Genomic DNA, 130,651 nt, shown 5'->3' with positions numbered 1-130,651 from the left:
TCCATTAGACATCATGTTCCATCTAGATAAAGCATGGGGGAGTTGGTATTTGAAGTGGATTTGGCTAAAAGCCCCATAACTGAGACAAACTGGGGCCTTTTGCACTGGTTTTCATACTTCCTGAAGTGAAGTTGGATTCCTTACAGAACTGAAGCTAGACTCCATATTAAACTTTATGTGATGTCTCATTGGCAGCTCATCTTTCAGTAATTATTTTACATGTACATTCATACATATGGTATGTTGCCACATGCAAATTAGTTTAATAAACAGAGAAAGCTATACCAGGGTATCGCTGTATCACCCATCAAGAGTAATGTAACACAAACATGATTTAATAAAGTTACATTAGTTATCCTAAAACAAGCCATAAAGCTAGTTGACTGCATGGTTAAGACATTGTATCAGCAGCATTATTGTGGATCAATAGCAGAAGAATTAGCTGAATTGGAAAAGTTTTTGGTGGCAATGCCCCTTTTTCATGCATTTTCATCACATACCATTTGCAACTCATACCAACTTGCAACACTTTAACCAGCAGTTTTATCCAAACTCTTAGGATGCTTTATAAAGAACCAGCCCTCCCAAGTGGCAGAGCAGGTTGTTCTTATAGAAGAGACAGTGAATGATAGCAGGATTGACTCAGTGGCATCAGGTACACTATTGGAAACAGCTGAGTATCATATTCTGTTAGAAGATGCAATTTCCCCAAAATCCAATAATATAGGAGGAGAGGGTAGTAAAAATAATATTCTATTACTGTGTTTGCCCACAGTCCTTGAACTTACAGTTCCTGGAGAGAAGATAGCACCATGTGTAGGTCTTCTATGTTGACCAATGTAGGGGAGAGGGGAGGCAGAAATGTTCCACTAATCTTCTGTTTTTAGAAGACACCCTGAATTTAGGCAGTTGAACTTTTGGATCACTTTTGAGAAATTGGGGTGCACAATGATTTCAAAGCTGATGCAGATTCCATCTGAAGTTGTGTCAGATGTCAGCAAAAACCTGCAATTCGTTAAGAGGTATTGAGCAATTTGTATTTCAAAAATATATATTTCGGATAACCAAAGAAGTGACTGTATACATAAACATCACCTAGTGGCCAAGATAGAAATCAAATACAGTACAACCTGTTGGGAATATGTTCCAAGACAGACCCCCACCCAACCCCCACCCACGAGTATCTGAAACTGTGGATAACAGAAAACCCTATATTTTGACTGTACTTGGGTTGGAAAAATGTAGAATAACATTTTACACTGGATGATCTAGAGTTCTACTTGACAGCAATTAACAAGCTAGTGGCTCACATGGAGCTCTCCGAGGTACTGTTTCACAGCTACTGCTTTATCTTTATGTCTTCCTGGCTCCAAGTCAGTTGCTTACTTCAATGAAGCCCAGGCATGAACTAAGGCTTTCTGGGAGCTTCTTATAAGAATGCTTACACATATCCTGCCATAAATGTCTGGATTCGTAAGGGCTAAAACCCTTATCTGACTCCAAGCTTGAAAATGGGGATCTGTTTTTCTGGGGGGCCCTACTCCAAAATGTTAGATTAATGAAATATGAAGCACTTGATTCCTCTGGAAAGTGGGTTTTTAGGGAAGAATCCTGACTACTTTCTTCAAGTTCAGTTTTAGAAACCTAGTCCAGTTCCTCTGCCATCAATACAGCAGTCCTGAGTTTTGAAATAATCATGCCTAGATTATTATCTCAATGATCAGGTCCTGGCATTAGGCCTATGATCAGGGGAGATGAAATTGTGTGAAACATGTGCAGTACTTCAAAGAGAGGAAAAGGATCTATGCAACGGCCCATGAAAATGGTGGGCAAAGGGTAATTCCTCCTCTCAGCTTTCCCCTGAAATTATCAACAACAGTTTATTAAATGAGTTGTTTGATTCACAGAACTTGAAGTACAGACAAATGTTTGACTCATTTTAAGGAAACACTCAAAAACAGGAGCAATATTATTCTTATCTATTCACATTTTGTTTATATGGAGTACTTCAGGGGTTCCTGTCATGCCGCAATTTGTTTGAATGTTGAATAAAGCAAGAATAATTTTGGAGACAGTGGTGTATCACATAAGCAGAGTAATTAATATTCACAAGAAAAAGGTGATCATGCACCAAATAAGCACTAGTTCTATACAATGTCTAATAGAAAAATAAAGCAGCATTATGCTTCATTACAAAAACTACAGGTTTTCTTAGAAATACTAAAGATTTCATAACATCTTATAATGAAAGGCTCTATATCAGATGCTCTTTATGTCAGAGTAATTTATGCAACGCAGCAGCAGTTGGATGGAGTCAGAGGAACGTAGCACGAAGAGACTTCAGAGACAATGGTAAAACTATATACAAGTTTTACTGAAAGCAGTAATAAAGACAAACAGACTTGAAGACAATGGACACAGGACTTGACTTCTCAACAGACAGCAGAACAGAACAGATCTGAACTGATGCAATCAGTAAAGCATACACACTTGTGTCTGGACACTCCCCAGTTCCAGCCACACATCAAGGTCATCACAGCTTCTCAGTAATTAACTCTTTACAGACTATAAGTACATTCTGGATGATGCAATCAGTATGCAATACAAACCAAGACACAAATTGCATTTAAACACTATCAATACACAAATCCCACATTAACACTTTACCCATGGGCCAGAGAAAGAGAAAATGCAGACTACAAAACAGAGAATGAACAAATCCAGAATAACTGTAGACTAACCGATCAGGAAGAGAATGATATAGCTGAGACCAAAAAACCAGAAATTATATGAACCCAGGCTGTACCTAAACTTGCAACTACTATGTGTGTATATACACACTAAGTTTGCTACCTGTAACAAATACATGTCACAGTGAGTTTTGTATTTGTCTACTGTCTTATATTTTCTCCTCTCCCTCCCTTTCTCCTCCTCCTCCTAATTTTGCTTTAACAAGATCAGCATATTTGTGAGGTGTTCTGATGCAACATAGAAAAGATGGCTTTCCCCCCTTGTTGCCAGGTGACAGCATTATGTTATTAAGAAAAACAACACAATTTTATGAGGCTTTTATAAATTTACCCAGGCTTTATTGATTAATCTATTTAATCCATCGTTACTCCACTGGAGAATACTTTGGGGATTTAGAGTGAGAGATTGCACTTTTATGTGTTCTCATTCAGTTTCACAACCTGGTTAAGTCAAAGTACTTGAGTTTCAGCCAATTTTATTTAGTTCTTCAACCTAACAGGATTGTGGATTGGACTGTCAGCCCCCAACATACTTTTCCTGCTGACATGGCTCTTTAAAAACCACTTATTCTTCTGACCTAGCATTTGTAGAGGATACAGTGTCACTGAGGTGAACTTGCCTTTAGTAAGGCATCCTACTACAGATCTAACAAATAAAAACTTTGAAAGATTGAATCAAATACACCAAGACTTCACTGAACATTGACTTTAAACAAAGGAAAGACCTAGAAGAGGTTAAAGGAATTGAAAACTTTATTCATATAGAATAAATATATTCCACGTAAAATTACCCAGCAAGAAGGAGGTTTTAATAAAACCTAAGAAAGTATAAATTGAATTCTAAGTCATTCTAATGGAATTGAACCAATTTTTATGAATTATCTATTCTCCTTCATTAATTTCATGGATATGATTCCATGGAAACTCCAAAGGATCTGGAGGAACTGAAATGACAAGGCTCTTCATATTTGTACTCATTTGGAGAGGGACTGGAAATTATACAGCATCTTCTTCCCCAAGACTTTATCTATTGATGAGTATAGAAGCTACTATCATTTTTGTTGGCCTAAAACTTTATTCAATAACTTATTTTACTCATTTGTGTAAAATTGGTTATCCACACACAATATGCTATATGATTCCCTTTTTAAATGTAAGTATGTTAGTTTCAGAATTATTTCTAATGGATGGTGCACCAAAGACAAATTGACTTGACTTGACTACACCCATTAAAAATTGTGATGAAGATCCTTCACTGGAGGATATAGCCACAGAAACATAGCTAAGATGTCTCTCAATGCTGCCCTTGAAAAACATACCATTGAAGGCTTACAAGCCACCCACCATCAAACACAGCCATTTCTAAGGTAGTGGAGAGCAAGATGTGTCACAGGGTACAAGTGAGATAGCTGCATAAACCCTTGTTGGGATTCTGTTGCAGATGTCTTTCTCATTGCATTCAACAACTAAGGGAGGGCTAGACACGACATCACTCACCAGCACCTTGAAAATGGCTGTGTTGCTGAGTGGAGAAGTATGAGATTTTAAAGGTAGGATTTTCAGGGTACTTTTGGGCATTGAGATTATAAAACTGTTAAACAGGATACTTGTTGGATATTGTAGTTTAAGAATTTGATCTGATCTTCACTGCATGCAAAATTCCATAACAAATATTGACTGGCATCCTTTTGGTTAGTCTCAACTAGACTAGACACATTTCAATCAGTTGTTGAATGATGAGTCAATATGTATGTAAATCTCATTGATTCAAGTGACATCCTGTAGTCAGAACTAAAAATAGGTTTTAAGTGCTTATGTGTTGATTTTGAAGATCAGAAGCCACTATTGTATAGGGTTGTTGTATGTCTTTCGGGCTGTGTGGCCATGTTCCAGAAGCATTCTCTCCTGACGTTTCGCCCACATCTATGGCAGGCATCCTCAGAGGTTGTGAGGTATGAGGTTGTGAGGCAACCTCTGAGGATGCCTGCCATAGATGTGGGCGAAACGTCAGGAGAGAATGCTTCTGGAACATGGCCACACAGCCCGAAAGACATACAACAACCCTGTGATTCTGGCCATGAAAGCCTTCGACAACACACTATTGTATACATTTGTAAAGGAAAGCTGAATTATATACAGTTGATGGCCTGAAATTGAGGCGAAAGAGGGGCAAGCAGCATTAAAAATAGTCACATAGAAATTGATTTCAGGAAATTCAAATGATAAAAGCATATGAAAGAATACATTTTTTTGGTGTGTTTGTTGCCTTTTTAGAAGAAGGAAATTGGTTATCACAAAGAAGGGAGAGGGATGTTGGTTTTCATGTAGTGTACAAGGTGCTTTGACAATGAGGCAAATAATCTCTAGGACCAAAGAGTTTCAATATTTGGGAGAGTTTGCATATTTTAAATCCCCAGGTTAGATTTTGCTATACTCATTAATGCACACAAATGAGTCTATGTGTTTATGTTTGAACATTCCAGTGGAAGAACACACCAGTGATTTATAGTCTACCAGTGATCAGCCTGCCCATTTGTATTTCCCCCTTATGCATAGTAACATTAGCCCATATGCTGTTTTCATGGTATATATGCAGCCCAACTTGATAGGGTTGCACTTTAAACATGGGACTCTTGCCCAAATAGGTTTCATTATGTACCATTTTTGTGGAAGAAGATCCCCTTCCATCTCAAGATGCCCACAGCCCTCTTCAGAAATTATTATTCCATGTGTTCTGAGAAGGGAAACATGCTCATATGTGTTTGCTCTTCCACTCAACAATCTTGACCACATCACTTTCAGGTGTTGAGCAGAAGGGGCCCACACATAATGTGAAATTGCTAGTGCTCCATTTAGCAGTCCAGAGTCCTGATAGTTCTTTGAATTTTGGGGAAAATAGCACCTGAATGCTGCTCATCTGAAATGTGTGAAGCATTTATCGTAGGTCTAATATTCTGCATTTTAGCAACTGGATATATATCACAATTATGGAATTTTCAAGGAGCGATTAGATAAGGGTTGTATTTGAACCTTAATGTATCAAGTCTGCTTCCCACAGAAAACATTTAGCAGAGCTTCACTATAGTTATAACAATAGCAGTTTATTTTACTTTTTTTTTTACCGTGAAAGAGACTTCATTCTGCCTTGCCACATATCTATCAGTGGAGAAGATGGTTTCTGCAGGAAGGAATAATCCATACTATTCAAAAGGGCTTTCTTCTTTCTCTTTTATCTACTGTACTGTGCTCTTTCTAATCCTTCAGGATGTCCTCGTTTATCTTCCATACTTTTTTATGTTGTTTACAGACTCTTAAATCCACAAAGCAAACTAGGAATAAAGTTATGAGTGAAAAAGAGTTTTGAATGTCATGAAAGAACATGGAGTAAACTTGTCAATGACAATTAGAAGGGGAGATAGTAATAGCAAATGCGACCATAAGTATTGCCCCCCTTACTGTCAAAGTTTCAGCAAAGTAAATAACTTGATAGAGATGGTGATGGTAGTGGCCTTATCTAAGAATAACAATCCTGGGCAGTTTCTATGCAATGAATAGGTCTAGTGTGCAATCAGGAGAGTAGCCACATCATACACCTATATCAGGTTGAAACCATTCTAAAACTGGGATTTGTACTTTGGTGAAATATTTAAAGAGCTACAGAAATAGGAACTAGGGTCCTAAGTGCAGAATTCTTGGTACATCAACATGCTCCATATTCCATGATTCTATGGCAAAGTAGGATCAAAACTGCTGTAAATGTATACTATGAATACACTGCAGGCCTGCAGTTAAAAGGTCTTTAGCAACAAAATTAAATGTGCACATTAATTCTTAGTAACTGCCATTACAAACCTATGCCCACATTTGTGGGAGTAAAACACAATGAATTCAATAGAACTTTTTTCATAGACATGTTCCTTGTGCTGCTGCTGCTCAATCACATAGTCGTTTCCGACTCTTTGTGTCCACGCCAGAGCTCCCTGTCGACCATCACTGCCCCCAGTTCCTTCAAGGTCAAGCTAGTCACTTCAAGGATACCGTCTATCCAACTTTTTTTTTAAAAAAAATATTTCTTTTTGATACATCGTAACAATTAACTATTTTTGCCATACATAACTTATTTCAGTATACATTGTTCCAAAGGTAACTATTTCTTAAATGACATTTTAAACAGTCCTTAGAAATGTATCACCCTCCACCCCCACCCTCCCCCCATACCCCCACCCCCCTGGAACAGCCATTCAAAATTGTCAATACATCAGTTTAATCGTGTGGAATGCCTGGTTCAAGGTGCGGTATCTTTTGTCTCCGTCTATTTTGTCGATTAGAACAGTCCATTTCCTTAACCAGTCTTGATCTTTTAGGCTATTTGTATATATATATTTTTCTTTTGAATGATGAAATCGTTAATTATATATTCTGATATATAAGCCCACCAGGTTTCTACATCCCATTTTGTATCATCCCTCCATCCTTGGGCTATCGTGGCTTGTATTGTGGCTGTCATATATTTTAGAATCTCTGTCCAATTATTGTTATCTTCCCTTACCTTTACTGTGAGAGACATGTATCTAGCTTTGTCCCATATTTCTTTCCCTATTATTTCTTCCATTATTTTTCTTATTTTTCTATAGAAGTTCTGAATTTTTCTACAGTCCCACCACAAGTGGGAAAATGTACCTATTTCCCCACAGTTATGCCAACACTTATTTGAAGTATTTCCCGTTATATGTGCTACTTGGAGTGGGGTTCTATACAATTTAGATATTATTTTCCTTTGTGTTTCTTTAATCCTTATATGCTTAATTTTATGAATATTGTCAATCCAAGTCCCAATTAATTTCTCAGTGAAGTTTTTTTTCCTGTTTCCAATTATCTATAATGGTTATTTTTGTATTGTAAGTTAATGTGATTAGTACATCATACAATAGCCCAGTTATTCCTTTATCTATTTCTATTTTCCTTTTAATTATTCTATCCAGTGGGGTTTCAACTACTTCTCTTCTTTTCATGGCCTGGGCTTTACTGGACAGACCTAACCATGCTATCCAGTTCCCTTGACCACATTTATCTTTTATTTTATCCCACTTTAATATTTCTCCTTTGGGATTCATGATGTCCCCAATCCTTTTGAAACCGTTTTCCTTCAGTGCCCTAATTAGATTTGTGAATGTCTTGTCCTTATTTTCCAATGTTTCTAGTGGGAAAGGGTCAATTTTATTTATTTGTAATTTATTTTGCCATTTTTTCCAGATTAACAACATTGAAAAACAAGAGCCCGCTTTTAAATTCTTTAAGTCTTTTCTATCAATTCTCTCTCCCAATAATGTTCCCCTTTGCCAATTATTTGCTTCCTTTTCTATTTGCACCCTTTTTTTTGACCCTTCCAATTCGAATTCTAATAGCCTCGCTAACTGGCTTGCCTCGTAGTATATTCCCAACGAGGGAGCTCCCCAACCACCCATTTCTTGTTTACTATAGTATAAAAAGTTGGCAATTCTATTTTTGTTTCCTCCCACTACCCATTGTTTGATAGAGTTATCCCACTTCTTCAACAAATTGGTAGGAATATTCACCGGGAGGGTTTGGAACAAGAATAAAAATTTGGGCAAGATCATCTTATAGATTTTTAGCCTTGTAGATATGTCTCAGAATTTCTTTCCCCATGTAATAATTTGTTTGCTTATATTTTTCCATAGGTGATTATAGTGCATTTGTATGATATTGTTGATGTTTTTTAGTATATCCACTCCTAGGTATTTCATCTTCTTTTTCCCCAATTTTACTCCCATAATGTTTTGAACCTTCTTGAGCTCTTCCCATGTTAAATTTTTATGTAATATCTCTGATTTTCCTAAATTTATTGTGAGGCCCGAAGTTTTTCCAAAGTCTTTAACTGTTTTGACTAATGATTGTAGTGATTCCTCCACCTCCCCTAAAATTATCATAACATCATCAGCATATAAATTAATCTTAATGTCTTCCTTGCCCACCTTATAACCTTTAATGACCGGGTTATTCCTTACTAAGTTTGCTAAAGGTTCAATGGCTAATGAAAATAGGGCCGGGGAAAGGGGGCATCCATCTTGCCCTTGGTCGGCCTCTCTTCCTTTTTCCTTCCATTTTCCCCATGTTCCTTGTAAGATATACTAAATTAATGGCACTTAGATCCAGAATCTGTAGTTTTATTGTAAATCAAAACAAATTAATTAGAGAAAATAGTATGATTAGCAAGCACATATATCTGTTTATGAATATATTCCCAAATCTTGAAGCCTTTTATTCAATAAAACAGCAATACAGGAAATACAAAAGTTTAGATTGGTACAACTTTACAGTGGTTTTTTGCATTCGAAACTTTCCAAAAATTGGGCTCTGTGCTTTGTAGTGATCATTAAACTTTAGGTCGAAAACTACCGACGGGTAAGGAAAGAGAAATCACTTTCTGTATTGGCACAGCCTTGATGCCACTGACTACCTAGTCAGAAGGGCTCTGTACAGAGATGGAGGAAGGAGTTACAAAGCACACTCAGTCCAAACTAATAATCAGTAGCAGAGTGTGTGGCCAACTTCTCTATTCCTCCAATTCTTCCATTCTGGGAAAAGTGGGAGAGAGAGACACCTATTTCTACATTTGACTCGCTTCTGCATGCACCGGATGAGTCTACACCAGCATTTGTCTGCCATTTCCCTCTCTTTTTCATGTTATCGGAATGTTTTGTGATGGACATTGTGCCACAGACAAATAAAACTATATGGATGTGTACAGTGTGCTATGAATGCAGGGTAAATTATTCATGGCTGCACAGTGGATGTATTTTGCTAAAAGCAACAGGAGCAGAGTTGCACATACAAACTACAAATGTAGGTTTACCCAATCATTGTCATGTTTTCTGCAATGTTCTTCTCCATGGGAGCTTTCTTAAATCTCTACAAGTAAGTTTATGCTATCGTTATGTGGAAATGGGGTTGTGGCCATTGAATATCAATGAAGATAGAAGAGTACACTGGAAAACAGATATTTCCAACACTGTTGCATGTGCAGTATGACTTAATAGTCATGTCGGATGTGAACACAGTAAAATCAAGTTAATATTTGCTAAGTAGCAATCAAACATGATGAACACAATAATCAGAGACATGATGCAGTCAAGGTTGGTTTGGCTCCCTTATTTCAGAAATGAATTACTTGTGTATTTATTTATTTATTTATTTCATTTATATACCACTCTTTTCACCCTGGGGGACCCAGAGCGGTCTTACACAATGGCAAAATTAAATGCCACATATAATACAACATGTAATAAAAACCAAACATAAAACACAAATCAAAGCCGGTATCCAAATCAAATTAAAACAATTAAAACCATGTGACTATTACAACATGGGAAGTTTTGAGCCAAAGTCAGAGCCAATCCGTGTTTGACTTAATAATAATTCACAGAATTCATCAGGTCATATCAACTCGTATCTTAGGATAAGCCAAAAGCTTGGTCCCATATTCAGGTCTTCAGCTGCTTCCTGAAAGACATGAGTGAAGGGGCTTTACTAATCTCCTTTGTCAAGGAGTTCCACAGCCATGGAGCCACCAGCAAAAAGCCCTGTCTCTCGTCCCCGCTAACCGCACCTGTGATGGTGGCGGGACTGACAGCAGGGCCTCACTTGAAGATCTTAATCTGCAGGACGGCCCGTAGGGGGAGATATGTTCTGAGAGGTAAGTTGGACCAGAGCCGTTTAAGGTTTTGTAGGTCAAAGACAGCACTTTGTACTATGTACCACTGAACTGTATACAACAGGTATTGTCCTATCTCTTCCCAACTATGAGTCGGAAATCCAATAGTTCTTGCTTCATCAAAAGTTCAGATGCTGACACCAGAAAAGGCATAAAAACAGTAAGAATCAAATTTCTGTGTAATATCCAATTCTAATAAGCTCCCCTAAAGAGTCAGCCTAAATTCTCTAAGAAATAATGGGTGTATAGACTAAAAGATTTTTTTTGGACTTGGTTTTACCACTATTCTTATAGAGGCACCAGAATGTATTATCAATGTAATTCAAGTTCATAGTTCTCTGTAATACTGGTCAGTCTGTATTATTTTGGCTGCCTGGAAAAGACTTCTTTGGTTCAAAATGCCACCTGAGATTCTTTGTATTTCTAGGGCATATTGAATGGCATTCTGTTAGTGACATATCCTTGTGTAAGTATGATTTACTCATACTATGGATGAGGTACAGCAGAGCACTATTTCCTGGCACTTTATGCCCTGTTCCAAACCTCAAACAGAACTGTCAAGCAGAACAGATGGGCAAGGTAATCCAGATTATGCAGGCATGGTTGATCTACGTTCTAAGGGATCTATGACTCCTCTGCATGGCATACTATTGTGAATCCACACAACAATTTCCCAGAGATCTAGAAAGTACCAAGGTATCACAGAAAACGACATGTCCTAGATGCTCTGGTGTCTGATGTGGTTCTATGTCACTTTTCTGGATGTCTGAAAGGAATAGGGCACTTTAGGAAATGCATACAGGACACCAGTTCTGCCACCAAATGTGTTTGAAATGAGTAGAATGAAGTGGAGAATCAGGGGCCTGTGACTGGGAAATTATGGGCAGAAGGTGTCAGTCCTCATTACATTCCTCCCTTCTGATCTGAAACAGAATTGGAATATTCTAGGTTTTCTCAATATTAAAACAGGCCAGATTACACATCCACTTAAGCAAGAGAATAACTCCTGGGGGACCTATATGCCACATTACATTTACCCTTTTCTGAGCATATAGGCATGTATGAGTAACCTGCCTGGCTACATCTGCACACAAAGAAAAAAATATAAATGTCATGATCATAGATTAGTTTAGACTCCAGGCACTTATATTTTTGACATGACAGTGTGGTAAAATACCTTAAATTTCCCCTATTGGTAATTAATGCCCTATAGACATCTGTTTCCCTGAAAAAAAAAATACATAAACCATGAAAAGATTAAATCTAATTATAATTATTTCCATTTCTCTGGCATGGCCTTTTCATAAATAATTATGTCTCCATGTACAACTGGCAGGCTTTAAACCATCACCACATCATTCATAATAATGAGTAAGATAATAAGCCACAAGCCAAACTTTCACATGCTCATTAGTTACAGAAGGCTAATTAGGACTTTAACCAGAAATGCCACTAAGCATCAGGCTCACAGAGGTAATTATAGAGCTGAAGTCATTAAGACAGCAAAACACCCATTGGCTGACCAAAAGAACTCCATAACTTGAAAAAGATGACAAGTGAATCCAAAGACATTTTCTCTAAGACTTGTGATACCAAGTTGTGTGATGATCAGTTAGTTGTGGGAATATTACATGGCACAATCCTTCTTTGTATAGAGGACACAGTACCCACATTAAGAGGAAGTCATAATCCTATTAACTGGGCATAAACCCATCATTACTCTACTCACCAGGCTTATACTTTACTTCATGCCTGAATGGAATGCATGGATATTTGAGGAGTGGACTCAACCACCACAGTTTGATATCATGGAAGAAACTGGCCTTAATAGAAGAGAAAGTTTGATCCTCCAGTTACTGCTGGAATCCAACTCCTACCAGCCCTAGTCAGTCTCATCCATTAGATTGGTGTAGATTCCCTATGCAAACAAACTGATACAAATTGAGTAATGCTACCGAGCCCAATTCAAAGTGCTGGTTTTGACCTATAAAGCCCTAAATGGTTCTGGCCCAAATTACTTGTTCGAACGTATCTCCTCCTATGAGCCAGCAAGATCCCTAAGATCATCTGGTGAGGCCCTGCTCTCAATCCCACCTGCCTTGCAGGCCCGGCTGGTGGGAACGAGGGACAGGGCCTTCTCAGTAGTGGCTCCCCGGCTGTGGAATGCCCTCCCCAGTAGTGTTCGACAAGCCCCAACTCCCCTAGATTTTAGGAAAGCAGTGAAGACATGGTTATGTGCTCAAGCATTCGAGGAGTAAATATCTGAGGTGATATGGCTTGAATCAAGGCATACGCGAAAGGTGTCAGTGGACAAATCTAACTATATATGCATTTTAATTTTTTATAATTCATGTTTTAATAGAGTTTAATAGACTTTTTAATTGATGTGGTATTGTTGTAATGTTTATTGATTTTGTTATTGTTTTATTGAATGTGTTCTGGGCAATGTAAATTGCCGACTGTTTTAAGCCGCCCTGAGTCCCTATGGGTGAGAAGGGTGGGGTAAAAGTGATGTAAATAAATAAATAAATAAATAATGGCACATGATGAGATGTCTGTGGATGTTTATCCTTTTCTACTTCATATTCAGTATCTAGCTTGTAAAATTTCAGAGGGAATGTTTTCTTGTTTTTTATTTATTAGTCACATTTATACCTTGTTTTTCCTCCAATGAACTTCAAGAAGCATACATGACTCCTCAACTTCAATTGACCTGTGAAGTGAATCAGGGTGAAACAGGATGACTAGCCATAGGTCACAATGTGTGGTTTTAGACAGTGCCCAGTTGATCATTTAGAACATTAACATATACAACCTTGTCACATGGCTTGTTGGCATCACTCCACTTCACTGGGGGGGGGGGGGGTATGGGGAATCTGGTGCCCCACATTGTTCAGATCCAGGTGAGGACAATCAGATGGGGGGAAGGGTGAGCTTCCTTCCATGGATTCTACGGCAACAAGGGAGCCCTCCTGTGTTGCCCTGGCAGCTGCATGCAGCGGCTCCACCCTCCTTCGTCCACAGAGCCATGCCGGCATCATCTGATGGGAGCCAGCAAGCTTTGTGGGTGACCTTGGCTAAAATAACACATGCCACTGATTTTAGCCCTTTGTGATGAAAGTCAAACTATCCCCTCTCTACTATATTGTTCAATGGATGAAGAGTTCTAAAGACCTCTAAAGCTTACTTTGTGCCATTTTGATTAAACAGAAATTGTGGTGTTTTTCATTTGAACAAAAATGGTTGTCTTTGTTTTCTAATCTTATCACTCAAGAAGCAAACCACAGGATGCAGAAGAAAATGACCCTGCCTTCCAGGCCAGGAATCCAACCTCCTGTTGCAAGTGAAGATGGATAATAAAATGACTCCATAAATGCTTCAAGATTGGTTTCAAAAGCACCAATCAACTGAGGAAACAACTTCCAACATGTCAAGGATGCTTAGGATTCACAGTACATCACATTGTCCCCTGTGCGCAACTGTGTGGATCTAATTTTGGTTCCTTAATGTTTTCCTGACAATTACTGTCACTATCTTGAAGTTAAGTAAAAGAAGCCCATCCAATATGGGGTCTGTTAAGGGAGGGTTAAATGTTTCATTCCCTTCTCTCTTGGGAGGAAATAGGGGACAGAAAGACATCATATTGTGAAAATTAAAAAGAAAGTTTAAAAGAAAATTTAAAACCCAGACCATACATTAGGCTTTGCCCTCCCTGTGCATCCTTGGGCATTTCTTTTCATTTCATGTTTATTTCTCTGCTGCTTGAAGCAGGCCCTCCACCACCAGACATTGAATATCTGTTTAGAAAATCACCTGGGACGGAAAATAGACATGAGTCAGGAACAGTGTGGGAGATATTGAGAGAAAAAAGATGAAAGAGAGAGATTTGTTGTTGTGAATGAGTCTTCCGAGGCTGTTAGTGACAATGGTAGGATCAGGAGGGGAACAAAGACGCCTCGCGGGGAGGGCTCGTTGGAAGACTTACACAGGAAAAGGGTCAGGGAGATACTTCTTGCAATGTTGGGAAGAGCGAACGAAGGGGCTCGGGCAGTGAAGTGCCACTGTGCAGTGGACTTAGAAAGGTACGTTGTCCTGGGAGGGCTTTTCAGCAGATGCCGGAGGAGAGTGGAGCTCATCACCACCATTGTCTCTGCCCACCACTTTCGACTTTATGGTTCCAACTCGGTCTTCAAAAGACTTGAAGGTTGCAGAGTTTCTCATGTCTCCCAGCTTCCGGCTGATCACGGAGCCCACATTGGAAAGGACAGCTGAAGTTTTCTGTCCCACATGAGACAGCGTTTCTTGTGTCTTCTTGTAAGCTTCTGATTGGGTTAATTTGTCATTCCAGTCTTCCAATGTGCTGCTGGCCGAAACATATGCATTGGAAATCTGGACATCACGCCAGCTTTTTGAGAGGTTTTGCTTCAGGCCATCCAAGGGGGTTAATCCCAGTTTTCTCTTCAGTTCTCCACAATGTCTCTCTTTGGCAGCCAACACCTGGCGCAAAGTGCCAATTTCCTCTTCCACCTTGGCCAGCTCAGATCTTAATTCTTCTTCCTCTGCCTCAGTGAACCCGTTGTAGGCAGAGGCCCTCAATGGAGGGGGAGGAGCAGCAGCAGCGCTTGTGTTGTCGACATGCATGTCCGTCATTGTATCAGCTAGCAGACCTTTGTTGGGAGAGTTAAGGTTGATATCTTGGCTGGTGCTCTCCATCTCACCCAGGTCCCATGCGCGAGAGAGACGGGAGGAAAAAACACGGCCACAGGATCCAGAGCCTGCTTAGACGGCACCAGGGAGATACTTGAGGATTCATTTGGGGATTTGGAAGGGGATCCTGAGGTGGAAATGACTGTTGAGGACCCGGTGGTGGCAGAAGGAGTTGGCATACACTGGGCACGGGCTCCGGAGGATCTTGGGGAGGAAACTGGGCCCATGGATGCTGAGGACGCAGGAGAAGCTTGGGGTTCTTCAGAAGCAGACCCCACATGGTCTGCCTGGAGGAATGAGGGTAATTCCGCAGGTGTGGACAGGGTTGGGCATGGGCAAGGCGATTCTGGCTCTGATGAGAAACTTGGGACACCTGATCCTAAGGCGTTGGCTGTTTGGAGCTTGGACTCTGATGAGGAGCTTGGGACACCTGATCCTAAGGTTGTTTGGACGCCCAAGGAAACCTAAATAAATTGGGGATTTTTGGCCATTATTCCTTGCATGTGGCAAGGTGTTGTTGGGCGCCATTGGGTTTCTTGTACATGACTCCAAAGACTGGCTTGGGACTTTGCAACCGATGTAAGTTTGATCCGGGTTATTCTACGACGGAGGGCTGGAACTGTGTGGGTTTTCTCTTTGGACTGCATTGTTATTACTATTTTGCATTAGCCGCCGCTCATCTCCGTCGTTTTGGCTCTTTGTGTTACCCCGTGACGTGGACCTTACTGTGATGACTTCATTCCTTGGATCCTGGACTGGACTACGACCTGGTGTATCTCTTCGCTCCCGAATTTGGCTTGGCTTCATTCCCGTCCCCGTGGCTGTTTCCTGTGCTGACCATTGGCTTTGTCTCTGACCCTGACGTTCCTCTCCTGCTCTGACTCCGGATTGGCTTGCGACTACTGTGACTACGTTCTGTTCCTTTGACTACTGGCCCAGCTTCTGACTCTTCGCTTTTGTCTCAGCGTTTTTCGGCTTTGTTTGTTTACACTGCTTTCAGCGGTTGACTCTAGCCCGGTTTGGGCTTCCTTTCAGTTTTGGGACCTTTTCCGTATAATTTGGGTTTCAGAACATTTTGGAACTTCGGGGCTCTTTGTCCTGTGTTTGTTTTGCTATTTTGACCCTGTGCTGAAATTTTGAGCTGAATTTAAGCAACCTAGTTTTAATCCGGATTATACTCCAGTTTGCGTTTTTGGGGTTTCTTTGTTTCAGACTGTTTAATCACACTGAAGTTAAAGTGTTGCAAGCTCCCAGGACCTCTTGTTGAGCTTTTTTGAGTTATTATTAAATAAACTGAATTTACCTAGCTGGCTGGCGTCTGACTCCTGACATTTGTGGTTTAATGTTAAAAGTGGAACCCATTTTAGGTTGTTATTTGATCTTTAAAAAGTCAACATTGACCCCAATATACTACAAAGCAGAAGGTGCAGACTTTACCTGAACTGAAAACTTAAATGTTATGAGAAATATGCTCCAACCAATGTTTTCTAATGTCTATTCATCTTACGCTGTTCACTTTGCTATGCTTTTTAATTCATTAAATTAGCAACAAGGTCTGATCCTTGAGACCATTACATGTGATGTTAGTTACAATTATGCACATTCTATGCTTCATTTAAACAATTTGTCATACCTATTAAAAGTAATTTATTTCACCTTTTGTTATTAATTGCATTTTTTTTCTATTCTGAGAGAATGAAATTAATCCAACTGACACCATTGTAAAAATTCATCAGTTAAACATTATTATGATGCAGTCTTATGAGTCAATCTGAAATGTCTCTTTCTGTCTTTAAAGCTATTATGGGAATAGAGAAACTTATCTAACAACAGGTGGTGACTTTTGTGTCAGCAGGGTATTGGATCCATTTTACGTTTTTGTGTTAACTTTAAAGGAGCTGTCCAAAGTGCTAAATTATATCATCATCATTATCATCATCACCATAATCATCATCATCATTGGTGATCCCTCATGGCCAAGTATGATTGTTTACCAAAATTAGAGTGTTGGCAGTGGGTCCGTAAGGGACTGTGAAGACCTATTCAGGATTCACATTATCTTTGACATTGAGGTGTATTTCCAGATGGAAGACGGTCACAACAAGGATTTTGTTGACATGCCTTCTTCTTGACACATCTCTTCATTTGACCCTGTATTCATGCCTCTTCAAAATCCATAGCATGATTGGTAACAGCTGACCTCCAGTTGCAACGGAGTGCCAGGGCTTCCCAGTTCCTGGTGTTTATACCATATTTTTAAAGATTATATTTAAGCCCATCCTTAAATCTCTTTTGTTGATCACTGACATTTTGTTTTAAATTCTTAAGCTGAGAATAAAGTAACTGCTTTCAGAGATTATGGTTAGACATTCAGATAACATAGCTGGTCCAGCAAAGTTAATAGTGGAGAATCGTTGCTTCAATACTGCTGGTTTTTGCTTCTTCCAGAATGCAGATGTTTTTCCACCTGTCTTCCCAAGAGATTTTCAGGATTTTTCAGAACCAATGCTGATAGAATCTTTCCAGAAGATGTTCCAGTCTGTGAAACATGGGTTATCTACAAGTGCCATTCTTGACTTCCATATATTCTACACCTTTAACAGCTCATATAAAGTTCAGATTACCACCTGGAGTGGATTCCCCACTCCACTGACTTGGAAAACCCACCAGTCTCTGTTTAGGTTCTGAACATGGAGGTGATATTATGGAGAAAGGGGCATGCCTCTTGCCTGGAGGACACAAAATCCCACATTACTGCAAGATCATTTCTGAAATAAACTGTCAGATTTAGGTACTGTCAGGGCATAGGGTGAGTAATTCAACATACAGGATAAGGGCCGCCAGACATACTTGTGGAAAAGTATTCCCACATTCCTCTCACCAAATGAATATTGAAATGGTCACAATGGAAACATACCCTACAGGATACTCTCTAAATCCCCAACCATCTCAAAAAAAAAAAAAAAAAAAGACAACACATGCAGAATGGCACCCATCACTTGTGATGAGTCATGGGCCATGTAGTCCCATTCCTGGCACTGTAGTGCCAGATGAAGAGGAAAACTTGGGTTTTTCACCGTCTCAGTCAGATTTGGAACTTTCCCAGCCAGATTTGGGAACCTTGCACCTGCAAGAGATTTGTCTTCCAGAAGTCTGTCAAACAAGCCCTGAGCCTAAATCTCCTGTGTTTTCTCGCCACGAGTTTTGTAAACAACAGAGGGGAGTTCAAGCAGCGTCTCGCAGGAGTGCTAGGATAGCTGCTAAGTATTCAGCTGATTAAGCCTGCTTTCCATGGGAAACTTTAAGGAGTCATGCATCTGGACTCAGAGATTAGCTTTCGTTTCTGGTTCCCCAGAGAACTGCTCTTTGGTGGGAAAACTAGACCCTATTTAGGTGTTTTACCCACAAAGGGTTCTTGCGGAGTCAATTCGTCAGCAACCGGAGTAGCGTGTGTGGACAGCTACTCCGCTTCCAAGCCTCCGTTCCTGTCGCCAAGCCTTCGTTCCCAGCTTTGTTTACTCCACGAATCCTGCCTTGCTTTCTAAGACTCAGCCTTGTCTTGTTTCCCGGATTTTGCCAAGAAATTACCACGGATCTTGTTCTTGTTCCTTGTTTCCTTGTTGCCTTGAATCAAGCCTCGTTTTTCCAAGAATCAAGTTACTTCCTAGCCTCGCTCAAGTTTCATGGACTAAAAGACCTTGTCATCTCCCCTCACTTTGCCTGGCAAAGTGAGTGTTTCGGTTATTGGATTATAACTTTGGACCTTAATATTTCATATTGGACATTGTTTCTTTGGACTAATTTTGACCTTTCCTGAAAGGTCTAATTCTGGACTATTTTCTACACTTGTTTTTATTAACTTTATATACTCCTTCAATAAAGATATTAGATAGATTCTGGCCTCTGTGTATGGTTATTGGTGCTCTGCAGCCTGGGTCTTGACATCACTGCATGGAAATCACTCTCTCCAAAGGGATACCAAAAGAGAACATAGCCATGTAGGATATGTGACATTGCAGTACCCCTCTCTGTTAGAGGGAGAAGAACTTTCCTCTCAAACTCATATCTCTTCCATTTGCTTCCATAGAGTATGTGCATAATGCACTCTGTCAACACCATGATGTCTTCATATAAAATACTAGCTGTGCTCGGCCACGGGTTGCTGTGGCAAAGTGGTGGTGGTATTGGTTAAAAATTGTTGTGTAATTTTTATTTGACGTTATTTGTATTTTTTAATTAATTTTATTGTAAGTTATCTTTTTATTTATTATATTTTATTATTTTCTTGTATTATTTTTAGTTATTTTGTGTTATTATAGTATTTTATTGTATTAATCTTTTAGTGTTTTTAATTATTTTTTAGTGTTTTTTATTATTTTTTATTGGGTTGCTAGGAGACCAAGTTGGAGGATCTTAGCCTTCTAACTGGCAGCAATTGGATAAAAGCAATTATTCCTCTCCCTTTAATTAGGACTTTATTTTTCTTTTCTTTTTGTTGTATCAACCTAGAGGCGTGGATGATGGGTTGTGTTGTCAAATTTTGAGGTTGGGGGGCCTGTAGTTTTGTTGTTTTGTGGGTCGCCGTGATGCCATCACTCTTTTATATATATAGAAGACAGAACATCTTTAAGAATGGTGTAGAAGAAAGCATTCAAGTAGATATTGCTTGCATGACAGACATAAATACACAAAATGCTCTGCCCAACTTACCGGACAAAGACATTGTGGGACTGGTGCCTTCTCACCCACCATTGCTCTGGTGGGTGGGGGGGGGGCTTCTTCTTCCTAGAAGCCCTCTCAGCAGCGGGAAAAGGGTATAACAGGAATCCCTTAGTGGCACTTTCTGAGTTTGCCCCCCGCCCCACAAGAAGGACTAAAAAATTGCTGATGTGGTCCAGCAGAGCCAACAAAGTATACTCCTCCTGTATAAGTAATCCACCAAGTTAGCTAAAATGGTCTCAGTCCCATAACCAGGTCTGAAGCCAGATTGAAATGATCTAGCCTATCCATTTCATCCAGGAACTCTTGGAGCTGGGAAGCCACCATGCATTCTAGAACTTTGTCCTCCAAAGGGATGATGGAGATTGGCTAGGAATTAACTTGTGCAGTCAAGTTCAGGGACTTTTTTTCAGCAAAGATCTCACCACACCTCCTTTGGATAGGTTAGTACTCTGTCTTACTGCAGTGAGGCATTCAACATTCCATTTATCCACTTGGCCAATCCACCTGCTTTCAGAATCCCAGAAAGGCAAGCGTATAGTAAACAATGGTGGGTCTTACTTCCCCAAGAGTCTGTCTACATCCTCAGGCTGCACAAACTGAAATGTACCCAATAACATGGAATTAACAGGAGTCAAAATAAAATCCAAGTGATTTTCTTGTCAAGTGTCATGCAAAATCTTCACAGCAGGTTGCTGATCTTGGGGGCAGAGTGTAGAAGACCCCTGATCACATTTACTCCCAGTTGATATAGATATGCAAATATATATTATTACAATTCCCACAATCTCTGATTAGTGACCATATTGACCAGAGCTAATAGAAGCTGGAATCCAATATCCTGGAGAACACAGGTATCCCACTCATGCCTTACACAAATGTCTGTGATATTCCTCTACCAGAAAAAGAGGAAAGAAGAGGAAGGGAGGAATGACTTGACAACTATTTGTAATCACATGCTGTCTTTCTTTTCTTTTTTACAAGTACTGTAAAATGTAAAATGTCTCCAGGGCTCCTGCTTCGCTTGGGGCTGGCTTATTTATTTGCATTTCTAGATAAAGTCAAAATGTCACTGCAAAAATGAGAACAAAGAACACAAAAGTAACTAGAGGAAAAGAGATGAAAGTATGTACCATTTTTATTCAAGAAGCTTTTTCCATCTATCCTATCACAATACATATGGACACAATAACTCTGCATTCATTTGGTGCTGTGGCATTGCACTGAGATAAGGCACACAGGATTCTGAATCAAAGCACATACTGTTCACATTCAAATAATGCTGCAATTACTGCTATGAATTTAAATGATGCAACAAAAGCCATCCCTGTTCAGTTACTGGTGAAATATCTCACTGTTCACCTTACTTCAATTGTTTCAAGTGAGGATAAAAATGGGAAGACAACTAATGCTAACTTGTGTTCTGTGGAATAAGAGTGTGATAAAATGGGTTTCAATGAACAAAAAGAAAACAATTTGATCTTTCCTAAAAAGAAAACTTTGCTGGTGAAGCCACAGAAGATCTAAATGAAAGACAAAAGAAAGATACTGCTCCCTCTTCCACCTTGAATCCTGTGCCAGGGGAAAGGCAGGATATTAAATAAGTAAATGAATGAATAAATGAATAAAGTCAGAGCCTAATTTACTCTAAGGTTCCAGTGAAAGTAATTTGTCTCTCTGAGAAACCCAAATAGTTTTAATAAAAATGATACAGTTCTGTACTGCACATGTCTACAAAACCCTACTTACATTGAGATGGACTATAAAATACATAACTTCCTACTTTTGCCTGGTTCGTTTTCTTTTTAAAATATTTTTAATTCAAGTAACTGCATAGTTTCACAATAGTTTCTGGCACAATTCACTAGGAATTACCTATGAAACTGGCAATTTCCCTGTATGGTTTCCCTTGCTGAGTAAGCATTTATTTTCTGTTTGCAAGACTTCTGATGTTTAGATTGCAATGGTTTCAACTTCTATTGACTAAATAGGAAAAGGTAGAAAATTGCAAAAAGCATCTGTATTAAGAAACTTGGCATCCCAATAAAAAAGCATAGGTACAGTTTCCAAGGGAATGCAAATCTATATATATAAAAGGAGAATGGCATCACTCCACCGGGCAAAACAACAAAACTAAAGGCCCCCCAACCTAGAAAATTGACAACACAACCCCTCATCCACGTCTCTACGTTCTTACAAGCTACACATCCCTAACCTCCATGGGGCCAAAAAACCCCCAAAAACCAGAATGCTCCATCTCCGCCTGCGCCAAAGGCCAGTCCAAGCACAGACAGCACAACCCCCACCCCTCCCTTCAACGGCCCCTCTCCTGTGCAATCCTTTTCATGCCACAAACATCGCTGCCATTTCCCATACTGTCCACACCATCCCAGAGACAAGAACACACCAGCCGCCCAGCCCCCTTTCTCTTAAAAAAACCCCCAACACTTTCCCCCCCAGCCACCGGAGCCACCATCACTCACCTTCCCTACAACATTTTTCACCTCCAAACCGCCCCCCTCCCAGCCGCAGGAGCCACCATCACTCACCTTCCCTTCTCCACTTCTGCCATCCATAGCTCTCACCTCCCCCCACCGGAGACAAAAGCAGGCAAGAAAAAAACAGTCTCTCCACAGCCAACAACACACGACAACAACAAGGTACGTTCCAAAATGCAGCCATCAGGGACATCACCTAGGGGAAAGAGACACCATGGGACAGCAAGATCCCCACAAAAACTACAGAACTTAAAAAACTTAAGGGGAAGGAAGGGAAAAGGAGAGGGAGACAATGCCATACCACACAAACAAACAAAAACACTGCCATCAGACAGAGGGGGAAAAGGAGAAGACCCATACGAAAAATACAACACTACAACCATTACACTTACAAAATATCTCAAATACACATCCGGACATACCAGACTGGAAACAATCACAGCCAGCTAACACCTCTCAGTAAAAGATTCTTCCATATACTAAGCAGGCAGACCTTGAGGCTGCATGCCTATTCAATGCTAATCAAGGACATCCATGGCAACATCCACACCTCCCTCAACTAGACAACAGTTCTTTCTACCACACTGGATGTTATTCCACACATAGATCAACCCCTTTGTGACCTACCTTGATTAACACTAAACAGCCTTGCAGCTTTAAAGCCAGGCTGCCTCCTAGGCCACAGCAAAAAACAAAACAAAACAAAAACAAAACAAAATACCACTTCAGTGTGGATTTTAAACCATTGTGTAGAAGGGGCCTCATATAATCCTGTTCCAGGCAAATCATATAACATTATCAATATAATGTGTAATAATTACTGTGCTCTAATAACAATACACAACAATATAATCTCTAAAATCAGGACACTAAATAAGCAACAACACTCTGAACACAGGGGAATTCCACACAGCAAACAACCAGGCCCACCTAACACCTCCCAACAAAGGATTCCCTCAGGCAGGAAGCAGCCAGGCTTGGAAGCTACAAGACCATTCAATCCTAAACAACTTAAATAATCACACCCAGCTAACACATCCCAATAAAGGATTCTTCCAGGTACTAACCAGGCAGACCTTGAAGCTTCATGCCTATTCAATGCTAATCAAGGAGATCCATGGCAACACCTGCCTCAACCAGACAACAGTTCTTTCTACCACACTGCACGTTATTCCACACATATATCAACCCCTTTGTGGCCCACCTTGATTAACACTGAACAGCCTTGCAACTTCAAAGCCAGACTTTGGAAACCACAAGGCTACTCCATCTCATTCAATCTGGCCTAGCAAGGATACCCTATGTAGAAAATGGCCAGGCTTTGAAGCAGCGAGGCTATTCACTGCAATTCCAATTGGCCACAGCAACGAGTGGCAGGGCACAGCTAGTATAACAAATATAAGAATTCTACTTGTGAATAATTTTCAACACTTTCGAAACTCTTTTCTTGCATGTGAGAACAAAATAAGCAAACCAAAGATCCTTATTCCTCATTGGATGCCATCACTGCAGTGGTAAGAGATAAATATTTAGTCTGTTCATAGCTGAACATGTTTGAATGTTGAGGAATGTTGAGGCAGCTGAATTCAGTCCTTTACACATTCAGTTAAAAACATCAGTGATGAGAGAAAATTATGCCCAGTGGCTGCGAACAGGGTAAGCAATGGTTTAGGTTGACAAATATGCTTCAAAGTTGATACATCTTTGATATTTAGTTATATACCAGTATTACTAATCCTCCTTCTCTTTTTTGAAGGGAGGGTCATGCTTTTCTTATTTGGTCTTCTAAGGCCCCATCTACACTGCCATATATTTCAGTTTCATAATGCAGTTTAACTTGATTGAACTGCACTATATGGCAGTGTGGGCTCACATAATGTAGTTCAATGCAGTTAATCTGCATTACATGGTAGTGTAGGTGGACCTTACAATTATTTTGAAGACCCTTCTGAGATAATTGTACAAGCATAAATCAAAGAGGTGAGGTGCACAGTAGTGAGGGTCAGTGTGGTATGGTGGTTTAAGTGGACTAGGACTATGGGAGACCATGGTTCAAATCCCCATTTGGCCATGGAAACTCTATGGGTGATCTTGGGCACACTCTCAGATGAAGGGTAATGGCAAAGTCTCTCTGAATTTTTTTTGCCAAGAAATCCCAACAATAGGTCTGCCTTAGGGTCTCCATATGTTAGAAATTACTTGAAGACACACAACAACAACAACAATGTACACTGGTAATGTCAGATATGCGAAAGGTATGCAAGATACAAATGTGGAAGGACCATTTATAGAAATAAAGTGTATCAGATTTAATAGCCAAAGCCTGACCAGAACCAAAGCCCATCAGAATGGTTTGGGTGCTATCAGGTTTCCCTCTGAAGTTAACATAATTGAACCCTAACACCACTCAAAGTTTTTTTTTAAAGTGTGTAAACATTGTTGGGTTTCAAACATCCTCATTCATCATAATTACAACATATTCTTGCATTTATTTTCCTCTCATTTATTCTATGTATTTTTAAGCCACTGGGCTTACTTCATTTTCTGTAGGTTTCTCCGAGTTAATTAATTCCCAAATAGAAGCTTCTATTTAAAGAAGAGGTTCTATTTCCTTTCAAGCAATCCTAAAGGTATGTAGCACAAAATGCCCTTCACTGATTTTTGTTGAAATTCACCACATATAATCCTCTAGTAATGAATTAATAAGCCTGGTATGTGTATCCAATTATGATAAAAAGGAAAAGAATTATAACTTTTCTGGATTTCCCCAAAAAAGTCAACAGGAGGATGTAAACCAGTCCTGCACAATTTGTCAGTAGTAAGGGGCTGTAATTACAAAAAGTGAAGCCTTTTCAGGCTGCATGTAGGTTTTTAGCATTTCACTTTTCAGGTAAAGCTATAATTAATGAATAACATATTGTGCAAAATAAACCATATTATAAAAAGGGAAGTTTCAATTAATATAAATTAATTTCACTGATTATGCAAGATTTTTTTATTTATTATAAAACCACATTAATGTGAATATTACTTTGCTAATTACGTAACTAAATATAAACAGTTAAAAAGCATTGAAAATGCATTGAAGCCTAAATTACTTAGCAATCATGCAATTCTAATGCTAACAATGAAAATTTCTAATAATTAACCTTAGAAAATGCATAACCAGACAACTGGTTATACTCTCTCAGCCTTGAGTCACACTCTCTGCCTCAGAGAAAGGTGCAGACAAACATTCTTTTTATGTCAGCAGTACTGGCTGACACTGACCAATTTATTTCTCATGTCAGAAGCGAACCGAGGTTACAAGTTGTAACGGATTTGCAAACATAACGATTTTTTTAAAGAAAAAAATTGGTGTTAATACTAAATGTCTTTTTCCCAGTAGCTGGCTACTTGGAGTGCCTCTGGTGTTGCTGTTAGAAGGTCCTCCATTGTGCATGTAGCAGGGCTCAGAATGCATTGCATCTACAGCTTGTGGTGCCAGAGCGCAGTCTGTTCAGCGCCTTCCAGAGAGGAGTCTCTCATCCGGAGTCAGCCACTGATTAAGATTCCGGGTTTTAGCCTGCCACTTTTGGACTCTCGCTTGCTGAGGTGTTCCTGTGAGTATCTCTGTAGATCTTAGAAAGCTATTTCTTGATTTAAGGTGTTTTCGTGCTGGCTGATATTAGAACAGGGGATGGGCCAGAGATGTCATTGCCTAGATCCCTTCACTGTTGGTTACTACTTCCCAGCAGATGTCAGGTGGTGCAATGCTGGATAAGCAGTATAATTTCTCCAGTAGTGTAGGACGTAAACATCCTGTGATAATGCGGCATGTCTCACTGAGACCCACATCCACTGTTTTAATGTGTTGAGATGTATTCCACACTGGGCATGTGTATTCAGCCCAGAATGTTTTTAGAAACATTTCAGAATGTTTTTAGAAACATTATTCACTCAATCAGTTTTTTAAAAAAATAATGGTCTCCTTCTCATGCTTCCAAAACATATGAAGAGTTTGCTTCATTCCTGTTTCTGAGAACTCTTTACAGGGACTGTTCCTCTTCTCTCTCTGTTTATGGTTCATTCATAATCTTTTCCACATATGAGTCTGCCAGAGTCAATGAAGCCTGGCACTCGGAAATGAGGTTGTGGCTTTTGCCAGTCATTAGCATGATGTAACCTTGCAAAGCTAATCAGAGGCATCTCATCTGGAGGTCTGTGCTATAATCTCAACACACCAAAATATTTTTCATAACAGAACAACTCACATTTTGTTTTATCACATCTATTTAATCACTTCCTTATAGCGACACCAGAGGCACTCCAAGTGGCCAGCTTCTGGTCAAAGGACATTTAGTATAATGCCAAGTTTTAAACTTTGTTTGTGGGGTTTTTTTATACATTATAACTGTAATCTCAATTTGTTTCTGGCACAAATAAATCACTTACTGAAAGATGATTATTTGCTTTTAGCTGGTTGGTGCAATAGGGTTTCCCAATTGTAATTGTAAGACATATTATGAAACAGTATTGTTGTATTCCCTAATAGCATAGCTTGTTCCAAATCACCACATATCATTCGGTAGTTATAGTACCGAATTACACAGAGATTTCTTTACCTGTCTTCTGGAATTCCTGAAGGGGGTGGGATCGGTTTCTTTGTCCTGTTTCCAAAACCTCCTTTGTACAGCTCTCATTTTTCATGATATCAAAGCATCCAGATTTGCTTGTACAGTTAAATATCAATTTCTGAAATGTATTGTTTGGCAGTTAGTACTCTGTGTTGTCGAAGGCTTTCATGGCCGGGATCACAGGGTCGTTGTATGTTTTTCGGGCTGTGTGACCATGTTCCAGAAGTATTCTCTCCTGACGTTTCGCCCACATCTATGGCAGGCATCCTCAGAAGTTGTGAGGTATGGATAAACATACCTCAGAACCATACCTCACAACCATATCTCACAACCTCTGAGGATGCCTGCCATAGATGTGGGCGAAACGTCAGGAGAGAATACTTCTGGAACATGGTCACACAGCCCGAAAGACATACAACAACCCAGTTAGTACTCTTCTAAACATTGCTTGACATCCTTTTTGAGCCTCACATCCATTTTGAGAATTGCCCTTTAAAAAGAGTTGCAAACCCATGACTTCAAACACAATCTGATAAAGGTTCATTCATCTTCTCATCTTTCTCTCTCTTTTTGTTTCATTTGCACTTGAATTTGGAACAGAACTGAATGTTGTTGTTTTTTTAGATATTCATATTGATATGTGCTCATTTAATTATGGAGAAGCAGAAATTTCTTTTACAGCCAGGCAAATTATGTAAAATTGTTTCTCCATTCACCCCCCCCCCCAATGTCTTGGGGGCGCCATTTATTTTATCCTTGATTCTAGCACTTTTCTTTCCAGACCCTACCTATGCACATTGGAATCAATTTCATAGCTGCCAAAATTTCACCTGTCCCTAAACAGCATCAAACATGACAAAGTGGCTGCATCTGTTTGCTTTCCTCCAGGCCTATTGGAGATGGAAACATCGTCCCCTTTCTTCCCTATTGGGTTACTTTTGCACTTTGATCTCACTTTGTAGTAACTGAGATAAGTTGAGGTGAAGTTAAAGCATGAGAGACATTTTAAAAGCAGCTGAAAAAGATTGAAAACGACTGTCCCTGCAAAACCAGGAAAGTTGATGTATATGACCCATACCAGTGGGACCAGTACTGTGATTTCACATACCTATATCTGACAAAATATGTCATCTCTAGGAATTTTCTATATACTTCAAGTAATTCTATGGTATGTATTTCCATATTTGAAGTTTCTTTCCCTTAGTCATGATTTAGAACCTTCCAAGTTCCAAACTGCATTCACAGATACAGAGGTGGTTTGCTTTTCATAAAGACACCTTTTTTTATTAAGTCCGTGACAAAAATTGTGGTGGTGAGTGGCAGAATTTTTGTGGATCACCCCATTCTTGCCTCTCATGTACTTTATCCAGTTATACAGATTTGAATAAGGGTATAGACTGACCTAATGCAGTGTGATGTTCGGTTTTGTTCCAATTTCAAGTGCAAATGTTGGGTCAGTTAGACCTATTGGGTTTAGAAATCATTGTGCGTTGAAATGAGGCTGAAATTAAACTACTGTCTCCTAATGCTAGTTGCAAAAGTTTCAAGATTCATAGGATAAACAGTTTAAGCAATTATTTAACATCAACATTTGTTTGTTATCCTCAGTTTCTTTTTCTTACTTCTGCTGAATATGCATTCTATTGATAAAGATGCAGAATACCATGAGATATTTTACCTTTTCTTCCACCCATTATTTCTCTTGGCCTATAGAAATTTTAGAAATAAATAAACAATTTCCTTCTTAACTTATGGCTGGGGGAGGAGATTAGATATTCTAACACCCCACACCCCCATCTGTACACTTCATCAGACCAACCTTAGAAATTGATTGATACTATTTTTCTGTACACATTACATGAGCCTGTAGAGCAAATAAGATTATGGAGAAGTTAAGCAATCAGAAAGAACTCAATTGTGGGGTAGTTTTGGGGACCTGATATCTACATTTTAACTAGGTTAGCCTTTCCCAAAGTGGTTCATTCCCAGGAAAAGGCAATAGTGTAAGGAGGGGAATAAAATGAAGTTTAGTTAAGTAAAAAATAGTAGGGGTTTTAATTGCTTAGCAGGGAACACACATAGGCTATTTTTAAAATGCTGCAGTTTCTCAAGCTGAAAGTATAACTGTTTTTCTACTGCAGATCTGGGACACAACGCAATGCGGTGCAGAGGACTTATTATAATTCTATTTTTTATTAATGGGTCAGCATGACCCTGAGCCACAGCTAAATGTCTTACTGGATAAGCAAAGACATTCCATTGTTGTTATGTATCTGGGTTACAGGATTTAGAGAAATAATATTTTTAGATATTTATTCTAAATATTATATCTGTGTGGTGACTGTTTTTCTTACACAATATTGGTTAATCTGGAAGAGGCAGAAGTGTTGCTAAGAGGATGAGGAGCTGTGTTTCAGAGAGCTTTAAAATTTGTCCCGATTTAGCAAAACAGTCTTGATTAGTGTTCTGTCACTCCATGTTTTCAGCTGCATTTAAAATGTCCCAGATTCTCTTATTCTTCCCACTTTCCCCTATACTTTAATTCCTGCAAACTGACTTCTAATTGCCCAAAGTCGTTTACACTCAATTAATTCAGTGCAGGGCGGGGGGGGGGGGGAGCAAGAAGAGAGGAAGGGAAGAAAAGAATTTTGCCCTTCCTAGTACATGTTGGTAAAATCTATGTTGAATTGCCAAGGCCAAGGAACCCAGACAATTTCTAGCCTTCTCCTCTGAAACTCTGACACAGAAAAAAAAGGAGGGAAAAGCCTTTCAGACAAACTCTGAGGCGAAAAGGCTAAACCAACTGAGCCAGACCTCTACAGGGGTTTTAAGCTCCACCCCTAAAAACTAAGTACAAATGGAAAAGTCCATACTAAAGGGAGAACAAAACAAGGAAATGAAGCAGAGGAGGGAAAAAGCTAGGCCAAGACATCACAATCACACTCTCACAGTGTGACAGTCTGGAAGCTTTGAAGGCAACTAAAATATATGTATGTAATACACAAGTCCATGTATATGCACATGTTCTTAATACAATAATAGGTCACAAGGATAGGTGATGCTTACTTGATTCTGCAGCAATAGTTCTCAACCTGTGGGTCCTCAGATGTTTTGGCCAAAACATCTGAGGACCCACTGGTAAACTGGCTGGGATTTTTGGGAGTTGTAGGCCAAAACATCTGGGGACCCACAGGTAGAGAACCACTGTTCTACAGTAAGCCTGTAAGAATCACTGACTTGCTTGGGATAAAGCATTTCATTAGCAATACTTTCCATCCTATTCTGTGATGACAGTGTTTCATGCATTCTTGAGGCCTGGAAGGTAAAGTACGCCTAGCATTCTCACAAACAGGATATGACATTTAGAGAGGGCCTGTATCTCGCCATGTACTCTTCTCATTCTAAATGTTAAAGATTTCCATGGAAAATAGCAATGATGATGGAATTCTTCCTAGCCATATTCTTTCCTTCCTTTCTTTCATACTTCCACAACAGGAAGGTGTGGCAAATTTGGAGATGTAAGTGTTCTGCAGGTAGCTCCAACATAGCTGCCCACATTTTGGGGCCCTTTTCCCCATCTGATGGAGACAGGGACAGAGCACCAACGTGTCTTGCCACCCTTTCCCCATCTGATGGGGACAGGGTGCCAATGCGCCTTGTCCCGTTCCTTCCTTGTGATGGGAGAAGGAAGGTGCGCGAAGGGCCATGTGATGCCCCGCGTGCCTGCCGGTGAAACAAAGCACCTTTGAGGTAAGTATGAAGAGGCCTTGTCTCCTTAGCTATCTTTGAGGAACAAGAGGTCCTTTCAAGTTCTGTAATGTGAACAGAAGCTCTACTAGCTAGAGTCATTTTCAATGTTTGCCAACGGTTCATGTACTGTATGCATCAAGTACATATAGGTAATAGAAGCATATATACAATGCTGCCTTCATACCTTCCAGTTAGTAGTTTGTTAACATTTCAGCTGAAATCCTTCACTTCAAATACTTGCTTATTTACAAAGTATGGAGACAGTGGAAGGCATCAGTAATTTATAGATGATCTTTCTCTTACTTTGCACACAGGAGACTCAAAAGTAGAATATAATTGTGCATCTTTGTGAGAATCTCTTCTGTGTCCATTTTGAAGTCATTTGAATGCTTAGATTATCTTCATTGCATCCCCCGCCCTCAAGCTTGTTCAGCTTTGTAGTTTCTAAATAACCTTCTAAGTATTTTGTCTCTGGAAGAATTCACTTGGTTTCTCAGCCCGAGGCTCATTGCCCTAAACTGTGCAGAAAATGAGGGCTATAACGACAAAATAAATACTAGTATTAATTCTCAGCCGTCAAGATCTACACTTGAAACTACTCTAATTCTAGAATAATTTTCTCAAGAGATCCCATGGCTAAAGGAGCATTCAATTGACCAGGAAACTGAAAAGCAATTTATCAAATGGTAGAAAAGCATTTTCATGTGATAAATTCAACAAACCAAACTTTTCCATCCAATTTACTCATCCAGGTGTTTGGATCAATATCTGGAGGATAATTCTTTTTTGTGCCCATAGACTGGTGATTTTGTGGACAAAAACTAATAGCCAATTTCTTTTTCTGAATGCATGAAAGACCATACAAAATATTGGTAGTGATAAAGACTAAGAGTATGAAATAAAAAAAGTGTTTTGTGATACTTTCATGCATTCAGACAAAGCTCGGGCATAGAGCTATAAGATGAACATATACAGCCATAGTTTGTTAAAAGTCTTCTTTTGACAAAATGCAACTTTATAATGTGTGTTATTGTCAGGAATGCTGTTAAACATTAAATGTTTAAGGCAAACACTCTGATGCAAGATAGAAGACTGGATTGCACTCTATATATACCTTAAGGGCTATCATGGAGAGGAGGGGGCATTCTTTCTAGGAAGATAGGACCAGATCTAATATTTTGAAATTATAGGAAGGTAGGTTTCAAATTGACATTAGAAGTAACTTCATGACAACAAAAAGTATTTGGCAATGGACTTGATTGCTTAGGAGGGCAGTGGGTTCACAGTCTCTGGGTGTCTTCAAAAAGAGGCTGGACAGCTACCTGCTGAAATGCTTTAGCTGGAGAGCCTGCATTGTGCAAGGGTTTGGACAAGATGAGCAATGTGGCTCCTTCAAACTCTATGCTTCTATGACTATGCATAAATCACTAGTCATAGGATGGGAAAGCTGTTGCAATTAAATGGTGCCTTTTGATATTGATACATAAGCATTTTACAGTCATATGGTGACACTGAATATGATGATGAAAATAATTTTATTTCTTATGTGCCTATCCTCGTGGCTTGAAGTGGGTTATGGCATAATTAAAACACAGAAACATTATGAAAATTCTAGAAATATACATATTTCTATAAAATATCCATATCAATATGTATTTCTATAAAATACATATTAAAATACACAGAATAGAGATTAAACATCTTTATTAATGACTTAGATGAAGGGTTAGAAGGCACAATCATCAAGTTTGCAGACGACACCAAACTGGGAGGGATAGCCAACACTCCAGAAGAAAGGAGCAGAATTCAAAACGATCTTGACAGACTAGAGAGATGGGCTGAAACTAACAAAATGAAGTTCAACAGGGACAAATGCAAGATACTTCACTTCGGCAGAAAAAATGGAATGCAAAGATACAGAATGGGGGACACCTGGCTAGACAGCAGTACATGTGAAAAAGATCTTGGAGTCCTTGTGGACAACAAGTTAAACATGAGCCAACAATGTGATGCAGCTGCTAAGAAAGCCAACAGGATTCTGGCCTGCATAAATAGGGCTATAGCATCTAGATCCAGGGAAGTCATGCTCCCTCTCTATTCTGCCTTGGTCAGACCACAACTGGAATACTGCGTCCAATTCTGGGCACCACAGTTGAAGGGAGATGTTGACAAGCTGGAAAGCGTCCAGAGGAGGGCAACTAAAATGATCAAAGGTCTGGAGAGCAAGCCCTATGAGGAGCGGCTTAAAGAACTGGGCATGTTTAGCCTGCAGAAGAGAAGGCTGAGAGGAGACATGATAGCCATGTACAAATATGTGAGGGGAAGTCATAGGGAGGAGGGAGCAAGCTTGTTTTCTGCTGCCCTGCAGACTAGGACACGGAACAATGGCTTCAAACTACAGGAAAGGAGATTCCGATTGTTTTATTGCTATTGATGTTTTACTGGTATAATTGTTTTATAGTCGTGTTACTGATATTGATTGTTTTATCGGGCTAGGCCCCATGTAAGCCGCCCCAGGTCCCTTCGGGGAGATGGGGCGGGGTATAAAAATAAAGTTATGATTATTATTATTCCACCTGAACATTAGGAAGAACTTCCTCACAGTGAGGGCTGTTCGGCAGTGGAACTCTCTTCCCCGGACTGTGGTGGAGGCTCCTTCTTTAGAGGCTTTTAAGCAGAGGCTGGATGGCAATATGTCGGGGGTGCTTTAAATGCGATTTCCTGCTTCTTGGCAGGGGGTTGGACTGGATGGGCCATGAGGTCTCTTCCAACTCTACTATTCTATGATTCTATGAAACACAAGTAACAAGTTTAAAATTCATGCTTAAAACTGTCTAGGTAAGTCTGCCAATCTCAACCAGCTATGTGTTTCCTGTGTGTCTTCACCAGAAATGTCACTTGTAACTTTCATCACCTCTATAACTGAAGAAATCTCTGGTCTTCGTTTTTTCCTAGGGTTTTAACTTCAAAAGTTTTTCCTATGAAACTTTTGTCTAGTGAAACTTCTGTAGGACAAAATGCCAGCCCTGTCTCTTACAGAAAGTCATGGCTAGAGGATTGGCAAAATTCAGGTAAGTGAAGCAGGGTAAGCCATGCTTCATTTCCCCCCCGATTGCCATGACTTAGGACCTCATCTCATGAGTGACAGGAAAGCGGGTGAAAGAGCAGGGAACTGTCTTATCCCACTCTGTTTCATCTTTTCCTGTCTTCTATGATGGTTAGCCTTCCCATGTTCTTTCCGTACCTTTCCCCACCCTTTCTGATGCTTTTGCTGTTGAGATTTGGGTAGACACCATCTCCTGAAATGAAGTGACTGGCTTGACCTTGAAGGAGCTAGGGGTGGTGATGGTCGACAGGGAACTCTGGCGTGGGCTGGTCCATGAGGTCACTAAGAGTCGGAAGCAACTGAACAAATAAACAATAAAACATCTGAAAATGGAATCTTCCCTCTGTTTCCCTGTGCTGCCACCATGGAGTCCCACCAGAAGTGGCCTTGCATCTTGTGATGGCCTCCATGGAACTCTGTGGGGGTAGCACAGGGAAACAGAGATAAGATGGTATCAACCCAGTGTGAAATGAAAGCCATTATTGTCCATTATTAGTCCATTATTGAGTCTTGGAGGGATGTGAAGTCATTGAAGAATATTTGTAGAGTTATTTGAAATCTTTTTTACACATTTTGACATATAAACCACTTGCATGGTTGTATGTATGTTTCATCCTTCTACAATATTTTGCCTGGGACTGTTTCAGAGACATAAAACAATCCCCTGTAGTAAAGATATTTCTCTCCTCAGATCATTTCCTCATTTCCTAGTGTCAATTGATTTATTCTTGCTACTAAAAACAACTTTTTTACCTCGTTTTAAGATGGTGCTTCTGAAACACCCAGCTAATTGTTCTTCACTGCTCTAAGGGAAGGTCCATGTGAAATTAGCCCAATGCTCCAAGAAGTTTCAAAACCATTAGTAGGATCCAAGCCCACACAGCCACAGCTGCTATATAAAGGAGTCATCTTGCCCTAGAGAGCTGTTAAGATGACTAAACGAATGAATAAGTTCTCATAAACATTATTTCTAAGAAATTATATTTTAAATTAACTTATTTCATGGTAACTATGTGGATGTGGGAGAGGTGGAATATTTGAATGTCCATGGTATCACAAGCCCCAAACTGTTCATATCATGAGCAATTAGTTGTGTCCATTGTAGCGATGTGAAAGAAAATGAGAATCCCATGCTGTGTTCTCCTCAACCCTGTTCTCCTCAAAACAAGGGATGCAGAAGAATATTTTTTGGTCTATAAAAATGTATGAAACATAAGTATTTCCTTGCCTAATATGTGGCTTAGAAGACAACCATCCATCATAATATAGTTTTACTATGTACCAGTGGGGGATACATTAAAAAAAAAAAAACCTCTGTGGATTCCTGAAACCATGGATAACAGCAAAGCCTACATTTGGAGCAGAAGGATATCACAGAATCTGACTTGAAGACCCAGAGAGGCCACAAATATTTGTGGGACAAATATTTGTTGGAGTGTGGGTAGTGAAACCATTGATATTGGAACTGTGAATAGGAGGTCCTACTAAATTCTTTAAATTTTGAAATCCAAAATTAATGTGTTAGGGAAAGTTGAATTCAAACATTATGTAAAATGATGTATATGTCTATATGTATATACTTTTTTGCATGACTGTTTTCATAAAAAGATTATATGTTAACAGCTGGTAAACTGGCTGGGATTTCTTGGAGTTGTAGGCCAAAACACCTGGGGACCCACAGGTTGAGAACCACTGGTATAGATGAATATAAATGGAAGCAATCATACATGACTTACACCTTCTTAAGCACTGATTTATCAAAGCACATAAATATTAATTTAGCGGACAAACATTTTATTTCCCGGCAGGCTAGGCATTCATACCATATTTGTACTCTTTGTCTACAAATTGCTTCTTTTTATCTTAACCTTCACAGGGATGGTAGCAATAGTTTATGTCCTGGAATTGATCAAGCAAATGCCACAATGACAAGTAGTCTTAAATCATAAAATAATTCAGAAACTGAATAGAATGAACTTGACCAAATGTATGTGAAATGTATCCAGAAGAGGGCCACTAAAATTATCAAAGGTCTGGAGACCATGCCCTATGAAAAGCAACTTAAAGAGCTGAGTATGCTTAGCCTGAAGAAGAAAAAGGTGAGGAGACATGATAGATATGTATAAATATTTTAAAAGATGTCATAAGGAAGAGGAAGCAAGCTTGTTTTCTGCTGCCCTGGAGACTAAAACCCAGAGCAATGGACTATGATTCCACTATTCTATATTCTCTGTCTATGATTTTGTTGATTTCTTACCATAATTCTCAGAAGTGCCAGACCAGAGTGGGAAAATCTATATCATAACATGGTACCATGAGATGATTGATCCTGAATTTTATAGCTCATACAGTTAAGATGCTGAGTCGTTAGCAGGGTACTCTTTATTTATTCCAACCATTCTTATAGATATAGTCCCTGTAACCCAAATCCAGGTTTGTTACAACCATGAAAAGGTAGAAATTGAACTTGCTTCCAATATGTATTTAAGAAGTACAAATTGAACAACAGGAGTGGCAGCATGATGCCACTGGGGTTTCCTTTCATCTTAATTTTATTATATTGTTAAACATGCTGTAACCTACCACAAGGACTCATGACAAATAAATGGAAGAGCAGGAAGTCTCCCTTGTAAAGAAGTAACATACTTACTAAGTGCCTGGATATTCTTAGAGGCGAGGTGAATTACATGCCCTAAAGCATGTTGTTAATTATTCAGGCAGCTAAGTGTATGAATACATGCAGCATCAATAATAAATACGCTACTACCTCTTAAAGTCCTGGATTTGGAATCAAGACAAGGACTAAAAATTTGAAAACTACCTTTAAAGTGCAGTTTGTGGACTTGCATGTTAGCAGCCCAGCTGTTATCTATGTGTACAGATTGTTTCTCATTTTATGCTCTGTGACTGATTCGCCAAGCATTTACGTATGAACTGTTCTGTTGAGGTCACCAATGTGCACCCTAAGGTTTTTCAGAAATAAGGGCAGCGAAGCTACTTGCTAGAAATTTCATCACACAATTTTGACACATATGATTTTTGCAGAAATGGCAATTCTATAGACAGTTTTGTTTCCAGATATTTTATTCACTGTTTCAAAAAGTATTTGCAGAAATCTCCTAAAAATCAGCTTGTTCAGGATCTCTTGATGAGGCTTGCTGGAAGATGGATGTCTCTGCTTTACCTAACAATTTATCAAACATGTCTTTCTCAAACTTTTCAACCTTAAGGAAGAAAATCCGAAGCAGATTTCTCCTATGGCTTGCTTTTCTGACACCAAATGTCCAGCAAGATGTCTCTTCTCAATCTTTGAAAGCCTCTAAAATTGGAATGATTGAGTCTCTCAGTCTTAATGCTTCCAGTAGTCTATACTTGTGGGATTAAATATATCAATCCTGTATCTGAGATTACGAATAAGCATGCATTGTGTTTGTATTTCTCAGACATTTGTTCAGCATTCGCAGATTCTGATCATGGCCAAGTGTACAGTTCGTTGCTTGAAGATTAGTTTATGCCTCTGTGACACAATGAAAATGCAAAGCATTACTTAAAACAATAAGAAATACATTCAAAATAAAGTTGATATATTGTATATTATAAAGTAATAGTATAACCCTACACATTTCTGTTGAGAAGTAAAAGTGTATAGGATTAAACTATTAATATATGAGATAGAAGATATATATGAAATAGGAGATCCTGATGAGTTTAGTGGGGCTTATAGCCAGCTAGGTGGGTATAAACCCGCAGTCTTAAAGTGTCAGAGAAACACTAGTATGTCACATTTTATTTTAAATATGATATGCTCTATTTTCCCCAATGGTACTGAGGTTTCATACATAATTCAACCATACAAAATACTTGAGGAGATGTTCAAAACATTTTACAGATGATACATAGCAAATACTTTTTTATACGCTTGTGCTGTGCTGTGAATATTTTTACCCCTTCAGTATCTTAAAATGTACTTTCCTGTTTGGTTCTTGATCCAGTAAATTATTTTGCTGTTGTTCTATTGCCAGCAGAAAAGAGGAAAAATTCAGGAGGCAGAAAAATTCCATGAGAAGATTTATTTGTAGCTATGCACCGATTATAAATATATATGCAGCACATGAGCTGCTTGGATTTATTTCATAACCATAAAATGATTGTGCTGTAAAATGAAATGTCTAGATGTATTAAAGGGTTTTGCAAGGTGGAGGATTTTTGTGCTGCGTAGCCCAACTTAAGTTTTATGAATTGTTCTACTGGAAAATTAATGCTTTGATATAATACTTTTTTGTGTAAATGTCACTATTCCGGCATAGCAATATGACAGGCTTATTCATGTAGAACAGTTAATTTTGCTGCTTGCTTTCTGTAGAGATGCTTTGAGGTTTAAGGGAATTTTTTGGCTCACATTGGGTAGACATCTAGAGGACCGATTTGATGATGCATCATTCAACGGCTGTGAAGCATAGGGTCTGATGTGAGGTACCTGGGCTAGCTCCAGGACTACTGTTTTCAGGCAGCTGCCAAGGCTCCTATTTCTGGAGGTGCTCGCTGTTGGCCATTATTATTATTATTATTATTATTATTATTATTATTATTATTATTATTATTAAACTTTATTTGTACCCCGCTAGCATCTCCCGAAGGACTCGATGCGGCTTACAAAGGCCAAAGCCTCAACACACAATAGACACTTACTGTTGTTTACAGTCCTGAATTGCTATATAGGCTATCACTGTGAGTTATTAAGCTTTTAAGAATTAAATTACTCTCTTGGGTTCTGTTCAGTTGCTTGGTCAGGAGTTACCTGGTCAGAATTATCTTAGAATTTGAGATTTTAGGGCCAAGACCAGAGACCCAGAGATGATCCCTGATGACGCCATAGGGGCATACCACAGGGTGATGTTACCAGGGAGTTCCTAGTTGTTGGAGAATAGTCAGCCTTATGTCATGGCATTAAACATTAACATCTGAAGTTTGGCATATGCCATTAATTTTTAAAAATAACTACTAAATCTAATAGAGAACACATACACATTTTTCAAGGCACGGTTTCCCCTTGCTTCCAGCACCTGAGGAGAAAGCTCAGGCCATGACACATCACTGCTACTGTTCCGCATTCAACATATTTTCTTGGTTTGGTCAGGAGCATCTTGATCTTTATAATCTGGTAAGGTCAAGCATATCTGTGAAAAAGAAATTCCTGAAATCATAAGCGCCACTAATTATCCAAAATAGGATTTATTTATTCATTGGTTAAAGAGCTTATATAAAAATAATAATAAGATTCAATCTATACTCAGGAACAAAAAACCCTATTTATTTATGTATTTATTTAATTTATATTTTGCCCTTCTCCCAACATGGTATCTAAGGTGGCTTACAAAATTTTAGGACAAAATTCCATGTTTAAAACATAAGCACAGGATCTGAGATGAGATTCCTGGCCTGCCATAATCCCCTGCTCCACTAATTCTAACATTGGATTCATTTAAATGGCAGTACAATTAGACAACAGCCCTGATTAGTACTGACAAGGAATGCCAGCAGCTGTAGGCTAAATTTCCAAGGAACGAAATAGCAAACCACTGAGTGTTCCTCCCCTAATAGAAAAACCTATGAAATTCATGGGGTTGCCATAAGTCAACAGGTGATATGAATGCACACACAATTAGATAAGTGAAAGCCAAGCACCTATTCAGTCATTTGGAATCTATTTTGACATTTAACATATGAAGTGGGGAGTAAGCCTTATAACACTATTTGCCACTTCTGTCACTCTCCCTACATAGAAAATAGTTCTCTGCAGGGCTTCCTTTCCACAGACAGAATTTTCACTTAGTCAAAACCATGGTTTCCCATAAACATGTGGAGATCCTCCATGTGCAAAGGAGGCCCTTGCTTTGAGTATTGCTTTCTCTCATGTGGAGAATGATGACTAAGTGTGGTTTCTATATTTCCCTCATCATGTGTTTAAGTAAATCACCAATGCCTGAAAACAAGCTTAGAGTATAGACTTCAGTTCACCACCTTCCTCCCGCCTCAGGCTAGCTGTCATTGTTGACTGATAAAACTGTTTTCTTTGCCTCTCTCTTCCCTGATAATATCCTGGAGGACCAGTACCACTACAATGACAGGCACTTCCCTAGGCCCAGCTGTAAATTGTCAAACTCATTATTTAGGATAAATAAGTGCATAGTGTGGGGATGGAAGAGGCTATCTTGACTATGAGTTCCTGAACTGTTGCAGGGGCAGGGTTGCTAAGTAGCTGCAATTTTCTCAACTGACAAATGATACCATATCATAAAAGAGTAGCTTTAGCATTACTTCAAACATTTATATCACTATTAAAAAGCATACAGACCATGAGTTTAAAAAATATAATAAAAAAGAAATGTATAGCAGAGCAATTCAATGGGGTTGGGAGAAGGAAAGAAATCACAATAAATATAATGCCTGATTGATCTTGTGCTGAGAGGTAAGGTTGAGGAGGAACACTGTAAAAAATATGTAATCTCTCCTATCCTGAATTCATGTTAATGAATCTCAAAATTTCCTGATTCCTCCTCTAGAACATCCTCATTTTGTCATTGCCATCACTGGAGCACCAATGGCAAAGAGGAGCAAGGGTAGCCAAGTTGCTTCACACAAGTTGCTGCTCTCCATCCAGTCAGCCAATCTGGAATGCTCTCCGTATGATCTGGTTGTGGCTTAGGATGGTATAAGCAATGAAACACAAAATGCAATGTTTTTGTTTTTCTTTTTGTCTACGAATTGTTAATTCCTGTCCTCAGGCTTGTTTACATGGGCCAAAAAACCTGCTCTGCTAGCAGTCTTCACGGTGCACAGCAGCTTCCATCGAGAATCCTGTTTTATTAGTTTGTTTGGCTATACTCTGACTTTGCCCTGCTTTAGATGAAGTTGGAGGATACCCCAGTTTTTGTTTGATACTCAACAGAATCCCAGGACTAGTCCAGTTCAGCCTGATTTATTATTTAGATGGACACCACCACCATCACCCTTTCCCTTTACACAAAGGAGATGGCTCATGTGCTTGTCGCCACCACTTGTAGCTGGCCAAGTGCTTGACATCCACAGTCACATCTGCTGAAGTCAGAACAAGACATTCATGTTACCAGCAAAGAGAGGACATTAACCCATTCCTTCTTGCAGGTTACTAAAGTACCCAATTCTGACATCAGCTGAGGTGACCATAATGGCTAAGCATTCAGACGGTACTTTGTGGCTGAATAGAAGTGGTGGCAACAGAGAGAAGTGGCAGATATGGTCCTGGGCTGGCTGGACAACAGCACACACATGCCAGATCTCAGGCTGCTCCAGACCAGATTTACACCGGGTGCACCTTTCCAACCTCAGTGATTTCCTACTATCATCAGTTTCACAGGATCACTTGCCATTTGATTCATTTCCTTTACATCTGAAGCTGGAAAATCTAGCAAGTGGAATTCATCTATGTTGGGTGACTATTGCTGGACTCTCATCCACAAAGCATTAGACAGTAATTACAAACAAAAACTGCGGCAAAACATTTTTAGTTTCGTTTCCTGATGACACCATTACTGTCACAGTATATGCCGCTATAGACATGTAGCAATACTTAGAATGTATCATCTTTTTCTGGAAAATGCACATGATACAGACGTGATAAATACATAGTTGTGTTCAACCTGTTAAAATCTACTTGGTTCACCCAAAATTGTGGAGGAAACAAAACATTTCCAATAATGTGTTTTTACCAGTGATACATAAGAAAATCAAAGAATCCAGCTGCAGCCTTGGAATGATATCATTCATTAGTCTAATGCCAAGACCCAGCTATGTAGACAAAAAGCTTTTGAGGAAAACAAACAAGGGATAAAATGAAAGGTCTTTAATGTATCTGTGAGCACACTAAATTATCAGAGATATTTGAGCAACATTTCATCCTTTGTAATACTGTGCTTACAGTCCTTAGAGAAAACAGGTTATACATCTTTTGTAATGTGCAAGCAGGGTGGCACAGAACAGTTTGCCAAATGGATAATGCCATTAGTTGCAACAGTTCCTCTGGCTGCCAATCCATTTCCAGGCAGAATTCAAAGTGCTGTGATGCCCTACAAAAGCCCCATCTACACTTCCATATAATGCAATATATGGTCAGTGTAGACTCATACAGTGAATCTACACTGACCATATAATGCAGTTTCAAACTGCACTATATGGTAGTGTCGATTGTACCAAAGCCTGATACAGCTCTGATACAAACTATTTGAAGGACTACATCTCCATGTTCAAGCTTTAAGATCTTTGGAAAAGGACCTTCTGTACCAACTGCCTGCTCAAAGACATTTGGTGGAAACAAGGAAGACTCTCAGTGAAATCGCTCCTTAGGGAAGGAAGTGTGATTTCCAATAGGAACTGACTATGGTGGCCTTTTAGAAGTGTGCTGTGCTATCTTTATTTTTTTAATGGTTTTTAAATGGTTTAAATTCTCTTTAATATTTTTGAGCTCCTGTGATGTTCAAAAGCATCTATCTTCAAAAGCATCTATCTTCCTTCACTCAGCCTTCCTTATGGTCCAGCTCTCGCATCCATAGGTTACTATGGGGAAGACCATTGCTTGCACTATGCGGAACTTCATTGCCAGTGTGATGTCTCTGCTCTTTACTATTTTGTCAAGATTGGCCATTGCTCCCCTCCCAAGAAGAAAATGTCTTCTGATTTCCTGGCTACAGTCTACATCTGCAGTGATCTTCGTGCCGAGGAATATAAAGTCTGTCACTGCCTCCACGTTTTCTCCCTCTATTTGCCAGTGTAGTTGCCATGATCTTGGTTTTCTTGACGTTTAACTGCAACCCAGCTTTTGCACTTTCTTCTTTCACCTTGGTGATAAGGCTCCTCAGCTCTTCCTCACTTTCGGCCATCAGAGTGGTATCATCTGCATACCTAAGGTTGTTAATGTTTCTTCCAGCAATTTTAACTCCGGCCTTGGATTCCTCAAGCCCTGCATGTCGCATGATGTGTTCTGCGTACAAGTTGAATAGGGAGGGTGAAAGTATGCAGCCCTGCCGCACTCCTTTCCCAATCTTGAACCAGTCTGTTGTTCCGTGATCTGTTCTTACTGTGGCTACTTGGTCTTTATACAGATTTCTCAGGAGACAGACAAGGTGACTTGGTATCCCCATACCACCAGGAACATGCCATAGTTTATTATGATCTACACAGTCGAAGGCTTTAGAATAGTCAATAAAGCAGAAGTAGATGTTTTCTGAAACTCCCTAGCTTCCTCCATTATCCAGCGGATATTGGCAATTTGGTCTCTGGTTCCTCTGCCTTTTCTAAACCCAGCTTGGACATTTGGCAACTCTCGCTCCATGTATTGCTGGAGTCTTCTTTGCAGGATCTTGAGCGTTACCTTACTGGCATGGGAAATGAGTGCCACTGTACAGAAGTTTGAGCATTCTTTAGCGTTTCCCTTTTTTGGTATGGGGATATATTGCTCAGTGTGTTGTAATGTGTTGCTCTAACCTACACATGGATTGGTTTTAAAATGTCAAAAAGTAAATTGAACAATGAACCTGCTATGCATAAAATAATGTAACTAGAAATGTAGACACCGCCTACTAACACTGTGGTCCATTTACTGCTGTGGAACCCTGCTGACTTGGAAAATAAAGTAGAATAAGGATGTCATGCATGCCAGCAGGGTGCTGCCAACCCTATTGGATTTGGACTAGAAAAACTAGAAAAACTAGATGCAGTCAGAAACTGATGTAAGCTTTTACTGATAAACTTCCACTGACAGTTGGAATGGAACTGCAGCTATGGATGATCAGCCCTCCAAGATTAAGAAAGAAGAAACCTGATTTATACTGAGTCAGACAATTTTTTCTTGTCCAGTGGATTTTCTCCCAATTTATTTTTTAAAGTAAAAAATGTAGATATATTTTTCAGTCTTATTGCATTAGTTTGCCCCCGCACTGCCAATATGAGAGTTATTCATCAAAAACAGGTATCATAGAATCATAGAATCATAGAATAGTAGAGTTGGAAGAGACCTCATGGGCCATCCAGTCCAACCCCCTGCTAAGAAGCAGGAAATCGCATTCAAAGCACCCCCGACAGATGGTCATCCAGCCTCTGCTTAAAAGCCTCCAAAGAAGGAGCCTCCACCACAGCCCGGGGGAGAGAGTTCCACTGTCGAACAGCCCTCACAGTGAGGAAGTTCTTCCTGATGTTCAGGTGGAATCTCCTTTCCTGTAGTTTGAAGCCATTGTTCCATGTCCTAGTCTCCAGGGCAGCAGAAAACAAGCTTGCTGCCTCCTCCCTATGACTTCCCTTCACGTATTTGTACATGGCTATCATGTCTCCTCTCAGCCTTCTCTTCTGCAGGCTAAACATGCCCAGCTCTTTAAGCCTCTCCTCATAGGGCTTGTTCTCCAGACCCTTAATCATTTTAGTCGCCCTCCTCTGGATGCTTTCCAGCTTGTCAACATCTCCCTTCAACTGCGGTGCCCAAAATTGGACACAGTATTCCAGGTGTGGTCTGACCAAGGCAGAATAGAGAGGGAGCATGACTTCCCTGGATCTAGACGCTATACCCCTATTGATGCAGGCCAGAATCCCGTTGGCTTTTTAGCTGCCACATCACATTGTTGGCTCATGTTTAACTTCTTGTCCACGAGGACTCCAAGGTCTTTTTCGCACACACTGCTGTCAAGCCAGGCATCCCCCATTCTGTATCTTTGATTTCCATTTTTTCTGCCGAAGTGAAGTATATTGCATTTGTCCCTGTTGAACTTCATTTTGTTAGTTTCGGCCCATCTCTCTAGTCTGTTAAGATCGTTTTGAATTCTGCTCCTGTCTTCTGGAGTGTTAGCTATCCCTCCCAGTTTTGTGTCATCTGCAAACTTGATTATCGTGCCTTCTAACCCTTCGTCTAAGTCGTTAATAAAGATGTTGAACAGAACCGGGCCCAGGACAGAGCCCTGCGGCACTCCACTCATGACTTCTTTCCAAGATGAAGATGATGCATTGGTGAGCACCCTTTGGGTTCGTTCGCTTAGACAATTACAGATCTACCTAACCGTAGTTTTGTCTAGCCCACATTTTACTAGTTTGTTTGCCAGAAGGTCGTGGGGGACTTTGTCGAAGGCCTTACTGAAATCCAGGTACGCTACATCCACAGCATTCCCTGTATCGACCCAACTCGTAACTCTATCGAAAAAAGAGATCAGATTAGTCTGGCATGACTTGTTTTTGGTAAATCCGTGTTGACTATTAGCAATGACCGCATTTGTTTCTAAGTGTTCGCAGGCCACTTCCTTAATGATCTTTTCCAGAATCTTGCCTGGTATCGACGTGAGGCTGACCGGACGGTAATTGTTTGGGTTGTTCTTTTTTCCCTTCTTGAAGATAGGGACCACATTCGCCCTCCTCCAATCTGCTGGGACTTCTCCCGTTCTCCAAGAACTCTCGAAGATGATTGCCAGTGGTTCTGAAATAACTTCCGCTAGTTCCTTCAATACTCTTGGATGTAGCTGATCTGGCCCTGGGGACTTACATTCGTTTAGAGCGGCCAGGTGTTCCTGGACAACTTGTTTCCCTATTTGGGGTTGGATTTCCCCCAATCCTTCGTCCATTCCATGTTGCTGAGGTTGAAGATGGCTTTCTTTTTGTGAGAAGACCGAGGCAAAGAAGGCATTAAGCAGTTCTGCCTTTTCCCTATCCCCTGTCGCCATCACCCCATCTTCTCCTTGCAGTGGCCCTATCGCCTCCTTTTTCTTCCTTTTTCTACCAACGTAACCAAAAAAGCCTTTTTTGTTGTTTTTTATGTTCCTGGCGAGCCTGAGCTCATTTAGCGCTTTAGCCTTGCGAACCTTTTCCCTACAGGTGTTGGTTATATGTTTGAATTCTTCTTTGGTGATTTCTCCCCTTTTCCACTTCTTGTGCATGTCACTTTTGAGCTTTAGCTCAGTTAGAAGTTCTTTGGACATCCATTCTGGCTTCTTTGCACTTGTCTTATTTTTCTTCTTTGTTGGCACTGTTTGCATTTGCGCCTTGAGTATTTCACTTTTGAAAAACTCCCATCCATCCTTAACTCCCTTGTTTTTTAATATTGGTGTCCATGGAATGCCACTCAGTAATTCCTTCATTTTTTGGAAGCCAGCTCTCTTAAAGTCCAGAATGCGTGTTTGACTTGTCTTTGTTTCAGCATTCCTTTGTATTGCAAACTGCAAGAGCACATGGTCACTTGCCCCTAAGGATCCAACCACTTCAACTGTATCGATCAGGTCTTCCACATTTGTTAAGATTAGATCAAGAGTTGCTGATCCTCTTGTTGCCTCTTCTACCTTCTGGACCATAAAATTGTCTGCAAGGCAAGTGAGGAATTTGTTGGACTTTGTACTCTTGACTGAATTTGTTTTCCAGCAGATATCAGGATAATTGAAATCGCCCATGACTACTATATCTCTTCTTTGTGCCTGTTTGGTCAGCTGTTGACAGAAGGCTTCATCAAGTCCTTCATCCTGACTCGGAGGTCTGTAGCAGACACCCACAACAAGATCTTTTTGAGTCCCAGTTCCCTTGATTCTTATCCAGATGCTTTCAAACTGGTTTCCCGGATTACAGTCTTGCATTTCTTCTGCAACGTAACTGTTTTTGACATATAAAGCTACTCCCCCTCCTCTCCCCTTTGTTCTATTTCTGTGAAAGAGGTTATAGCCCTCAATGGCTAAGTTCCAGTGATGGGAGTCATCCCACCAGGTTTCAGTGATGCCTATGACGTCGTATGTGTGGTGCTGTGCTAAGAGTTGGAGTTCGTCTTGCTTATTTCCCATGCTCTGAGCATTGGTGTAAAGACATGTAAGCCCCTGTGACCTCCCCTCGAGCTGTTTATTTGGGATTATTGTGCTCTCTGTACTTGGTCCTTGTTGTGTTTGTGCTGCCCTCTGTTTAGTCTTTTGGCGGTTCCCTGTGGTCGTGGGTATTGACAGGGTCCCTTTTGTGCAAGACAGTATGTATGTCCCCTGAAGAGTGTTCCTGTTGAAGTGAATCATGTAGGTGTAAAGTGTTGTCCTCCTCCTCAACATCCCCAGTGCATTCATCAATGACAATCCATTGAGATACATCCGAGAGCCCATCACTTTCCCAAGGATGTTCCTGTTGCTCCTGGTCTACGATTGGGATGGAGCATTTGCATGATTACATAAGTGTGAATGTGGTGATGCACTGTCCCCATCAGGGCTATCCCCTGCGCATTGATCAAGGGTGGCCCACTGAGTGGTATCTAAGTAACTGTGGTCCTCCACAAGATGTGTTTCCTGATTGTATGTTAGTGGTGTAAGAATTTGGAATCTGTTGTGTAAATCCAGCTGAGCAGAAGAGTTCTGCGGAGGATGCTTGGTCCTGTGTCTCTTTCTATGGGTGACCTCCTTCCAAGCCTTTGAATTGATCTCCCCATAAAGTTCCTGATCATGGTGGTGTTGGTGTGATGCAGGCTGCAGATCTACAGTGTGTTATGGGCAGATTGCTAGAGATATACACAAGTAGGACCTATGTTGGGACAGTACTGAGAAAGGACAGAAGAGGAATCGATAATAGCCTCTGGTGTGCCATCCCAAACTAACACTTAAGAAGCCTACTTCAAAGCTTTTTATTACTTAATCTGTTTTTAAAACAAATTTTAAAACAAACCCAGATATTCATGTACTCAGGGTCACTCTGGCATGCATCTCAACTTTCAGGATTTTGGTTTCATGGCCTTGGAGCTTATTTGACAACAACAATAAGAGCTCATGAAACAATAAAACAACAGCAAGAAGGAGGAAAAATAAGCTGATATAAACTAACCAACAAGGCAAGGCATATTTTCATTTCATACCCTCAATCCCATAAGGAACAACCTTTTCTGAACCAAAGTGTCTCTGTCTTGATCTTCTTGATCTTCAGAGAAAGGGAGAGAGACAAGACCCCCTTATGATTTACCATGAAAATTGTGGATCAAAATCCTACACTTCAACTTTGGGCTGAGATGAACAGATTGTACACTACATAATTCTGTATCAAAGAAAGACCTTATAGGGGCACACATTTTTCACTATGTGAGTATGTATACAACATAAATATATTTTCCTTGTTTCGTATTTTTAATTTTTCTGAAAATGCAAACATTTTACACAGCAAGATCAATGTGTTGACTCTTCTTTTTTGTGTTCAATTTTCTTTTTATTTGCAGACTTCAAATTATTTAATGGCAAATTTAAGTGCTAGATCAAAGGTTTTTTTTGCCAAGAATAACAAACCAGTTTCTTGACTACAGAGTCAGTTTTCACTTGGTTGCATTGTTTCTTTGTGACCTGTATAAATTACAGCATCTTTATGCACTGCAACTGCTTCTAAGCTGCTGAACTGTATCTGAAAATGAAGCAATAATCATACAATATATTTGTTCATTTAAAACAAAAAGACTGTTGTACATTTCCTGGCTTTGGAAAGCAATGTTCTGTGTAATATGCTGCAATATGAAGCCAATCTTTATAGCTCTGTAAATGAACTGGATATTGTGTTATAATTATTACTGTGGAATGGGGAGTGATAATTCTATAAATGTTTCTCCCAATGCTGAAAACAGTATATAGCTATGAAAGCACAGGAGTTGAGCAAAACCAATTTACGTAAGAAATACCTTTCACATTGTTTCAGAAAATAGTCCCAAAACATGGAAAATCACAGAAAAGATGCAAAATCTCTCACAATTCTATCCAATTTAAGAGCTTTTAAAGGTTGCAGTTCAGTTTATCTTGTTTGATAATTAGGTTACAGTATCATATAAGGAATTTTTGGGACATTTTTAATTGATTTGTTGTCATAAGATGCTCAGATTTTCCACATGGCAGGGTTAAAAGTATCTTGAGGCTATTTTACAGATATTGGGATCAACTCATGCCAGAAGCTGGATATACATTTTGAATATCACCTCTTATCATAATGAGTATTATGATTGCAGGACGACCAAGTAATTCCAGGTGTTGAAACCTACATTTCAGGGGAAGGCAATGACACACTAGCTCTGAGTATCCCCCTCCTGAAAAAAAACCCTTGTTAATCATATGGGGTTTCCATAATTCAATAGGCAACCTAAAGGCACAAATAAATCATAATTGTTATCATTTCAATTTTTCCCCAAAAGATCTGGCAGTTTACAAATTAACACGATTACAATAGTTAAAAACATAAAAAGATCAGCATTAAAGTACAATTAAATTATTGCCAATATTAAAACAATTTATGACAAGGAGGAGTTCAGTTCTATAAGTCTTTTGGAATAGAGATGTATTTTCCTGGTGATGAAAGGACAAGGAGTGAGCCATTCAGGCTTCCCTAGGAAGGAAGTTCAGCAGCCGAGGAGTAAATACAGAGCAATCCTTGGCACCACCAGAACTATCTCTGAAGGTGGTGGGACTGGGAAAATTTAAAATGGCCACTTTGGAGGATCTCAGGAATAGATTTATGGTATGATCCATCCCTTATATATATCTGCTCCTCCCCACAAATAAGTCTATATATGTTTCTGTACCCCATGGCCTGGCAGATTATGAAGTCAGCATGCTTGGCATATTTAGTACAGATACTATTAATCCACTCTGTATCAAACTGGCCACCAGATTGATGAAAAACTTGATATTGTGGAAGTTGTACAACATGACTGAACCATGAATCCACATGTTCACATTTGCATTATTCATATGATTTCCACCAAATGTAAATCTTATCAAGTAAATTCAGACTAATAAACCTTTGGTAGTCATGTTTTCAAATAAAACTTCTATAGAATCACCACTTCCTCATTGAGTAACTGACTGTTCTGCTTCAATGAGCTCTTGTAACATTTTTATCTTGCTTAAGGCTAATCAGGGAAAGTGAATAAATCTTAGAAATTACTTTATAGGACATTTAGTGCCCATTTAACAGTGCTTTAAGGGGCTGGCAATGAAGTTAACAGCATTCTGTGTTGCTTAAATGTTCGCAATTAAGAAATGATGCATTTATGGCAAGTTTTAAATTGACATCCAACAATAGCACAATAAATTCACTGAACACAGTGCCATGCAGAAAAGATAAATAGCCCCCCGCCCAATTGTTGCAAAGAGAGTTTCCTACAGGACTCCCCTCTCCAAAATCAAGAATATTTTATTTCTGAATTATCAACCCTTAAGTGTATTGGTGTCTAAATGGCATTGCATACTCAGCAGATCCACAACCCAGGTAAGCCAAGAAATACATATAATAGTTGAGTATTTTTGTGGGGGGTGGGGTGGCAGATACACATAAGATATTAATGACAAATTTTGTGGCACAATGGGATACACTGTAGTATAGAAAGTACAACGACAATGCTTTATTCAAGAGCCAAAAAGAATCCTACTCATCAGGAAAGAAAACCCTCCTAATTATTCTTCTTGAAGTTTTCTCCAAATTCAATATTGGGAGAGAGCAGTGTGGCAGAGAAAATGTTAAACCCCTCATTCCGTTTCACTATTATACACAGTCCCTCCTGAAATTTATATTTTTCCAGGAGGAAAGGGCCCTTGGTGATGAATTGTACAAGTCTGCATGTAATGGTTATCAAATTCAGTTCGCAGGTTGTCTGGTACTGCTTTGAGGGCCATTTGTTTCATGGTCCATACCACTATACTGCTCTGAACATGTCAGCCCTCATCATATGATTGGATGATAAACGGGGTTATCTGAATAGGAATATGGAAACCAACAGGAAACATCTTGGACAGGGGTCCCCAAGCTAAGATGATGCACTCCAAGGTCATTTACTCAGCCCTCACCCTTTACTTTAGATTTAGGGTCTCCAAAAGTCTGAAATGACTTGAAGGCACACAACAACAACAACAATCTGAATTCACTGGACTCTCTCATCAGTCAATAGCAGGCTCACACTTCCCACTGAAAGACTGGTACGTTTATGTTGGTTAAATTGTTCTTCATTTTTTATATTGTATTGTTCTTTTATATTTTTTGCACTACAGATAAGATATGTGCAGTTTAAAAAAGTTAAGTACCAATAGACAAATCTGAAGTCATTTGGGCATAATTTCTCTTCCACTCTTCAAATATGAACCCATCTTGTGGACCACTAAAACTATTATCAGAATGGAATATTCTAATGCACCAGTAACATCTAGGTAAATTCTAATGCAGTCATTTGTTCAATATTTGCAGTTTTGACTTTTGTGGATTTGCTTATCCAGGGATTCAATTTAAAATGTTATCTCTAGAAAGCTCTAGGTCCTCCAATGCAACTCTATGGTCTACTACTGTCAGTCATGCTCGATGATCTAAAGATTTCTAGAAACAGCACCTCTCTGGAAATCTCTATGATCTCCTATGCAATTCTATGATCAGCCTCCAGCAGAAGTTGGCCATAGAGTTATTCTGGAAGACCCAGAAATCCCAAGAAAATTGTTCTCTTGGAAAGGAAAACAGCAATTTTCTTTATTCATTGTTTTTCATTGTCATTTAACCTTTTCCCTAATCCTGAATATGGAGGCCTGACTCTACCATATCTTCATGGTGGGGACAGCTGCATTTACACAACAGATTTGAAATTCTTACATCATTAACATACAAGACCCCCAAGTCAGGATGAAGGACTTGATGAAGCCTTTTGTCAACAGCTGACCAAACAGGCACAAAGAAGAGATGTAGTAGTCATGGGAGATTTCAACTATCCTGATATCTGCTGGAAAACAAACTCAGCCAAAAGCAGAAAGTCCAACAAATTCCTCACTTGCATTGCAGACAATTTTATGGTCCAGAAGGTAGAAGAGGCAACAAGGGGATCAGCAACTCTTGATCTAATCTTAACAAATGTGGAAGACCTGATCAATACAGTCGAAGTGGTCGGATCCCTAGGGGCAAGTGACCATGTGCTCCTGCAGTTTGCGATACAAAGGAAGACCGAAACGAAAAAAAGTCAAACCTGCATTCTGGACTTTAAGAGAGCTGACTTCCAAAAAATGAAGGAAATACTGAGCAGCATTCCATGGATGCCAATATTAAAAAACAAGGGAGTTAAGGATGGATGGGAGTTTTTCAAAAGTGAAATACTCAAGGCACAAATGCAAACAGTGCCAACAAAGAAAAAAAAATATGACAGGTGCTAAGAAGCCAGAATGGATGTCCAAAGAACTTCTAACCGGGCTAAGATTCAAAAGAGACATGCACAAGAAGTGGAAAAGGGGAGAAATCACCAAAGAAGAATTCAAACGTATAGCCAACTCCTGTAGGAAAAAGATTCACAAGGCTAAAGCGCAAAATGAGCTCAGGTTTGCCAGGGATATTAAAAACAACAAAAAGGGCTTTTTTGCTTACTTTGGTAGAAAAGGGAAGAAAAGGGAGAAACACTTAGAAACAAATGCAGTCATTGCTAATAGTCAACACGGATTTACCAAAAACAAGTCATGCCAGACTAATCTGATCTCTTTTTTTGATAGAGTTACGAGTTAGGTCGATACAGGGAATGCCTAGATTTCAGTAAGGCCTTCAACAAAGTCCCTCACAACCTTCTGGCAAACAAACTAGTAAAATGTGGGCTAGACAAAACTACGGTTAGGTGGATCTGTAATTGGCTAAGCAAATGAACCCAAAGGGTGCTCACCAATGCGTCGTCTTCATCTTGGAAAGAAATCACGAGTGGAGTGCCACAGGGTTCCGTCCTGGGCTCGGTTCTGTTTAACATCTTTATTAACGACTTAGACGAAGGGTTAGAAGGCACAATCATCAAGTTTGCAGATGATACTAAACTGGGAGAGATAGCCAACACTCCAGAAGAAAGGAGCAGAATTCAAAACGATCTTAACAGACTAGAGAGATGGGCCGAAACTAACAAAATGAAGTTCAACAAGGACAAATGCAAAATATTTCACTTTGGCAGAAAAAATGGAAATCAAAGATACAGAATGGGGGACGCCTGGCTAGATAGCAGTACATGTGACAACTTGTGGACAACAAGTTAAACATGAGCCAACAATGTGATGCGGCTGCTAAGAAAGCCAACGGGATTTTGGCCTGCATCAATAGGGGTATAGCATCTAGATCCAGGGAAGTCATGCTCCCCCTCTACTCTGCCTTGGTCAGACCACACCTGGAATACTGTGTCCAATTCTGGGCACCGCAGTTGAAGGGAGATGTTGACAAGCTGGAAATCGTCCAGAGGAGGGCAACTAAAAGGATCAAAGGTCTGGAGAACAAGCCCTATGAGGAGCAGCTTAAAGAACTGGGCATGTTTAGCCTGCAGAAGAGAAGGCTGAGAGGAGACATGATAGCCATGTATAAATATGTGAGGGGAAGCCACAGGGAGGAGGGAGCAAGCTTGTTTTCTGCTGCCCTGCAGACTAGGGCGTGGAACAATGGCTTCAAACTACAGGAAAGGAGATTCCACCTGAACATTAGGAAGAACTTCCTCACTGTGAGGGCTGTTCGGCAGTGGAACTCTCTCCCCCGGGCTGTGGTGGAGGCTCCTTCTTTGGAGGCTTTTAAACAGAGGCTGGATGGCCATCTGTCGGGGGTGCTTTGAATGCGATTTCCTGTTTCTTGGCAGGGGGTTGGACTAGATGGCCCATGAGGTCTCTTCCAACTCTACTATTTTATGATTCTATGATTCTATGATCCCTTTTGAGCCTTGCCTAATCCTTACTCCAAGGATGTATGTGTGCACACATGCACAGAACCAAGTTTCTATTGCTTCATGTTTTGAAAAAGAAGAGGAAAAGGCTGAATGAGTTTTTTGGATGGAAAAGAAAAAAGAAAGAAGTAGTAGAAATTCTTACCAGCTAAGAAAATCCACCAAGCCAATTTGTTTTTAACCGCACACTGATGTGGAAATAGTTGAGACCAACCTCTACATTTAACATGCTAAATCATGACTAATTCAATTTTCTCCCCTAGAATAAACACTTTAATAATCCCCATGTGACACTAAAGTGTTATGTGTCACATCACATTGTATTTATTGAATTAACCTTTACCAGACATTTATATTCAGTACTATGGGGAACTTTTCAAGAAATCATTTAGCAAAATGAAACGAAATGGGCGAATGGCAAAAGATAGCACTGATCCTAAGTACTCTGCAATTGAAACTGAAAGATAAATGCACTTCATGACACAATTGCATCTCCTTTCCTGTATCAATAGGCAATACATAAATGGTTTGGTATTAAGGACTAAAAGCTGCATATTTCTGAGAGACTCGGCACATTTTTCATTGACGTCTCCCTGCAACAATAGCTCTTTCACAGCTAAGTCAGAGCTCCTTTTATCTCTCTCACAATGATTCCCACCTATAGTTTCAGTTTATAAAATAAACTGGAGCGTGTGAGAGAAATCAACATCCCACACCTCAATTTTTTAAAATCAGATTCACCCAAAAATGATCCAGATTGATGATTCAAGCAAATTGAATTACCAACATACTGTCCCAGCTGTTCTGATTTCACAAGGCTTATCTTTAAAATGCTCTATTCACTGCTTATCTTCTTTTTTAAATAGTTTTTATTGAATTTAAAAATTTTCATACAATAATTACTTTTATCACATAGCAGATATATAATGTATCATACAATACTTGCTTTATTCTTTTATATCTACTGTTTATCACTTCTGGGTGAGCCACAATGGCGGCAGGTCGTGTTTGCTGAGTGCTCCCAGCGAACAAATGCCAAAACGATCACATAGAGCAGTTGCTCCCCTCTTCTTGTGGATCGAGGTGAGAAGGGACGCAAGGCCCCAAAGCACCCCCATAGATTCGAACCTCGAGAGGATCCAAGGTGTACGGGTACGGGAGAAGTGCGGGATCGCAGATCGTAGAAGTGGCAGCGGGTCAAAAGACCCATACTAACTGCTTGCCAGCTCACAATTTTAAAAGAAGAAGAGACACTTAAGAAGCCAAGCAGCAAAGTAAGAACAACTCTTTCCCCTTTAATCTACCCCGGGCTCTGGGGAGTTTTGGAAGGAATAAAGCAGGATCCTAAAGCAGAGACTAATATTATCGGAAAGGGGTTCACAACCTTTTTAGGAAGTTTAATTATTTGGAAATATAAGGTATATTCACCTATCTCATCTCCTTTACCAATTAACATAAAGAGAATTATTTGTGGCTGTATTCGGAACATTCTAAACTTGGATAAGAACTTACTTTAATGGTGGATGACCTTGAGCAGAGACCTGTTATATCCTCCATCTCTTTAAATATTTTATACCAAAATTTCCTTACATATTTACAATGCCACCACATATGTATATATGTTCCCACTTCCTGACAGCCTCTCCAGCAATTTTTTTGGATTGTTTTTATTAATATTTGACATTTTAATGGCATTAAATACCATTTCCAAATTATCTTATAATAATTTTCTTTGACTCTTATTGATAAATTTTTCAAATGCCCTTGTTTCCACAATTGCGACCATTCCATTTCATTTATTTTCATCTCTAACTCCTCCTCCCATATTTCCTTAAGAGTGGTATTTTTTCTCTCTCCTTCTTTTATTCCACCCAATATCCTATAGATTCTACCAGTTACACCTTTCAATTTTTTATAGTCATCTGCATCCCTTCCATTTTGTATTATTTGTTCAAATTGGTTAGGTTCCTTCCCCTCTTTATTATTTTTTACCCAATTCTTATACCATTGCTCTAGCTGAATACCATGGAACCATGTCAATTTTATTTTCCCAAATTCCTCCATTATCTTTTCCTTCTTCATACCACTCAGTCCAGTCTCCTATTTTGTCTAGGTTTTTTCCCCCTTAATACTTTATCCATTATATTTTTTAATTTTTTTGGGAACTTCCTTTCCATTATAACTGGAATTATTCTTGAACCCTCCAGTATTAATTTTTTCTTATATTTAATCCATATGTCTAATACATTCTTTAACATTGGGTTTCCAACTTCCCTAATTTCTTTTCTTGTGAAATCCTTAAAAATACATGTTCCGTATTTCGTCCTCTATTTTTTCGGAATCTATTTTTAACCATTCTATATTGTCCTTGTTTATCTTGCTTATTTTCTTCAGTCTTGTTGTTGTTCCTTACAAATGAAGAAGGAAGTTATGAAGGAAGGTGAGAAAAGAACACAGGTCCTTCTACATCCCTGCAGTTTTGTATCTGAACACTGAAGCTGAGTCACAGGAGTGAAAGGGATATTTACTTTGCTCTAAATGCTTTCCACTGAGGTGAGCATAGTTCGACAAACATACAGTGAAAAGCAAAACTGCCAACAGAATTTTGAGACTCTAAAATGGCAGGGGGCAGATGGAGGATCAAACCTGACATGCTTTCACAGTATTGGCTGAATCACAAGCTGTTCTCCCTGAACATTCCCGGGAGAATTATCACACTTTCTCCTTTGTGTGCAGGTCTGTTGGTGTAGCTGTCAACACTCCAATGAGACATCTCTCTTTTACCATTGACAACTGCCTGCTGTTAAATAAGTTTTTAATTAAATGTTCACAGTTGCGTAATATTGTTGTATTTACACTTATGGTATCTGATCAGATTTATCATCTTTGGGGAAATGTAACTCTTTCTTATACCGTGTGTATTTAGGGGAAAGTGGGTTATCTGAAGTGAAAATCTTTTATCACTACTAATGCACACAACAGGACAATGACACATATACATTGACATATTAACAGATCTTCTTCATCAAAGCTACATTAGCCTAGACACATTTTCTCTGGTGTTCACCTGTGGAATATTGCACCGTCAGTCACCATTTTCATAAAACAGGATCTTGGCAACCACAAGATGATCTTCTAAATTTAATTGACTTGAAGTGATTCCATCAGTCCTGACAGCATAACTGAAAAGGCAACTGATATTGCTGTTCAAAAAACAAACAAATCATGCTGAATTTTAACATGTAATTAAATCTGTGTTTGCCATACTTTCCAAGCTTATGGTGTTAGTGGGAGAGAGGCATTGTAGTTCACTGGTGAAACACCATTTGCATGCAGAAGGATTCAAGTTCATCTTTCTCTTCTCTGGGTTAAAGCTGTTAGACCACAAAGACTCTGGAGAGATGTTGCCAATTACTAAACTAGTTAGCCACAGATCTTCATAGGAAGATCCTTCCATACTGATGTTTCCAACATGGTGCAGAGTTCCCCTGCCCTGCTAAGGATTCTAGGTTATACTCAAGAGTAGCGTGATTATTATTTATTTCTCCAGATGTTGTTGAACAGGAACTCAAGGACTGCTCACTGTTGGATACACTTCTGAAAAGCTATATATTTCCCCTACTTGTTCTGGAGTGAGAGTCACCAATGTTTTGGTGCTTGCATGCAAATCAGGAGAGAATACTTCTAGAGCATGGCCATACAGCCATACAACAACCCCAAATCTAAAATGTTGGGAAAAAAATCATGAGGCAGAGCAGCAAATGGTGGTCACCTCCATCAAGATGCATAATCCACAAAAATACCAAATTATTATGGCAGAAAAGGCAAAGAATCAACAAATACCCCATCCTAAGCACTAACATTTGTTAGTTTGTAAACTATTGCAAAACACCTCTGTTCTTTTACTTGCAACAAGCTAGCATGTAACTCCTCTGGAAATTATCAGTGCTCTGCAGTTTTTTGGCACCTAAATCAGCTGCCTCGGGCAACTGTCTCTGCTGTGGAAATTTATTCATCATTCAAAAATGAGAGAGCTGAGTCTCACAGGAGGCATTGGGTTCTAAAGGACACACAATTGCATCCAGACCAATAATAAAGAGATGGGCTATTTATACATTGGGTGAACTAGGAAAATAGGCTTATCTTCATTAACTGATAATATGTAAGAGTGCAAAACTGGAACCCTTTCACACTGTACATATTATGATTCCATGTTAACAGTTCTGAGAACATCTTATGGAATTCCAGAATATGTAGTTTAGGGAAGGGTATTTCTCAGGCAGAAAGTTCTAGTTCTTTACTAAGCTACAAGTTCTGGGATTTTATGGGATGCAGCCATGGCAGTTCAAATGGCTGCATCCTATAAAATCCCAGAACTTGTGTAAAATCCCTCTTTAGACAAGGGACCTCATCACATTGAGGTCAAAATTGTGGGCAATAACAGGATCATGGGAAATCCCGCAGGGAGTATGGGGAACCTGTTGCCCTGCATTGCCCCTTAAGTATTCCTGGGGAGTGGGAGGAAGCATACCCCCCCCCCCCCGAGTTTCCCCATTCTTCCCAATGAGAACATGGGAAGCCTCTTGCAACACTTTCACCACAATTCAGGGACGGAGTCCTGCTGGAAGTAGGTTTACATTATCTGATAGGATCTATAGAGCTCTGTCACTGAACTGAGGGAGAAAAGTATGAGGACACACAATTTAGCCCATGTGGTGAGTTGCAAGTCAGGAGATGTTCTGAAGTTTACAGGAAACTAGGGATCAGGCATCCTCAAACTGTGGCCCTCCAGCTGTTTGGGCATCCAACTCCCAGAAGCCCTAGCCAGCTTGTTCAATGATCAGGAATTTTGGGAGTTCAAAATCCAAAAACAGCTAGAGGAGGGCTGCAGTTTGAGGATGCCTGCTGTGGACTGTCTGTGAGCTTTGTGACAGACTGGACAGCTGGACAGGGTTCCATCTGGCTTCCTGGTGTAAGGGTTGTTTGACAGTGGGATATGTTGACTTGGAGAATGGTGGAGTCTACTTCTCAGATAGCTATTTATTAGAAGGCCATCTGTCAGGATGCTTTGATTGTGTGTCAATGCTCTCCTGTGCATGGTAGGGGTTGGACTGGATGGCCCTTGTGGTCTCTTCCAATTCTGTGATTCTATGGTTCTAAGACAATTGCATTTAGATTTATTGTATGAAAGGTTAGGTGTCTTATTCTTCTTCATTCACTCAGTTGTTTCCAACTCTTTGTGACCTCATGGACCAGTCCACGCCAGAGCTCCCTGTCGGGCGTCGCCGCCCACAGTTCCTTCAAGTTCATGCCAGTCACTTCAAGGATATCATGCATCCATCTTGCCCTTGGTCGGCCTCTCTTCCTTTTTCCTTCTATTTTCCCCAGCATCATGATCTTTTCCAAGCTTTCCTGTCTTCTCATTATGTGGCCAAAATACTTCATCTTTGCCTCCAATATCCTTCCCTCCAGTGAGCAGTTGGGCATTATTTCCTGGAGGATGGACTGGTTGGATCTTCTTGTGGTCCAAGGGACTCTCAGGATTTTCCTCCAGCACCAAAGTTTGAAGGCATCTATCTTCCTTCGCTCAGCCTTCCTCATGGTCCAGCTCTCACATCCATAGGTTACTATGGGGAATACCATTGCTTTCACTATGCAGACCTTCATTGTCAGTGTGATGTCTCTGCTTTCCACTATTTTATTGAGGTTGGCCATTGCTTTCCTCCCAAGAAGTAAATGTCTTCTGATTTCCTGGCTGTAGTCTGCATAAAGTCTGTCACTGCCTCCACATTTTCTCCCTCTATCTGCCAGTTATCAATCTGTCTGGTTGCCATAATTTTGGTTTTCTTGATGTTTAACTGCAGCCCAGCTTTTGCACTTTCTTCTTTCACCTTGGCAATAAGGCTCCTCAGGTCCTCCTCACTTTCAGCCATCAGAGTAGTATCATCTGCATACCTAAGGTTATTAATGTTTCTTCCAGAAATTTTAACTCCAGCCTTGGATTCGTCAAGCCCCGCATGTCGCATAATATGTTCTGTGTACAAGTTGAATAGGTAGCGTGAAAGTATACAGCCCTGCCACACTCCTTTCCCAATCTTGAACCAGTCTGTTGTTCCATGATTTGTTCTTACTGTGGCTACTTGGTCTTTATACAGATTTCTCAGGGGACAGACAAGGTGGTATCCCCATACCACCAAGAACATGCCATAGTTTATTATGATCCACACAGTCGAAGGCTTTAGAATAGTCAATAAAGCAGAAGTAGATGTTTTTCTGAAACTCCCTGGCTTCCTCCATTATCCAGCAGATATTGGCAATTTGGTCTCTGGTTCCTCTGCCTTTTCTAAACCCAGCTTGGACATTTGGCAACTCTCGCTCCATGTATTGCTGGAGTCTTCCTTGCAGGACCTTGAGTGTTACCTTACTGGCATGGGAAATAAGTGCCACTGTACGGAAGTTTGAGCATTCTTTAGCGTTTCCCTTTTTTGGTATGGGGATATAAATTGATTTTTTCCAATCTGATGGCCATTCTTGTGTTTTCCATATTTGCTGGCATATGGCATGCATCACCTTGACAGCATCATATTTCAAGATTGTAAATAACAATAATAATAATAATAATAATAATAATAATAATAATAATAATAATTTTATTTTTATACCCTGCCCCATCTCCCCGAAGAGACTCGGGGTGGCTTACATGGGGCCAAGCCCGAACATCAACAATATAAAAACAAAGCAATAAAATAAATGAATCAACAACATCAATAAAACAATAAAACAAGTCATAAAATCACATACAAACATAATGATAAAATCTAGGGTTGGCTCCAAAATATACTGGGATCAGCTGGGATTCTCCTGCTGCTTTGTTATTAGCAATGCTTCTTAAGGCCCATTCAACCTCATTCCTCAGGATGTCTGGTTCTAGTTTACTCACCACACCATCAAAGCTATCTTCTAAATTATTATCCTTCCTGTACAGATCTTCTGTATATTCTCACCACCTTTTCTTGATCTCTTCAACTTCTGTTAAGTCCCTGCCATCTTTGTTTTTAATCACGCCAATTTTTGCCTGAAATTTACCTCCGATGTTTCTGTTCTTCTGGAAGAGATCTCTTGTCCTTCCTATGATATTGTCTTCTTTGACTTCATTGCATTGCTTGTTTAAAAATAGTTCCTTGTCTCTCCTGGCTAGCCTCTAGAATTGTGCATTTAATTGGGCATAACTCCCCCTATCACTGTTTCCTTTCGCCTTCTTTCTTGGGCTACTTCCTGTGTCTCAGCAGACAACCATCTTGCCTTCTTGGTTTTCTTTTTCATTGGGATGTACTTTATTGCCGCCTCCTGAACAATGTTGTGAACTTCTGTTCATATTTCTTCTGGGACTCTATTTATTAAATCTAGTCCCTGAAATCTATTCTTCACCTCCACTGCATATTCACAAGGAATATTTGTGAGATCATATCTAATTGGTCTGTGTATTTTCCCCATTCTCTTTATTTTGATTCTAAATTGTGCAATAAGAAGTTCGTGATCTGAACTACAGGTCTTGTTTTCACCGACTGGATGGATGTCTGCCACCTTTGGCTGCAAATGATGTAGTCAATCTGATTTCGGTGTTGACCATCTGGTGAAGTCCATGTGTAAAGCTGTCTTTTAGGTTGTTGGAAAAATTATATCAGCCCACGTCCTGCTTCATTTTGTTGTCCCAGACCATACTTGCCTGTGATCCTGGTTGTCATTTGACTGCCCACCAGTAGCAAAATAAATTCCATATATTGATCAAGAAATTAGCTGAATCAGAAGAAGATGATCACAACAGGATTTACGGAATAGAAAGATTACCATTATCATATATACCGTGTTTCCCCGAAAATAAGACATCCCCATTAAATGAGACCTAGTAAAAATTTGGGGGGATTGCCAAATATAAGACCTCCCCCAAAAGTAAGACCTAGGAGGAGGGAACACTGCTCCCTCCTCCTCCACCTCTCCCAACTAAACTCTGGCAGAGTGCGAGAAACACTGCTGCCACTTGCGAGTATCTGCTTTTGGTCAGCAATAGGGAAGCTCCGCACTTACTGATGAGGAGAAGCCAAGCCCTGCGGTCCTCCTCCCTCCTCTGTTCTACAGGGGGCTTCCGCACTCACCAGTTCACGCAAAGGGGCAGCAGCAGCAGAGACTCCTCCACTGAAAAGTTCTCCAAAGTCGCCATGTCTGCTGCTGCTGCTCTTGGCCTTCTCCTTCACCCCTTTAAGAGCCCTCCTCGGAGTGGCCCAGGGACATTTCTCGGCAGAGGAAGAGGCAGGAGTTGGGTCTCGGGCTTGGAGGGAAGGAGAGAACCAACTCCTGCCTCCTCCTCTGCTGAGAACTGTCCCTGGGCTGCTCCGAGGAGGGCTGCTGAGGGGGCGAAGGAGGAGGCTAAGAGCAGCAGCAGCAGCCAGCGTGGGGCTCCCACCACCGTAGCCATGGCGACTTTGGATAACCTTTCAGCGAGGAGTCTCCACTGCCGCCACCCCTCTCACGTGAACTGGTGAGTGCGGAAGCAAAGAGGGGGAAGAGGAGGGCTTGGCTTCTCCTCGTCAGCAAGTGCGGAGCTTCCCTATTGCTGACAAAAAGCAGACACTCAAAACACAGCTTCGGAGCCTCGTCCTCTCTTCCCTCCAACCTGGCCCAAATCTGTCCGCCTCTGGAGTGGAATAAGAGTGGCTGGAGGAGAGGAGCCCCTGGCACAAAACCTGACCTCCCACCTTGGCACCTACCTCTCTTTTCGGGTGGCACTTGTAGCCTCAGAGCTGGGCAGCAACCCCTTCAGCCCCTTCTCGCTTGCATGGGAAAGGTGGGTGCCTTTCCCATGCTGTCCAGATGATGCATGACCCTCGATAGGCAGGGAGCCCTTTCCTTCAATGCGAGGAAATTAATTGATGGCCCAATCCTGATCCCACATTTGTGCATTTCAGGGAATCCTTTCTTTGTATTGTTTATTCCAATCCTGATCCCAGACACCCCAAGGAATGCTGGCCAACAGATAGGACCCCAAAGGAGGGCCTTCATTGCTGATGGAGGCTTCTCAAGGTGAAGGGCAGAGCCTGGCCAAAGTCAAGAAAACACTTGTCAATGGGAGGAAGCACTTTCCCTGTACAATATATAATGTTCATTTTTCGTTCAACAATAAATGTGAATTCTTCTTCTTAAAAAAATAAGACATCCCCTGAAAATAAGACCTAGCACATCTTTGGGAGCAAAAAATAATATAAGACACTGTCTTATGTTCGGGGAAACAGGGTATGTGTGTGTGTGTGTGTGTGTGTGTGTGTGTATATATATATATATATATATATATATATATATATATACACCCGCGCACACACTTTGTTACCCTACATTTAAGAAAGTTTAGATAATTGATGTGTTAGTGCCTCTCAATTAGATTTGGATTGTCTATATACAAATACATAAACTTTGTGTAATGTTTAAAAAGGGAAGACAGGATGATAGTGAAATATAGTAAATGTTTACCTATACAACACTAACTTGCTAACAGATCAAATTAAACTGTTAGATTCATTAGGTTATAACTAAAACTAGATAAAAGATTTAAAACAAAGAATCTGATAAGAATAATAAGGATAACATTTTAATGGTGAATTGCTGGGATAGAATAGGACATAGAAAAATTCAAGAAGATACAATGGCCAGATTTAAAGTTAGAGGACAATGTCCCTCCTCTCTTTGTTATAGGGAACATATAGAATTTTTAATATTTTGAGGAATACATGTAATTGAAACTGATATGAAGAAATAGATGTATCAATTTTAATTTTGTATAGTATCCCCCCTTCCCCTGTCCCCCTCCCTCTGCACCACATTAGATACGTAAAGATTTAATTCACTAACCCCATTACCACCACCTTTTTATCCTTCTTTCTTCCCCTGACTTTCCCACATGCCCCATTTTTTGTGGAGAGAAAAAGGAAAATATTCAATAAAAACATTTTTTAAAGAGAGAGATTGAGATTATCTGATTATATGCTTGGTGATATGGTTGATAACTGAACCAAAGAATGACTGTGCTGGCACCCAGTTGATTCCTTTCAATGGGACTTGAATGGGTAACATTCCAAGCAGATTGTAGCCATTAGGGTTGTCCATATCATCGTAAAAATTGTCATACCGTTATAATTTCGTTATGTTCCCGTTTTTTGACACGAGTATTGAAACATTTTCCTTGGGCGCAACTGGCAATGTAATACGATCCATCGTTGGCCCATTCTGTAATTGTGTCTTAAAATTTTCGTTAATTTTTTTCCTTCCAAAATTTATATATATATATATATATATATATATATATATATATATATATATGTTTCTGCAACCTAACATGAACGGGAGCCTAGCGCAGCCTAACATGGCTCCCGCTCCCTGCCAATCAGAGTATTCCACGATGCTAAAAAAGGTGGGGGCTAGCGTCCTCCCGTCGGCGTGTAGAATCGCTATAAAAATCGCCTCCGCACGGAGCCAAGCCATTCTCTGGGTTGGGATACCGAGGAGAGAGGGTGGTTCGCGCGAAGCTGAGAGGGCAAAGTGGCTGGTTGTTGCCAGTTAGATATTGTGTTGGGGGGAAATTGGCTTGGGGCTTGGGGCAGTCTCCTTGCTGTGGATGTTGGGAAATTTTATTTTCCAAAGGAGTCTGCGTCCCTCCCTGTAACCGCTAGCTTTGGGGCTTTTGGGGTGCTTTTCCTTTTTGAGGTAGACTTTTTGCCTTTTCTTTGCAAAGTTTTCTGGAAGAAAGCAATAAAACCCATATAAGGCTTTCCAAGCCTGCAAAGGAGTGTGTGCGCTGCTTCTTTCCCTGTAACCCCAGAGATTTGGGGTGCTTTTCCTTTTTGAGGTAGACTTTTTGCCTTTCCTTTTCAAAGTTTTCTGGAATAAAGCAATCAAGCCATATAAGGCTTTCCAAGACTGCAAAGGAGGGAGCTTGAAAATTATAGTTTTCTAAGCACGTCTGCGTCCCTGTAAGCGCTGAGCTTCCCTCACGCTTCGTTTATAATCCCAAGCCCCCGGGCTGAGTGTTATTGCATCAATTACAAAGACACACATTGTTTTCAAACCTTGGAATAAATAGTTTCCAAAGGACGTGGGGCACCCGCCAAGGCATTGCTTCCCTCACGCTCCATTTCTATTCCCAAGCCTTGGGCTGAGTTTTATTTCTGCAATCACAAAGTCAGACATTGATTTGATTCAATAGAGGGTCCACAGCAATTTATAGTTTCCAAAGGACATTGCCAATCCTGTCAAGGCATTGCTTGGCGTGTGCTGCATTTCTAATTCAAAGTTCTCAGCCAGAGTTTCATTTTTGCAATCACAAGGTCAGCCAGTGGCACCATTGATCAAAAGGTTCAAAGGCAATTTATAGTTTCCAAAGGACGTTGCCAATCCTGTCAAGGCATTGCTTGGCGTGTGCTGCATTTCTAATCCAAAGTCTACACAAGTAGAAGAGGGACTTTTACAGTGATAAGAACCCAATTGAACAGGAAATAAGACTTTCAAACCAGGAACAGGTTTCTTCAAATATTGAAAAATAGTGTATTATAAAAAGTTATGAAAATTCGCCAAAAATCATAGGAGACAGGAAACATTCTGCAATTTGTTGAGCAAAGAGTGTGGAATGTGTTCTCCCACTGTACCAAATTTGATGAGAATAGCTCAAGAAATGAGGGTGGGAGACCCCCAGAAAATCCCCCCCCCAGTTACCTGTTTTTTGGCGATTGCGCATGTGCGTCCGCCATTTTAGAAACATTTTAGAAACATTACGAATTTTCGTAAATATCCAAAAATTTTGGGTGAAACATTTAGAAATAATTTCTACATCGAAGAGCCGGCACCCCCTACTTTAGAAACGAGAATTGAAACAATTTTTCCATCGATCGGACAACCCTAGTAGCCATGCCAGTATAACATAATCACCTTCCAATACTCTAAATGTTTATTTTCTTCTGTTTGAGCTCACTCATGCATTAATACATCAGTGACTCTGGATTGCAAAAAAAAGTTTGTAGTTTATTTGCAAAACTTATGCCTGCAAAAATTAGATAAAGTACTCCATAGTTATTAGGCTTGCTCAAATAATTCGATTTCCCCGTTACCCGTTATTAATTCGTTATTTTCGTTAGTTTTGAAGCAATATACGGCCTTGATTGTCCACACGTCTGGATATCGCGGTTTCGAATCGCGAGAGGCCGTTTTTTCTTATTTCGTCGTTTTTTTCGTTAGGAAAAAAAAGCTTTTGCAAATCACCCAAACTCCCACCATTCAGGCCCTTTCCTTTTGCCCCTCAGCAAAAGGGGCGTCACGGGCTCAGCCAATGGGAGGGGGCGAGGGGGAAGGAGGCCGAGGAGGAGGAGGAAGACGGAGGGGGGAAATGGCCGCTGCTGCCGCCTCGCCTCAGCTCAGGCCTGGTGTCTCTCTGTGAGGCGGGAAGGTGGCGGATGGAGCCGGGAATGGAGAGACCGAGAGAGACAGAGAGGGGCCCGGTGGTGAGGAGGAAGAGGCCCGGGATGCGAGGGGGTGTGGGCCAGGCCCGTCCTCGGCTGCTCCCGGGGAGGGAGGGAGGGAGGACTACGACTCCCAGGGGCCCAGATTCGCACCCTCCCTCCCCCCAATACAGGTCTCCATACCACGCTACATGAACTTGAATGGATACTGTGGTTGTGTTGTCGAAAGCTTTCATGGCCGGGATCACACTGTTGTGGTATGTATTCCGGGCTCTATGGCCATGTGCCAGAAGCATTCTCTCCTGACGTTTCACCCAAATCTGTGGCAGACATACTCAGAGGTTTTCACGTCTGTGCGAAGCTAGGCAAGTGGGGTTTATATATCTGTGGAAGGTCCAGGGTGGGAGAAAGAACTCTTGTCTGTGGGAGGCAAGTGTGAATGTTGCAATTGGTCACCTTGATTAGCATTGAATAGCCTTGCAGCTTCAAAGCCTGGCTGCTTCCTACCTGGGGGAATCCTTTGTTGGGAGATATTAGCTGGCCCTGATTGTTTCCTGTCTGGAATTCCCATTTTCTGGGTGTTGTTCTTTTACTGTCCTGATTTTAGCTTTTCTGTAGCTAAAAATGCATATAAAATTGATTCTATAGGGAGGATAAATGATTGGATTTCAACTCCTACAGCTTGGCTTTCTCTGCCAATAATGGTACCATACCAAACTAAACCTCCCAAGATTCTGTAGCAGTGAGCCATCTTGGATATTGTAAGGGATTTATTATTATTATTATTATTATTATTATTATTATTATTATTATTAGACCTTGCTCCCAGGAAGGTGCCTTCGCTGTGGCTCCCAACTTATCTATCTATCTACCTTTCCACATATTCTCCACATTGTGTGTATGTGTATGTATATTATATATACATGAGCCCCGATGGCGAAGTGTGTTAAAGCACTGAGCTGCTGAACTTGCAGACCGAAAGGACCCAGGTTCAAATCCCGGGAGCAGAGTGAGTGCCCGCTGTTAGCTCCAGCTTCTGCCAACCTAGCAGCTTGAAAACATGCCAATGTGAGTAGATCAATAGGTACCGCTCTGGCGGGAAGGTAATGGCACTCCATGTAGTCATGCCGGCCACATGACCTTGGAGGTGTCTATGGACAACACTGGCTCTTCGGCTTAGAAATGGAGATGAGCACCAACCCCCAGAGTCAGACATGACTGAACTTAACGTCAAGGGATACCTTTACCTTTACCTATATACACACACACACAAACACACACACACACATGCAGGGACTATATATATATACACAGTATATATCACACACACACCAATTTAACAAAGTTTCAGCCACAAAAACAAAGTTTCTGAAGTAGAACAATGACTTTCACAGTAAAGACAACCCAATTTAACAGGAAATAAGACTTTCAAACCAGGAACAGATTTCTGCAATTATTAAAAAATGGTTTATTATAAAAGCTATGAAAATTCGCCAAAAGTCAGAGGATAAGGGAAACGTTCCAAATTTTGGTGAGCCATCAGTGTTAAATGTGTTCTACCACTGTACCAAGTTTGAAGAAGATCACTCAAAAAATGAGGGTGGGAGAGTCCTGTAAAGTCCTCTCCCTCTGTGCTGTTTTTGGGAATTGCGCATGCGCGTCCGCCATTAACGAATTAATTTTGAAGATAACGAATTTTCGTTAATTTCGAATTTTTTTGGGGGGCAAAATTCGGAAATACCTTCAGAAACGAAACGCTGCCCCCCTCTAGTTTTGAAACGAGTTTAGAATCAAATTTTTCGTGGATCGATCAAGCCTAATAGTTATATAATATTAAGGTATGAATGCAATTGCATTTGGCACCTCTGGTAAAACAAAACCAATACTATTTTAATAGACTAATCTATCAAGCATGGAAGAATCTGCTATGCATTTAATATTGTAAGGAAAATGGGATATGCTAATAAAACAGACTAAAAGGACACTGGAAAATAATTTTAAAATTGTTAATATTTGTCTATGTTTTTCTGTATAACTAAAGTCTTCAAATTATTTTCATGATGCAGTTGGACTCGGTGCATTTGGAGATTATTGATTTTACTGCTGTAGCTTTCAATATTACTAAAATAAGAATAAAATTATCTGATGCTATGTAAATACTAGGTTCATCATATGCACTGGAAACCTTGTGCCAATTGGTGAGCAGTTTTTCTTCCCATCTGCGACATGAGCTGACAAGTTTTCTTCAATTGCTCACTATATGAGGAAACCTAAAGATCTAGGATATGATGGTGATATTGGAGATTTCCTGTCTTATGCTGAAATGGAATGCCTGAATTTCCTAGGTCTTGCCCAGGGCCAGATGATCAATCGCTATGTAAGTATAGAAAGACCTCCACATTCACTAAGAAGTGTGTGTGTGTGTGTGTGTGTACATATATATAAATAATTTGTGAGTTGTAGTGTTGTTTTGCAAGAAAAAGTGCAAATAAAAGTGCAAATAAAAACATCTCTTTTTTTTACCTGAGAACACCTTTCTAGGAGGTTCTACATTAGCATGACTCGATAGTCAATTCCTAGTGGAAGTTGACTGTAGAATTCTGTTGGAGGATCTACAAATGCCTAGAAAGGTGATCTTTCTAGGAATCTCTAAATCCTGCAACATTGCTCTATGGTGAACACTCACTAGAGTTATTGTCTAATGCTCAAACCACCAAACCATGCTGATTTGGGTTAAATTTGAAGAAAGAAGACAATAAGTGTAGAAATTATGATCAACTAAACTGCTGCTCACTTCAAATTTGTCCCATCTTGCAGTAATCCTTTCTGGAACAATGTAAGATGAATAATCCGTTCTGAGTTGCATACACTGATCTGTTAGTGGCTGTAAGTTTGCAAGTAAAGTCAATGCTAGAAAGTCAACGAGGACAAAATCCTGTGCAAATATATATCCCACTGAACTCAATGTGGCTTATTATAGGTATCTCAAGAATTTAATTTGGACTAGATTTCAAATGAGAAACACTGACAACAATGCATATTCTCTACACACACAATTAAACCACTTAAGGAAATGATAGATTTGAAGAGAAGAAATTGGCTGTGTGAGGTATGATGTAGTCGGTAGAGGTGTGCAAAATGACTGAAATATGATTAATAATTCATTTCAGAGATTCAGATGCCCCCCGATTCATTTTGTAAAGATTTGGAGGGGTCACATTTCATTTTGTAATTGTTTCATTAAGATTTGTTCCATTAGTAGAAAAAGGGAAAATTTTGAGGCTTATTTCTCCATTATTTTTATTGCTCTCAAAATGACACTTAGCACACTTGTATTTACAATGTTAAGCCTGTCAAGTTTCAGAGCATTTTGGTTATCCACTGGTTTTTATGAATGTTTAAAAGTTTTACAAATAATTTTTTAAAACTACAAGAGGTATCCCCTTGAATTTCTGTCAAATCGGACAACATAAGCACGCCATAAATCCTGCTAAGTTTCAGAACAATTTGTTCATCTACTATTTTTTAGGAATTTTAAAAAGTTGTTTCAGTTAAAAATTATTTTATAACTACTACAAGAGGTATCCCCTCAAATTGTAGAACAATGAGCAGAGCAGCAAGCCTGCCAAGTTTCAGAACAATCTGTCTATACACTGATTTTTAAGAATGCTTTCAATTTAAGCACATGTGATTAACCTAAATCACTTTAATATCAATGAGACTTATAAGTAATAAGCATAATTGTAAAGTGAAATGCTGGTCCTGTCAGAGGAAGTAGGCAGGTAAGCAGGTTCTTGCAGGTCTGACTTGCTGGGTGTATGGGCAGAGGGCTCACTGACATGTCAGAGTTGAGAGGTAGTTTAGGGAAAGAGTAGTAATTTTTAATGGGGCAAGGGGAGAAATAAAAGAGAAGGCCAGCCAGCTTCATTGGTAGAGTGGGAGTTTATACAAAGTGGCCTGGAAAGTTGTGAGACAAATACAAAGGCAGCCTTCCTTTCCTTCTTCAGCAATATAATTTCAGGTGGGGGCTGAATGAATATGTAATGCTTTAGGATGGGTATAGGTTTCTGCTTTATGGATATAAATCATACATACCATCCTTTAAAAACCTTTTTTTATTGGAAGCACAAGTAAAGGTAACGGTTTTTCCCTGACAGTAAGTCTAGTTGTGTCTCACTCTGGGGGGGGGGGGGGATGCTCATCTCTATTTCTAAGCTGAAGAGCCGGCATTGTCCATAGACACCTCTAAGGTCATGTGGCTGACATGACTGCATGGAGTGCTTTTATCTTCCTGCTGGAGTGGTAATAATAATAATAATATAATAAAACTTTATTTATACCCCGCCACCATCTCCCCAACGGGGACTTGGGGCGGCTTACATGGGGCCATGCCCAAAACAATACAATATAAACAGCATATAAAAGAACAACACATCACAACACAATAAGCAATACAATAAATAATAATATCCATTACAAAATAAATCAAGGAAACAATGAAAAACAAGGGCGGACCACATGAACATTAAGTTAAAACTCGGGGTGAGAGAGACATAGGAATAAAAAACCTATGGTACCTATTGATCTATTCACATTTGCATATTTTTGAACTGCTACATTGGCAGAAGCTGGGGCTAACAGAGGAAGCTCACCCCGCTCCCTTTTGGTCAGCAACTTCAGCAGCTCAATGATTGAACCAGCTGCACTAACTGGGACTCCATAAACACAGGTAGAATAATGAAATAATGTCAAGTCCAGTAACCATTTCCTAATACAGACAAAATGCTATTCACTTAATTTTCTTAACATTGCTGATTCTGTTTATATCTCCCACATGTGTCTGACAATATTACTCCCTTCCCTCCCTCCTCTCCCCCACCCTCTGGGAACAGTACTTTCCTTCATTCAGATATTATTTTACTTTATCAATCTTGGAGAGTGTATGATTTAGTTCTTTGTATTTTGCTTTTCCTTTTACTCTATCTATTAATCCCACTTCTTCTTGATTTGGCCTGTTGTATATTTGGTTCTTCTTTCAAGGATGTAATCCTGGAGTATAAAATCCACTAGATATTCAAACCATTTTTGAACTTCCCACTCTCTATGTTCTTTCTAGTACAACACCACAGTTGTTTGGGTGGCAACTGTTATGTATTTGATAGTTTCAGCCAAGTCTTTAATGTTGTCCTTCCTATCTATTTTCTGGGTAAAGAATTATTTTTTTGGTTCAACTCCCATTTATGCCCTATTGTTGCATTTCCTTCTTTACCTTGTTATAAAATGTTTGTACTTTATTGTGGTCCCACCACATATGCGTATACGAGCCAGTTCCTCCACGTCTGTGCCAACATAATTTTGTGATTGATTTACCATATCTACTCAAATCTAGTGTGTCATCAAATCTAATGCACACCTCAGTTTTCAAGACCCTGAAACCTAAAAAGGATTTGCTGGCAAATACAATGCGCAGCAGAAAGGGAATAGAAAGAAGGCAGAAGAAGGGTGAGAGAGGAGCCTTGAAAGAAATGGCCAAGAGATGGAAAGAGACTAGAAAGAAGGCTTGATAGAAAAGGCAGATAGAGGAAAAGAGAATAGAAAGAATGTATAAGAAGTAAAGGGGGGAAAGGTGCCTTGAAAGAAAAGGCAGAGAGTACATTACATTGAAAAAACACAGCTTGAAATGCTCAGAAACAACAAATCTTTACTAATGTCTCTGAAATGTTTTGGAGGCTTCTGTTTTGCTCCTTAATGCTTCAGAGGGATCCTGTTCCAATTAGAAATTCAGAGATTTGTATTAAAGTACAAAACAGGCCTCCAAAGCTTTTCACAGCCCCAGTAGCCAGTGGGTGACTGATATGTAAGTGACCTAAACATCCAATATTTTTCTTTCATTTTTAATTCTTCACTCTGATTTGCGATGTAAGATGCTTTTTACTGCCCATGGAAGACTATTCACTTTCAAAATTACACAATATCCTGCATACAAAGAACATGCATCATCTTATTTTTGTTCTGCTCTAGCTTAGTGTATGGAAATTGTCTTAAAATGATGATGAAGGTGATATATGTTGTACACATAGGTAAAGGTAAAGGTTTCCCCTGACGTTAAGTCCAGTCATTTTCTGATTCTGGGAGTTGGTGCTCATCTCCATTTCTAAGCCGAAGAGCTGGCGTTGTCCGTAGACTCTTCCAAGGTCATGTGGCCGGCATGACTGCATGGAGCGCCGTTACCTTCCCGCCGGAGCGGTACCTATTGATCTACTCACGTTGGCATGTTTTCGAACTGCTAGGTTGGCAGAAGCTGGAGCAACAGTGGGCGCTCACTCCGCTCCTGGGATTTGAACCTGGGTCCTTTCGGTCTGCAAGTTCAGCAGCTCAGTGCTTTAACACACTTCGTCACTGGGGCTCCTGTTGTACACATAGTCAGACATAAAATGATTCTCCAGGCACACTTTCAGAGCAAAGTAAATGTTGCAGAATAGCATTGTTTACCAGATATATTTCTAAAGGAAAGCCATTTGAACCTGTCATCTCTCTGTTTCTTACTATCTAGTAGGCTTGATCGATCCATGAAAAATTTGATTCTAAACTCGTTTCAAAACTAGAGGGGGCAGTTTTTCGTTTTTGTTGCTAATAACGAATTTGGCCCCCAAAATTTTTCGAAATTAACGAAAATTCGTTATTTTCGAAATTAATTCGTTAATGGCGGACGCGCATGCGCGGTGGCCCAAAAACAGCCCGAAGGGGGGGGGACTTAGGGGGCTCTCCCGCCCTCATTTTTTGAGTGATCTTCTTCAAACTTGGTACAGTGGTAGAACACATTTAACACTGATAGCTCACCAAAATGTGGAACGTTTCCCTTATCCTCTGATTTTTGGCAAATTTTCATAGCTTTTATAATAAACCATTTTTTAATAATTGCAGAAATCTGTTCCTGGTTTGAAAGTCTTATTTCCTGTTAAATTGGGTTGTCTTTACTGTGAAAGTCATTGCTCTACTTTAGAAACTTTGTTTTTGTGGCTGAAACTTTGTTAAATTGGTGTAGTCCCTGCATATGTGTGTGTGTAAAGGTATCCCTTGACGTTAAGTTCAGTCATGTCTGACTCTGGGGGTTGTGCTCACCTCCATTTCTAAGCCCAAGAGCCAGTGTTGTCCATAGACACCTCCAAGGTCATGTGGTCGGCATGACTACATGGAGTGCCATTACCTTCCCGCCACAGCGGTACCTATTCATCTACTCACATTGGCATGTTTTCAAGCTGCTAGGTTGGCAGAAGCTGGAGCTAACAGCGGGCGCTCACTCTGCTCCCGGGATTTGAACCTGGGACCTTTCAGTCTGCAAGTTCAGCAGCTCAATGGTCTTTGCCTTGGCTGCCTTCCAGATCAGGCTTATAACCAGCCTATTATGGGCCACAAATTAAAGAAAATTCAATCCCATTTAAGCACAACATGAACAGTTTTGATGCCAAAACCATAAACTCTGTTTATTAAACTCTACAATCCAAACTTTAGAACAACTTGCAAACAATTGAAGGTTAGACCACAGTAATAATAACCAATTCTATTCCTTTCCAAAATTTAAACATAAAATAGTATCTTTCTTTCCAATAGCATATAAACTTTTCCTTTGTTTACAAAACAAAATTCTAGACAGTAGCCATTTAGAAGATATTTCTATATTTTCCCTGCAAAGGATAGGGCTGCATCCCTCTGGAGACACACATGATAACCCGGACATGATATAAGGCACTTTTATACGTTAAATAAACATGATGTCATTGCATATATAAAAGAAGCATGATATTAGGCAATTATAGTTGCAAATAATATAATTAAACATGTAAAAATTATACATCCATACATAAAAGAAACATGTAAAGTAACTGCATATATAAAACACAATATAAAATATGATATAAGGCAATTACAGATGTCAAAGGAACGTGATATTACATATGTAAAAAACATGATTATATGTATAAAAAAGCATGATACAAGGTGTCAGGATCTAGGCTGCTGGGCACCAATAACCATACACTGAGGCCAGATTCTATCTAATATCTTTATTAAAGGAATATATAAAGTCAATAAAAACAAGTGTAGAATAAAGTTCAGAAGCAGACCTTTCAAATGAGGCCAAATATAGTCCAGCAGATTATTGTCCAATATGAAATATTAGAGTCCAAAGATTATAATCCAATAACCGCAACACACGCTTTGCCAAGCAAAGCGTTGGGAAAACAGAAAAAGTCTTGAATCCAATGAAGCTTGACACAAGGCTGAAAGTTACTTGGAACGTGGCTGGAGCTGTGGCTAAAGGCAAAGCAACTTGAAGCATGGAACAAGATCTGTGGTAAATCCGTGAGACGAGGACAAGGCTTGGAACTAGATTCAGGAGGCAAGGAACAGGATTCGAAGTCCACACACACATGACCTCTCTCCAGGAGCTGACGAATTGACTCCGCAAGGAATCCTTCGCGCAATTTCCCTATATTGGGTCTCGTTTCCCCAAACAACAATCACTTTCCCTAGAGAACAGGGAGCGAAGGAAACCAGCTTGCAGGTGCAAGACTCCCCGTATTTTCTCAGGGGAAATACTTCTAATCAGTGGCATATTTGGCAGCAAGGCGAGCACTACTTCTAAATTTTTCTCTCGATCCTCTATCAGTCGTGTAAGCCTGTTTTCTCCCATAAGGGGGAGAGTTCCCACCAAGGTCAGGTTTAATTGGTTCTTGGACTAGAACTTCAGGCAGCTGCCAAGGCTCTGACTCCGACCGGAAATCTGGGGAAAACTCCATATTTTCCTCCTCATCTGCCACAATACTGTCAGGAATAGGACTGCAGGGCCCATGAGTCATCACACTAGGCAACTGACACATCTAAAAGAAACACAATATAATTAACCTAGGTACAACAAATGTGAAAGAAGGCAACAATATACATAAAAAAACATTTCTGGACTCACAAATGTAGTCTAAGAGAATTGGGCTTCCATTCTCCAAACCTGAAACAAAGTGGGAGGAAATGTAAAGAGTGTTAATGATGCTCGAAATCAAATGTTGTTCTTTTACAAAGTCAAACTAAAACTAAGAATAAATGCTTCGGTCTTCTCCTGATCTTCTTATCTCCTCACCTTGCGTCCAGCCGAGTTACGTCCGCACTTGCAATACAGCGACCTCTTCCCTTGGCTCAGTGGGCAGTATTTTAAAGTATGGGCCTTTTCGCCCGTGGCACCGCAGAGCGGACAGGTGTATTTGCGCAAGATGGGGCACTCCACGGTGCCGTCCATCCCCTTCAGCTGGTGGGACGAATAGACCTGCTTGGATTCCCCGTTGTGTTTGCAGAAATTGCAAATCTCCTTGTTTTGGGAAGCCTGGCCATTGGCACTACCTTTGGAGCTCTTGCTGCTGGAACTGCTTCCATTAACCCATTGTGATGCTGTTTCAAAGTTGTCCTCGTTGAGGACTAGCTGCATGTCGTACTCCATTGTGTCCCAACTCTGAGATGGAAATGGGACCTTCTTGCGTTCCGCGATGATCTCCGTAAACACTTTCGCAAGGCTCAGATAGCCCTTCCATCTGTCAAACTCCCTGAACATGGAAGGGGCATAATGTGGCACGTGCATGGCTGATCTGGAGAGCATGGTGCCAATTCTACCCTGGTGTGGACACACACTGAATGCCACATATTGGAGGCGGAGTCTTTGTTTTATATATAAGGGGAGGGGTTCCAAACCTTTCACATTGGACCCTCCCATCTATTTTTACCCTCCTTTGCCCTAGATTTAACCCCCACATGTCTAGACAATCACAGCTTTTCAAGGAAGAGTTTGGTTTTTCCAATTTTTTAACTTCGGAGGTAATGCCACAGTTTCTCCCTTGAGGCAGTGGTTCTCGACTTGTGGGTCCCCAGATGTTTTGGCCTTCAACTCCCAGAAATCCTAACAGCTGGTAAAATGGCTGGGATTTCTGGGACTTGTAGGTAAAAACACCTGGAGATCCACAGGTTGAGAAACACTGCCTTAAGGGAACGTTAGCAGTTGTGGTTCTGTTTGTCCATCCAAGAGTTGAATTTCTGCCTTGGATGAAATAGCAACATTGCACATCCAACGTTTGCCAAAGTCCTGAAGGACGGATCCAGTAATGATGAAGCCTGCAAGAGTGTTATATTACTTTTGCATGGCAGAATAGCATTGGACTGGATGGTCTCTTCTACCTTTATGATTCTATGATGTTTGGCGCCATGACTCTATGATTCTATCATTTTAGGATTCTAGGACTTTTGGGATGATTCTGTTACTTGGTTCTTTGAGTCTATGACTTTAGGGACCATGTTTCTATTATTCAATGACTTCTGTGACCATATTTCTATGACTTTTGTGACCATTCATGGGCCATCTGGCTAGTATTCCGGGACGGTAAATGATATATCGGTTACAGCATCAGATATTTCTGGATACAGTAGAGTCTCGCTTATCCAACATTAACGGGCCAGCAGAACGTTGGATAAGCAAATATGTTGGATGATAAGGAGACATTAAGGAAAAGCCTTTTGAACAGCAAATTAGGTTATTTTACAAATTAAGCCCAAAAAAATCTTGTTTAACAGCAAATTAGACAGAAAAGGTAGTTCAATACGCAGTAATATTACGTAGTAATTACGAATTTAGCAACAAAATATCACAATATATTGAAAACATTGACTACAAAAATAAGTTGGATAATCCAGAACATTGGATAAGCGAGTGTTGGATAAGTGAGACTCTACTGTATATTGTTTTTGCATGGCAGAATGGCGTTGGACTGGATGGTCTCTTCTAGCTTTATGATTATATGATGTTTGGTGCCATGTTTCTATGATTCTATCATTTTGTTGTCGAGCAATTTAGAACAGTATAGGATACCGCTAACTGTTTCTTTGAGTGGTGTTCTGTGGAAACACAACCCGCCCATCCTCCCCCGCTGATTTCATGAAAATAAAAGAAAAGAAAGAATAAGCCACATCCGGCAAGGCCCACACACTGAAATACTAGGCCGGCCATCGTTGGCCGGCAAGCTTCCCTGACTGGAAGAAATAGAGGCCGCCGCCCCAAAGAAGGGTTCTGTGCAAGATTGCACCAAGGGGTAAAGAACGACAGCCGCGAGAGAAGACAGAGGCGGTGCATCGTGGGAAACACGTCGACCACGTAGGCTGACAAGGCCCACACGTTGAAATACTAGGCGTGCCACCGTTGGCCGGCACGCTTCCCTGTGAGGAAGAAAGAGGGGCCGCCGCCCCAAAGGAGGCTTCTGTGCAAAATCGCATAAAGGGGTAAAGAACGACAGCCGGCGAGAGAAGAGAGAGGCGGTGCATCGTGGGAAACCCGACCACGTAGGCCGAGAGGCAGCAAAAAGAAAAGAAAAGAAAAGAAAAGAAAGAAAAAAGCCACAGGCAACAAGGCCCATACATTAAGCCGGGCCGGACACTGTTTGCCGGCACGCATCCCTGAGAGAGAGAGAGAGAAAAAAAACCAGAGGACACCGCCCCAAAGGAGGCTTCTGTGCAAAATAGCATAAAGGGCTAAAGAACGACAGCCGGCGAGAGAAGAGAGAGGCGGTACATCGGGGAAACTCGGCCACGTAGGCCGAGAGGCAGCAAAGACCAAAGAAAAGACAGAAAAAGCCACCGCCAAAAAGGCCCACACTATAAAATACTAGGCCGGCCACCGTTGGCCGGCACGATTCCCAGACAGGAAGAAAGAGGGGACGCCGCCCCAAAGGAGGCTTCGGTGCAAACTCGCATAAAGGGGTAAAGAACGACAGCCGAGAGAGAAGAGAGAGGCGGTGCATCGGGGGAAAGTCGGCCACGTAGGCCGAGAGGCAGCCAAGACCAAAGAAAAGACAGAAAAAGCCACCGCCAAAAAGGCCCACACTATAAAATACTAGGCCGGCCACCGTTGGCCGGCACGATTCCCAGACAGGAAGAAAGAGGGGCCGCCGCCCCAAAGGAGGCTTCTGTGCAAAATCGCATAAAGGGGTAAAGAACGACAGCCGGCGAGAGAAGAGAGAGGCGGTGCATCGTGGGAAACCCGACCACGTAGGCCGAGAGGCAGCAAAAAGAAAAGAAAAGAAAAGAAAAGAAAGAAAAAAGCCACAGGCAACAAGGCCCATACATTAAGCCGGGCCGGACACTGTTTGCCGGCACGCATCCCTGAGAGAGAGAGAGAGAAAAAAAACCAGAGGACACCGCCCCAAAGGAGGCTTCTGTGCAAAATAGCATAAAGGGCTAAAGAACGACAGCCGGCGAGAGAAGAGAGAGGCGGTACATCGGGGAAACTCGGCCACGTAGGCCGAGAGGCAGCAAAGACCAAAGAAAAGACAGAAAAAGCCACCGCCAAAAAGGCCCACACTATAAAATACTAGGCCGGCCACCGTTGGCCGGCACGATTCCCAGACAGGAAGAAAGAGGGGACGCCGCCCCAAAGGAGGCTTCGGTGCAAACTCGCATAAAGGGGTAAAGAACGACAGCCGAGAGAGAAGAGAGAGGCGGTGCATCGGGGGAAACTCGGCCACGTAGGCCGAGAGGCAGCAAAGACCAAAGAAAAGACAGAAAAAGCCACCGCCAAAAAGGCCCACACTTTAAAATACTAGGCCGGCCACCGTTGGCCGGCACCCTTCCCAGAGAAAGAGAGAGAAGAACAAAAAAAAGGAAATGTGGGCCCAAGCCCCTCAGACCCGGGGGGCCGGCCACCGTTGGCCGGCCCCACGCCCACACGCCGCAACCCACGGGGAAGGGCAGGCTTTCTTCACGTCTGCTTGCAAAATGTGGGCCCAAGCCCCTCAGACCCGGGGGGCCGGCCACCGTTGGCCGGCCCCACGCCCACACTGCTGAACCCAGAGGGGGAAGGGCATGCTTTCTTCACGTCTGCTTTCAAAATGTGGGCCCAAGCCCCTCAGACCCGGGGGGCCGGCCACCGTTGGCCGGCCCCACGCCCACACCGCTGAACCCAGAGGGGGAAGGGCATGCTTTCTTCACGTCTGCTTTCAAAATGTGGGCCCAAGCCCATCAGACCCGGGGGGCCGGCCACCGTTGGCCGGCCCCACGCCCACACCGCTGAACCCAGAGGGGGAAGGGCATGCTTTCTTCACGTCTGCTTTCAAAATGTGGGCCCAAGCCCATCAGACCCGGGGGGCCGGCCACCGTTGGCCGGCCCCACGCCCACACACCACAACCCATGACACAAAGATACACTCCATAACAGCAAACCGTCTAGCCTCTGGAAAAATCTAGCCATTTCTGTAGTCAATGATTCCATTATATTGTGATATTTTGCAGCTAAATTCATAAAGTAAGCAATAGCAACATATCATTTCAGCATATAGAACGACTTCTTATGTCTCCTTGGTTGTATAACATGCATTTATGGTGCTTTATTTGGAAAATAATAACCTGATATGATGTGTTATATGCTTTTCTTCAACAAGTCCAATCCAAGAAATTTGCTTATTTCAGCACTGGTTGGCCCGTTCGGCTTTGATCAGTGAGACTCTTCTGTGTTCATGTTGGGTCAATAAGACATAAGATATAACTGAAGTCACAGTCAGCATACAGCATTACCAGCTTAAAAAACAGTGGTGTAAAAACACGGCTCTAGTCCGAGGACTGAAGAGGAGGTAGTTTGACAGTTAAAAAACTATACAGTGCGAAATACTATTGGGCTGTCAAGCTATTCTTAAATAGGCTACAAACGACCACACAGACCTATAATGCTTTTTGGAGGAGGAAGGTTTAAAGGCTCTGATGTTAGGCACATGTTTCCATGCAGTTCCACTGCAGGTAAGACTAGTGTGTTCTTCAGGGGTTATTAAAGTTCTCCTGCAGATGACCTGGATAGAGGGAAATGACTTCAGTTGGTATACATAAAGTTTAAGTAAACTTGAGGAAGTACAATTATGAAAGATATAGTGTGTAATGTAGTAGAAAGTAATTCAAAGTAGAAACAAAGCAGAAATGTTGATTCCAAAGGAAACATGAAGCCATTATTAAGTAATTGTTTTTAATAGCAAAAGAGATTCTGAGTGGATTGATTCTCTACTTCTTACTCTGCGTAAGATTATCATCACATGCTCTCGACTACACCCGCACAAGGCAATGGTACAGTGAAAGAAGACAATTTTGAGAAGTGGTAAAGGCCAAGGTGTCCCACTTCTTTCAGTGATTCCGCGTGCGCGGCCAGAGGGCGAGGGGAACCAAAGGCGGCCGTTCTGCCGCCACATCGTTGAGTACACTTCCTTTTAAGGTGAATGGGACACTGTCCCACAGTCTGTGATCACTCCACCCTCGTTATTACCAACAGACCAGCAAGAAACATTTTCCACGAGACGGAACTTGCGCCCACTCCTTGAAAGCAGCCGCAAAGGCACACGCCCTGACGGGCAATCGGCAACGTCCGTGTGCGCGGACAGTGGGCAAGGGGAACCAAAGGCGGCCGTTCCGCAGCAACATCGTCAATCACAACCTCTCAGGGTGATGGGAGACTGTACCACTGTCTTTGATCGTTCCACCCTCTTCTATCGTTTTACCCAAAGGCCAGCAAAAGGCAGTTCCCACTCTGGGTAACCTGCGCCCACACATTGCAAGCAGCCGCAAAGGAACACGCCCTGAAGGGGGAAGGGCATATACAAAGACCCCACCCTGAGCCAGCCGGCCACAGTTGGCCGGCATGCATCCCGGAGAATTCGGCACGGCCCTCCCACAAAGTTTTTTGTTTTTGCGACTTAAGCCTCTACCCACAGCAACACTCCACCACCCCAGGGGAAGGCCGTGTACCTCTTCTATCGTCCTGCCAACAAGCCAGCAAAAGGCAGTTCCCACTCTGGGTAACCTGCGCCCACACATTGCAAGCAGCCGCAAAGGAACACGCCCTGAAGGGGGAAGGGCATATACCTCTAGAGTCTGGCGTCACGTAGTCCGAGAGGCAGCAAAAAGAAAAGAAAAGTAAGGGAAAAAAACAAAGGGCAGCAAAGACCCCACCCTGAGCCAGCCGGCCACAGTTGGCCGGCATGCATCCCGGAGAATTCGGCACGGCCCTCCCACAAAGTTTTTTGTTTTTGCGATTTAAGCCTCTACCCACAGCAACACTCCACCACCCCAGGGGAAGGCCGTGTACCTCTTCTATCGTCCTGCCAACAAGCCAGCAAAAGGCAGTTCCCACTCTGGGTAACCTGCGCCCAAACATCTAAAGCAGCCGCAAGGCACACGTCCTGAAGGGGGAACGGCACCCTCTGCGTGCCAGGTCAAAGGGGGAGGGGACCCAAAAGCGGCCGTTTAACGACCACAGCGTAGACCACGGCATATAAAGGAGAAGGGACACTAGACAACCATTTGGAGAAATGCTGGCAAAGGCGGAGGAGTACCACTGTCTTTGATGATTCCCCCCTCCGAGTTATAAAGGCACCCTCCGCGTAAGCGGGCAGAGGGCTAGGGGACCCAAAGGCGGCCGTCCCATGACCACTGCGGCAACCACACCCGCTCTAGACAATGGGACACTGAAAGATGACAAATTAGAGAAGTTCTGTCCCAAGTCGAGGTGTAGTAATTCCAGTGGATAAAGACATCCTCAAAGGTTCAGATGGACAGATAGTATACCTCTGTAAAGTGAGAGTCTGGCGTATTCCATTTCCTACACCTGAAATGATTATCTGAAGTATCCACATCAAATATAACAGTGCTCTTTCTGTACAGGAGCTGCGAGGATCTGTAGAAGACCAAACAGTCATGGCTCGTGATGGTAATATTTCCCCCCCCCCCCCCAAATAAAAAGGGAATTGAATGAAATCCGAACAGAACACAAAGAGGAAGCATTATCTACCTTGGCTTTTATGGTCTAATTTTCCACAGAATATCCTTCAACCTCTACAGAGCCAGTATTACATGAGAGAAAACGTTTTGTAACTTCCGAATACAGAGATGGGCCAAAAGTATATTAAGTTCAACAGGGACAAATGAAAGATAGTACTTCTCTCCGCGATGGTTGTTCGGGAGTGGAACTGTCTCCCCCGGACTGTGTTGGAGGCCCCTTCTTTTGAAGCTTTTAAGCATAGGCTCGATGGCCATCTGTCGGGGATGCTTTGAATGATACTTCCTGCGTCTTTCTTGGGGGAGAACTCGATGGCCCATGAGTTCTATTCCAACTCTACTTTTCTATGATTCCATGATTACATGATTCGTGAAACGGCCCCTTGAGATGGATGAACCCAAAAACGTCAGTGGGGCAACGTTGAGTGATGAAAAAGAGGAGAAAGGAAGGGAAAAGAGAGAGGAAAGCATTGTAGGATAGAGGAGAGAGTTGTTGGACAGAGTCCAAAGGGGCCACCCCCCCCCCCCCGCCCGGCCGCCCAAAAAATTGGCCAAAGTTACTCTGAAGCAGAGTTGGTTAAAGGAGGAGAACTGTTGCTCTAGGAGCAGTCGGTCTCAAAATCCAAATCTGGGAAATTCAACACAGGAAGGTTGGCCTTCAGGAAAACAAGTTTCTCAACTGTTTGAGGGTCCAGCAAGCTGCGGTGGGGCGTGACTACATCTCCCGCTATGCTGAAGACCCTTTCGCTCTGGACGCTGGTGGGAGGACAGCTGAGGAACTGGCGGGCTACGTGCGACAGATCCGGCCACATGTGTTCGCGTGAAGCCCAATAGGACAATGGATCACAAGAAATTATCTCAGGAGGCTCCTCAAAGTACCTGTTGACCGAGCATTCGGCCGAGTCTACCTTTTGAGCAGAAGCCAGCAAAGAGGATTCTTCAGAGCAGGCAAGTATGGCCACCGTCTCTGCAAAGAAAACGTTTCCTGTTCGCGGCTGGAGATCCGTATCCCTACGGCAACCCCCTACCGGCTCCGCGGGACTTTCCGTCTCGCCACTAGCGCTAGTGCTTGGGGTGACAGGCAGTTCTGGAAGAGGGGCCGCTGTGCCCGTTTCCTCCACCCTGGCAGCAAAGACCTCCCTCACAAGGTCAACAAGTTGGGCCTTCCACATGGTAAAGTCTTTTGGGCAGACGTTGTACTTTAGCCGTGGATCACACAAGGCCGCCAGCATATGGACCTTGCTGGAAAGAAGTGGCTCTAGCCGTTTCCGTACAGCAAAGGACAACCTCCTCACCACCTCCTGGACCGGCGGTGTCAGCGGTCCAGCCAGGGAGTCCATTGTTCGACCGGCCCCAAGCCTTTCTAGGTGCCTCCTTAGCCTCAAGACCATGGGCACTGCCTGGCTCAGAAGAGCTTTTGATTCCGAAAGTGTCTCAGTGGCATGTTTGAATGGCTTTAGTACGTCTACTAGCTGGGAGATGGTGTCCCACTCTTGCTTAGTTGGAACAAGCTTGCTAACAGGCGCAACCAAAGTGAGGGAGATGCCGTGTACCGCCTTCTGCTGCTCGACCATGCGTTCGAGCATTTTTAAGGTTGAATTCCACCGAGTCGAGACGTCCTGGAGCAGCTTGTGCTGCGGGAGGCCTTCAAGGCTCTGCCTGTCTCTCAGCTGCCGGGCTGCCTTGATGCTCCGGTGGAAGTAGCCCGCGATCTTTCTACAGCGCTCGATCAGCAGGGAGATGTTTGTGTTGCTGCCCGACTGCTCTTCCTGGCTCTTTAAACCTTCCTTGACGGTATTGTGAAGCAAGTGGGCCATGCAGGACACATTCTGAAACCCGGCACTTTCAACCGCTTTGATCATATTTTTCCCTGCGTCCGTCACCATAAAGCCCCTCCTCATTTCTTCCGGCCTACACTGCATCCATTCCCCCATCATGTTTTCCAGATAGTTGCAGATGGTCTCTGCCTTGTGATCACGATCAACTACCTCCAATGCGAGGAGTGCCCAACGATGGGATGTATCCATAGTGCCTTCCTTCTCCCACCAATGTGCCGTGAGAGAGAGGTAGGAGTGGCCTCCTCCCAAGCTTGACCAAATATCAGAGGTAAAATGGATGTGTCCTCCCATGGCGGTACGCAACATCTGGATAATGCGTTCCTTACAGCCCTCGTACAAGCCGGGGATTACTTTTCTGGAAAAGGTGTGACGGGAGGGGATTTTGTAGCGGGGGCACAGTCGTTTCATAAGGCGTACAAAGCCTTCTTGTTCTACCAGGCGGAAGGGATGGTGATCTAGGGCAATCATCTCTCCCACAGTTTGGGTTATCTGCTGGGGTGTGAGCAATGTTTCCCCCGTTTTCTTTCTGTGTAATGGAATGGCCCAATCCTCCAAGGTGGACTGTGTCCGCCTTCCACTATCTTCACCTGGTGAACTTTGCGTGCTAAGGCTGCCACTGGAAGGGCTTGCAGTTCCCCCTCCCAGCGAAATGGAGGGATGGTGTCGCTTCATGTGAGAGCTCAACCCCGAGGTCGCAAGATGTCTCGTGTCTCTGCCTCTGCTGATATTTGCCCCACAGTGTCTACAAACTGCCAAAGTAGAACTCTGAGAGTGGACATGGAAATGGTCCCAAATAAATGACCTTGGCCTCCCCACAGCCACTGTGGCGACGCCCTCAGAGATGGGAGTCGTGGGCACCCTTTCAGCAGCATGAGAAAGTCTACGTTTTGATGGTAGTACCTCCTCTACCTCCTCCTCACTGTCAGTAGCTGGGGGAGGGGTGGGGTTATCTATATCCTCACTATCCACCACCTGTAGTTCCAGGACGGCAACACCTGTATGTTCCAATGATCGTCCAGTTGTCTCAGCTCCATGCGACAGCCGGCTCCGGGTGGATGCCTGTGAACTGTCTGCATTAGAACAGCCTGGTTCTTCATCAAGTCCACCCACTCCCATAGTTCGGCGTTCCAGACGTATGGGACCCACCTTAACTTTTTTGGCCCCCCACAGTGTCCTGGCCGTGGCTTGACCACTACCAGGACTTGCTCCCCCAGACCCGCGTACAGCTGAGCGCTTCATGACAAGGGGAGTGTTTTCAGGTAACAGAAGGGATGATGGTAAGGTGTTGTGTTACTGGTGGGAAATATTTGTTGAATCTTGATTGGCAACGTGTTATATTCTGGCCAATTTACTGTTGCAAAAGCGTAGTCTATAACATTTAGTTAGTTTTATTTATTTACAAGGGGATACCTGTACTTTCCAGTTCTACAGGAAAGTATGGGATATGCAACTCTTTCCCAAAGTTGGCTTGGGAAAATCAGGAAGCGTCCCTGGCAGACACACACCCACGCAGCCCTGGAGGTGTTTGAGACTGGGAAAGGCAAGGCACAAAGGCAAGCTTTTATTTTCCCCAAAGGAGTTGTATTTTGAACAGGATGGGATATGCAACTCTTTCCCAAAGCGTTCCTGGCAGACACACACACCAGGCAAGGCACAAAGGCAAGCTTTTATTTTCCCGAAAGGAGTTGTATTTTGAACAGGATGGGATATGCAACTCTTTCCCAAAGCGTTCCTGGCAGACACACACACAAGGCAAGGCACAAAGGGAACCTTTTCTTTCCCCAAAAGGAGTTGTATTTTGAACAGGATGGGATATGCAACTCTTTCCCAAAGCGTTCCTGGCAGACACACACACCAGGCAAGGCACAAAGGGAACCTTTTCTTTCCCCAAAAGGAGTTGTATTTTGAACAGGATGGGATATGCAACTCTTTCCCAAAGCGTTCCTTGCAGACACACACACAAGGCAAGGCACAAAGGGAACCTTTTCTTTCCCCGAAAGGAGTTGTATTTTGAACAGGATGGGATATGCAACTCTTTCCCAAAGCGTTCCTGGCAGACACACACACCAGGCAAGGCACAAAGGCAAGCTTTTATTTTCCCGAAAGGAGTTGTATTTTGAACAGGATGGGATATGCAACTCTTTCCCAAAGCGTTCCTGGCAGACACACACACACACGTAGCCCAGGGGAAGGCAAGGCACAAAGGCAAGCTTTTATTTTCCCGAAAGGAGTTGTATTTTGAACAGGATGGGATATGCAACTCTTTCCCAAAGCGTTCCTGGCAGACACACACACAAGGCAAGGCACAAAGGGAACCTTTTCTTTCCCCAAAAAGGAGTTGTATTTTGAACAGGATGGGATATGCAACTCTTTCCCAAAGCGTTCCTGGCAGACACACACACCAGGCAAGGCACAAAGGCAAGCTTTTCTTTCCCCGAAAGGAGTTGTATTTTGAACAGGATGGGATATGCAACTCTTTCCCAAAGCGTTCCTGGCAGACACACACACCAGGCAAGGCACAAAGGGAACCTTTTCTTTCCCCAAAAGGAGTTGTATTTTGAACAGGATGGGATATGCAACTCTTTCCCAAAGCGTTCCTTGCAGACACACACACAAGGCAAGGCACAAAGGGAAGCTTTTCTTTCCCCAAAAGGAGTTGTATTTTGAACAGGATGGGATATGCAACTCTTTCCCAAAGCGTTCCTGGCAGACACAAACACCAGGCAAGGCACAAAGGCAAGCTTTTATTTTCCCCGAAAGGAGTTGTATTTTGAACAGGATGGGATATGCAACTCTTTCCCAAAGCGTTCCTGGCAGACACACACTCACACGTAGCCCAGGGGAAGGCAAGGCACAAAGGCAAGCTTTTATTTTCCCGAAAGGAGTTGTATTTTGAACAGGATGGGATATGCAACTCTTTCCCAAAGCGTTCCTGGCAGACACACACACCAGGCAAGGCACAAAGGCAAGCTTTTATTTTCCCGAAAGGAGTTGTATTTTGAACAGGATGGGATATGCAACTCTTTTCCAAAGCGTTCCTGGCAGACACACACACAAGGCAAGGCACAAAGGGAACCTTTTCTTTCCCCAAAAGGAGTTGTATTTTGAACAGGATGGGATATGCAACTCTTTCCCAAAGCGTTCCTTGCAGACACACACACAAGGCAAGGCACAAAGGGAACCTTTTCTTTCCCCGAAAGGAGTTGTATTTTGAACAGGATGGGATATGCAACTCTTTCCCAAAGCGTCCCTGGCAGACACACACACACCCGTAGCCCAGGGGAAGGCAAGGCACAAAGGCAAGCTTTTATTTTCCCCGAAGGAGTTGTATTTTGAACAGGATGGGATATGCAACTCTTTCCCAAAGCGTTCCTTGCAGACACACACACAAGGCAAGGCACAAAGGGAACCTTTTCTTTCCCCGAAAGGAGTTGTATTTTGAACAGGATGGGATATGCAACTCTTTCCCAAAGCGTTCCTGGCAGACACACACACCAGGCAAGGCACAAAGGCAAGCTTTTATTTTCCCGAAAGGAGTTGTATTTTGAACAGGATGGGATATGCAACTCTTTCCCAAAGCGTTCCTGGCAGACACACACACCAGGCAAGGCACAAAGGCAAGCTTTTATTTTCCCCGAAGGAGTTGTATTTTGAACAGGATGGGATATGCAACTCTTTCCCAAAGCGTTCCTGGCAGACACACACACAAGGCAAGGCACAAAGGGAACCTTTTCTTTCCCCGAAAGGAGTTGTATTTTGAACAGGATGGGATATGCAACTCTTTCCCAAAGCGTTCCTGGCAGACACACACACCAGGCAAGGCACAAAGGCAAGCTTTTATTTTCCCCGAAAGGAGTTGTATTTTGAACAGGATGGGATATGCAACTCTTTCCCAAAGCGTTCCTTGCAGACACACACACAAGGCAAGGCACAAAGGGAACCTTTTCTTTCCCCAAAAGGAGTTGTATTTTGAACAGGATGGGATATGCAACTCTTTCCCAAAGCGTTCCTGGCAGACACACACACCAGGCAAGGCACAAAGGCAAGCTTTTATTTTCCCCGAAGGAGTTGTATTTTGAACAGGATGGGATATGCAACTCTTTCCCAAAGCGTTCCTGGCAGACACACACACCAGGCAAGGCACAAAGGCAAGCTTTTCTTTCCCCGAAAGGAGTTGTATTTTGAACAGGATGGGATATGCAACTCTTTCCCAAAGCGTTCCTGGCAGACACACACACAAGGCAAGGCACAAAGGGAACCTTTTCTTTCCCCAAAAGGAGTTGTATTTTGAACAGGATGGGATATGCAACTCTTTCCCAAAGCGTTCCTGGCAGACACACACACACCCGTAGCCCAGGGGACGGCAAGGCACAAAGGCAAGCTTTTATTTTCCCCGAAGGAGTTGTATTTTGAACAGGAAAAACACCCACAGGACAGCCCTTTGCAAGTTTGCAACAACAAAAGAAATAGAAAGACCTAAGACCCACACCACCAAACTCAGCCACAGACCACCCCACCTTTTCTCCTCTCCTGGTCTTCACACAGCCATGCTGTGACGCAGCAATGTTTCCTGCCTGCCTGCACCAATCTACCCTTCCACCCTCTCCAAAAGTCCCAGTGCGACTGAGCCACGAGGCGTGTGCACGCTGTTTTCATTAAGCACGTCCTACCAGCCCCTCCCCCTGGTTAAACGTGCTCTCTGATTGGCTACAAGGTGCAAACAACACACTAGATTGCCCCAGTGGACTTAAAAAAGTTTGGATGATTTGCCAAAGCATTTTTTTAAAACGAAAAAAAAGGCGCCATTACGGAAAACGGCCAATCGCGGTTCGAAACCGCGATATCCAGGCGTGTGGACAGCCAAGATTCAATATTGCTTCAAAAAATCCGAAAATAACGAATCAATAACGGTAAACGGGGAAAACGAATTATTTGAGCAAGCCTACTATCTAGTATTATATATAACAAAGGGGTACTGAAATATCATAGTTCTAAAAGCTGCATACCAAAAGGTTCATTTGGCCATAACCTATACATCATTTTGCACAAACATTATCTAGCTCTTAAATATAATTTTATTAAAAAATCTAATGGCTTCATTGTTGTGATATCAGTATAATAAGACAATTTTCTGGTGCTCTTAATGCAACATACACTGCCATTAACATAGCATTTTTAACAAGCTTTTACCAGAGATTATTGCATATGTTTCTTTTACACATTCAAGTGATGAATAATGGTGGAGTGGAGCCCCCCAAGAATTCTACCAGCTGCAAAATGGATCTTCACACATTAAAGCTGTAGGTATCATTGGGGATTTTAAATGTGCTCAGATGAACAAAGTAAACAAGTCCATAACTCAGGAAGCTTCTATCATATTCCTAACTAGATTAAGGAAAATAGAAGAAGAGGCCCTAGCAATGTTAGGATTTCAGTGATTATAAACATCTAAACTGGAAATAATCAGAATGATGATTTTTATATTGCTGATATTTATATGTTTATATGTATTTATATGTTTAATTTTAATGGTTATTGTGTTATGTATTATTTGATTTTTGTGTAATTGTGCCATAGAATTTTGCCAAAGTTGGAAGCCACTCTGAGTTCCCCTCGAGGTGAGAAGAGCAGAGTACAAATAAAGTAAGTAAATAAATAATTTTAGGTGAGCTCCAAGCGGATCTCTCTTTGTGAGAACAACATTGCATTTCAAGTAGGAACAACTCTTAAGTTCTATGGCCTTGCTTCAAGTGTTCAAGATTCTGGATTTTGGGTCTTATTCATGCTTGCTTGTTTACTAATAATAATAATAATAATAATAATAATAATAATAAAACAAACCTTGGCTATCAAACATCTAAAAAACTCACAAAATTTCACATCTGATGTACATGGATGACCTGAAGCTGTATGGGAAAACAGAAACTGAAATCCAGTCTTTGACTAACACTGTCCAAATTTTTAGCACTGATATCCGCATGAAGTTTGGTTTGGACAAATGTTAGACAGTGGCATTGAAGAAGGGAAAAATCATTGAAAGTGAGGGCATAAATATGCCTAATGGCCAAAAATAAAGTGTCACCAGCCAGAGGCCTATAAATATCTGGGCATATTACAGCTGGACAACATCAAGCATGAACATGTGAAAACTGTGGTCAGCAAAGAATACACAAAAAGGGTCAGAACAATTCTCAAAAGCAAGCTCAATGGAGGCAACACCATCAAGGCCATAAACACCTGGGCCATACCTGTCATAAGGTATACTGCTGGCATCATAAACTGGACACAGACGGAACTGGATAATTTGGACAGAAAAACAAGAAAACTCATGATTATTCATCATTCACTGCACCCTCGCAGTGATGTTGACCGGCTATATCTGCCTAGAAGATCAGGGGGCAGAGGACTCTTACAAGTAAAACAAGCAGTAAAAGAAGAACATACCCTGGCAGAATACGTAAAGCAAAGTGAAGAACCTGCTTTGATTGAAGTAAAAAAACAGAAACTCCTCAAAGCACAGCAGACAAAAAATCAGTACAAGAAAACTGCTCTACAAACTAGAGCTGACAGCTGGCACAACAAAACATTGCATGGAAAGTTCCTTGACAAAATTGAAGGAAAAGCTGATAAAGAGAAGACCTGGCTCTGGCTCACAAATGGGACCCTGAAGAAGGAGACAAAAGGCCTTATCCTTGCAGCCCAGGAGCAAGCCATCAGGACAAATGCAATTAAGGCCAAGATCAAAAAATCAGCTGAAGACCCAAAATGCAGACTCTGCAAGGAAACCGACGAAACCATTGATCATATCCTCAGCTGCTGTAAGAAAATCGCACAGACAGACTACAAACAGAGGCACAACTATGTGGCCCAAATGATTCATTGGAACTTATGCCTCAAGTACAACCTGCCAGCAGTAAAGAACTGGTGGGATCACAAACCTGCAAAGGTATTGGAAAATGAACACGCAAAGATACTGTGGGATTTCCGAATCCGGACTGACAAAGTTCTGGAACACAACACACCAGACATCATAGTTGTGGGGAAAAAAAAGGTTTGGATCATTGATGTTGCCATCCCAGGGGACAGTCGCATTGACGAAAAACAACAGGAAAAACTCAGCCGCTATCAGGACCTCAAGATTGAACTTCAAAGACTCTGAAAGAAACCAGTGCAGGTGGTCCCGGTGGTGATGAGCACATTGGGTGCCGTGCCAAAAGATCTCAGCCGGCATTTGGAAACAATAGGCATAGACAAAATTACGATCTGCCAAATGCAAAAGGCCACCCTACTGGGATCTGCGCGCATCATCCGAAAATACATTACACAGTCCTAGACACTTGGGAAGTGTTCGACTTGTGATTTTGTGACACGAAATCCAGCATATCTATCTTGTTTGCTGTGTCATAAAATAAAATAAGAATAATAACAATACTTTATTTATGCCCCACCACCATCTCCCCGTGGGGACTCGGGGCGGCTTACATGGGGGCAGAGGCCCAAATAACATAAGGACAAAATAAACAGCAACGTAATACAAATCACTATATAAAAAAGATAAAACAGTAATACAATATGAAACAAGAGTATTATAACAGTTAAAGCCAATCAGTTAAAAGCTTCAAGTTTTTGAATTTTAATTCCTGTTCATGTCTTCATGGTTTTTGGTCTTGTTTATTCTTTTTTTTTGTTTTCAAGTTCTGTATATAACTTTGATCAAATATATAGAGTTTGCCTTGTTTCACTGTATTCACTCAAAGTGAAGTTCCAAGTTTTTGAATTTCTGTGGTTTGATTCATGAACCTGATGGTCACCTATACTCAGCAACTTTGGAGTTTCTGGATTTGTCTTTTGGATTTCTGATTGCTCTTTTTATTGTGCTTCTTCTTATCTTTTATATTTCTCTTAATAAACTTTATTTTGTGGATTCTCTCATCCCAGCATGGTGTCTGAAAAGGTGTCCCACAGCTGGGATAAATAAGCAGCTCCACTGCTGCGAGGAAAGTCTGACCCTTCAGAACAGGACCTTTGCGAGGAGGGAGAAGGAGGCGGACAGAGCAGCTGGGGGGGGGGCAGGCCATGTTTTGCCCACAGCTCTAGAGGAAGCTCCTCCTGTAGCCCAGGCTCCTTAGCCAATCAGGAATTTCATCAATCACACTCTGTTCTGCTAGAGAAAGAGGAGGGGGTTATGGGTGTGCATGCATATATGGGGCTCTTTTTATGCCTGGTGTCCAGGGATGGAACCAAGAGAGAAGAGGAGCTCTGCCTGAAGCCATGCCTTGGCCCTGGAGCCCTCACCTGCTCTGAGGAGAGAAGGAAGAAGGGAAGGACGGATGCTCCCAGTGGGACTCCTGTGCCTCCGGCCCTTTTCTTATTAGCTGAGCTGCTGCAAAAGGGCAGAGACTCGGGGGGGGGGGGCTCAGAGGAACCCAGAGGAGGAGGGTGAAGGCAGCCCTTTACTCTTGTGCTAGTGGTCCTTCTGTCATGAGCGCAACCAGTGGTACTAGCTCATAAATCAAAATGGTGCTTAAAAGTTAAAATGAAACCCGGGCCGAGTGACTGGTCACAAGTCAAAATGTTTGTATGTAGAGACACTCATAAGTAGAGGTTCCACTGTATTCATTTTGGTTTTCTCTCTCTGTTCTGGACATCATTTAGAATGTTTTCCTTCAGACCTTTTCCTTTAACTCCTTTGTTTTACGTTAAAATACTTTATACCCAGAATAAGATGTTAAGTTTGTATTATTTGCATAGACATGTGGCTTTTTTCTCCACACAGATACATATGTTCTCTTAATATACAGGTTTCAAGAATTTCAGTTTTGTAAAACCCAAATCAGTGTGCAGTATGTAAGAATATGTGTGTGCAAGACTGACTGAGAGAGAGAGAGAGGGAGGCTGGATCTACACTACCATATGCTACAATTTGAACTTCATTATGTGGTCAGTGTAGACCTACATAATGTAGTTTGAACTGTGTAAATCTAGCCAGAGAGAATTATAATGCTCCTCTGTCTATCCATTTTTCACTGGCTCTGCTTACTGTTATGTTCCCTGACCTCTGTCCACCATCTGCAATGGGCACCACCAAGCTTGCTATTGTCTACTGCCTATTTTAGGCATACCATTTTTCTCATTTATTGTAATCTGCCCTGTTACTGAAGGACAATATAAAAATATTGCTTATCAGTCATTCCACAAGTAAAATAAAGATAGTGGGAGAATCAATAAAACCGTCAATCTCTGTAACAGGAAAAAAAAAAGTTAAATTTACCATTAGATAAAGCAAAAGAGAAAGAATAATAAAATCCTTTTTATAAATCTTTGATATAGGCACTTCCAGAGTACTGTGTTATCTATCTCAGTTATAAGACAACAACAACAACAATATACTGAAGGGTGATGGGAATATATTTATGTACAGGACTTTATGCAGTGAAACTAACAGTCAATTGAGGACATATAGTAGAAGGCTCGTCCCATAAGTTTAGAATTTAATGTCACAAAGAGACCATTATTTAGCTGGTTTTCAGAAGGCATTGGGCAGATATATGGAGAAGGTTACCAAATCTCCAGGGCTTTTTCTGCTGTTTGCTGCCAGGCTGTAGGTGAGGTCAGAGAACCCTGGGTGGGCAAGCAGTGTCTCCTGAAACAAAAGAAAGAGAGAAACTATACATTTTAATAGGACATGTTTTGGCCAACAAGTCAGCCACTGCAAAGCTTGGCTAATTGGCTGATAGTGGATGACTGTTTCTCCACTCCATACATCCAAAATTAAAGGCAGAGCAAAGCAAAAGGTCATGACTTGGCATGTTCAAGGAAAAGCAGAGCAGCTGTATTAACCACATGGAATAAGAATGCATATACACCTTTAAGAGCAACATTTAGTTTGACAGTATGGTACAACATGAAGTCAACAAGCAGCTCTGAAGACTGGATCACACCTTCCATATACAGGGTGTTTAAAAAAGAACTCCCTATTCACCATTTAATTTAAATGGTGAATAGGGAGTTCTTTTTCAAACACCCTGTATTAAAGGGTTAGGGAGCATTGGGACAGCCTGTTGATCTAATGAAGGCAACCGCTCCTTATTTCTGGTAAGCGATTGGAAAGGACAACAGGTTTCATCCACTAAATGTCACTTATGCACTTAGTTTGTGATTCATTTTCTTTCCAACAACCTTTGGGATGATTAATTGTTTCCTGGATTCATCCCAATGTTCTCAGAACCAGAAGATCAAACATGGCACTTAGGCCCCTTCTATACTGCCATATAATCCAGATAATCAAAATAGGTAATCCACATTATCTGCCTTGAACTGGAGTATATGAGTCTACACTGCCATATAATCCAGTTCAAAGCAGTGTAGAAGGGGCCTTAGATGGCAGAAGGAGAGAACTTTGTGGGGGCTGGAGCTCTGCCATTTTGCTTTCCAACAGCTATGCCAGAAAGAAGGAACACTTGCTGTCCTTAGATGTCATTATTTGGCTGGATTGCTGGCTGGCAGGAGAGAGGTAGAAACATCATATACTTGTCCCTCGATCACCAGCAGAACTGGCCCTCTTTTCTTTGTATGGCTACTAGTCAAGCTGGTTTGCAGGGACAGTTATAGTTATGGCAATAGTGCCATGACTGTGACTGCTTGAGGACCATGAATACATATCCACTAAAGTTGTGTAGTTCCAGACTTTGCATCCATAAGTCCAATCAAGAATCCAAGCCTTAATTTTTCAAATTTGTATTCCAAATGTGCCACATGTTATTTAACAGGCATGGGGAACCTGTAAGCAGTCCTTTTGTAGCACGGAATGAACTGAACGCTTTAAAGGAGGGCTCTCCTACACATAAAACAACTTGTGTGTATTTTATTTGAGGGTATGGAGATTCTGGGTAAAATAAACAAGTTTAAAAAATGGTAAGACTTAGGACCACCCAAAACAATTTAGTGCAGCTACCTGCAGTATATTGGGGGGGGGGGGGAGAGAGAGAGAGAGAGAGAGAGAGAGAGAGAGAGAGAGAGAGAGAGAGAGAGAGAGAGAGAGAGAGAGAGAGAGATCAATTCCTATCTTGTCTTATTTGTGAACTTCAAGAAGCCATCAGGCTGATCATGGCTGGAAATGTAATCCTGGGTTAATTTGGGGTATCGCTTGGTTAATTAACCTCAGTGCTGATATAGAAAGTCATGGAACAGAAATAAAGCTGAGTCACACAGCAATGATTCACCCTACCCATATTGCCACCTTACACGATCTTATTACTCGTCCATCTTGCCCCAAGCTCTCATCCTACAGCCTTTAACTGAAGATGTCATGGACTCAACCTAAGGCTTTCTGCATTCAAGGCATGTGCTCTGCATCTCTGTGCTCTGTAATTGAGTTAAATGCTCAGAACAGTCCAGTGTCTCTATACCCTCTGTATTCTGGTCACGGGGTCTATTCTTATTTGCATGCACTTTGTACTGGAGTATTTTCTCTTGGCCGCAAGGATGAGCTCAGTATCCCTTGCAAAACCCAATATTGGCTGTCTGTTTAGAATAATGAGGGCTGATTCCTGCAGCCCTATTATAAATGCAAACAAGGCATTAACACAATGGTACAAAATAGACATTTGAAGTATCATATTTCAGCCACAGCTTTTGATATCAGAATAAATTATAAACATTCTTTCTCTTGGGCCATTTTGATAGTTGAGCTGATCTATGCAGAAACCACAGTAGTAGATAAAACAGAAGTCTGTTGGTAGGCAAGTACATAGATGGATTGATCTTTCTTTCTGAGCAGGTTCCAACTTTACAGAAGCCAGAATAAGAATTACCAGTTTGCTCCATTCCCAATGGCTGTTGCTATGGCAACCCTCAGCTCTGATTTAAAAAAGAGAGACTGGCAGACTTTTCTTTATAAAGAAGAGGGGAAAGGTGGCGAGTGAAGGGGAAGGTTTGGAAATTTAAAGCGACAAAGAAATCATGATGCATTATTTACCTGAAAAATAAGGATTGTTTTGGAACAAATTAACCCCACCATATTAAATTTAATGCACACTTTCTGCAGAAGATAATGAGATACCATATCATTTTTGTTACTGTGTTTGAGTTGTTTCTACTGAGAATAAAGTAATAATAATAACATTTTAAATGACATCTAAACATCAAGGTCATTGGTAAATACCAAGGGTTGGTTTTGTTGCTTTAACATTTTAGAAAGCTTTCACTATAAACTGTTGGAGACAATCAGAACAAAATACTCTGAGCAATGATCATGCCTTAACTGAATTTAAAGACGTCATCAGATTACACTGAGAAGTGTTCAGAAGTGCTCAGAAGAAGAGAGTTCAGTCTAACTCCATTCTGTAATGAAAAGTTTTTCCTTACCTTGGGATCACACCGTTTAGTGCACTCAGTTGTCTTGCATATTTTTCAATGAAGAGGTTTCCACACTGCAGACATTTGGCCCCACCCACCACATCCCTCTCAGTGCTTTTTGGTACTTCAACTCCCACAATTCATAAAAGCAGAGAGGGAGGGAGAGAGAAAAGGGGTGGGCGGGAATCCCATTTGGAAGGCAGAAGCAGAGGCTTGGTTGATGTTTTGGACTACAACACCCACAATTCTCAAAAGCAGAGAAGGAGAGAGAGAGAAAAGGGGTGCGAGGGAATCCCATTTGGAACGGCAACAGTACTAGTCCTCCCAACACAGGACACAGACAAATCATGGAAGGAAGGGAAAAGGTACCGTAAAATGCCAAATTATTTTTTTGCAAAGTAGAAGCATTATGAGGTAGCTTACAACCAAATCTCCCTACTTGAGGAGCAAAAGGAAATGACAGAAATTGCCCAAAATTTTATTTTGACTCCTCCTCCAATTCTCCTCCCATGAATTAGGTGATTCTAACCTGACAGTAATGAGTGCTATTTTATTCAAAATTTGGCAAAACATCCAGATACATCAGAGAAAAATGCTGCCCTTCACGTTTAAAAGACTCAAAAACTGCACTTTAACCAAAACGAATGTAGTGGACCCACAGAACACCAGATTTTATGTGTATAACTCAGTGTAATTTCAGTTATGTGATGACATTGTAAGTGAATGGAAAGAAAATATAAAGAAAGGAATGGATTCATTTGTAGTTCAAGTCCATGACCCTATGAAAACAGCAACAAGGAACTCCATAACTTTCCTGAAATTGAAAAGAAGTGCCAAACCCATTCCCTCATTCTTGTTTTTTTTTTTTTTTTTTTTTTGAATTTCAGCTGGGTATCTATATCTAGAATATGATCATAACCTGGCATCATTTCCATGCCCAGGAGAACTGGAATTGCTTGTCAATTGTGCAGCAAAAATGACACTGAATTCCATATCTTTTGGTGACCTCAGTCAGTCACTTCATATGTGCCAAGAAATGCTAGCAGAGCTTCAATGATAATGAAATGTTATCATTACCTATCACTGCCATTCATTCCTGATAGTTTCATCCAAGGCCAGGTCAATGTATCCCTGCAAGGTACTTTAGCCATGTTTTCACATCTGAATCAACAGAGACTACTAAAGAAAGTGGTCTCAAGGGTGATTAAAATGGTAAAATGTCTGAAAGCCAAGCCCAATGAGAAGTGACTTAAGGAACTGGGTCTGTTTAGCCTGAAGATAAGAAGGTTGAGACAGGACATGACAGTCATGTTTAAATATTTGAAAAGATGTCACATTGAGGAGGGGAACGCTTGTTTTCTATTACTCCAAAGACTATAACACAGACCAATAAATTCAAAAACCGAATAAAAGATTCCACCTAAACATGAGGACAAATTTTCCAATGGTAAGAGCTGTTTGGCAGTGGAACATACTCTCTTGAAGTGTGGTAGAATTTCCTCCCTGGTGACTTTTAAACAGAGGCTGGATGGCTATCTGTTAGGAGTGCCTAGATTGTATTATTCCTGCATCAAAAGGGGTTGGATTGTGCAATCCTGGTGGGCTCTTCCAAATTTTTGATTCTGTAGTTCTATGTCCCTTAACATCTTGACAAACAACACCCGTCAAGGCTAAGCACTAAATCCATCTACTATTCACAAATCAAAAAGCAATAATGTAGCCTTTCTGTTGTGTCCTTAAATTCACATTGCCACAGGTTCAAGGAAGAATAGAAGAAACCACATGTATGACACTCAGTCTATAGACAAATTATGATTTTAGTAGTCTTTCCCCAAAAAGGAAGTGTGGAAGACAAAACTATTTCTGCTGCAGAAAAAATAAATTTAAAACATGTTAAAACTAGAAAGGGGGTGCTCATTAGACCAACTAGCACCCTATCACCAGGCCTAGCATGGTGTAGTGTTTCAATTTTTGGACCTTGGAGACCAGAGTATGAATCCCTGCTGAGCTATGAAAACCCACTAGATATTCTTGAGCCAGTCATACTCTCTCAGCCTCAGGAGAAGGCAAAGGCAAACCCTCATTGAACAACTCTTGCTAAGAAAATTCTGTGAAAGGGTTTCCACAAATGAGAAATAAAACAACAACTACCCTATCACCATAAAGAAGGAACTATGTCCGCCATGGTCTCAGTAGTATAAAAGCAATTTTGTACTTCATATTCACAATACCATCTTCCCTCCCAATTATTCCTTAAGCATAGGATGAACCCTGACAATTTGCTGTCTCGGAAAGAAGATTCATATGAAACTCCTACCCCTTGAAGTAAATGTTTTTAAACCTTGGAAATTGACTCTCTTTTAATCATAGCTCAAAATTTGGTGTTCCAGGTGGAACACTACACTACGACCACCTCCCAGCTACCAACTGTAAAAACAACCACATTTTTAAATGCAGAATCTCCCATGATCTTTTCTTCTATGATTCTCTTCCTAACAAAAAATAGAATTGATTAGCACTGTAATGTGGGTGAATAGAGGGCATTTTGTTTTCTTTTGTTTCTTTGGTAACCATCCCTGAGCAACCATCTATGGAGCACTGAGAGGCTATTCCACTCCAAAGCAAGTGACATGGTTTGAGTAAATTTATTCACTCAGATTTCCTCAATATCAAAATTGTGCATCCTCTCACCTGTTATTAAGTCCATTTTGCTTAATCCTAGGGCTTTTTTCCTTACCTGAATGCCATCACCCCTCAATTATGTGTATGTTTCCTGCTCTACAGAAGCAAATGACCTGGTTATTAATTTGAAGGAATAGACGACCCCTTGCAATAAAATACAGCAAAACAGCCATCCACAATTTCCTCAGCAAGAACATTATTTTAATGTTATGCTTCTTGAATTAAAATTAGGAGGGGGGGAACAATCCCTCCAGTCGTAAATCTCATATGCACTAATCTTTTCCCGAAACAATTCACAAGCCTTTTACTTCTGCATCCCCACATACATTCTAAATCTACTTTTAATTGGAAATTCTTTGTTATTTTACAAATTAGATGACTGGAGAATCCCAGACTGACTTATTACAAGCATAACAATGCCAGGAGATTTGCCAATGTAGTTCACACTGTTACATATCCATCTGGTGTAGCAAAAAAGTAAAAGCACACAGCTAGGGCAGAAGGCTGTAAATCCCAATGGTAGTACAACAGGGCAGGTGAGTGACACTGGTTGAGGAAAGAAATATGACTCCTTGGGGCTCTCCAGGTGTTGAACAGTTTATGCTTTGAAGCATATAGTAATTGCCTTCATTTATTTTTCCTTGTCCAGATAACACTTTTTTGGGCTCAGTCCAATATGTCAACATAACCCTAGGTGCAAAATTCATTCTCATATTTTTCCTAGTAAAATTATATTTCACAATATTTTCCCTCCCTTTCTTCACAGAATTTTTCCCACTTACATGAATTGCAGTTTATTTTGGTTTCCAAAGCCCTCTTGCCTGCTGGAGTGAAGCCATGCTGAGAAAGCAGACATACTTCTTCCTTTGTGACATCCAGCCCCCCCCCCCCCCCAATATGCCTTTGGACTTGCAAAGCAAGGGGGAAGTACTGGAACCTATGTTTGAGACAGCAAAACATTTATATTGATCATGAAAAAGTTATCTTAAGGCATCAACCTTGTCTTTCAGTTTTGCAGCCTGGCACAGCATGAGTGGACATGCATGTCTGATCTTAATCCCTAGTTTAAACCAGCAAGATTTTTCTCACCGATCATCTTGTGGTGGTTGAAGTGTGGAGATACCTTTTCTCATCAGGGATGCAAAAACATCCACATAGTATTTACATTCCTTCCTACTAGCTTGTTTTTCAGCTCAGTCAGCAATATGGCTTCTAGATCTCAGGACCTGTCCCCAAGTAGTTTAGTATAACCTTGAAACATGACTACTTGAGTATATTTAAATAACATTGCTATTCCTCGCAGCTCAGTTGTTATGAATATCAGTATGTTATGATTTCAAAACTTGAAAATCATGTAACTGCTGAAAAGATTTCAAGCTAAGTAAACTTTATCTACTGCACTTCTAGATGCTAATCTGTTGTCAGAAGTCAGATGGTTACAATTACCATGTTTGTTATTCTAAAATTCAAATGCTTGACAACCTATTGGTGTATTTTGCTCACATAATGTCATAATACGTACCTTTTGCATAAACAGGAATGATTTTTAAAGGCTGACTGTAGAATATATTTATGTTCCTGAATTATAACTGTGTGCTTTGTTATTGCAACCATTACCACCACCACCACTCCTAGCTGGCCACAGAGAAGGAACTCTGCTGATATCAGAATGGGAAGTTAATGTGTATGAAGGAGAGGGATGAAGGGAGGCAAATTACCTGGCCAGGCAGGTGTCCCTGCCAATGTCAGAACAGTCCCCACCCCCACAATCAAAAGAAAGATGGGGATTGCCAATCTGTCACCATTCCAGTTGTGTCAACACCTGGTTCTTATGTCAGCTGAGGTACCCATGGTGGCCAGGAGCATGCATGGAGCTCCATGGTCAGCTAAGAATGGCAGCGGTAGTGACACAGCCATGATCCACCCCCTTTCCTTGTGCCATCAGTGCAGGGAAAGGTGATAATGCCAGTCCAGCAAATCAGGCTGAATCAGACCTAATCTAGTTGTCCAGACCAGCCCAAAGCCACAGATGATTCCAGCATTTCCAACAAACTCCTTCAACATTCCCCAACTTTGCCTGAAGTCTGACAAAACTGGTTTTAAAACAACAACAACAACAACAACAGAATTCTCACTATCACTAGAAGTAGCTGTACATCATAAAGACAGTCAGCCTTCCATTCAAATTGAGTCCAGGGTTTGTTTGTTTGTTTGTTTTTTGCTAATGTAGACAAGTCCTAGATCATGCTTCCTCTTCTTTCTATCAGGCCTAAGCTATACTTCATCATATGTTTTGATTGGCACTAAGCTACCACACTGGAATGTCCCCCAGAATTAAAGTTTCCTATAGTAGTGTGGAAAAAGTTGCTTTAGGTGATAGATTTAGAGGATCATAAACTGAAGTCTGAGTTGGTACAACCTGACTTTTTGAGACAATGGTTCTAGCATGAGTGGAATGGTGAAGTTCTTTGATATTCTCCTTCATGAAACAAACGGTCTTGAACCAGTCCTCCCAAGACTGTTTTAAAACTTTTTGTTTCATTTTTCAGTGACTATCCTGCCACCTGATGTGAGTTTATGTGCAACAGATTCAAATTAATAGCTGTATTGAGAGGGATTGAACTATATGTTGAAGTCAATGGGATTTAGAAATGGGCAATTCTGACAGCCATTATTTTAAGCCATGGATAACTTTATAATTGGTGTGATACTAGACTGGGAAAAATATTCAAAGCTAGCTAACAGTATAGATTTTTAGAATCTGGGGACTGAAGTGAGTAAATGAAATATTTGGGTAGGGAGATGAAATTCACTTTGTGGCACAATGATACATATTCATCAGAGGTACATTCTGAGAAAGATGAAGGCGGGAGACGTTAGTAGGTTTAATAAAATACCTGCCCATGCAATCAAAAAGAATGATTTTTTCTATGCATTATTCATATAAGAGCTCAGTCTTGCAGATAGTAAAAGAGTTCCCACATGATTTTTTTTGTATTAGAGGGTCAAGCTTTTTCAATTGTATCACTTTAAAAGTACAGTCTAATGTTTTGTAAACTGAATTTTTTTCTGGGCCCATTTTTTCTTATGAGCTGTTTGAGCTGTTGTTTTATATATAACTAGCTTTGCCCGGCCACGTGTTGCTGTGGCTTATGGGAATCATTTGTTGGCTAGGTGGAATAGCAGTGAATAGCCTAGCAGCCTGACTGTTTTCTGGAGTAGCTGGAGTAGCACCCTCAATCAAAGAGACGCTGTGAAGCCTGGCTACTTCCTTTGTAGGGGAATCATTGTTTGGCCAGCTTGAATTGCACTGAATAGTCTTGCAGCTTAAAAGCCTGGCTGCTTTCTACATAGGGGCATCCTTGCTAGGCCAGGTTGAATGGGACAGAGTAGCCTCATGGCTTCAAAGCCTGGGGATTTTTCACCTAGGGGAAATCTTGGTTGGCCAGGTTGAAAAGGACTGAATAGCCTTGCTACCTGGCCACTTTCTACCTTGCGGAATCCTTGGTTGGCCAGTTTGAATAGCAATTAATAGTCTTGGTGTGGCAGGTATGAATGCTGCAATTAGGCACCTTGATTACCATTTAATGGCCTTGCAGCTTCAAAGCCTGTCTGCTTCCTGGGGAATCCTTTGTTGGGAAGTGTTAGCTGGCCCTGATTGTTTCTTTTCTGGAATTCCCAATTTCCCTGCTTTCAGAGTTTTGCTCTTTATTTACTATCCTGGTTTTAGAAATTATATTGTTCTGTATTATTATACCACAGTAATTATTTCATATTATATTTATAATCTTATATTATCTGCTTAGAAGTGGATTATATGAGGCCCCTTCTACACAGCTGTATAAAATCCACACTGAAGTGGATTATATGGCAGTGTGAACTCAAGATAATCCAGTTCAAACCAGATAATATACGATTATAAATGGGTAATATAGCTGTGTGGAAGGACCTTGAATCTACACTGCCATATAATCCACTTCAAATAAGAAAATCTGTATTTTATAGGCAGTGTGGATCATACTCTGATGTACAAATCTTTACATATTCCCTTATAATGAACCATGTCTACCTCGCAGCCCTGACTACTGGTTTTGACTCCTTGATGGGATATACTGTTTGGATCTGTAACTGTGCCCATTTTAACTGAACTGTTTTTAGTTTTTGTTTATGTTGTTGTTTTATATGTTTGCTATGTTCAAGTTGTTGTATGATGTTTCTGACAATAGACTGTTTTTGTACAGATGTTGGAAACGGCCCTGAGTTGTTTCGAGGAGTACTATATAAAATATTATTATTATTATTATTATTATTATTATTATTATTATTATTATTATTATTATTATAATATTATGACACAGCAAACAAAATAGATATGCTGGATTTCGTATCACAAAATCACAAGTCGAACACTTCCCAAGTGTCTAGGACTGTGTGATGTATTTTCAGATGATGTGTGCAGATCCCAGTAGGGTGGCCTTTTGCAGATGGCAGATTGTGATTTTGTCAATGTCTATTGTTTCCAAATGCCAGCTGAGATCTTTTGGCATGGCACCCAATGTGCCGATCACCACCGGGACCACCTGCACTGGTTTCTGCCAGAGTCTTTGAAGTTCAATCTTGAGGTGCTGATAGTGGCTGAGTTTTTCCTGTTGTTTTTCGTCAATGCGACTGTCCCCTGGGATGGCAACATCAATGATCCAAACTTTTTTTTCTTTTCCACAACTGTGATGTCTGGTGTGTTGTGTTCCAGAACTTTGTCAGTCTGGATTCGGAAGTCCCACAGTATCTTTGCATGCTCATTTTCCAATACTTTTGCAGGTTTGTGATCCCACCAGTTCTTTGCTGCTGGCAGGTTGTACTTGAGGCATAAGTTCCAATGAATCATTTGGGCCACATAGTTGTGCCTCTGTTTGTAGTCTGTCTGTGTGATTTTCTTACAGCAGCTGAGGATATGATCAATGGTTTCGTTGGTTTCCTTGCACAGTCTGCATTTTTGGTCATTGCCTGACTTTTCGATCTTGGCCTTAATTGCATTTGTTCTGATGTCTTGCTCCTGGGCTGCAAGGATCAGGCCTTCTGTCTCCTTCTTCAGTGTCCCATTTGTGAGCCATAGCCAGGTCTTCTCCTTATCAGCTTTTCCTTCAATTTTGTCAAGGAACTTTCCATGCAAGGTTTTGTTGTGCCAGCTGTCAGCTCTAGTTTGTAATGCAGTTTTCTTGTACTGATTTTTTGTCTGTTGTGCTTGGAGGAGTTTCTGATTTTTAACTTCAATCAAAGCAGGTTCTTCACTTTGCTTTACATATTCTGCCAGGGCATGTTCTTCTTCTTTGACTGCTTGTTTTACTTGTAAGAGTCCTCTGCCCCCTGATCTTCTAGGCAGATATAGCCGGTCAACATCACTGTGAGGGTGCAGTGAATGATGAATGGTCATGAGTTTTCTTGTTTTTCTGTCCAATTTTTTCAGTTCCACCTGTGTCCAGTTTATGATGCCAGCAGTATATCTTATGACAGGTATGGCCCAGGTGTTTATGGCCTTGATGAGCCTCCATTGAGCTTGCTTTTAAGAATTGTTCTGACCCTTTGTGTGTATTCTTTGCTGACCACAGTTTTCACGTGTTCATGCTTGATGTTGTCCAGCTGTAATATGCCCAGATATTTATAGGCCTCTGGCTGGTGACACTTTATTGTTTAGCCATTAGGCATATTTATGCCCTCACTTTCAATGATTTTTTCTTTCTTCAATGCCTTATTATTATTATTATTATTATTATTATTATTATTATTATTATTATTGTCTGTTCAAGTGTCTTAAGAAAGAAATGTAGTTAAAAAACCTATATACCCCTGAGGCCATTTAGAATGTGCATGGCTCTAAAAACAGGTGATATCTTTGTTCAAAATTATTTGTAGCTGATGCTTCTAAAATCATAGCGCCTCTGAATGCTTGAACTGGTTCTTAGATTCCTACTGAACTTTACGAATGCAAGAAAGCAGCTAAGATCAATGGGGCTAATCACACCCTATAATTAAAATGGGAAGAGTTGGAACAAAATCAGCATTCTGCAAGACTGAGCTCTTAATGATCAATGGGTTAGTGCTGTCATTGATATTCTTCAGCAAGGGTACTCAGCTGAAGATAAATACAGTTGTCTGTCTCCTCTTATTATAAAGGAGCTTTCATTTTCGCACTAGAAAAAGTAATTTTTCCCCAATGGGGAGTTACACCTTCATTTACTATGGATGCTTTTATATGTAGACTAAGTGTTGTTCAGAAAAGATTGAGCATACATACATTCTAATAGTATCAATCATTCTTTAAGACCTTACTGTGCTCTTGGATATCCATGTATTAGCTCATGCATTGCATGTTGCATTACAGTTTATCTGTGTTCTTTCACACACTTACACAACATATTACTGACCTATTGCATGTTTAATGAAATATAGTTTTGCCAATGACAGCATATCCTAAATTAAATTACAGAGCAGTGCTAACCATCCTAAGGGGTTAGGGTGGTTCAGAGGTACTTTTCTGGTGGGGAGAGATGTTCTACTGGTAGGAGAATAAAATATTGTCCCAGAAGTTCTGGGAACACCTACAGAATATTCTTTGGATATATATTTCAAGCTGATGGAGTTTTGGATAACAGTGCCTCCAAAATGGGATGAGTTGTTGCATGGTTAGAGTGAGTGTAGGATTGGTAAATTTTATAGGCATTATATGATGCCTGTAGACCAGTGGTTCTCAACCTGGGGTCTCCAGATGTTTTTGCCCTATAACTCTCAGAAATCTTAGCCAGTTAGGATTTCTGGGAGTTGAAGGCCAAAAACATCTGGGGACCCCAGGATGATAACCACTGCTGTAGACCATAATGGACCACTTTCATAAGGTCTATGTTCTTCACAGCCTCCAATTAAAATAGGGTTGTCATATACTAGCTTCTCAAATCCTGGCATTGAATTTGCATATTAAGTAAATTGTTACAATATGTCCTGTGTCGGGAAGCAACAAGTACCAGGGAAAACCGATTCTAGTACCGCGGGACAAGTACAAGGGGATTGGGATAGTTCAGCTCATATACAGGCAGTTCCCAAGCGACTAACAAGATAGGTTCTGTTGATTTGTTCTTAAGTTGAATTTGTGTGCAAGTCGGTACATTTTTAAGTGTAACTCCTGCCATCCATATTTTATATGTATGTATGTATGTATGTATGTATGTATGTGTGTGTGTGTGTGTTTCTCTCTCTGTGTGTGTGTATGTGTGTGTGTGTTTGTAGAGAGAGAGAGAGCGCGCGCTTTGGATAGTATAGGGAATTGTTAATAGCCTTGAGGTGTTTGTTTTACCATCTGTGCCCCTGTACAGAAGATTTTACCTCACTTTCTCTCCCTGAGAGAATTGGATTCTGAAAAAATTGGGCTTGTTGTGGAAACAAGGATCAGTGATAAAGCTTCAGTTGAGACACCTTTCCCCATGATAACTTTCAGGAGTGAATTTCTCTTCCAAGGGGTAGATTTCTCTAACTTCCTGTTGTTTCATCCCCATTCTTAACTATGAGTCATTTGTAAATTGGATGTTTGTAACTTAGGGATTGCCTGTACATTTAGTTGATAAGGTTATCCAAAAATGAAGAGAGACATGTTCCAGATGTTCCAAAGTCAAGCACTAGAAGCAGGCAGTCATGGTGTACAAAAGCAATGAAGGGAAAAGACAAGATATGTCAATTCAAAGCCAGTCCAGGGGTCTAGAAATCCAAGTAATGAAGAGCATACAAATTTGTCTACCAATTTGTTAAAAGGTGTCATGCAACAAGAATTTTCTTCAACAAGGGGAGACAAACAGTTTCAGTTCTAATTGAGGTGAATGCACAACTTGTGAAAGGTATATTTGACTAAGAAAGTTTCATTTGGAGTCAGAGGTTGCTTCAGGCCAGACTCCTCTAACCTGGCCTTTGCAGATAAGCCTCAGTGAATCTTTATTCCAAATCCAAAAGGCCAGATGCTTGCCACGTTGCATTTACAATCTATGATTCCAGCACACATGGGCTCTTTCAACATTCTTTCAATTTTCTTATGTTTGCTCCAAACTAACAATATGAATTATATAGCTCTCCAGATGATATTTATAACAACTCCCAGTATCCCTCATCTTTGGCAAAATGGGCCAGTATTGCTGAAAATTGCAGTCCAGTGTCAGCTGGAAGACCACAGTATTTCAAACCCAGCTTTAGACATTTCCACATAGCAAAGCTTTGACAAAACTGAATGCTAGAAATACATTTATCAGAAAATGTCAATTGTTATCCTAAAGTTGTTCCTCAGCTAAGCATTCACTCTTGGATACATCTCTTACAAATGGGTGAACAGGTTTAAAATCATACTAAGAGAGAACATCATGTTCCCCATTTACTCCTTACTCTTTTTCAAAAGCCATTCTTTAGGTGAGCACTTCCTATAACCTTCAAATGATTATCAGCATCTTCCTTTGTTATTGCTGAAATATTGAATCATGACACAAAGGTTATAAACAATCCTGGCTTAGATGTGTCTAGAATGGCAAGTTCTCCCTCTGCTTTAATTAAAATATGAGATGGTGTCAGTCAGGGAATTTTTAACAGAAGAGCTCATTTTTTTAAAGCATGGCAATTATAGAGCAGGCATAGCTATGGCAAAAAGCACTCTAGGTGATAAAATAGCTTCTCATCACAGCAAAATGGATGCCTACAAGCATGAGTGTGCTATAGAAATGCCTTTTCTCCCCATGTATGCATAGAAAAATATAATAAAAATAATTAAAGACCATAAAATTAAACAAATTATCTCCCTTATGCTTTAAAGTAGTGGTCCCCAAACCAAAGGCCACAGTCCAGATGTGGCCCAGCAAAGTCATTTACCTGTCCCTCACCATAAACTTTAAACATAGGTTCGCCCTAAGTCTGAAACAACTTGAAGGCACACAACAACAACAATCCTAATTAACATTACTCTCTCATCAGCCAAAGGGAGGCCAACACTTCCCATTGAAATACTGGTAAGTTTATGTTGGTTAAAATTGTTATTCATTTTAAATATCATATCGTTCTTTCATAGGGTTTTTTCATGACAAATAAGATATGCATAGAAATTTGTTCATTTTTTTCCCCAAACTATAGTCCTTCCCCTCCAACAATCCAAGGGACCATAAACAGGCCCTTGGCTTAAAAAGTTTGACGACCCCTGTTATAAAGCTATGAAGAGGCTGAACTATGCGACCACAGCAAATTCTTTAATTGAAAATGGACTTCTTATACAAATTGACTTTCCAATCTAAATCTGTCCAAGGCTACATGCATGTAGCAAAAATAATTTAGCTCCTGTGTGCAATATCCTGCTCTGGTTTGACCCATTTGCATGACATGGATTTGTTATAATCCAAATTTTATTTACATTGACAGCCACACATTGAGACAAAAGAGTGTGCCCTACCATATCCACATGTTCACTGCATTGGGCCACTACTGCTGCTGGTTTTTCTTCTCAGCACACATAAACTTATAGGTTTTGTTTCCCTGGCAATTGTGTCATCCACCTTGCATTCTCATTGATTTTTTTACAGTTCCTTTCTCTACATTGCACTCTGATCACAAATGAACAAGGGAATTTTAAATGTCTCTTGGCATTCACACAGAGGAAGAAGTAAAGGTGGTGCACAGGTTGCTAGAACAGACACAGGGAGGAGGATAGGAAAGCGATGAGGAGTAAGTGGAATGGCAGGAGGAGGAAGTGAGAAGGGGCTGCTCATGATTGCTCTTTGGATGTAAGATCCAATGGCATCTCTAGTGTGTGGAGGGCCAGATCTACCCCATTGCCACTTATCATAAATACCACTGATTATAAATGTAATTTATACAGTGAGAGAGTAATGCATTCTCCATTCTTTATGATAGCACAGATGCAAACTAGTTGTAATATTGCATCCTCATATGTAAGCATACCTAAGATTGAAGACGTTGATGGTGATGATGATAATAATAATAATAATAATAATAATAATAATAATAATAATAATTTATTATTATTATATCAGCGTGGAGTTTGGTTTGGACAAATGTTTGACAGTGGCATTGAAGAAGGGAAAATCATTGAAAGTGAGGGCATAAATATGCCTAATGGCCAAACAATAAAGTGTCACCAGCCAGAAGCCTATAAATATCTGGGCATATTACAGCTGGACAACATCAAGCATGAACATGTGGAAACTGTGGTCAGCAAAGAATACACACAAAGGGTCAGAAAAATTCTCAAAAGCAAGCTCAATGGAGGAAACACCATCAAGGCCATAAACACCTGGGCCATACCTGTCATAAGATATACTGCTGGCATCATAAACTGGACACAGGTGAAACTGGACAATTTGGACAGAAAAACAAGAAAACTCATGACCATTCATCATTCACTGTACCCTCGCAGTGATGTTGACTGGCTATATCTGCCTAGAAGATCAAGTGGCAGAGGACTCTTGAAAGTAAAACAAGCAGTCAAAGAAGAAGAACATGCCCTGGCAGAATATGTAAAGCTGTCACGACCCAGGCGGCAGAGGCACCAATAACCATACACAGAGGCCAGAATCTAACTAATATCTTTATTGAAGGAATATATAAAGTTAATAAAAACAAGTATAGAAAATAGTCCAGAATTAGACCCTTCAGGAAAGGTCAGAATTAGTCCAAAAAAGCAATGTCCAATAAGAAATATTAAGGTCCAAAGTTGTAATCCAATAACCGAAACACTCACTTTGCCAAGCAAAGTGAGGGGAGATGACAAGGTCCTTAGTCCATAAAACTTGAGCGTGGCTAGGAAATAACTTGATACTTGAAACTAGGCTTGAACGTGGAACAAGGTAACTAAGAACAAGAACAAGGTCCGTGGAATAACTTGGTAAAATCCGTGAAACAAGGCAAGGATTAGTCCTGGGAAACAAGGCAAAGTCCGTCGGTAAACAAAGGCTGGGAAGCAAGGCGAAGGCTGGATAGCAAGGCAAGGCTTGAGCTGAAGCGAGGCTTGAATCGGAGCGCGCTGTCCAGACACAACTCGCTCCGTAGGCTGACGAATTGACTCCGCGAAGTTGCTACGCGGGCAAAACACCTATATAGAGTCCAACTTTCTCACCAAAGCGGTTCTCTGGGAATCAGAAACGAAAGCTAAACTCTGAGACCAGATGTTAAACTCCTTAAAGATTCTCACGAGAACCAATGTTAATTGGCAACATTCTTAGCTGCTATCCTCGCACTCCTGCGCGAAGCTGAATCCAAACTTCTCTGTTGTTTACAAAACTCCCGGCGCAAGAACACGGGAGAAGTAGGCTCTGGGGTTGTTTGACATACTTCTGGGGCACAACTTTCTTGCAGGTGCAAGGTTTCCAGATCTGCCTGGGAAGGATCTGGCTGAGAGGAATCCAGTTCAGACTGGGAAGGTAAAAAACCCAAGTTTTCATCTTCATCAGGGATTACAATGTCCTGAGCAGGACTACAAGGCCCATGGTTCATCACACTATCCCCCTCCTCAGGGCCCCTCCCAAACTGGGGTCCTCTCCCCGAGGCGCGAGGTCGCGGTTTGGTGGGATAGGTCAGATGGAAGCGACGGGTTAGATCAGGAGCATGGACTGTGGAGGCGTCTTCCCAAGAGCGTTCCTCAGGCCCAAAACCCACCCAGTCAATGAGATATTGTAGGCGGCGGCGATGAAAGCGAGAATCCAAAATGTCCTCAACCTCGAACTCCTCCTCCCCATTCATCAAAACAGGAGGGGGGGCCGGTTGGTCTGTATCAGGACGCACACCATCCGCCGGAAGGAGCAGGGAACGGTGAAACACTGGGTGAATGCGCATTGAACGCGGAAGTTGGAGTTTGAAAGTCACGGGGTTTAATTGCGCCACCACTGGATAGGGGCCAATGAAGCGGGCATCTAACTTCCGGCATGGGCGGTGGGAGGGCAGAAAGCGAGTGGACAGAAAAACCCGATCTCCTACCTTGATTTCGGGGCCCGGCTGGCGGTGTTTGTCAGCGTGGCGTTTATAGTCCTCCTTGGCTTGGTCCAGTTGCTGGAGCAAAAGTTGTTGCACCGCTGTGAGTTCCTGCAGCCAATCCTCTGCTGCGGGAACTTCTGAAGTTTCAATGACAGGGGGAAAGAAACGTGGATGGAAACCGTAGTTTGCAAAGAACGGCGTTTCTTTTGTAGAAGCTTGAACTCCATTATTGTAGGCAAACTCAGACAGTGGTAACAGAGAAGCCCAATTGTCCTGTTGGTAGTTTACATAACAGCGAAGATACTGCTCCAAAGTGGCATTGGTGCGCTCCGTTTGCCCATCTGTTTGGGGATGATGAGCTGAAGATAAGCGAGAGTCTATGCCCAGTAGTTTTTGTAGTGCCTTCCAAAAACGAGAGGTGAATTGAGATCCACGGTCTGTGACTAAACTCTTGGGCAATCCATGTAGTCTGAAAACATGCTGAAGAAATAGATCCGCAGTTTCTTTGGCCGTGGGGAGGCCTTCGCAGGGAATGAAATGGGCTAACTTGGTGAATAGGTCCACCACCACTAAGATCGTGGTGAATCCACAGGAAGGTGGTAGGTCAGTGATGAAATCCGCGGAAATTATTTCCCATGGGCGAGATGGGGTAGGAAGGGGGTGCAAAAGCCCTGAGGGCTTCTCCCTTCGTATCTTGGAGCGCTGGCATACTGGGCAGGTGTTGACATATTTTTCCACATCCTTGCGGATCTTGGGCCACCAAAAATCTCTTAGGATCAAATGCATGGTTTTAAATAGTCCGAAGTGTCCTGCTGGTTTGCAGTCATGACACAGACGAAGCGCTTTTTCCCTGCCCGGTCCGGGTGGGATATAAACATGATTTCTATAGCAGAGCAGCCCATCTTTAAGCGAAAAGGGAAAATGCAGACCTTGGCGAAGTTGGTCCTGCGCCCAGGCATCTGCTTGCTGACTAGCCCTGATTTCTTGAGCACAGATGGGTCCTGGAGTAGGGGAAGTTGAACCAATGGGACTGGATTTGGTGTTCCCCACTGTGAGCGTGGCAAAGTTCTCAGGTTGTAGCAGTTGGGATTCAAAGGTCTCCTTGCGTCCTGCAGCGTATTCCGGTTTACGTGACAGGGCGTCTGCTTGCTTGGTTTGAGCTGGGGTCACATAATGGATCTGGAAGTTGAAACGTTCAAAGAATAAAGCCCAACGTTGCTGCCTCTGATTTAGTTTGCGGGCAGTTCTTAGATGTTCTAGATTACGATGATCAGTGTGGACTTCAATGGGGAATTTGGCCCCTTCTAGCCAATGTCTCCAAGTTTCAAAGGCTGCCTTTATGGCCAGTAGTTCTTTTTCCCAAATGGTGTAATTCCTCTCTGGTGTGGTTAGTTGACGAGAATAAAAGGCACAGGGGTGGAGGTGATCTCCCACCGGTTGTAAGAGTACAGCCCCAATTGCCACATCAGAGGCGTCCGCTTGCACCACAAAAGGGGTTCCAGGATTTGGGTGCTGTAGAATTGGCTGGGAGGTGAATAGTTTCTTCAGTTGCTGGAACCCTTTCTCTGCTTGATCAGTCCAGCGGAAAGGCTGCTTTCCACGGATGCAGCTAGTGATGGGGTCGGACCAGCGGGCAAAATCTGGAATGAACTTGCGGTAGTAGTTCGCGAACCCCAAGAAACGCTGCACCTCTTTCTTGTTAGTTGGCGCCCGCCATTCCAATACTGCTGAAACTTTGGCTGGATCCATGGAAAGCCCTAGAGGCGAGATGCGGTAGCCAAGGAAATCTACCTCTTGTAGATCAAAAGCGCATTTTTCTAGCTTGGCATAAAGTCCATGATCCTGCAGTCGTTGCAACACCATTTTGACGTGGTTCTCATGTTCTGATTGTGATCTGGAAAACACCAAAAAATCGTCCAGGTAGATTATCAAGAATCTGTCTAGATAGTCCTGAAAAATATCGTTGACAAAATGCTGGAACGTTGCGGGAGCTCCGCATAAACCGAAATTCATAACTCGGGACTCGAATAATCCGAATTTAGTCTGGAAGGCGGTCTTCCACTCGTCCCCTTCTCTGATGCGAACTAGATTATAAGCCCCCCGAAGATCCAGCTTGGTGTAGACCTTGGCTCCTCGAAGTCGGTCCAGTAGATCCGAGATTAAGGGCAGGGGATAGCTGTTCCGCTTGGTGATATTGTTCAATGCTCTGTAGTCCACCACCAAGCGTAATTCCCCTGACTTCTTCTTCACAAACATCACTGGGGAGGCGGCTGGGGATTGAGAGGGTCTGATGAACCCCTTGCGAAGGTTTGTCTCTAAGAATTCCCTGAGAGCTTCTTGCTCTGGTTCAGTCAGGGAGTAGAGATGCCCTCGCGGGATCGGGGCCCCCTCCACCAAGTCAATGGCACAGTCATAAGGTCTATGTGGGGGTAATTTTTCGGCTTCTTTCTCATTGAATACATCCCAATACTCGGAGTACTTCTTTGGCAAGGTGATGATGGGCTCGGAGTCTGTGGCATGGCATACCTTGGCTACGAGGCAATGGTTTTGGCAGTACGGTGAAGCAAACTGCAGTTCTCTGTTGGACCAGGAGATGTTAGGGTCGTGGAGTGTCAGCCATGGAATTCCCAAAATCACAGGGAAATGGGGAACCTCGGTAACAAAGAAGGAAATCTCTTCCATATGTTCCCTTATCCACATCCTGGTGGGTTCCGACCACTGGCTTACGGGGCCCGTCTTGAGGGGACGGCCGTCTATGGCTTGCACCACACGGGCATTCTTGAAATCATGATATTGTAATCCCAGAGAGTCGGCATACTCTCTATCGATGAAATTGTTGGTAGCTCCAGAGTCTATCATGGCGTGGATCATGACGGGTCCCCTTTTTGCTGACCATAATGTGACCACGAGAAGGAACAGGACCCCGGTTGGCGGCTCTTGGATGGATTTTTTGACCGGGTTGGCGAGCCTCTCTACACCCGGTCGTTGGCTTCCCCCGCCGGCTGTGTGCCAGTCGGCTCAGACGCCTTCGACTCCGTGGAGGACGCCGCCGCAAGACGGGCGGCAGGCTTCCCTTTGGCTGGGCACTCTCTGGCGAAGTGGCCCCCGTTCCCGCAGTACCAGCAGAGGTTCAAGCGTTGACGACGGGCCTTCTCGGCGGCATCTAGTCTGGGACGCACATTGCCCAACTGCATCGGCACCTCCTCGCCTCCTCTGGGGTATGGGGTTGGCGGCGGGGGTCTCCACACCGGACGTGGCTGAACACTGGCGGGAGCGGGGGGTTTTGCCCCGGCTCTACCGCCCTGGCCTCGAACCCATTGTTTCCTGTTGGCAATCATGACTTCAGCCCGTAAACATTGATCAATGAGTGCCTCGAGGGTCTGGGGAGGATCCACCTTGGAGATTTCTTCCAGCATTTCAATGTTGAGACCCTCCCGAAATTGTCCTCTGAGGGCTACATCGTTCCAGCCGGTGTTGTGGGCCAGCACGCGGAACTCGGCTATGTACTGAGACATGGGTCTGTCTCCTTGAAGGAGGCGCCGGAGTTTGTGACCGGCTGCCTCCAAATTGTCCTCGATTCCCCAGGTCTCCTTAAGGTGATCCAAGAAGCGTTGTGCTGAACTTAGGTGGGGGGAGGCTTGATCAAACAGGGCCGTCGCCCAGCTAGCCGCTGGTCCGTCTAGAAGACTGTAGACCCACGCCACCTTGATGTCTTCTTGGGGAAACTCGGCATCACGGGCCTCTAGATAAGCTTGACATTGGCGGCGGAAAACATGAACCTTAGCAGCTTCTCCAGAAAACTTGGTAGGCAACGCCATGGCCGGGAGGCGAACTCCGCGCTCCCTCAACCCTTTTATTTCTCCATCCTGCGCGTTGAGTCTGTCACGGATGCGGTCCACTTCGTCCTTGCTGATGGTGTAGCTGAGCGGCTGTCCAGCCGGCGCGGCTCCGGTAGACATCCTGGCCTCGGTTAGTTGGTGCTTATGGGTGGCGGAGTCAAACTGTCACGACCCAGGCGGCAGAGGCACCAATAACCATACACAGAGGCCAGAATCTAACTAATATCTTTATTGAAGGAATATATAAAGTTAATAAAAACAAGTATAGAAAATAGTCCAGAATTAGACCCTTCAGGAAAGGTCAGAATTAGTCCAAAAAAGCAATGTCCAATAAGAAATATTAAGGTCCAAAGTTGTAATCCAATAACCGAAACACTCACTTTGCCAAGCAAAGTGAGGGGAGATGACAAGGTCCTTAGTCCATAAAACTTGAGCGTGGCTAGGAAATAACTTGATACTTGAAACTAGGCTTGAACGTGGAACAAGGTAACTAAGAACAAGAACAAGGTCCGTGGAATAACTTGGTAAAATCCGTGAAACAAGGCAAGGATTAGTCCTGGGAAACAAGGCAAAGTCCGTCGGTAAACAAAGGCTGGGAAGCAAGGCGAAGGCTGGATAGCAAGGCAAGGCTTGAGCTGAAGCGAGGCTTGAATCGGAGCGCGCTGTCCAGACACAACTCGCTCCGTAGGCTGACGAATTGACTCCGCGAAGTTGCTACGCGGGCAAAACACCTATATAGAGTCCAACTTTCTCACCAAAGCGGTTCTCTGGGAATCAGAAACGAAAGCTAAACTCTGAGACCAGATGTTAAACTCCTTAAAGATTCTCACGAGAACCAATGTTAATTGGCAACATTCTTAGCTGCTATCCTCGCACTCCTGCGCGAAGCTGAATCCAAACTTCTCTGTTGTTTACAAAACTCCCGGCGCAAGAACACGGGAGAAGTAGGCTCTGGGGTTGTTTGACATACTTCTGGGGCACAACTTTCTTGCAGGTGCAAGGTTTCCAGATCTGCCTGGGAAGGATCTGGCTGAGAGGAATCCAGTTCAGACTGGGAAGGTAAAAAACCCAAGTTTTCATCTTCATCAGGGATTACAATGTCCTGAGCAGGACTACAAGGCCCATGGTTCATCACAAAAGCAAAGTGAAGAACCTGCTTTGATTGAAGTCAAAAATCAGAAACTCCTCAAAGCACAGCAGACAAAAAACCAGTACAAGAAAACCTCACTACAAACTAGAGCTGACAGCTGGCACAACAAAACATTGCATGGAAAGTTCCTTGACAAAATTGAAGGAAAAGCTGATAAGGAGAAGACCTGGTTATGGCTCACGAATGGGACACTGAAGAAGGAGACAGAAGGCCTGATCCTTGCAGCCCAGGAGCAAGCCATCAAAACAAATGCAATTAAGGCCAAGATCGAAAAATCGGCCAATGGCCCAAAATGCAGACTGTGCAAGGAAACCAACGAAACCATTGATCATATCCTCAGCTGCTGTAAGAAAATCACACAGACAGACTACAAACAGAGGCACAACTATGTGGCCCAAATGATTCATTGGAACTTATGCCTCAAGTACAACCTGCCAGCAGCAAAGAACTGGTGGGATCACAAACCTGCAAAAGTATTGGAAAATGAGCATGCAAAGATACTGTGGGACTTCTGAATCCAGACTGACAAAGTTCTGGAACACAACACACCAGATATCACAGTTGTGGAAAAGAAAAAGGTTTGGATCATTGACGTCGCCATACCAGGTGACAGTCACATTGACAAAAAAACAACAGGAAAAACTCAGCCGCTATCAGGACCTCAAGATTGAACTTCAAAGACTGGCAGAAACCAGTGCAGATGGTCCCGGTGATGATTGGCACATTGGGTGCCATGCCAAAAGATCTCAGACGGCATTTGGAAACAATAGACATTGACAAAATTATGATCTGCCAACTGCAAAAGGCCACCCTAATGGGATCTGCGCGCATCATCCGAAAATACATCACACAGTCCTAGACGCTTGGGAAGTGTTCGACTTGTGATTTTGTGATACGAAATCCAGCATATCTATCTTGTTTGCTGTGTCATACAATGTTGTTGTGTTAATAATAATAATAATAATAATAATAATAATAATAATAATAATAATAATAGGAGACAGAGGGCCTGATTCTGGCAGCCCAAGAACAAGCCATTAGAACCAATGTCATCAAAGCCAAAATTGAAAAGTCAACAACAGATCCCAAATGTAGACTCTGCAAGGAAGCAGATGAAACAATAGATCACATCCTCAGCAAAACGATCGCACAGACAAACTACAAGCAGAGGCATAACACCGTTGCTCAGATGATTCATTGGAAATTGTGCCACAAATACCATCTGCCTGCAACAAAGAACTGGTGGGATCACAAGCCGGAAAAAGTTACAGAGAATGAACATGTCAAGCAACTCTGGGACTTCTGAATTCAGACAGACAGAGTTTTGGAGCACAATACTCCTGACCTCACGATCGTGTTAAAAAACAAAGTATGGATTATCGATGTTGCAATCCCAGGTGACAGCAGGACTGAGGAGAAACAACTGGAAAAGGTGACATGATATGAGGATTTAAAGATCAAATTGCAAAGACTCTGGCACAAGCCAGTAAAGGTGGTCCCAGTGGTGATCGGCACACTGGGTGCAGTGCCTAAACACCTTGGCCTGCACTTAAATACAATCGGCGCCAACAAAATTACCATCTGCCAGCTGCAGAAAGCCACCTTACTGGAATCTGCACGCATTATTCGCCGATATATCACACAGTCCTAGACACTTCGGAAGTGTCCGACGTGTGATCCAGTACAACAGCCAGCAGAGTGTCTGCTATGGAATCATCTTGTTGTGTTTCAAATAATAATAATCTTTATTTCTAGACCGCCCTCTCTCCCAGACAAGACCTTCCAACTGAGGAGGAGGCCCATACAGCCCATACTCCCTGCTTGGATGTCACTCAACCAGAGATACAGATGCAATGCTATCTGAATTCTATAAACATATATGTTTGTGAAATGTAAAAACCTGCCATAGGGAATACATAATTCAGTGTGGTGTCCTGGTTTGAATGTTGGACTATGAATCTTGAGATCTGGGTTCAAATCTCCATCTTATGGAATCTTGAGGTTTGTAGTTGGGTGAAGTACACAGACTTCTCTATTGGACTTTCCTGAATTTTTCTGACATAAACATCTAAGGGCTCATCTATCTACATGGGCCTAATAACCCATATTCACTATGGCTGTCTTCATGAAATTTTCCACTTGCAATAGGAAAGATAAGTCAATCTGGTTTAGTCCTATGTTTTAAAAAGTTGAGGGAATGCTTTGGAGTTTTCCTAAAACTTCAGAGCAACCAATGGCTTCAGCGCAGTGTGGACAGCAAGAGTGGGTCCTCTTTGATTTGTTTGCATAGGAAAAAGGGGTGGATTATGCTCATTTAATGCTGCTACTGCTCCCACAGAGCCATCTCAGGCAGTTCCAAGGAAAAGGAAGAGGTGCCCTTCTTTTCTTGGTTGTTGCCCACAGCAGCCTCCAAAACCATCTGGGACAGTCTATGGTGCAGATTTGTTTTCAACCCTGCTGGACTGACAAAAAAAAATGGCTGAAAATTTTTCACAGGTGGTACATGACACCGAAGAAGTTAGGTGCCATTTACAAAAAATATTCAAACAAATGTTGGAAATGTAAACTTCAGGAAGGATCACTTTTTCACCTCTGGTGGTCTTGCCCCAGAATACAAAAATTTTGGAAAAAAATTCACGAAGAAACCCAAAAAATATTAAATAAAAATTCTCCATGAAACCAGAGTCATATTTATTAGGAATGTTAGACTCATCATTAAATTGGGAATTAAATGAAGACAAACTGTTTATTTATATAACAATGGTGGCTAGGATAACTTTGGCAAAGAAATGGAAATTAGAACAGATTCCTGAAATAGAATCATGGTTGGAGAAGTTGGAAGAAATAAGAGACATGGACCAATTAACTTTTTACATGAAGGACACAAGAGGTAAACCCATCAAGTGGACGAATTGGGAAAAAGTGGACATATATCTTAAAATAAAAGAAAAAAGTAACATGAGAGAGGAACCGGGACAATAACGAAAATATAGCATTTATAAACGGTGGCATTTGGGGGAAGAATGTTGACAGAAATGTATCCTACCACCTCCCTTTCCTCCTGTCCTCCCCTTTTTTCCTTCCCTTTTTCCCACCGGCATTTGCCGCTCCCCGCCTCCCTCTCTTTCCCTACCCTACACTATCCTCATGGTTTTCCTTATGTACTCCCGCCCTGTTTTTTAAAACCTTTGTATGTCAGTATCACTTTAATAAAAATTAATTAAAAAAAACCCCTGCTGGACTGGCTAGATTCTGACCTGCTACCACTGCAGTTGGGGTCAGTGTGTGTGGTTGCCTCCAGGGCCTGTCCACAGCACTTTTGCTATGGACTGGCTCCAGATTAACCAGCTAAAATAGAAGAAGTCTCTTACCAAATCATAAATAGTGAGGGAATAACTGTGAGTTGCGGATACATCCGTAAAGAAAAAGAAAAGCGGGAGGAGGGGTTTATTTAGTAATATGTTTCTAGGAAAATAGTCTTTACCAAAAAAAACCCTGGTCTATAGGGCAAATTGAAATGTTTAAAAATGTAATAAATTAATTATAAAACAGAATTGAAAACAGACCATTTTTAAAAAGAAAAATACTATGAATTGAAGGGGGGAAACCAACAATGTTGACAAATTTTTGTCTTTATTTTATTTTTTAAGAAGCACTATCTATTGAAAACCTTGGGAACACAAGCCTACCCCAAGATGATTTTATTCTTGGAGAATTTTATTTTATTTTTTATATATTTCCTTTTTCTCAGCAGGAGAATGATGAACATAATGATTTTGCAGTTGAATGTATTATGAGAAAGACATTGTTAAAGATATGTGGCGAGTAGAAGATACTGTGAACTGAGGTTGAAACTTAATTGGTTTCGGGTTTCGAGACTTTTTCTCTAACTCATCATATACAGCTGTATCTGTTCTTGTAAAATATCATGACTTTGTGTGTAAAAATAAATTTGTCTTTGTACATATTTCTTTTGTCCTTATTGTCAAAGTGTTCTTCTATATTGTGGTTAAGTAAGAAACATTTTAATGTATATCAGATGAAAATGTTACACAGTTGCACAGATGAGGATTATTTGGAGAACAGAATGTAATTACTTGGCGCTGTCCTGCAGTTTCTGATGCCTGTGCATTTTTGTTTTAATACAAAGACCATCAAACAATCTTTATCATGTTTAACTGGCTGCTCACAGAAAGCAAAGTCTGCAAAGAAAGAAGCTTTACTGCCTCTATTTTTATTATGTATCCTATTATAACACCCTCAACGGCTGGAATAATTGTAGAAGATTAATTAACTGACAACTGCTTTTGTGGATTTGGTATAGCAGATTCTGCATATAAACAAGACAAATAGAGGTTTTACAAAATGATGACAGATAATTGGCAATTAGCCTCAGTAAAACTACCTGTTACATTTTGCCGCCTGCAGCAAAGTGTCTGAATTCCTAGTGGAAAAGTTGAGAGGCAAACATTGTTGAGGTTGTTACGAGGCAAATGTTGTCAAGGCAAAAGTTTTAGTAATACATCAAATCCTATGGATCTCTGCATTTAAATAATGGGAAGAAACAGTAGAGGCTGGCTGGCGATTCATCAAATCCACAGGCCCCATCCTTGGACTCCCAGAAATTTAGCCATCCATTCTGGACTTCTTAAAACCACAGCCTGGAAAAGTAATTCCATATGGGTGCAGCTCCCCAAATTTCCTAGGTGTCACTGCTAGGCAGCCATACTGGATAAAGGATTCTAGGCATGTTTTCCATCGTTTTTTCCCAAGCTCTGTTCAATATACTATCTATGGAAACCAGCCAAATGATAGAGTGAGTATCATGGGTAATTCCAGCACAATAGCTATTCCTCTGAAAGTCAAGCCAGGATGCATATGTACATGGAATGGAAGAATCACCATGTTCTGTCACATTGTCTGTCTGTGTATGGTCTCACTGAAGCTGAAATTTTAAAAAAGAATGGAGTTTCCTTCATCACCTTGCCCAAGAAATATTCGGACTTTTGGGATGTTTTCAATGAAAAGGAAGCCGAGAAACTACCCCCACATAGACCCTACGACTGTGCCATTGACCTGGTGGAGGGGGCCCCAATTCCGCGAGGACACCTCTACTCCCTGAACCAGAGCAAGAAGCTCTCAGGGAGTTTATAGAGACAAACCTCCGCAAGGGGTTCATCAGACCCTCTCAATCCCCAGCTGCTTCCCCAGTGATGTTTGTGAAAAAGAAGTCAGGGGACCTACGCTTGGTTGTGGACTATAGAGCATTGAACAACATCACGAAGCGGAACCGCTACCCCCTGCCTCTGATCTCGGACCTATTAGATCGACTCCGAGGGGCCAAGGTTTACACCAAACTGGATCTCCGCGGGGCTTACAATCTAGTTCGCATAAGAGAAGGGGACGAGTGGAAAACCGCCTTCCAGACCAAATTCGGATTATTTGAGTCCCTAGTCATGAATTACGGATTATCCGGAGCTCCCGCAACATTCCAGCATTTTGTCAACGATATCTTCCAGGATTATCTAGATCGGTTCTTGATCATATATTTGGACGATTTTTTGGTGTTTTCTAGATCACAATCGGAACACGAACAACACGTCAGAATGGTGATACAACGATTGCGGGATCATGGACTATATGCCAAGTTAGAGAAATGCGCCTTTGATCTGCAAGAGGTAGACTTCCTGGGATACCGCGTCTCGCCACTAGGGCTCTCCATGGACCCGGCAAAGGTTTCAGCAGTATTGGAATGGCAGGCGCCAACCAACAAAAAGGAAGTACAGCGCTTCTTGGGGTTTGCAAACTACTACCGCAAATTCATCCCAGACTTCGCTCGCTGGTCTGACCCAATCACCAGCTGCATCCGAGGGAAACAGCCTTTCCGCTGGACGGAGCAAGCAGAGAAAGGGTTCCACCAGCTAAAGCAGCTATTCACGACCCAGCCAATTCTACAGCACCCTGATCCTAAAACCCCTTTTGTTGTGCAGGCTGACGCCTCTGATGTGGCAATTGGGGCTGTACTCATGCATCCAGTGGGAGAACATCTTCATCCTTGTGCCTATTACTCCCGTCAACTAACAGCCCCAGAGAGAAATTACACTATTTGGGAGAAAGAACTTTTGGCCATAAAGGTAGCTTTTGAAAATTGGAGACATTGGTTGGAAGGGGCCAAATTTCCCATTGAAGTTCATACTGATCATCGAAATTTAGAGCACCTAAGGACCGCACAAAAGTTAAATCAAAGGCAGCAGCGCTGGGCTTTGTTCTTTGAACGTTTTGACTTCCAGATCCATTATGTGACCCCGGCTCAGACCAAGCAAGCAGATGCTCTATCACGGAAACCAGAGTATGCTGCAGGACGCAGAGAGACCTCAGAATATCATTTGCTGCAACCCGGAAAATTTGCCACGCTCACAGTGGGAAACACCAAATCCACTCCAATTGAACCAACTCCCTCTAACCCAGAATCCCTTTGCACTCAAGAAATTAGAGCCAGTCAACAGGCAGATGCCTGGGCTCAAGAACAGATTCGCCAAGGACTACGTTTCCCATTCTCACTTAAGGATGGGCTACTATGCTACAGGAATCATGTTTACATCCCTCCAGGTCCCGGCAGAGAAAAAGCACTTTGTCTGTGTCATGACAGCAAGCCAGCAGGACACTTTGGGCTATTTAAAACCATGCACTTGATCCTACGAGATTTCTGGTGGCCCAAGATCCGCAAGGATGTGGAGAAATATGTCAATACCTGTCCTGTATGTCAGCGTTCCAAGACACGAAGGGAGAAGCCGTCAGGGCTACTGCATCCCCTTCCCACTCCTTCTCGCCCATGGGAGATAATTTCCGTGGATTTTATCACTGACTTACCACCCTCCCTTGGATTCACCACGATTCTAGTAGTGGTGGACCTTTTTACCAAGTTGGCCCATTTCATCCCCTGCGATGGTCTCCCCACGGCCAAAGAGACTGCAGATTTATTCCTTCAACATGTTTTCCGACTACATGGATTGCCCAAGAGTTTATTCACTGACCGTGGATCTCAATTCACCTCTCGTTTCTGGAAAGCACTACAAAAACTATTGGGCATAGACTCTCGTTTATCTTCAGCTCACCATCCCCAAACAGATGGGCAAACTGAGCGCACCAATGCCACTTTGGAACAATACCTTCGCTGTTATGTAAATTACCAACAGGACAATTGGGCTTCCCTATTACCTCTGTCAGAATTTGCTTACAACAATGGTGTTCAGGCTTCAACTAAAGAAACCCCGTTCTTTGCAAACTATGGTTTCCATCCACGTTTCTTTCCTTCTGTCATTGAAACCTCAGACGTCCCTGCAGCAACTGGATCAAGCCAAGGAGGACTATAAACGCCACGCTGACGGTCGTCGCCAGCCGGGCCCCGAGATCAAGGTAGGAGATCGGGTTCTGCTGTCGCTTCTTGCCCTCCCACAGTCCCTGCCGGAAGTTAGATGCCCGTTTCATTGGTCCCTACCCAGTGGTGGGGCAACTTAACCCCGTGACTTTCAAACTCCAACTTCCGCGCTCCATGCGCATTCATCCGGTGTTTCATCATTCCCTGCTCCTTCCGGCAGATGGTGTGCGCCCCGATGCGAGCCGGCCGGCCCCCGCCCCTGTTTTGGTGGATGTCACGACCCCGGCTACAGAGCACCAATAACCATACACAGAGGCCAGATTCTAACTAATATCTTTATTAAGGAAATATATAAGGTTAATAAAAGCAAATGTAAGAGTTAGTTCAGAAGCGGACCTTTCAGGAAAGGTCAAAATTAGTCCAAAAAAGCAATGTCCAATAAGAAATATTATGGTCCAAAGTTGTAATCCAATAACCGAAACACTCACTTTGCCAGGCAAAGTGAGGGGAGATGACAAGGTCCTTTAGTCCATAAACTTGAGCAAGGCTAGGAAATAACTTGATACTTGAAACAAGGCTTAAAACGTGGAACAAGGTAACTAGGAACAAGAACAAGGTCAGTGGAATAACTTGGTAAAATCCGTGGAACAAGGCAAGGATTGGTCCTGGGAAACAAGGCAAAGTCCGTAGATAAACAAAGGCTGGGAAGCAAGGCGAAGGCTGGATAGCAAGGCAAGGCTTGAGCAGGAGCGAGGCTTGAATCGGAGCGCGCTGTCCAGACACAACTCGCTCCGTAGGCTGACGAATTGACTCCGCGAAGTTACTACGCGGGTAAAACACCTATATAGAGTCAAACTTTCCCACCGAAGCAGTTCTCTGGGAATCAGAAACGAAAGCTAAACTCTGAGACCAGATGTTAAACTCCTTAAAGATTCTCACGAGAAGCAGTCTTAATTGGCTACATTCTTAGCTGCAATCCTCGCACTCCTGCGCGAAGCTGAATCCAAACTTCTCTGTTGTTTACAAAACTCCCGGCGCAAGAACACGGGAGAAGTAGGCTCTGGGCTTGTTTGACATACTTCTGGGAGACAACTTTCTTGCAGGTGCAAGGTTCCCAGATCTGCCTGGGAAAGATCTGGCTGAGAGGAATCCAGTTCAGACTGGGAAGGTAAAAAACCCAAGTTTTCATCTTCATCAGGAATTACAATGTCCTGAGCAGGACTACAAGGCCCATGGATCATCACACTATCCCCCTCCTCAAGGCCCCTCCCAAACTGGGACTCTCTCCCCGAAGCGCGAGGCCGCGGTTTGGTGGGATAGGTCTGATGAAAGCGACGGGTTAGATCAGGAGCGTGAACTGTGGAGGCGTCTTCCCAAGAGCGCTCCTCAGGGCCAAAACCCACCCAGTCAATGAGATATTGCAGGCGGCGGCGGTGAAAGCGAGAATCCAAAATGTCCTCAACCTCGAACTCCTCCTCCCCATTCATCAAAACAGGAGGGGGAGCCGGTTGGTCTGTATCAGGACGCACACCATCCGCCGGAAGGAGCAGGGAACGGTGAAACACTGGGTGGATGCGCATTGAACGCGGAAGTTGGAGTTTGAAAGTCACGGGGTTTAATTGCGCCACCACTGGATAGGGGCCAATGAAACGGGCATCTAACTTCCGGCAAGGGCGGTGGGAGGGCAGAAAGCGAGTGGACAGGAAAACCCGATCTCCTACCTTGATTTCGGGGCCCGGCTGGCGATGTTTGTCAGCGTGGCGTTTATAGTCCTCCTTGGCTTGGTCCAGTTGCTGGAGCAGAAGTTGTTGTACCGCTGTGAGTTCCTGCAGCCAATCCTCTGCTGCGGGAACTTCTGAAGTTTCAATGACAGGGGGAAAGAAACGTGGGTGGAAGCCGTAGTTTGCAAAGAACGGCGTTTCTTTTGTAGAAGCTTGAACTCCATTGTTATAAGCAAACTCTGACAGTGGTAACAGAGAAGCCCAATTGTCCTGTTGGTAGTTTACATAACAGCGAAGATACTGCTCCAAGGTGGCATTGGTGCGCTCCGTTTGCCCATCTGTTTGAGGATGATGAGCTGAAGATAAGCGAGAGTCTATGCCCAATAGTTTTTGTAGTGCCTTCCAAAAACGAGAGGTGAATTGAGAACCACGGTCTGTGACTAAACTCTTGGGCAATCCATGTAGTCTGAAAACATGTTGGAGGAATAGATCTGCAGTCTCTTTGGCCGTGGGAAGACCTTCACAGGGTATGAAATGGGCTAACTTGGTGAAAAGGTCCACCACCACTAGGATCGTGGTGAATCCACAGGAAGGTGGTAGGTCAGTGATGAAATCCGCAGAAATTATTTCCCATGGGCGAGATGGGGTAGGAAGGGGATGTAGAAGCCCTGAGGGTTTCTCCCTTCTTATCTTGGAGCGCTGGCATACTGGGCAGGTGTTGACATATTTTTCCACATCTTTGCGGATCTTGGGCCACCAAAAATCCCTTAGGATCAGATGCATGGTTTTAAATAGTCCGAAATGCCCTGCTGGTTTGCAGTCATGACACAGACGAAGCGCTTTTTCCCTGCCCGGTCCGGGTGGGATATAAACATGATTTCTATAGCAAAGCAGTCCATCTTTAAGCGAAAAGGGAAAATGCAGACCTTGACGAAGTTGGTCCTGCGCCCAGGCATCTGCTTGCTGACTAGCCCTGATTTCTTGAGCACAGATGGGTCCTGGAGTAGAGGAAGTTGAACCAATGGGAGTGGATTTGGTGTTCCCCACTGTGAGCGTGGCAAAGTTCTCGGGTTGTAGTAGTTGGGATTCAAAGGTCTCCTTGCGTCCTGCAGCGTATTCCGGTTTACGTGACAGGGCGTCTGCTTGCTTGGTTTGGGCTGGGGTCACATAATGGATCTGGAAGTTGAAACGTTCAAAGAATAAAGCCCAACGTTGCTGCCTCTGATTTAGTTTGCGGGCAGTTCTTAGATGTTCTAGATTACGATGATCAGTGTGGACTTCAATGGGAAATTTGGCCCCTTCTAGCCAATGTCTCCAAGTTTCAAAGGCTGCCTTTATGGCCAGTAGTTCTTTTTCCCAAATGGTGTAATTCCTCTCTGGTGTGGTTAGTTGACGAGAGTAAAAGGCACAGGGATGGAGGTGATCTCCCACCGGTTGTAAGAGTACAGCCCCAATTGCCACATCAGAGGCGTCTGCTTGCACCACAAAAGGGGTTCCAGGATTTGGGTGCTGTAGAATTGGCTGGGAGGTGAATAGTTTCTTTAGTTGCTGGAACCCTTTCTCTGCTTGATCAGTCCAGCGGAAAGGCTGCTTTCCACGGATGCAGCTAGTGATGGGGTCGGACCAGCGGGCAAAATCTGGAATGAACTTGCGGTAATAGTTCGCGAACCCCAAGAAACGCTGCACCTCTTTCTTGTTAGTTGGCGCCCGCCATTCCAATACTGCTGAAACCTTGGCTGGATCCATGGAAAGCCCTAGAGGCGAGATGCGGTAACCAAGGAAATCTACCTCTTGTAGATCAAAGGCGCATTTTTCCAGCTTGGCATAAAGTCCATGATCCCGCAATCGTTGTAACACCATTTTGACGTGGTTCTCATGTTCTGATTGTGATCTAGAAAACACCAAAAAATCGTCCAGGTAGATTATCAAGAACCTGTCTAGATAGTCCTGAAAAATGTCATTGACAAAATGCTGGAACGTTGCGGGAGCTCCGCATAAACCGAAATTCATAACTCGGGACTCAAATAATCCGAATTTGGTCTGGAAGGCGGTCTTCCACTCGTCCCCTTCCCTGATGCGAACTAAGTTGTAAGCCCCCCGAAGATCCAGCTTGGTGTAAACCTTGGCTCCTCGAAGCCGATCCAGTAGATCCGAGATTAAGGGCAGGGGATAGCTGTTCCGCTTGGTGATATTGTTCAATGCTCTGTAGTCCACCACCAAGCGTAGTTCCCCTGACTTCTTCTTCACAAACATCACTGGGGAGGCGGCTGGGGATTGAGAGGGTCTGATGAATCCCTTGCGAAGGTTTGTCTCTAGGAATTCCCTGAGAGCTTCTTGCTCTGGTTCAGTCAGGGAGTAGAGATGCCCTCGCGGGATCGGGGCCCCCTCCACCAAGTCAATGGCACAGTCATAAGGTCTATGTGGGGGTAATTTTTCGGCTTCTTTCTCATTGAATACATCCCAATACTCGGAGTACTTCTTTGGCAAGGTGATGATGGGCTCGGTGTCTGTGGCATGGCAGACCTTGGCTACGAGGCAATGGTTTTGGCAGTACGGTGAAGCAAACTGCAGTTCTCTGTTGGACCAGGAGATGTTAGGGTCGTGGAGAGTCAGCCATGGAATTCCCAAAATCACAGGGAAATGGGGGACCTCGGTAACAAAGAAGGAAATCTCTTCCATATGTTCCCTTATCCACATCCTGGTGGGTTCCGACCACTGACTTACGGGCCCCATCTTGAGGGGGCGGCCGTCTATGGCTTGCACCACACGGGCATTCTTGAAATCATGATATTGTAATCCCAGAGAGTCGGCATACTCTCTATCAATGAAATTGTTGGTAGCTCCAGAGTCTATCATGGCGTGGATCATGACGGGTCCCTTTTTTGCTGACCATAATGTGACCACGAGAAGGAACAGGACCCCGGTTGGCGGCTCTTGAATGGATTTTTTGACCGGGTTGGCGAGCCTCTCTACACCCGGTCGTTGGCTTCCCCCGCCGGCTGTGTGCCAGTCGGCTCAGACGCCTTCGTCTCCGTGGAGGACGCCGCCGCAAGACGGGCGGCAGGCTTCCCTTTGGCTGGGCACTCTCTGGCGAAGTGGCCCCCGTTCCCGCAGTACCAACAGAGGTTTAAGCGTTGACGACGGGCCTTCTCGGCGGCATCTAGTCTGGGACGCACATTGCCCAACTGCATCGGCACCTCCTCGCCTCCTCTGGGGTATGGGGTTGGCGGTGGGGGTCTCCACACTGGACGTGGCTGAACGCTGGCGGGAGCGGGGGGTTTTGCCCCGGCTCTACTGCCCTGGCCTCGAACCCACTGTTTCCTGTTGGCAATCATGACTTCAGCCCGTAAACATTGATCAATGAGTGCCTCGAGGGTCTGGGGAGGATCCACCTTGGAGATTTCTTCCAGCATTTCAATGTTGAGACCCTCCCGGAATTGTCCTCTGAGGGCTACATCGTTCCAGCCGGTGTTGTGGGCCAGCACTCGGAACTCGGCTATATACTGAGACATAGGTCTGTCTCCTTGGAAAAGGCGACGGAGTTTGTGACCGGCTGCCTCCAAATTGTCCTCGATTCCCCAAGTCTCCTTGAGGTGGTCCAAGAAGTGTTGCGCTGATCTTAGGTGTGGAGAGGCTTGGTCGAACAGTGCCGTCGCCCAATTGGCCGCTGGCCCGTCTAGAAGACTGTAAACCCACGCCACTTTGATGTCTTCTTGGGGAAACTCGGCATCACGGGCCTCTAGATAAGCTTGACATTGGCGACGGAAAACATGAACCTTAGAAGCTTCTCCGGTAAACTTGGTAGGCAACGCCATGGCCGGGAGGCGGATTCCGCGCTCCCGCAAGCCCTTTATTTCTCCATCCTGGGCGTTGAGTCTGTCGCGGATGCGATCCACTTCGTCCTTGCTGATGGTGTAGCTCAGTGGCTGCCCACCGGGCACGGTTCCGGTAGACATTCTGGCCGAGGTTAATTGGTGCTTAGGGCGGCGGAGTCAAACTGTCACGACCCCGGCTACAGAGCACCAATAACCATACACAGAGGCCAGATTCTAACTAATATCTTTATTAAGGAAATATATAAGGTTAATAAAAGCAAATGTAAGAGTTAGTTCAGAAGCGGACCTTTCAGGAAAGGTCAAAATTAGTCCAAAAAAGCAATGTCCAATAAGAAATATTATGGTCCAAAGTTGTAATCCAATAACCGAAACACTCACTTTGCCAGGCAAAGTGAGGGGAGATGACAAGGTCCTTTAGTCCATAAACTTGAGCAAGGCTAGGAAATAACTTGATACTTGAAACAAGGCTTAAAACGTGGAACAAGGTAACTAGGAACAAGAACAAGGTCAGTGGAATAACTTGGTAAAATCCGTGGAACAAGGCAAGGATTGGTCCTGGGAAACAAGGCAAAGTCCGTAGATAAACAAAGGCTGGGAAGCAAGGCGAAGGCTGGATAGCAAGGCAAGGCTTGAGCAGGAGCGAGGCTTGAATCGGAGCGCGCTGTCCAGACACAACTCGCTCCGTAGGCTGACGAATTGACTCCGCGAAGTTACTACGCGGGTAAAACACCTATATAGAGTCAAACTTTCCCACCGAAGCAGTTCTCTGGGAATCAGAAACGAAAGCTAAACTCTGAGACCAGATGTTAAACTCCTTAAAGATTCTCACGAGAAGCAGTCTTAATTGGCTACATTCTTAGCTGCAATCCTCGCACTCCTGCGCGAAGCTGAATCCAAACTTCTCTGTTGTTTACAAAACTCCCGGCGCAAGAACACGGGAGAAGTAGGCTCTGGGCTTGTTTGACATACTTCTGGGAGACAACTTTCTTGCAGGTGCAAGGTTCCCAGATCTGCCTGGGAAAGATCTGGCTGAGAGGAATCCAGTTCAGACTGGGAAGGTAAAAAACCCAAGTTTTCATCTTCATCAGGAATTACAATGTCCTGAGCAGGACTACAAGGCCCATGGATCATCACAGTGGACGGGGAGGAGGAATTCGAGGTTCAGGACATTTTGGATTCTCGCTTCCATCGCCGCCGCCTTCAGTATCTCATTGACTGGGTGGGTTTTGGCCCCAAAGAACGCTCCTGGGAAGACGCTTCCACAGTCCATGCCCCCGACTTAGTCCGCCGCTTCCATCAGGCCTACCCTACCAAGCCGCGGCCCCGTGACTCGAGGAGAGGGGCCCTGTTTGAGGGGGGCCTTGAGGGCAGGGATAGTGTGATGACTCATGGGCCTTGTAGTCCTGTTCCTAGTACTATTGTGGCAGACGAAGAGGAAAACATGGGATTTTCACCGGTTCAGCAAGAGCCGGAGCCTCTTCACCTGCAGGATGTTGATGTTTGCCCACAAGAATCCAGCCAAACAGGCCTTGGGCAGAACTCCCCCCCGTTTTCCAGGAGGGAAAATTATTCTAAAGATAGGGGAGCCAGGGAGGCTAATCGCAGAAGCCTGAGAATCGCTGCCAAACAAATGGCTGATTAGGTCTGCTTCCCTTGGGAAATTCTAAGGAGTCATGCATCTGGACAGAGTTGGGTTTCGCTTCTCGTTCTCTAGGGAAAGAGTTCTGTTGGCGGGAAAACGAGACCCAATATAGGTGCTTAGCTTGACGGATCCTTTGTGGAGTCAATTGATCAGCTTGAGGAGAGAGATCGTGTGTGGACTTCGTAATCCCAGTTCCTTGCTTCCCGGATCAAGTTTCAAGCCTTGCCTTGTCTCACGTTTTTACCACGGACTATGTTTCATGCTTCATGTTCATCTTGACTCCAGTCAAGGATCTAGTCGAGA

General features: G+C 42.1%; 2 protein-coding genes and 1 long non-coding RNA gene across 4 annotated transcripts; all 3 read right to left on the bottom strand.

Moving 5' to 3' along the window:
* Positions 1-14,491: 14,491 nt before the first annotated feature.
* LOC100555315 (tumor protein D54-like) lies at positions 14,492-15,269 on the bottom strand. Its single transcript, XM_062970492.1, has one exon. The coding sequence runs from the start codon at positions 15,193-15,195 to the stop codon at positions 14,557-14,559; it is 639 nt and encodes a 212-aa protein (XP_062826562.1). The 5' UTR covers positions 15,196-15,269; the 3' UTR covers positions 14,492-14,556.
* Positions 15,270-36,944: 21,675 nt separating this feature from the next.
* Positions 36,945-96,514, bottom strand: LOC134296220 (uncharacterized). 2 transcript variants are annotated; one of them, XR_010002836.1, is made up of 4 exons: positions 96,110-96,514; positions 93,306-93,386; positions 38,904-39,055; positions 36,945-37,395 (listed from the first exon to the last, which is right to left on the bottom strand). It is a non-coding gene; the product is annotated as an uncharacterized LOC134296220 (long non-coding RNA). The 2 variants fall into 2 exon arrangements; XR_010002835.1 differs by having other exon boundaries at positions 38,904-39,036; positions 96,110-96,511.
* On the bottom strand, positions 73,526-76,012 carry LOC134296219 (nanos homolog 2-like). Its single transcript, XM_062970491.1, has one exon. The coding sequence runs from the start codon at positions 75,823-75,825 to the stop codon at positions 75,190-75,192; it is 636 nt and encodes a 211-aa protein (XP_062826561.1). The 5' UTR covers positions 75,826-76,012; the 3' UTR covers positions 73,526-75,189.
* Positions 96,515-130,651: the final 34,137 nt, after the last annotated feature.

Source organism: Anolis carolinensis, chromosome 2, assembly GCF_035594765.1.
Source record: "Anolis carolinensis isolate JA03-04 chromosome 2, rAnoCar3.1.pri, whole genome shotgun sequence".
Classification (NCBI taxonomy): domain Eukaryota; kingdom Metazoa; phylum Chordata; class Lepidosauria; order Squamata; family Dactyloidae; genus Anolis; species Anolis carolinensis.
Note: the sequence above shows the minus strand (reverse complement) of the source record. Positions and strands in the feature narration are given on the sequence as shown.

What these genes read in the sequence shown, in the direction of transcription:
- LOC100555315 (XM_062970492.1), bottom strand. Translation starts at nt 15,195, where the DNA reads ATGGAGAGCACCAGCCAAGATATCAACCTTAACTCTCCCAACAAAGGT.
- LOC134296219 (XM_062970491.1), bottom strand. Translation starts at nt 75,825, where the DNA reads ATGGGAGGGTCCAATGTGAAAGGTTTGGAACCCCTCCCCTTATATATA.